This window comes from Heterocephalus glaber, unplaced genomic scaffold (genome assembly GCF_053883595.1).
Source record: "Heterocephalus glaber isolate CG9 unplaced genomic scaffold, H.glaber_assembly_v1.0 deba00001497, whole genome shotgun sequence".
NCBI lineage: Eukaryota > Metazoa > Chordata > Mammalia > Rodentia > Bathyergidae > Heterocephalus > Heterocephalus glaber.
Window position 1 is genome coordinate 49,470,221 of NW_028258320.1, and position 118,789 is coordinate 49,589,009.

At 40.1% G+C, this 118,789-nt stretch overlaps 2 protein-coding genes, 1 long non-coding RNA gene and 3 pseudogenes across 5 annotated transcripts; 3 read left to right on the top strand and 3 right to left on the bottom strand.

Moving 5' to 3' along the window:
- The first annotated feature begins 11,840 nt into the window (after positions 1-11,840).
- LOC106008859 (28S rRNA/ribosome and sororin micro-cofactor pseudogene) lies at positions 11,841-12,933 on the top strand (annotated as a pseudogene).
- A 7,781-nt stretch (positions 12,934-20,714) lies between these two features.
- Positions 20,715-30,617, bottom strand: Slc25a28 (solute carrier family 25 member 28). 2 transcript variants are annotated; one of them, XM_004838648.3, is made up of 4 exons: positions 30,215-30,617; positions 23,894-24,122; positions 22,742-22,798; positions 20,715-21,567 (listed from the first exon to the last, which is right to left on the bottom strand). In XM_004838648.3, the coding sequence occupies exons 1-4, from the start codon at positions 30,503-30,505 to the stop codon at positions 21,050-21,052; spliced, it is 1,095 nt and encodes a 364-aa protein (XP_004838705.1). In that variant the 5' UTR covers positions 30,506-30,617; the 3' UTR covers positions 20,715-21,049. The 2 variants fall into 2 exon arrangements, with proteins under 2 accessions (XP_004838705.1, XP_087041237.1); XM_087185111.1 differs by lacking the exons at positions 23,894-24,122; positions 30,215-30,617 and adding an exon at positions 23,432-23,613.
- A 212-nt stretch (positions 30,618-30,829) lies between these two features.
- On the top strand, positions 30,830-32,441 carry LOC147825685 (uncharacterized). Its single transcript, XR_015440409.1, has 2 exons — positions 30,830-31,021; positions 31,239-32,441. It is a non-coding gene; the product is annotated as an uncharacterized LOC147825685 (long non-coding RNA).
- A 17,371-nt stretch (positions 32,442-49,812) lies between these two features.
- On the bottom strand, positions 49,813-51,105 carry LOC101716897 (uncharacterized protein NKAPD1 pseudogene; annotated as a pseudogene).
- A 3,420-nt stretch (positions 51,106-54,525) lies between these two features.
- Entpd7 (ectonucleoside triphosphate diphosphohydrolase 7) lies at positions 54,526-116,295 on the top strand. Of its 2 annotated transcripts, XM_087185112.1 has the most exons (13): positions 54,526-54,650; positions 54,936-55,038; positions 56,112-56,294; positions 70,869-71,074; positions 71,616-71,766; positions 78,253-78,356; positions 81,052-81,108; positions 84,112-84,245; positions 88,131-88,297; positions 90,702-91,026; positions 110,859-110,944; positions 111,798-111,959; positions 113,876-116,295. In XM_087185112.1, exons 2-13 carry the CDS (start codon positions 55,031-55,033, stop codon positions 114,105-114,107), a joined length of 1,815 nt encoding a protein of 604 aa, XP_087041238.1. In that variant the 5' UTR covers positions 54,526-54,650; positions 54,936-55,030; the 3' UTR covers positions 114,108-116,295. The 2 variants fall into 2 exon arrangements, with proteins under 2 accessions (XP_087041238.1, XP_087041239.1); XM_087185113.1 differs by lacking the exon at positions 54,936-55,038 and having other exon boundaries at positions 54,528-54,650.
- Positions 89,214-90,595, bottom strand: LOC106008840 (receptor-binding cancer antigen expressed on SiSo cells pseudogene; annotated as a pseudogene).
- Positions 116,296-118,789: the final 2,494 nt, after the last annotated feature.

The window sequence follows — 118,789 nt, forward strand, 5'->3', positions numbered from 1 at the left end:
TTTTGGAAAACAATTTGGCACTATGGATCAAGAGCCTTAAGAATGGTCACACCCTTTGACCTAGTAATTCCACTTCTGGGAATGTTAGGGAAATAATCCAAACTAGAGAAAGAAAAAAATACATAGAGATCTTAATCACAATACACTTTATAATAGCAAATGTTAGAAACAGCTTAAATGGTTAGTAATAGGGGGATGGTTACGCAAATTATGGCTGCCAATTAACTATTACCCAGCGATTAACCAGTCAGATGATGTGGAAAATGCCCACGACACAATTGGAGGAAAGTGAGATCCAAAATACAAATTATTACATAACAAACATCCCAAGTGTAGAGAAACCAAGACTGAAAAGTGACAGTCTAAATTACTCTGTTGCTTCATCAGACTGGAGGGACTATAGATTTTGCCTCTTTTCTGTTTTTTAAAAGGTTTTCTTCAACATGCTTATATACATGTATGCTTTTGGGGTTTTTGGTAGTGAGGATCAAACCCAGGTCTTCTCATATGTGCTCTACCATTGAGCTAAATGTCTATCCTCTATGTATATAGTTATAATTATAGGCAATGTTGAGGAGCAATTTTATTTTCATCCTACTAACTCTGAAGTGTTTGACTTTTATAAGAATATACTTGGCCAGGTATAGTGGCACTCACTTGTAATTCTAACTACTCGGGAGGCTGAGTTAGGAGGATTGAGAGTTCAAGGCCACCATGGGCTACTTGTCGAATCCCCATCTCAGAAAGAAAAAAAATATATAATAAACATGTATTATGTATTTTCTTTAAAATGATTTTTCAAAGACAGAATGTACTAATAAATAAATGTGGTAAATCATAGGAAATTGTGATGTCATCACCAGTACCAGTATCAGTGCCTATCGTCATCTTCCCTATGATGTGATTTAAAAAAGATTAAAAGACATAGGCTTTGAAGCAATGATGGTACAGCTGAATTTAATCTTACCTTATCTGGATGACCAGGGTATGATTATCTATGAAAGGAATCACAGTTCCTGTCTGTTACTTTTCTTGTTGCTGAGACAAAGCACCCAACACCCAAAGTTGTTTTTTTTGCACCAGGGATTGAACTCGGGTCCTTGAGCTTGCAAGGCAGGTGGTGGAACCACTGAGCTAAATCCTCGCCCCCACCAACACCCAAAGTTGAAAGAAGGTTTATTTAGCTCAGTTTGTAGAGATTTCAGTTGATAATCGGCTGGCTCTAAGGTAGGGTAGATGGCAGACAGGCATCACAGAGGAGAAACAGTTCATGGCAGGCAGAAGATATTTGCATAATTTTGGGGGAAATCAAATGACAGCACATACAGAAATCTCTTAGCACAGTGCTCTGCATTTTGGAAACACAGTAAAGTATGGCTGTAAATATCTATAGCACTTGTTTCTAGTTCTGTTTCCTGCCTCTTGCTGATGGGTAGCTGTGAATTTACCAGGTTGACTGTCTAAGAAGAGAGTAAGAAAGTCTGGGCAATTTCTCAACCTTAGCCACCTCCTGTCTTCAGGCTATATTTACCCTGGCTTTTTTCCACACTGAATTCACCGAGCAATTTCTGATTTTTATCTGTCTTTGCAATGCTTTTCTTTGCCCAGACCACATTTTTGTTATGATGTACAAAGAAATGGTCAAATATTGGTTTTGGGGGTTTTTTTTGTTTGTTTGGGGGTTTTTTTTTGGTCCTGGGGATCGAACTCTGGACCCTGTGCTTGCAAGGCAGGCGGCGGAACCACTGAGCTAAATCCCTAGCCCCTTACAAAGAAATGGATTGCAGAAGATATAGTTCATTTTCAGAAGGGAAATTTTATTTTCTTCATACTCAATTGGCATATATTTAAGAATTATTTTATGTTTAAGGTTGGAACATAAGCATCTTTTGTTTGCTTACTTAAGTCATTCTGTTACAAGTTCCATGACTCCAGTTTTTATGCAAGTCCCAGTTTATAACGCTGCTTCTGGGCCGGGGATTTAGCTCAGTGGTTCTGGTGCCTGCCTCACAAGTGCAAGGTCCGGAGTTCAATCCCCGGTACCAAAAAAAATTCTGCCTTATAACCCTGCTTCAAGCTGCACAAGTCCTTCTGAAGGATGGTATATGATTTTTAAAGGATCATCAATATTAGGACAGAGACAAAGGAAGAAGTTAAGATAGGCTCTTCGACCATCTGTGGCAAAGGCAGTAAATGCTAAGAATGACTTTGGAGGGGGTGCTAAATGGCAACACCAATTTTTCCAACATCCTGCTTAATAAAACTTTCACACTCAGCCAGATTTTCTAAGTTTCTCAAGGACTACTTAAGTGAGAACCCATTCAAAACCTTATTCAAGTCCAGGGAGATGAGATTTATTGGCTCTGTGTGGTCTACTAAGGCTGCCAGACTGTTAAAGGATACTAGCACTGAGTCTTTGGTGTTTTCAGAATACTGGGTAATGATGCTGTAGGAGGACAGAAGAGTCCCCTTCCTTCCCGACTCTAAATTCTGCTCTTGAACCAAGGATATAACCAGTCTGCAAATAGAAACACAGTGTGTGACACCTGGCCCACAGATGTTGCTCCTCCAAGTCAGGTTTACTGTTGCTGTAATAACAGCAAACCACTTTGGGATCTACTTTACCTCCATTTAGATAGAATGAGTCATTATTAAGTGCTGAAGGCAAAGGAATGGTATATTAGCATTTTACGAACAAGCAGACTCTCTCAAGATAGCCTCAGCCCTAGGTTGTTAGGACTTGTTGAATGGAATTGGAATTAATGCCTGTGTTATGTCTTGCTGGCTTTACTTATATGGAGATGGATACAAATAGTACCTCCCATCTGTAGGTACTTCCTGCTGTTTCCAAGCACTCTCCTACATATGACCTCATCTGGCTCTCAAAGCAGAGACTTTTACCTTCATTTTATAGATGGGGAAACTGAGCCCTATTGTTCTTTACTGGCAGACACAGGAAAAGAGATAAGATTCCCTTTTTCCTAGTGTGCTGTGTTTCATCAACTATGTATTTTTTAAACTAAGGGACTGAGGAATCATTAACAGTAAATTTTGAAAACTTCTTATTTATCTAGAGTAGTGATAAAGTTCCAGTGTAAACTGCGGTACTACTTTAATGAAATTAATGATAAAAATTCTAGGCTGGGGTTGTAGGTCAGGGATAGAGGGCTTGCCTAACATGTGCACACCCTGGGTTCAATCCCAAGCACAGAAAAAAAAAATGTTTAAGAAGCCCTAGGGGTCAGTCTATATAATCCAGTCTTGTGGTGAATGGGCATGTGCCTATATAATATGAATTTGCACACATGTCCTTTGTATACAAGAGGAATGCTGGGTGTGGTGTTGTATGACTGTAATCCCACTACTCTGGGAAGCTGAGAGGCAGGAGGATTACAACTTCAAGCCCAGCTTGGCCAATTTAGTACCTTAGCAAAACCCTGTCTCAGAAAAAAAGGCTTGAGATATAGCTCAGTGCCAAGGCCCTAGGCCCATCCCCAGTACTTAAAAAAATAAATAAATAAACTAAAGTAAAAAAGGAAAAAGGGGATATGCAAAATGGTAACAGTGCTTAAAAGCAGTAAAATTATAGATTTTTATTTTCTTCTTTATACTGTTGGGTGTGCATGTGTGTGTGGGGGGGTGTTTTAGAGCAAGGTTTTACTATAGAGCACAGGCTGGCCTCAAACTCTATCCTATGTCAACCTTCTGGATGCTGGGATTACAATTGTGTGCCACAGTCCTGGGCCTATGAATCCTTTTTTAATCTGAAAAGATATATGCATAAAACATTTCCATATTTATATATACTTTAGATTTCTGAGACATTTTCACATATTTGTTATTGGATTTGATTCTTAAACTATAGGAAACACTCTAGGCAGGTGTTCATCATTTAACAAAGGAAATTACATCCCTAATGTTATGCCACCTTTTATATGAGGTGGGCTTCAACACAAACCCAGGTCCCCCACCTGTTTTCATATTTCTCCCCTCTCTTAGACCTCACATGCATTAGTGGGGAGCGGTTGGGAACACTTGAGGCCCCTCACTTGAACACTTGCATGCCCACCCATGTACCCCCTCCCGTGCTCTTCCTGCTGTGTGGTTCTGCCTAGCACAGTCCTGGCCACCTGCATATGAAGGAACCCAAGAGTGGGTCTTTGCTGAGTTCTCAGGCTTCATAGTACAAGGTAGTCCTGCTGCCCCTCAGGACTGTGCATCTGCATGTTGGCAGGATGGATTCTTTCCTTTCACAACAAGCCTTTTGAGGCACTACTTCAGGACCCCAGGGAAAGGCCAGGAGGGATGAGGCATGTGTCCCTTGAGAGCATGCGAGGTTGACCTGCCTTGTAATCCAGAGGGCCATCTGGGCACAGCCCACAGCTGGACGCTAGGCAGCTACTAGAAGAGCAATCCTTGAAGAGCTGGTGACACTGACACTGTGTTGTTTCTCAGAGGACACGACCCTGCCCTGCCCAGGGATTATAAACCCTTCTCCCGGGTATTGTTGAGTTTCTTTCCTTTTTACAATGAGCTAACAGTCCCTGGGCCCCAGAACTGTGGAGCATTTGAGTCAGGAGAGGAGAGGAATGTTGAATTGGGCAGGGAGTGGGTGGTGTGGGAAAGAGAGGGACCTGGGCATGATGTGGACTGATGTATGATGTGTCTGTGACCTGGACTTGCCAAATGACTTCCCTGAGCCTGTGTCCTTATTTCCAAAATGGTAATGAAGCTAATGATTTTCAAGGTACCTGCCTTGCAGGATTGTTGTAAGGTTTCAATTGATTTACTGACCAAATTATTTATTTATTAAATTATTTATTACTTATTGTTGTCTTTCTAGAGACAGATGATAAACAAATAAGTATATAGTAAAACTTTGACAGTGATACATGCAATAAGAGAAATAAAGCAGTGGTGGTGTATGCCTAAAATCCCACCACTCTGGGAGGCAGATGCAGGAGGATCACAAGTTTGAGCCCAGCTTGGGCAACTCAGCAACTTAGTGAGACCCTGTCTGAGAATTTAAAAATAAATAAATATATACATACATACATACAGAAAAAGAGCTGGTGATATAGCTCAGGGCAAAGGCCCTGGGTGCAATCCTCGGTACTGAAAAGGGGGGAGATAAAGTCAAGTAAAAAGGCTGGAAAGGGTATACTAGACAAGGAATTTTTTGTTTGTTTTTTTGTTGTTTAACTTGACATCAATAGATACAGTGCCTGATCTTAGCCTGGAGCCAAGAAGCAGCACATTGGCTCTCCATCCAGAGATGGCGGCCTTCCAGCTCCTGGAAACAGAACTCTCACCTGTCCCCTGTCTCTCCAATTGTGGGTGGCCTTAGACTCACTGGACCCTGCCTCTGCATTTTGTTGTGGAAAGCTGTCATAGAAGATAAAGCAGGATGTCAAGATTTGGCCAGATTTGCAACACACCTTAAATTCACATATTCCAAGAGTGACACCAGCAAGAACAATCTAGACCAGTGATGGCAAACCTTTTAGAGCTTTCAATAATAATAAATATCAGGCTGTAGCATGCATGCCATAGGTTCACCACCACTGATCTAGACCATTTCATTGTGTGGGTTAGAGAAGTAAAAAGAAGCAGCTCATATCCTGGAGAAGGGAGATTTTAAAAGGCAAGGGGAGGACATCTCCAACAGAAGAACTCTGTGCTTGCCTTGCCGCACAAGGATTCTGACAACAGGCTGATGCTGGAAGCAGCTGGGGAGGGGAGCAATGCCAAAGAGCTGACAGGAGTGTGTGGTGACTAGAAAGACATTTTCCAGGGGTCTCCTCCTTGCTTGCTCTGATTCTAAGCAACTACCAGCATTTTGTTTGCTTTCCTGAGTCCCACCTCTAGCATGCAGCAATAATGTAATTTTAAGAGCCTGCCCTCACTCTGCCTGTTTGTGGGTTGTTTCAAAATCCCCCTCCCCACTCCACTCTGCAATGCAGATCCAATATATCTTCCACTTTCTGGCAATCTAAACCCTCTCTGAGTTGGCAGTTAAGAAAAAGAGAAGTGTTCTTGTCTTCTGAAAGACATGGAGGTAACTGGCAGGGCTAGTCCCCTTGTCCTTCCCCCTACTCTTATTCCTTGGCCACTTTTTCTTTTTGGTACTGGGGATCAAACTCGGGACCGACCCTGTGCTTTCGAGGCAGGCGGCAGAACCACCAAGCTAAATCCCTGGCCCTTTCTTGGCCACTTTCTCAGGCAGACCAAACTCAGCTGACTAACCCTCATAAGCTGAATTAAGAACATTTAGTAAATCAATATCAGAAATTTAGTGTTTAACTGAAGTGGGCAGCAAATATAGGCCGATGCAGCATTGTACAAAAGCCAGGGGTCTCTCTTAATACTCTGTGGATAGCATCATATTGAAAGACAGGTATAGGGATCCAGCCTAAGAGCCAAGCTTGCCCAAATAGGGGCCAAATAGTTCCTGGCTGTGCGACTATGGGCAAGTGTCTTATTTTTCTTAGCATTGGTTTTCTCATCTATAAAATGGGGATAGGAAGTCCTCCCACATCTAACTCATGTTATTCTCATAAGACTCATTTGATTGAGCAAATTTAGAATATATATCAGGTGATAGTTCGAGGCTTCCTGCTTATTTCCCTCAGAGAGTGGTTGTGAGACTCTCCTGAGCAGCTACGCATATGACTGACACCCAATAGATGTTCAATAAGTGCGGTAACCGTAAATACTTGTTGTTGCTTATAAAAATTCTGTATATGCAAATGTGATTTTATCAGAGCAATATAAAATGTAAATTTTCATTTTCATCTGTACCTAGGGTTAACATATAATCCTACAGCCACCTGTCCCAGTCTGGCAAATTTCTTCCATCCAGGCAACCTCAGTAATCCCTAGCTATCCTCCTTGCCTTTGGCAACTCCCAAGTTCAAACTTGCCCACAGTTTCTTCCTGAAACACTGTTTTCACCACAATGTCTCTCCTGAAGAGCAGTGTTCCTAATGGCTGGGCAACCTCAGCACCTCCACCCGTTTTCCAAGCCCCTCCCTTCTCTGCTCCTGAGGTCTGGCAATCCTCTTCTCTGTCTCTCTGCTTATTCCTGGAACCATTGTTGCTACACGGAGCACTCTTGTCTCCTCTCTTCTTTCTTTGGTCACAGCTCTTCTTAAAAATTTCTGCCACTCCTTCCTTTGGGGAGCCTTTCTTATTTACCCCACCCCACAGATAACTTGGCTAGGATGGGCTCCATTTGTATTGTATGATTTTGCTTTGGTACCCATGACTTACTAAACATTCTTTGAGCCACATAGTAGGGACCAGGTCATCTACTTCTTTTTGATTCCTTGGCTGTGCCTAGTAGAATGTACAGTACAGAGAAGGCACTTGGAGTAGACCCTTTAGTGGCCAGGAGCCCCTTACCTCACTGTTTACTTCCTTATACACCTCTTTAGCAGCAGGAGCTCCAGATGGCAATGCTGCCCTTCAATGAAACAGCTTATTTCAGATGCTGGGTTGGCCCCTACCTCCCACTACCCCCAGGAAAGATCTCAGCTGGTTCCTGCAGGAGGAGAGACTTCAAGACTGACAGCTTCCCTGTTCAGGTATAATCATTCCTGTTCTCCAATTTTTCAAGGGCCTTATAGCCACAAGACACCTAGGTTTGGGCAAGTCAGAGCCTTGGATCAGTGTCTGCCGAAAACTGAGACTTTTCTTCTAATTTATTTTTCTGTGAATATCTGCAGACAGATGGCTAAGCTGTGCTCTGCCCCATATCCCACTCTGGTTTAGTTCTAGGACTGCCCTGGAGGCTCAGAACTAAGACATCTGATCTGCTGCCACATTGTCACTGGTAGAGAGATGCTTAGAGAAAGCAATCCCAAATTTGCTTCAAGATACAGGCCCACTCCCAAGTTTCTCTTCCCTCCTTTGGTTTCTTTTTCCTCCACAAGGGAAGTGCATGTGCTCCGCACTGAAGAAGGAAGATAAAGAACATCCTGCCAGCTGGGGATTTAGCTTTGTGGTTCTGCTGCCTGCTTCAAAAGCACAAGGTTCTGAGTTCAATCCCAGTACCAAAAAAAGAACTTCCTTCTTGCTATGAGAGTCTTAGAGTCTGGCAGAACTTCCTGTCCTGCTAGTGGGAGGCTTCAGTTTCCTTCTCTTCTCTCTATATTGCTTCTCTCCTTCCTCTTCTAAATATTTTTGGTTAAAGACCACTGAGAATCTTTGTTGAAGTGGTGATGGTACTGGGGATTGAATCCAGGGCCTTGCTCTTTTTAAATTTTTTTGTTTGTTTGTTTGTTTGAGACAGGGTCTTGCTATGTAGTTCAGGCTGACCTTGAACTCACTATGTAGTCCTGCCTGGCCTCAAACTCACTGCAATCCTCCAGCCATAGCCTCTCAGTGTGCTGGGGTTACAAATGTGCAGTACTATGGCAAGCTAATCACTGAGAATCTTATGAGTTATGAATTTTCTACAGTCCTCCCCACACACCACGCAGACATACCCAGTATTTTTCATAAAGCTCTGGGAGGAAGGGAATTTGTGGATCCCGTGAGGCCCATTCATAAAATCCACAGGCCTCATGGGAGGAATACTTCTTGTTAAAAAAAAAGTCAAAGATAAGAAGAGGAGGACTTACATAGAAACAAATGAACCATACTGTTTCAAATTTTTTAAATGATCACCCTGAAAGGAGGTAAAAACAAATCTAACAAACACTAAATTCCATTTAGAAGGAAATTTTCCTGTACTGATATGTGTTAACAATCTAAAATATTTCTTTCTGGGCTGTGGAACTGAGCAAATGGGTAAATAAATTGGGGATAATGGGAGTCAGTTCTTGCTGTTGAAGAATTACAAATATGGAGAAATAGAAGACTAAAGTGGATCCTGTACTTGGAACTGGCGGTATTTATGAATGCATGGTGTGTGTGTATAGGTATATAAATAAGGTAAGACATATTTATATTCCTTGTCTACTAAAGGGCTTAAGAGTAAGCACAGCAGTAACACTGAGCACACTTAGCACCCACATCTTGTTTTCTAAATATCATTTTCCACTAAAAGAAAGCAGTTCCTTCAAGGAATGGCTGGTTCTGGGGCCAAGAGAGGGAAAGTACAAGATGAGCCTATAATATCATATTGCTCTAAAAAGCAAAGAAGGGCTGAAAAGATAATAAGGATATGTCAGAAGAATAAAGGAATCACAAGGTGTTATGATTTGGGCCTAGTTGTCCCCCCAAAGCCTCCAGAGGTGGCTGAATCTAGAGTGCGTAGTGCTGGGATTAAGGGCATGTGATTACTAAACTAGTACACTAATTGGTTTGGCACCACCCTAATCCTGTAGACTGGATAAGATAAAAGGGGCAGAAAGACACTGTTAAGGTCTCTTCTTCTTCTTTTTTTTTTTTAATTCTCTTCTTGCATTTGCTGTCTCCAGCCCACACAAACTGTTGCTCCTCTGCTACCCTTCCTTGGAACCAGCCAATTATGGACTGAAATCTCTACAAACTGTAAGCTAAATAAACCTTTCCCCCTTTAACTTTGGATGTCAGGTATTTTGTCTCAGCAACGAGAGAAAAGTAACTAAGACACGGGGGTTTTCATTAGCCTGACCTGGGATACTTAAAACTTCAAAAGAAATAATGGGTACTCTGGGAGGCTGAGACATGAGGACTGCTAGTTTAAACCCAGCATGGGCAACTTACCAATTTATTGAGATCCTGTCTCAAGATAAAAAAATTTTAAACAGGGTTAGGGAAGTAGCTGAGTGAGTAGGCCCTGGGTTCAACCCCCAGTATTGCAATCAGTCAGTCAATCAATCAATCAATCAATCAATGACTGAGGATGTAGCTTAGTGTGAAGGTCCTGGGTTCAATCCCCAGTACTGTGGAGGAGGAGGAGGAAGATAAGGGGGAGGGAGGAAGAAGAGGAGAAAAGTATTATCACCATAGAATTGTTAAAGAATAAAATAAGATTCTATGAGTACATACTAATATAAACAAGTAAATAGGGAGAGAAGAAATAGCTCTTATAGTAGAATATCAAGTAATAAATATAGAAGTAATGATAGAGTTAAAATAATCATTGTGCAATCAATATAGTAATAATTGATTTTGACAAAAATCTATCAATGAATGCTATAATTAATGAGTGGAAATTTGAAGAACAGGATATTTACATAGATTCAAAACACTTTCCTACAGAGTCAGGTGTGGTGACACATGCCTGTAATCCCAGCACTTGGGAGGCTGAGACAGGAGGATCACTGTAAGTTCGAGGCCACCCACCCTGGGCTACATAGTGAATTCAAGGCAAACTTCAACTGCATAGCAAGATCCTTTCTCAGAACAAAACAAAAACCACTTTCTGACAAACAACTATAAGGGCAAAATTAGTAACTATACACTTGATTAACCTGGTAAACACAACCATAACCATTTAATCAAAGTTAGTAGTACCCTTAAAGAGATGCCCTGAAAAGGATTTAATGTTGTTCCCGTGGTACACCTGCCAAAACTGCATTACCCGAATTTAATTGTGGGGAAACATCAAACGAACCCAAGCAAAGGATATTCAATGTGATGTCTGGCCTGTAATCTTTAAAAAAAAAAAAAAAATCAAGTTTGTGAGAGATAAGGGAAGCTTGAAGACCTGATCAAGATTAAAGAAGACTAGGGCTGGGAATTTAGCTCAGTGGTTCCACCACCTGCCTTGCAAGTGCAAGGACCTGACTTCTATCCTCGGTACCAAAAAAGAATGACAAGATTAAAGAAGACTGGGCCGGGGATTTAGCTCAGTGGTTTTGCCACATGCTGTGCAAGCACAAGGACCTGAGTTTGATCCCTGGTACCAAAAAAAAAAAAAAAAGAAAAAGAAAAGATTAAAGAAGACTGAAGAGAAATAAGCAGTAAACATGTGTGGTTTTTGAATGGATGCTGGACAGGAGAAAAAAATAACTCTAAAGAAAATTACTGGAGCAATTGTGAAATTCAGTTATGCATTGTAAGTCAGATAACTATTTATGATCAGTGTTAAATTTCCTGATTTTGATAAATGTAGTTATGTAAGATAAGGTACTTTTTCTTAGGAAATGTGCCCTGAAATATTTATGGATAAAGGGAGCATAAATAGTTTAGAAAAAATATGAATGCATGTGTTTATGGATGGATAGATGAAATGATAGATCAAATCTGGCAAAATATTAGTAGTGAATCCGAGTAAAGAATGTATGGGAGTTCTTTGGTGTTTTTGGTACCAGGGATCAAACTCAGGACCCTGAGCTTGCAAGGCAGGCACGGGAACCACTGAACCAAACCCCCAGCCCAGGAGTTCTTTTTATTGTTTTTGCAATTTTTCTATAAATGTAAAATTATATAAAAGTTAAAAAGTGGGAGAAAAAGCTAGGACTAGTGGTGTACACCTGCAATCCCAGCACTCAGGAGACTGAGGAAGGAGGATTGCAAGATTGAGGCAGCTCTGGGCTACAGAGCAAGACCCTGTCTCAAAAACCAACCAAACAAACAAACAAATAAAAACATATGGAAAAAAGAATGTTTGCTCTAGACTGGAACTCTTATACATTGCTGAAGGGAGTATAAACTGATAAAATCACATTGGAATGGGTAGTATCTACTAAGGCTAAACAAATACATTCCTATGAGCTAGCAAGTTTGCTTTGATACTTACCCAGCTGAAAAGTGTTTCCGTCCCATACAAGACAGGTACAAGAGTTTTTGTAGTAGTAAAAGATGGAGATAATAAAAAACTGAGGCAATGCAAATCAAAACTACATTGAGATTCTGTCTCATCCCAGTAAGAATGGCTGTCATCAAGAATACAGTAAATAGAGTGACATGGGGGGTGCAGGAGGAAAGATCAACCGGCTGCGCACGGAGCTGAAGAGGAAGCTGTTCAAGCGCCGGCGGGTGCTGGGCCGGTCGCAGCGGCGCAGGGTGGTAGGGGCCGTGGTGGACGCGGGGTTGACCACACGGCACCACCTGCGGAAGCGCGTGTCCATCTCCTGGGCCAACATCACCTTGTCCGGGAAGAAGCGCAGGAAGCTCCTGCAGCAGATCCGGCTGGCCCAGAAAGAGAAGACAGCCATGGAAGTGGAAACACCCTCAAAGCCAGCTAGGACTAGTGAGCCACAGCCCAAGCGACAGAAGAAGATGAAAGTTTACCAGGATGTTGACATGGAGGACCTGGAAGATGAGAGCTAATTTTTACTTCTTCCACCAGAACATTTTCACCTGCCGTCGGAAGTTTTGGTAATTGTCTCAGAGGACTTTGGAGAGAGCATTCCCAACTTCATTCTCCCCAGATTCTCTGTAATGGCTGTCAGACCTCACTTGGAGGGGTTGTATTGGAAAAGGGCACAAAAGCAAGACTGCAGAGAGACCTCTGGAGCACTCAGCTACATTTGTAATAAAGCCCAAGAGCCAGCACATCTGTCATCCTAGTACTTGGGAGGCTGAGGCAAAAGGATCGCCGTGAATTCAAGGCCAACCTGCACTATTGAGTGAGTTCAAGACCAGTTTGAACTACATTAGGGGGATCCTGTTTAATAAATAAATAAAATACCCCCCCCCAAAAAAGAAAAGAATACAGTAAATAGCTGGGGATTTAGCTCAGTGGTTCCTCCGCCTGCCTTGGAAGCACAAGGTCCCCAGTTTGATTCCCAGTACCAAAAAAAAAAAAAAAAAAAAGAATACAGTGAATAAATAAATAAATGCTGGAGAGGAGGGGCACAGGGCACTTCTACATTGTTGGTGGGTATGTAAATTAATACAGCCCCTATGGAAATCATTATGGAGTTTTCTCAAAACACTTAAAAATAAAACTACCACACGACCCAGCTATACCACTCCTTGGTATACTCAAAACAATTAAAATCAGCATACCAGAGGGATACTTGCTTAACCATATTTATTGTAGCACAATTCACATTAGCCTAGATGAACTAGCCTACATGCCCATCAACATACAGATAGATAAAAAAAGTACCCAATGGAATACTATTCAGCCATAAGGAAGAACAGAATTCTGTCATTTGCAAGAAAATGGATGGATCTAGAGACCATCATGTTGAGCCAAATAAGTAAGACTCAGACAAATATCACATGTTCTCCCTAATATGTGAACTCTAAAATAAGATGGCAAGAAAGTAGAAGACAGACTATTATTAGACAAGAGGAAGGAAATAAGAGGGGTGTAAGGGAAGGTAATGGGAGGTGTGGACATGAGGAAAATCTACACATTGAAACCCCAAAAATGCGAAACTAAGGGGCAGGCAGGGCATGGAGTGATGTGAGGGGAAGTGAAAATAATCAAAGTATGTTATGTGCATGTATGAATCTGCTAAAATGAAACCCATTAATCTATATCACCAATAAAAAAGAGTGAAAAAAAACCCTTAAAATAATAAAAAGACTAATAAAATAATGGAAGCAACCTGTGATGGTAATTTTATGACAACTCAGGCAGTGGTGCCTAGCTGTTTGGTCAAACACTAGTCTACATGCTGCTGTGAAGCCAGGCTGGTAATTCCAGTACTCGAAGATAGGAGGCTCATGAGTTTGGGCAATTTAGTAACATAGCCAGAATCTGCCTTAAAATAAAAAAAAATAAAAGGATTGGGGATATAGTTCTGTGCAAAAGCCTTGGGCCAATCCCTAGTACTGGAAAAGGTATTTTGTAGATGTGATTAACATTTAGAATCAACTAACTTTTTGTTTTTTGAGACAGGTCTTGCTATGTATTCAGACTGGTTCTGAACTCTCAATGTAGCCCATGCTGGCCTCGAACTTGAGGCAATCCTCCTGCCTTAGCTTCCTGAGTGCTGGGATTACGGGCATGCATCACCATACCCTGAAACATTTATTATTATTTGATTTCTTGATGATGATCTTTCTTTCTGGAGTAATATGGAATCCCAGTGTTGTTTTAACTTGAATTTCTCTAATGGCCAATGATGTTGAGCATTTCTTCATGTATTTATTGGCCATTTGTACTTCTTCTGTGAAGTATATATTCATTTAATTTGTCCATTATTTGATTGGGCCTTTTATTTTGGGGGGTCTAATTTTATTTTAGTTGTTTACATATTCTAGATATTAGTCCTGTAAGGGGTAGCTCGCAAAATTTTTTTCCCATTCTGTAAGTTGTCTTTTCCCCTCTGTTAGTTGTTTCTTTTGGTGTACAGAAGCTTTTTAATTTGATATTATTCCATTTGTTGATTCTCTACTACTGGTATTGTCTTCCTATGGAACTAAGGTTCTATTCAGAAAGACTTTGCCTATGCCACCTGAAGAGTTTTACCTATTTTCTCTTCCAACAGGTTGCGTTTCTGTTTTAACATGTAGTTCTTTGATTCATATTGATTTTAGTTTAGTACATGCCAAAAGATATGAGTCTAGATTCTTCTGCATATGGATAGCTAGTTTTCCCCACACCATTTTTTAAAGAGGCTATCTTTTCTCCAGCAATATAAACTCTTGGCTTAAAAAATATATATCTTGGGCCAGGGATTTAGCTTAGTGGCACCACGCCTGCCTCCCAAGCGCAAGGTCCTGAGTTTGATCCCCAGTACAAAAAATATATATATCTCTAGGTGGGTGTGGCAGCTCATGCCTGTAATCCCAGCACTTGCAGGAGGATTGTACAAGTCCAAGACCAGCCTAAAGTACAAAACTATCTCAAAAAAAGTAAAAACAAAAACAAAACAAAACACTGTATCTATTATCTATATCTATCCTATCAGGTCGTTCCTCTGGAGAACCATGACTGATAGACAACCCACATGTGTAAACAAGTGTATGGATAAATGCAGTGGATAAATATTCAAACTATACAGCAATGCAAGAGAACAAATGTCTGCTATATGTACTGATATAGACAAATCTTAATAGACATGTTGAAACAACGTCAGACACAAAAGAATATGTACTATATGAATCAACTTTTATAAAGTTCAGAATCAAGCAAGATTGATCTCTAATGACAAAAGTTACAATAGTGATTACCTTTGGGGAGGGTGGTATTGACTATCACAGGACACAAAGGTGAAGTTGAGCCTGTCCCAAGCCCTTCGTTGGGGCACCACCTGCGCAGCTGACCCACCACCCAGCCTTGTTCCGGGACCTAGACCTGATACTTTGTTCTTCCTGACCCAGAATCAGGAGGATGAGTGGTAAAGAGACACGGAGTCAGATTAACTGCATATGCAGGAAGCCAGGGAACTCTCACGTCTAGTAGGAGGAGGAACCCCTAGAGTCAGGCTCATCTTCCCTTCATTCACCCAAATACAGGTCAAACAATCAAAGAAACACAAGATTCATCTGCTTTCCAATATCCATTAGAGGTCCTCTGATAAACAGCTTAACTTCAGCTGTCTTAAGTTTTCCCTAGAACTTGCAATATGCAGTCACCCCTGAGTGTAGCCTTTCTCCTCTGTGTTCACAGAGGAGGCCAATTAGCCTTCAATTCTCCTCTGGTCTCAGACACAAAGGAGTCTCAGATATTGGAAAATGTCCCATATCTGTATGGCAGTTACACAGGAGCAAATATATGTAAAATTTCACCCGGCTATTTATATTATGTAGGTTATTTTTAAAGGGGTTATAAAAAGAAAGAATACTATTCTGTTTAGAATAGTTTGCCTTCTCTATCCACTCTGTGGCTTAGGCACTACCTCTGTACAGTTGGCTCCTACATCCATATTGATCCTGAACAGATCCTAAAATTTGTCCCAACTTCAAATACATGTTGATAACTACATTTCTTATTTCTCTCCAGGAAACATGCTTTCCTTTTTAGAAATTTGAAAGCTGTCCAACAATCCTCCTTCTCTATAACTCGGAGTAATCTGATTGCCAAGTTCAGTTGCTTCCACCTCCCAAACATCCCCCCATTCTGTCTCTTTCTTTTCTCACCACACTGCCTTTGTTAGGTACCCATAATTTCAGCTTAAGTTGTATCACTATCTAAGTGACAATATAGCTAGGTTAGTGTTTGAGTAACTGGGAACGATAGCCTTGCCATACTGACCCATAAAACTGACCATCTGATAGGCCTGGCACTTCAGTGCCCCCAGTTGTTCAGTACATGAAGGGAAATGGCACCTGAACATTCCCCCAGACAAATTTGGTGTCCATCCACAACCAGTTCATGGTAATCATCTACTATGAGTCTTGTGGTGCAGATGGTCGTACCAGAAAGGCAACACTCTGGGACCCAGTCTAACTAAGGAGACAAAACACCATCAGATAGATGAGTGCAGGACCACCTGCAGGAAGTTCCCACATGAGTGTCTAAGGCACCATCAAGTGCCTTTCATCTTGTAACAGTTTTTCTCAGGGTCGTCTTTGTCAAGATGATGACAACAATCCCTAGCTGGAGTCCCTGTCTCAGGCTGCCCTGTATCTGGGATGCGGGTCGAATCATTCTTATGCGTCACTTTGATCAAATTTCTCCCCGCTCAGGAGCCATGAGAGGTTCTCACTGCTAAGTCAAGTCTAAACTCCTCTGCCTCACTTCCAGGCTCTCTGTGCTCTGACCCCTCCCTGGGTGACATAACAGCTGTGTTAATATTTTTGAAGAGCTGACAAAGTGAAGAAAGATTTGTGTGATTTTGTCCTGCTCCAGCAAGCAGAAGATACTAGCCAAGGTGGAAATTACAGGGAGACTTAAGTGCCTAAATTTATAAAGAAATGTTCTTCCTTTGGAGCGTGTGAAGTGACTGTGGGTAGGAGGGCAGGTGTAGTGGTAGTATTAAGGTTGTGTTAATAGAGCTCTGACGATGCATGGAGTACTGTGTTCAGCTCCTGCAGGTCTGGTTCTTCACTCACCAGTCCAAGGAAGCAGGAAGGAACACGATACTGCATGTCCAGTGAACACCAATTGTATGAAATTCTTAACAGTTTAGATAGCACATTACCTATCAAGTCTCCTGAATCAGTGGATGAAGACAGCAGAAGGAACAGTTTAGATTTTGAAGAAAATAGATGTTTGTTTAATCCCTTACTTTCAGGTGGCAGGTTGGAGTTGCAGAGCTAGGCCGGGGCAAAATTATATAAAGCTCTGTTGGCCACACGGAAGAAATTGGCTCTTCTTCCAAAGGCAGCAGAAACAGAAGAATGACAGGATCCCAGAGTGGAAGCAGGAGACGATGAACTTTCTAACATGGAGCTTCGAAGGAATGACATTGATTACCCTGCAGGACAGTGAGCTCTCAAAGGAGTGGAGGAACCTGCTAGAGATGCTACACAGTGAAGTAGGAGGGGTGTGAAACAAGATGACTTCTAATGAGCCTCCCAGCCCTGACATTCTTTTTATTTTTGGTACTGGGGATCAAACTCAGAACCTTTCACTTGTGAGGCAGGTGGCAGAACCACTGAGCGAAATCCCTGGCGGCCCTGACATTCTTGATTGCCAGCCTCTGCCCCACCACTTCCTAACCCAGGGTGCATCCTTTTTCAGTACCTGCCAGGAGGTTGCGCCAAACCGTCTTCCCACTGTGAACCTTCTCTCCCAACCGACCATAGCAATGTTTTGATAATTTATTATAAAGGCACACTAGGGACTAACCTGAATAAAGCATTATTGTACATTCATATACTAGGATGCTGTGTGGCCATTCACAATTGATAGGAAATTTAACGTGGAAGGATAGACACCATATTCTATTAGGTGAAAGAAGCTGGTTACAGTGAGTTTTCATATTTGAAATTAACAATATTCAAATGTTATTCCAATGATATTTGAAAATAACAATTTACACATAGAAAAGCTAGATTATATGTACATTAAAATGTGATATTTTGGGCTGGGTATGTAGCTCAGTGGCAGAGTACTTGCTTAGCATGCACACAGGCCTGGGTTTGGTCTACAGCAATGAGAAAAGAAAAATTCATATTCTCTGGGTAATGGGATTGGAAACATTTCCTTTTTATTTGTCTCTTATAAATTTTATAAAATTAGCATGCTTCAACTTTTATTGGCTTTTACAAAAGTATTTTTTATTCTGCTATTAAACCCACCCTCCTCTCTATTGACTCTGACCTACACTTACCTTTTCTGTCTCTAAAATTCATTATTGTTTTATATAATCCAGTACATGGCAATACACTGTCTTGTGTTACTACAAGATTGCTTCATTCATGTTGGTCTGTCTCACCAACTAAGAAAATGTTCCCTAACTGAATTGTGACTTTTCCCCTGATACATGGTGCCGTGCAGGAATTAGCTCTGGGCGGTTGCTTGGCACTTAGTCTTCAAAGTGTCAAAAAGCCTACGTGGCTTTCTGCAATGGCTGTGGACCTGAGCCTGCCACCGAACACCCACATTTCTCCTGGGTGCTCTGAGCCCCGTGGAACTGATTCAGGTGTCCAGTCACTGGCATTCGAAGCTGCTGTTTTGACCCTGCCAGAATATTCTGTTATGTCTCAGGACTGGGACAAGAGACCTGCAGAACCTAACTGGAGTAAAGTCATTTTGTATTTTCTCATTACTTATGAACAGCATTAAAGCTGAGTCTTCAGTAGCTACTATTCTTTCAGAAATCACCTCATCTTTTTCTTGTAGAAAGAACCTTATTGTCATCATGTTTACTGTGTACCAGACACCATGCCAAACAGAAGCTCTGCAAAGCTGACTGCAAGGACAAGTTCTGGAGAGTCACCCCCTCCCTACTTTTTGAGACAGGGTCTTGGCTACGTTGCTAAGTTGCCCAGGCTAGGCTTGAACTTGTGCCTTTTGCCTTACCCTCCCACCATGCTGGGATTACAGGTATGTGCCACCAAGCCCGGAGAGCCACCGCTTTGTTCTGGTTAGTCTGTGCCAGAAGGCAGCCATTTGCTTACATTTGTACTTGGAAACCTTCTGAAATCACCTCTGCAGTGGTATCGTCACACTTTTTGTTCCATAGGCAATCCTGACTCCAGAGACCGCCAATCAGCACTATTAACATCTCTCTTTTCCATCACTAAATCAGAGAGGCAGCATAGCTTATGTCAGTAAGGCTGAGAACAGGAGCCCCCGCTGTTTCCTTGACAGTTTTTTTCAAGTGTATGCAAACATGATTCCTCATAGATACTTGAAGGGCTGTCAGGCAGAGGACAAGATTTATTCTGTAACCAGATCCTATTGTTCCTGCAACCCTCCGTGGCCCCAATCTCCTTGCCAGTCTTGATCCAGACCACCGTGCAGTTGGCTGGATTACTTCAACAGCCTCCTAACCAGTCTGCCTGCCTGTCTAGTCTTGCTCTTCTAATCCTCCCTTCAGAGAGCCTAAGTGATCTGTCTAAATGGTAAATCTGAACACACTCTGCCTCTGCTTAAAACCCTGTAATATTTGTGCACTGCCTTTAGGATAAACTCTGAACTCCTTCACATTGCTTTATGACCCAGCTCCTGCTCAACTCTCCAGCCCCACCTTGCCTACATTGTTTCAATCCAGCCAAACCACTTGCACACTAAACCCTAAACACTTCTTATTGTCCTACCTCCAGGTATTTGACCAGAACACCTCCCTCTTTTTTTTTTTTTTTTTGGTACTGGGGATTGAATTTAGGACCTCGCGCTTGCGAAGCAGGTGCAGTGCCACTGAGCTAAAGCCCCAGCCCTTAGAACACCTCTCTTCTTCACCTATTTAGCTTGTCTTTCAGGTATCATGTGAGATGTCATTTCTTCTAAAAGCCTATGACGTTACCCAGGAATAGATTGGTTTCCTTATATCCTCTGGAGTGTTCTAGGCTTATCTATGATCTTTTGTCATTTATTTTGATATTTTATGTGTTTATATATAATTTGCTCTCCAGACAAAAACCTTCTTGAGGGCTGGAATTGTTTCATTTATCATTGTGTCCTTGACCCTAGAGATACACTCAGTGGTTTCTGAATGAGTAGATGACAGATGACCTAACAAGGACGGTGAGTGGGCGTTCTGTGGGGCATATTTCTATGCTATGTACTGGAGAACTTGCTAATAACTGGTGATATCCCCAAGAGAAGCAGACAGACCCACACAGCACTAGTGTTTCTGAAGGTCTCCGAGCAGACTAAGTGGCCACCAAGCAGGAGCTTCTTCATTAATAGCACATTGGTGAACGTGCCCTCAACTCCCTTCCTATTGGCAGAGGGAATCACTTCTGGGGTGAAAAGATCTTCAGAGAACCCCAGGCCTTTCTGAGATCCCTTGTCTGTGAAGTAGAGATACTTGCACTGCCTGCTTCACTTGAGAGAACCAAATGAGATCACATATGCTCCAGTACTTTATAAAACCCTTAAAGTCAAATGTAATGTGTTTATCACACAATATTCAGAATTTGTAGTTCCACTGAATAATTTTAATTTTGCAATAAGTAGAAAACAAAGTGCCATGTGGAAAATTTCACGACTCAGGCAGAGTTGAGAATTAAAACAGAAGAGGTCTCCTCTCCTATGCCACTACCATTCAAGGTAAGAGGCATGAGCAGGATCAAGAGTACCTGTTAAATGAAGGGGTGTCAAAGGCCCACTGAACTAGGCATCAGGCAGATTCCTCGATGCCTACTACTGAAATGGGAACTAGTCTTAAATTATTATGAAAATCAGCAGAAACAAAAACTACAGGCATCCTCAGTAAACCTTCTTTCGGGTCCCTTGATTTATACTTCAAGTCAAAAACAGCTGATAGTACTTCACTTCCCCTTTGGTAAGACAAACCCAATGAAACCATTTAATTTAAAGGTTTTTTGTTTTGTTTTGTTTTGTTTTTATTAGGAACCAGGGGAATGTGCTGCTTATCCCTCTGTAACAGTCCAGAGCAGATGACCAGGCTCAGGATGAAGAGGTTGTTGGGGGTGCTGTGGTGTGCTCAGATGCACCTGCTTAGGGCCTGGAAGGAAAGGTGGCAGCAGCAACAGAGGATGGCAGGAACTGGTGTTAGCCAAACCCAAGAGCCTGGAGAGCCTTCTACCTTTCTTCCAACTCTACTCAAGGCTAGAGCGTGTCAGCAGAAAGAATATGGCTGGAAGGCAGGATGCAACAGTGCTGTCTGAACCCCTGGCTTTGCTTGGTGCTCCGTCACTTGCCTGCCCGCCACTCTTCTTGCCGTTTAGTGATTAAGTATTTGAAGAACTCATACACAGACCATGCAATGGCTGTGGAGGGGATCTGGTAAATTACTCTAGCCTGTACTCCTCGGAAGTAGGCGGTCACCCCGCCTACTTGATATACCGTCCTGAAGGCACTAGCCATGCCTGTGATGTGTCCTGTAATGTTTGAGTTCAAAGCCAGGGATTCCTGGGTGTTGAGCAGTGTTTTGCAAACGTCCAGTGGGGTTGTGGCAGCAGCAGCTACAGCTCCTGCACAGGCTCCAGAGAGAACATGGGAGCCGGGGTTGTACCGTCTCTGAGGGTTAAAGTGCTCCTGCAGGAATTCATAGGTCATGAAATGAATGGCTTGGAAGGGAACATTCATGGTTAGCTGGGTGGTGTAGCTGCGGTAAAAAGCTCCGGCCCCTTCATTTTGCCACACTGCCCGTACACAGTCTGTCACCCGGTGATATGGTGAGTTGTACATCTGCATTCTCTGCTTGATCACTGGAGTTCCATAGCAAGGAGGAAGGAAATGGTGACAGCAACCAGCCAGTGACCAAGAGTGTCCAGGTGCAAGATCCCAAGTCAGGATATCAGCCAATGGAATGGAGAGAGAAAAAAGTATGAGTGAGCTGCCAGTTAACGTGGTAAGTTCATGTTTCCTTTTTTTGAGGGGTGGAGGAGGCAGAGGGTCGGTAAAGAGTCAAAAAAATAATAATGGTTCACTCCCAGGAAGATTTCTTTAAAACCAGCCAGTTAACACACAGCATATACCTATGGTTTAGTACCTCCAGAGGGTCTTCTTCAAATGAATACCTATTATTATCTTATACTTTCACAACCCCCAACAAGAAATGACTCAGTGGTAGTGGACATAGTAATGAACACAGAGCCCTAATAATCCCAATCTTCAGGTATGAGGAGTACCTAACTCTTAAAAATATTATAATGGTTATTTTACCAAAGGGGAAGAAAAACTGCTACCAAAAAGATTCCTAGCCAACAAGAGTTCAGCTTTAGTTTCCAAACACTTCCTAGTCTCTCAAGTACAGAACGTGGTATAAGTTCTGTGGATCTCCAGCTTAGCTTTGACCTTTTTACCCCATGGTCTTGGCCAGAGAGACACAGAACTGGAACATACAGAACATAGCACTGCACTATCCCCTCATACTTGTTTCAGTACCTTAGTATCTTACAGTGAGAATGCGTTTGAAGAATTTTCTTCCAACTAAACACCAAGGTCAAAGCAGAAATGCAGGGCCTGAGCTCTATAATCTTTATTCCTATATCTCAACTGTCTTCATTCTAATAAGGCAAACTTTTAAATGTCAAAATCCATCTTCATCTCCTTGAAGTAAAATGAAATAATCTGCTAAACTTTCATAAGAGATCAAATATACTACAAAGAGGGGCCCAGGTACAGGCCAATACAACCATCTCTTTTTTCCAAGGAAGCCCCCCAAAGGAATTAAATCCCAATAAATGTTTCGGGGGGGGGGGTCCTTCCAAGTACTGAAAATATGGAGGGAGCGCCCTCTAGTGATATAATAAAGCAACATGGCATGATTTCCCACCCAAACTGACAATTGCTCTGGCTTTTTCCTACCAATCATAAATAAAGCAAAGACCCAGACATGCAGATGCAGCTGACCAGAGAGACAGGTTGAGGAAGCACTACCTTCTGCTGGATTCATGGCTGCATCATGAAGTAATGTTGCCACACACCCGGCTGCACCTGCAAATGAGAAAACAACTGCCACATGTAAGGCCAGGAGGGGGTGACCAATTCGCTGAGGCCCCCCAAAGTGATGGGGAGTGGCTGTGCTAAACCACACTGAGCAAAGGAAATGTTGCTAAGAGCCAGTCCAAAAGAAGAGAACCCAATGCTCCTGAATACCTGTTCCAAGAAAGGAATAGATTTGTTCCCACCAATCTAGTAAGGTCATCAATGTATACTCCACACCCATGACAGGAAGGCCCAGAAGAGGCAAAGAAAACAGCCCAGATTTTATCAATACAGATGGTATTAAGAATAAATGCAGCTTATACCCCAGATAGGAAGCAGATACACTATTGTCAAAGGAGGCTGACACATTGAGTGTAGCCAGTGTAGGGAGCACACAGGGTTTGTGTGCTCACCGTAGAACCCTGCCTTCAATCCTTTTGCCCTTAAGCTTTCCAACCCATCTCCAAATTTTAACATTTGTCCATCCAGATCTTCCCTTCAAATCCTGAGCTACTGTATCCTCACCCTTTCCCCACTCAACTTGGTTTTTAGGCAATCTTGAAACCCTGAGCTGCTATCCCCTCCTTTGCTTTCACCCAACCTCCAACCTTCTGGATTCTCCAGACAGTCACCTAGCCTCACCCCCATTCACTTGTCAAGGCTTTGTCAAGTCCCCAATGACAAACTGCCTCTGGTCAGCTGGGATCCTGAAAAGGTGAGGCGAAGAGCTGAGGCTCCATTAGTGTCTTCCTTGGGTGCCTGGGTCACCTCCAATCCTGCCCTGAGGAGCAGGACACCACCCAACTATCAAGAAATATACAATGGGGGCAGTTCAGTGTATGTCTCCACAGTTGATGCCAGGAAAAAGTCAAGCTGACAGGTAAGGGAGAATACTGTAACCCTTTGTTGAGGTGCCCCAAAGGAGGGATGGGGTTGAAGCAGCCTGTTGTCTGAGAACATCAGGTTTGGAAGTCCCTCCCTATAATCTGGCCTACCCCAGCCCAAAGTTGTAGCTCCAAACCATGCCGAGACCAGGAAGCACTGACAGCAGCAAAGCCCAAAAAGCTGGGAAAGTGGGGGAACCAGCACAGGAAGGCTCAATACCATTGGCAATATGGCTATTGCCCCCTGGGTGGATTACATCACTCAATGTCTTTTTCAACTTTTCGTAGCAGGCAAAATAGAGGGCGTGGGCAGGCCCTGCGCCTGTTGCTGTGACGTTCAGCCCCCGCATGGGCCTCCATAGGCCCTCCGTTCTTATAATCCTCCAGAGGGCCTCCAACACATTGCGATAGCGGGCAGCTGGGTCAGGCTGTAGACTCTGCATCCGGGTCTGAAATCACAGCAAGGAGAAGGGCAATGTCAGTGATGTCACCTTCTCTCCTCAACACTTGGGTTTTGGGAACTGGGCAGGCCTTCTAGAGGGAACTGTGCCAGTCTGTGGAAGTGGTAACTGGCACCCAACTTTACTCCTTCCCAAATCTATATCTTTTCTTTCCAAGCTTTGGATCTTTCCTTTTCTAGTCATTTGTGACCCCAGGAGTGGAAGATCATTATTTTCCCTGAGAACATTACTATTTATTAATAATTTCTTCCCCCAGCAGTAAATATCAAGCCTGTGATACAGAAGTTGTTTTTGTGCCTCAATAAACACAGGCTAAGAGTTTTTCAAATGGATTCTAAATTCAAGTACTTACTCATCCTATACCACATACTTTATGCTTTAAACACCAACCCTGGCCCTGCTTCACCACACAATATACTAATTAATGAGATGGTGGGTCATCTTTTGATACTTTTTCAGATTATTTGGCAGTGCCAGCTGGGTCTATAAGCTAGTCTTGACAGAAGTGATATTCCTAATAGATGCTGCTCTAGTTTCCTGGGAAAGAAAGTTTACCCCAAAAATATGAAAGTGGGAAATGTCTAGCTGAAAACCAACCTAGCCTCTAAAAGGCCTTTCAGATTTTTTGTTTTTGTTTTCTGAGACAGGGTCTCACTAGGCAGTTCAGGCTGGCCTTGAACTATGTAGGTCCAGGGTAGCCTTGAACTCATGGCAATCCTCCTGCTTCAACCTCTCACATGATGGGATTACAGGTGTGTGCCACCATGCCTGGCCTCAGATTTCTTATCTAAATGGACTGAATCCCAAAATTGGCATCAGTAAATAAAATCAGTCCCTGTGAAACATAACCCTTGGAATCTTAGGAAGATTCAACGATTGGAATGAGTGTATGGTTGAAACCTGTATGACATTTCCAGAAAATTTTATTGAAATTTAGAAAATTAACCTTGTTTGAAACACTTCTCCAAATCAGACCTCCTTTCCAGTGTGTCTCCCCACAAAAATCTCATCTACCAACCCGTTTCACAGTTACAGTAACATAGATACTAATAATTTGAAATCAGTGTCTAGTGCCTGGGACACAGAAAACACTTAAAATTAGGCTATTTAATGAATGAATATTTTGTCACAAAGCTGTGTGTGTACTAGTTCAGAAAGTAACAAGTAGCACTACTGATAAATCAAGATGGAGAAAATGATGCCCAGGTAGTTTAAATGCCTTTGTTTTAATCACTAGATTCAGTTTGGATTTAAATCTTGAACTTTCTGTTGGCCAACTGGAATCCAAGAGTAATACCTCTTCTCAAGAGCATGGGAGAAAAGAAGCTAACCAGATTAACAGGTCCTTGTTTGCCACAAGCAATCCAGATTCCTCTAGAGTTTTCTCCTGCCTTCTAAAAAACTGCACTTAAAAGGTTAATTTATTGGATGTTCAGTTAGAAATACACAGTATCATTGATTGCAACTGACACATTCTTTTACATTTCTCAAAAAGATCCCGTGAATTTGCAATAAAGGGTGTGCTGTATTTAACAGATATGTATTTAAACTGGGCCTGGTAGCTTAACAATTATGTGTTTCTATAAATTTGTCTGAAACTGATCTTGTTCAGGGGACACATTCAGAAATTGCATTGCTCTCCTGGAGTCAATGGCATATTTGGCAACCAGTCCTGAAAGTTTTGGTCTCATAGGCCTGGAACTCTTCATCCCCAAGAGAAAACTAGACTGTGAGTAAGTTACTCTGAACATTTTAGACACCTATCTAAATTTCACTCAACAATATTAACTCAATGAAAATACACTTAGAGGACCTGGGCATAAGCTATGCAAATATGAAAATGAATATGGATGCCCAAATTTGTTGGCCAATAAAACTACCTTCCACAGGGCTGGGGCTGTAGCTCAGTGGCACCACACCTGCCTGGTAATCACAAGGTCCTGAGTTTAATCCCTGGTTCCTCAAACAAACAAACAAAAAACTACCTTTCATAAAATGATAACATTTCTAAGAATTTATGAAAAGCTTTCATTATGAAAAACCACTACCTTTGAAGAAAGCCAAACAAATTAACAGGGAGTTAAGTGGCTTAAGACAATCCATATTTGAGTCAGAAAACGTGAGCTGAGGCCCAGCTTTGTTAGATGCATTGTCTTCAATATGTCACTAAACCTCTCTGAGCTTCAAAGTTACCATCTATAAGCCCAAATAGCTGGTTCCTTCTCAAGCTGCTGTGAAGGCATATAAAATCCACTGGCAATTTATAAGGTGCTATAAACATAAGGCCTTTATTGCATTAAAATATGACTCTAAGATATATTTGCTCATACCCAAGAATTTACAGATCATGGCAGCATTGCTTCTTGTATAAATCATTTCACAAATAGACATGGGCAACTAACTGGTCCTTAGCCACTACTAAATCAGGTTTAATTTTGCATTTTTTTTTTTATTGTAAAGTTTCTCTGTGGCTATTCTGACTTATGTGTTAGGCTGTTAATCTGAAAATCATATATTCAGAGGAGCTCCCTTGTGAAATTTTTGCCTTCCTTCATTCTTGAAGTCTGCTTTTGGGAAGCTACAGGGAAGACTTGTGAGTCACATAGACTGGATTCAACTCATAACTCTTCCACTTAAACTGTAACCTTGGACAAGTTATTTAACTGCTCTCTAAGCCTTTCTTCATCTATAAAATAATGAAAATGGTGTCTACTTCATGAAGTTGTTTCAAAGATTATGAATAAATATATGCAGGGTATTTCAGACAGTGATTGGCACACAAGAACAATTGTCATTTATTGAATATTTAACTATTATCATAAGAAAAGCGGATATGCCAATGTTTCCATTTCCTAATCTTTTACTAGTAATTGAGTGTAACTATTTACATCTGGAATTTGGAAAAGATTTCTCTCATTTCCTTTTTAACTTATTAGGTAAACTGATACTTGCTTCACCATTGCAGAACCAAAAAAGAGCAACTTGGTAGTAGGTGAGTCCTTAGATGATTTTGAGGATTCTGAATGCTTTAGGTTGAAGACTCTGTCCCTACAAATAAAAGTCTGATGCTTGCTTCTGAGGGTTGGAAAAGGAGACTAGGATTTATCTGGGTTCCCAAGCCTCCCTATTTGATTATGGAAATATATGTGTGGATGACCATGGCCTGGCAAAGCTGTGTTGACTTCCCATGATCCCTCCCAAGGATATTTTAAGTCAACTTGACCCTGATAAGTGGCTGGGGATACAGAGGCTTGCATGCCAAGAGGCAACATGAGCTTTCATTTGCAAACACTGTGGTTGCCCTTTAGGGTCTAAACCAGATAGAGACCTGCCTCAAGTTTTAGGGTAAGCTTGGGCTGGTTTTCCTTTCCATCATCCATTTATGGCAAAAGAATAGCTGCCCAGGGAGAAGGTAACTGGGAAACCCTTTCTAAAGGATAGGATATGACTTCTGCTTTCATGCTTGCACAAAAGCATTTAACATACAGACACTAATTCATACTGATCTCCTCTCTAATCATTTAAATCCCAGCATTAATGACAAGCAAAAATGATTCTTCTAAGGTAAGCTTTTGTATTTTAAAACTCCTGAGCATTTTTCCTTCTGATCAAATAATTTTCTTTAATGTAGGGCTTTGAGGCACAACTGTAATGTTGCATGACTAACTTTTTTAAACAAAAATTCCAAAGCTTATATAGATGAATAAGGACTGTTCTTCAAAACAGCTATCTTGGAAGGCTAGAAGTGACTTATTCCAGTATTGCTGTAGTTATGCAAAACTTTCTGGAACTCTTTTTTTTTGGTACCAGGAACAGAACCCAGGGTCTTGCACTTGCCAGGGAGGTGCTGCACCCCCCTGCCCGGGGGGCTGGGACCCTTCTACAAGTGTTCCTTTAATGGGTTTATAGGCCTCAGAAGTAAATCAATCATCTTGCTTTCCAGCCTCACTTTATCCTTGATCCCAAGCAGCTATTACCCATTCATTTTGAGTTTTCACCTTATTTTCTATATTTGATCCTGAGTGGTCTCTGTTCCTACAAAATCAATCTTTTGATTGATATGTTTGTCACAGGACAAAGATCTGCCTCTATTAAGGATATACACCTAAATATTCTGGAGGCATTTTTAACAGGAATTTATAAAATGCTTATAACAGCATTATATAAATATAGAGTAAGGAGGCAGCCTCCAATTGTGCAATTGTAATGACCAACAGTTTAAACTGATAATGTGTAATAATATTTATATGTCAGTCACATTATTAAATTATGTTTTCTAAGCCATTCAATAATTTTTACTGCTTTCCCTGACCTCTTTTTCATTTCTCATCTGGAAGCCTAGCACCCTAGATCCTGCACTCTCTTCACAGTAGAAGTGCAGTGAGGTTACTCTGCAGCTAGATCATATTAACTTTTGGATATGTAGCATCATTAACTCACAGTCATTCAACAAAGAGTCTTACATAAATATTGGAATCTTTTGTATTTATATATTTTACATTTCCATAGTTATTTCTTTCATATAGGTTTTACTATTTATTTCTCTCAGTTGACAGAAGCATTTAAAATTCTCATGTTCACCTTAGTCAAATACATTTAACCACATTTTCACTGGATATGGCCTTTGTTAGGAGTTATCTTGTAATGTGCTAGAATACCCCTGCCAACTCAATGTCATTTACAAAGCTTCATGAACACTTTCCCTATTTCTGTACCCATATTACTAATGAAAATATGAAATGGTACTGGAACCATGGAAAAGCAGAAGAGGCCTGCTTTGCAATGTCCAAGTTGATACTCTCTTCCTTTTGAATATGTAATATTTTCCTAATTTAAGAAGAAAACATACATCAAAGAACTGCCATGCTATTGCCATTGACTCTTGCCACTAACATGTAAAAGAAGCACCAGTCTCTTATCATATTTATTTCAGCAATCACTTTGAGTTTATTTCCCCCTAAATTTAGATCTCGCTTTTAGTGGTTGGCATCTTTACCAATGTACAGATGAAAACTATAAAGAATGTTAATCTTTTCCCATCTTCACCCAACTTTCTTCAGGAGAACCTGACTTCTGTATCCAGTAATCATCTTGTTTGGCTGTGGATCCAATTATTTTTACTTTCACATCAATTACGTCATCATGTTGATCTCAGTTCCATTTTCTCCACTTACATGCACTTTCTTATACCAGCACACCTCCCTTCTAGGCAACATTTCTTTTTTTGTCAACTTCAGGTGCCCAAAGAAATATACTATCAGTTTCATTGCTCTTGTGGGGCGGCTGATGTACTCCCTGAACATACAGTCTTCGGGTTCTTTTTTTTTTTTTTTTTTTTTTGGTACCGGGGATCAAACTCAGGACCTTGTGCTTGCAAGGCAGACAGTGGAACCACTGAGCTAAATCCCCAGCCCTGAACATATAGTCTTAATCCCAGCTCAATTTTTATGTTCAGGAAATAGGTGGGTTATCACACTCGTGTTACAGAGAAACTGAAACCTTTTCCTGAACAGTCTTTCCCATATGACTTCCAGTATGGAACTCTGACTTCTGACTGCACAGTGATTTCCAAACACTCATGGTTAAGATTTAATGTGTCCTTTAACTAGCTCACAGATCCCAGACTCCAGTTCCTGCCCGGTAACTTTTAAGGGAAGACACAGCAAGAAGCCTGTAAAAGCACCTACCCGAAGAACATCTCAAGTCATCAGATCCAGGCTGATTCATGCTAGTTGGATTCACCTTAATCGAGTTAGTAGTACTTACCTGTGCTTCGGGTATCCCAACCCAACCTACTCCAGCTTAGTCCCAGCTGGGATCCAGGGCTTTGGCTGACAGATTTTTTGATCCTGAGTCCCGATTCAGATCTCACTGATGGCTAGAAATAGGTCCTGGTTCCTGACTAGGCTTAACTCCCAGCCGGGACCTTGCTTGTATGGCATATCAGTTCGAATCGTGTAGTAGGCAGGAGCGAGGAAGTAACCCCGTCGGTTCCGGCTCTCAGCCGGGATCCTAGCTCTAGACAGGACACAGGGTCGGGTCACCCCCAGGTTGGGTTTAAAGCCCGGTCCAGGTCTCACCTTGACGCAGTCGATGGGATACATCACGCAATGTTCCAAGATCCCTGCCACAGCACCCGCCACCATGTGCGTGGTGACAGTAGCTCCAGCGGGCAGCGCCTCGTAGTCCGGTCCAGAGTCTGGATCCTGCCGAACCGGGGGCCTGCAGGCCCCGGCCTCCCCGCCGCCGGCCCCCCGGCCCACGCCCCGCTGCAGCCACCCGTCCAGCAGCGCCGACTCCCCGGGGCTCCGCCCGGGCCCAGCCGCTGGTCCCCCCGCCACACCGCCTGCACTCCGCCCCTCCAACTCCATCCACCCGGGCCAGCCGTGGCGCCCACCCTGCTGCCCCCCGGCCCCGTTACGTCCGCCTCAGGCGCGGCCCAGAGAGCCCCCGGCCTCTGGCTCCCGCTTGCCCGCGGACACGCCCCCAGCCAACCATTGGTGCAGAAGCCAATTTGGCTCCACCTGTTTCCTGACATAAGGACAATGCCTCTGTAGGCATTCGTGAAGCTGCCTGTCACTCTTCTGCCTTGAGGCGTGGCTACCGCCTAGAACCCACCCCTTCCCCTTTGATCTTGGACGGGTCTTGTTTATTGGCCGCTGATTGGCCAACATGTGAGATTAGCCCGCCTCTGACTTTCCAGGGGCGGGAGAATTTCAGGCTGATCTTTGATAGGTTCCACACTTCTGCTACTTTGGCCGCTGCCATTGGCCCTCACCACTTCGCTCTCCTATTGGCTACGGAAGAAGCACCGGGGGGAATGTTAGCTAACAACTTTGGGACCCAGACTGGTGCCTGGGAGGCTGCGGGCGCCTCCGGTGGTGTGGGTAGGTGCGGCGCTGGCTCTCAAGGTCAAACTACTGGCGCCCGTTAGGACCCGCGCTCAGAGCCTCGAGGCCCGGACGCGAGAGCACTGTTCCCGCGGGATCTCGCGGCGGCGGCGGGGCCGGGGCTGACCCTGCTGGGCACTCCCTGCTCGGCCGGGTGCCAGACTAGGAAGTGGCTGGGGCACGCGGGCTGGCTCCAATCCCGCTTCTCCGCCAGGGATGACCGCAGCGACCTCCTGGACCCCGGTCGACTCTGGAGTTTTGGACGGACCCTGAAAGACCCAGTGGACCTCGGCCCCAGCCCCTTCACGGGCCTTACACCCGAAAAGTCGCTCCGTAAACCCTGCATGGTTGAATGAATGAGAGCTCCGGTCCGCGGGGGGAGGGTGGGCTTTGCGCCAGGTTAGAGGGTAGGAGGGAAGATGTCGTAACGTAGCGGATGACTCAGAACTAGGACAGGAGGAGAAGTGTCTAGAGGCATCGTCCCTAGTGCGGCAGGGAAAGTGTGGCAGCTGGGGAGCTCTGAGGTAGTCTGCAGCCTCAGCATTTTGTCCCTGAGAGGCCTCACTGATAAGCCCCCTGCCTGTGATGATTGCACTGTGATAAGATCCTGCGCGCTCCCGGTCTGGTCGGTTGTAGAACAGTGCCTTCCATGCAGGCTTCAAGACTGCTCCTGCTCCAGGGCCGCGACGTTGTGCAGAGGCTGAAGCTGAAACCTCCGCTGAGGACCCCAGGCGCCGTTTCCACCCAGTCAGCACGGCATCTTCATTCTCCTCTGGATCGTATTTGCACAAGCTTTCCCCGTTTTCACTTCTGTTTTTATTACTCATTTTAATGAGATGATGCAACTGTTAACTTTCCCATCTGTTTGTAGCCCGTAGGTGGGGAAGAGGTTTTCCATTTTCTTTCTAAAGCTTAGTCCTTCTCTGGACCTCTGATCCCCCTCCCCCATCCAGTCTATTCTCTTCCTTTTCAGTAGTGGTTATTAACTTTTCCGTAGCGACCTTTTGTAAAATAATAAAGCTACAAATTCTCTTTCTCCCACTCCCTATTTCCCATGCACACACAAAATTTTGCATATAACGCCTGAGTTGCAAAGTCCCTAAAATGACTTGTGCACTCCTTAAGTACATTCACATGTACCTTCGAAGCCTACAGCAGTGTCTGCTCCTTTCCCTTGAGAAATGAATAGGGGCCACATAAACCCCTCAATCCTGCTTGAGTACTGATTCCCTTTACTGCCAAATTGCTCCAGTAAGACCTTACACCTCCTATGCTCTTTAAGCTCTATACTGTATTTTTACTGCTTTATTCAGTGGTCATAAATTTTCTTTCCAAATCCAATGGCCATTTTCTTTTTTTTAAAATGATGCACATTGCTTTATTAAAGTGAAATTTAAATAAACATGTATACATTCGATGGAGTTTTCCCATTTTATAATCTCACAGTGATGATGCTTCCTTAAATTGCAGTGTGCACACACACAGATGTAAGGCCTCTTCCCTTTAGTTACCTAAAGAGAAATTGATTCCCAAATGATAGGCCATAAGAGCTGTAGGAATTCATAGGGAAATGAGTGATGGGGCAACCAATGAGGGCTAAGGAGATGAGTATCATTTACATTTCAGCAATTTTCAAACTGGAGAATATGTACAGAAAGACTTTTCAAGGCATATGTGGGAAGTAGTTTCAAGGGAATCAATTTGCTGTTCTTCATCCACATGCATTTCTTCCTAAAATTCATCTTCCTCAAAAAGCAATTGAGGTAGTTTTCCTACCCTCCTCCTTTTTTTTGTACCAGGCATCTAAGTCAGGTCCTTGCACTTATGAGGCAGACAGCAGACCCACTGAGCTAAGTCCCCAGCCTTTCCTCCCCTTTCTAAATGCCCCCTCCACTCACACCTGTAAAGAAAGGTGTAACCTCATCCATCCTTCATCTTGCTGTGATTCATTCCCTGGATACTTTAAAAAAATCTGGGTGTAGGCAAGGTCTCCTTTAATCCAGGTGCAGCTGTAGATTTCATATCGTTCTTGATTTACATATATTTCTGTTGAGTAAAAACCTTGGCTTTAAGCACAATTTGGCCATTGAGGGATAATATATCAGTGGCTCACACCTCTAATCCCAGTACTTTGGGAGGCTGAGGCAGAAGGATTGTAAATTCAAGACCAGCCTGGGCAGCTCAGTGACTTAGACCTTGCATCAAAATATAAAAACATTTGGGGAGGATGAGACAGGATCTCACTATGTAGTTCAGGCTGGTCTTAAACTAATTGTATAGCCCAGGCTGACCTTGAATTTGAGGTGATCCTCCTGCCTCAGCCTCCTGAGTGTTGAGATTACAGGCACAAACCACCATGCCAAGCTAAAATATAAAATTTAAAAAGGGTTGAGGTACTTATTCAGGGCAAGTACTGGAAAAATAAATAAATAAAAGGATACTCTTATTGCCCTGAGATCAAAACAAAGTGCAATATAAAATATTAAAGGTGGTAGTGCCTTATTTCATTCAGGAAGAGTATGTATCTTATTTGGGAACTAGGATATTCAAGGCTTACAATTTTTTGTTTTGTTTTGGGAAGTAATAATGGGCCATAGAGATAGTTGCCCCTTCTCTGGTCAGAAAATAAAGCTGAGTGCTGGGGATTTAGCTCAGTGGTTCCGCTGCCTGCCTCGAAAGCGCAAGGTCCTGAGCTCAATCCCCAGTACCAAAAAAAAAAAAAAGAGAAAAGAAAGCTGAGTATCTGAACTTGGGTGTCACTTCCATGTTTTGCAATATTTTTAGAAGTACAGGGAAAGTATGTTTATGTGGTTTCACAAGTCAGCATCATGCTTTTAAGAAAATAGGTAACTAATTTAAAAAATAGGTAACTAGTAAATATATTAATATTTATATATATAAACTAGTATATAGTATATATATTAACTATATATATATATATATATATATATATATATATATATATATATATAGTGGTTTGAACCTGGGGTGCACTGAGGTACATCCCCAGTCCTTTCTATTTTTTAAATTTTGAGACAGGCAGACAGGCTCACTAAGTTGCTCCAACTGGTCTCAAATTTGTGATCCTCCTGCCTCAGCCTCCCAGGTAGCTGGGATTACAGTGGAGTGTTTTACATTTTCTTGAATATTTACTCAATGTTTTGTAAAATATTTTATGTAAATAAATACAGTAAAATGCTTTATGTACTAAAGACATTTCCACTCTCCTCTGTTAAAAGACTTGGTTATACCACATCATACCCACTAGGAAGACTATAATAAAAAACATGATTGAAAATAACCACTATTGAGGATGTGGAGAAATTGGAACCCTCTTACACTGCTGATAGGAATGTAGTTTTGATTGTTTTTGGGTTTTTTTGATACTGGGGATGGAACTTGGGTCCTTGTGCTTGTGAGGCAGGCGGAGGAATGTAGTTTTTCAGCCACTGTGGAAAACAATTTCACAGTTCCTCAAAAATTTAAACAGAACTACTGTGACCTAGCAATTTCACTATAGATCTAAAAGTATTAAAAATAGGTACTAAGTACATGTACATGCATGTTCATAGCAGCAACTCTCACAATATGCAAAAGGTGAAAACAACCCAATGTCCATCAACAGAAGACTAGATAAACAAATTGAGTACATACATATATATGGATAGGTGAATAAAATTTAGCCATCAAAAGGAACAAAGTACATACTGATACCTACTACAATGAGTGAGCCTTGGAAACCTTATGTTAAGTGAAGGAAGCCGTAAGCAAAAGGTCACATAATTCTGGTTGTATGAAATATACAAGTAGGTAGTTCTGAAGAGATAAGTTGCAGATTGGTGGCCCAAGAGCAGCAAGGAGGAAAAAAAAAAAATGGAGATGATTGCTTAATGGGTATGGGGCTTCCTTTTGGGGTGATGTGCTGGAACTAGATGGAGTTGTTACACAACACTGTGAATGTGCCACTGAATTGTCTATTTTTAAATGGTTAATTTGTGTGTTTGTGTGTGTGTGTGTGTGTGCGCGCATAGTACTGGGAATTGAACTCAGAGCCTCATGCATTCTAGGGAAGTGCTCCACCACTGAGCTATATCCCCCACCCTTGTATTGTATGACAAGGTCATATATACATAGTTGCCCAGACTGGCTTCAAACTTCCAGTCTTCCTGCCTCAGCCTTCCTAGTAACTAGCAATACATGAGTATCATTGTGCCTGGCTAAAATGGTTAATTTTATGCTATGTGAATTTCATTTCATTAAGAGAAAAGATTGGCAAGCAACCAATGGATGAGTTGAATAAGCTAGTCAGTATTTCATTACCCTCTGTAACTCCAGAGGAAGCTCAGAACCGACTTTCACAACTTCTAGATTGCCTACTGTAACTTGTAGAAAATCTACTTTGGGCAAAAGTGAAAGATCTGGAAAGAGATTGTTAAGGATTTTTTTTTTTGATCGATGAAAATGTTTTGAAATTACATTGTAGTAATCGTTGCACAACCCTGTGATTATACTAAAAACCACTGAATTGGGTGAATTTTGTTGACATGTGAGTTAAAACTCAAGCTGTTTTTTAAAAAGTGAAGTTCATGGTGGTGCACGCTGTAATCCTAGCACGTGGACAGCTGAAGCAAGAGGATCACCATGAGTTTGAGGCCAACCTGAACTACACAGGGAAACCCTCTTTAAAAAAACAAAAAAGGTAAATCTACTTGGGATATGTTGAAACTATCTTCTTTTGTAGCTTTACTTTCATCATCTTTTAAGTAATAAACTGTTCCTTTAGTATATCCTTTTTTTTGAGGGACTACTGTAATTATACACCTTACCCTTTTTAAAAAGCTTATCCTAAATTACTGTATTTCAAAAAGAAAATTATCAGTTTTGATTTAAAAATTAAACCAACATCTTGGGCTCACAAACAATCTAGAAAATTTAGTTTTATTGGTGGTTGTCCAGCTAGAAGCTTCAGTTCATTTCATAACCATACTCAAGTTGAAACAGATACAGCTGGGAAAAAATTTATATCATAAATCCATATTCATTCTTGTTTAGGCAGAAATCACACTGCTGCTCATTTTTATTCATCTATTAATTGATATTGTATCTTTATTGTCTTAAGAGAAATATGTTGTAAATTCTGTAAAAATGCCTCCAATTAGTTTATACCTTTTTCTAAGTCCTGCACCTATTATAAAATGCCTTCTTTTTGTTGTTTATTTCTACAAAGAAGATAAATTTATGTCTTTAAAGCATTTACATTTGTTCCTAGCAAGACAAAAGCATTCCCAAAATGTAATCTAGAATATAATGCCTGGAACTTTAGGAAACTGTTTCATTTGATTAGAATTAATTTCTGCTTCTCAGATGTTGACAAGTTAATTCTATATAATATGAAAATACAAGCCAGTACATAATATATTTATAAAACCAACTACTGCTGTGATACCTTCTTAAGGCACTTTAAAAGGGCCTAAGTAGTTGATATAGGACTTTGTTCATAATCAGCAAAATATCCTGAGATTTTTTTTTTCGGTACCAGGGATCGAACTCAGGACCTCACACTTGCCAGGCAGCTGCAGTGCCACTGAGCTACATCCTTGTCTCAAAATTCCTGAGATGTAAGATTCTGATTTTATGGGTTTTTTATTAGACAAGGTCTCACTATGTAGTTCAGGCTGGCCTTGAACTCACTATATAGCCCAGGCTGACCTCAGACTCATGGCAATCTTCCTGCCTCAGCTTCTTGAGTGCTGGGATTACAGATGTGCACCACCACTCTCAACTTGCATTGTTTTTTTAAACATCAGTTTCATCTCATTTAAATTCTAAGATAAAACACCTCTAAGTGAAAGAATAAAAAGAAAAATTAATCATTGATTGACAAGTTTTATGAGTAATGCATCTTTTTGCAAAATTTAAGGAGATGAATTAAGTAACAAATACAGTATTTTAATAAGCAGAAAAATTTTAGGGTAAATGAACAGAAATCTACCTCAAATCATAGCACAATGAGAATCACAGTCCCTTAATCAATTCCCATATTTTAGCCAGTTTACAGACCCAGAACCTCTTCAATGAAGGGGAGACCAGATCACCTTAAAAAAAAAAAAAGGACCTTGAGAGGCTGGGGATGTAGCTCAGCAGCACGGCACCTGCCTGGCAAGTGCAAGGCCTTGAGTTCAATTCCCAGTACCAGAAAAAGGAAAGAAAAAAGAAAGGACCCTAGTGTACTATTTAAAAGTTATACTGTTAATCTTTCTCTCTCATTCTTCCCCAATGAGACCTAAGGTCTTTTACCATGGTAACTGTACACTGCAGAAAGGGAAGTAATCAGACATTTCAGGGACTACTAGAGACTAGCTCTGAACTACTGATGATTCCAGGAGATCCAAAACATCATTGTGGCCCTCTAGTAAGAGTAGGAGCCTATGGGGTGAGGTGATCAATGGAGTTTTAGACAAGATCTGACTCACACTGGGTGCAGTAAGTCCCCAAATCCATCCTGTAGTCATTTTCCTAGTCCCAGAGTACATAATTGGGATAGATACATTTAGTACTTGGAAGATTCCTCTCATTGGTTCCCTAACTGTAATGTGAGAGCTATTATGGTGGGAAAGGCCAAACAGAAGCAATTAGAGTTGCCTCTACCTGGGAACACAGTAAATAAAAAACAAGATCACATGGATCACAGAGGTTACTGTCACCATCAAAACTTGAAAGATGCATGGTTCATGGTTCCTACCACATCTCCATTTGACTCTACTATTTGGCCTCTGCAGAAGATGGATGGATCTTGGAGAATGCCTGTGGATTACCATAAACTTAATCAAGTGGTGACTCCAATTGCTGCTGCTGTACCAGATGTGGTTTCCTTGCTTGAGCAGATTAACACATCTGGTACTTGGTATGCAGCTATTGAGTCGACAAATGCCTTTTTCTCCATACTTATCTCTTATAGCTTGTATCTAGATGTCCTCCCAAAGCTTCATGAGCTCATAGGTGAGACTTTTGGAAGGTGACTGAATCATGGGTGTGAGCTACTGGATTAGTCTACTAATGGGTTTATAGCTGGAATATGATGTTGGGAGATGAAGCCTGGTGAGGAGGGTCACTGTGGACATAGCCTCCTCCTTTCTTAGTTACTGCTCTGTTTCCTGCCTGCCATGCTATGAGCTCTTTCTCCTCTGCCATGCCGCTCTACCATGCCTCCCTGCCTTCAAGCCAGCTGACTACGGACTGAAACCTCCACAAATTGTGAGTTAAAATAAACCTTTCCTCCTTTAACTTGTGGGTATCCGATACTTTATCCCAGCCACGAGAGAGTAACTAAGACACTATCTATTCAGCTGGCAAGGCCAGCAATACTGTCCTACCCCAGGAGTATATTAACTGTACAGCCCAGTGTCACAACTAACCTTGCAGGGATTTTGATTGTCTTCCTCTTCCACAGGTATCACACTGATCCATTACATTGATGACATGGTGATTGGACCAAATGAGCAGGAGTTAGCAACCACTCTGCCCTTGTTGGTAAAGCATTTGTGTGTCAGAGGATGGAAAATAAGTCCAGCTAAAATTCAAGGTCCCTCTACCTCAGTGAAGTTTGGACTAGGAGTCCAGCAGTGTGAGGCAGAGATATCCCTTCTAAGGTGAAGGAAAAGTTGTTAATCTGACTACTCCTACAACCAAAAAAGAGGCACAACACCTAATGGGCCCATTTGGATTTTGGAGGCAACACATTCCTTGCTTGTGAGTAAAAGAGCTGCTAGTTATGAGTGGGCCCAGAATAAGAGAAGGCTCTGCAACAGGTCCAGGCTGCTCTGGAGGCTGATCTGCCATTAGGCCCATATGATCAAGCAGACCCAATGCTACTCGAGGTGTCAGTGGTAGATAGGGATACTGCTTTTAGCTTCTGGTGGGCCCCCATAGGTGAACTACTTTGAAGACCCTTAGGATTTTGGGGTAAGGCCCTGCCATCATCTGCATTCTCTCCCTTTAAAAAATAGCTCCTGGCCTGCTGTTGGGCCTTAATGGAAACTGGATGCTTGACCATGGGATACCAGGTTTCCATGTGACCTGAGTCATGAACTGGGTGCTCTCAGACTCAACAAGTCATAAAGTTGGATGTGCACAGCAGCAATCCATAATTAAATGGAAATGGCATATATATGATTTGGCCTGAGCAGATCAGAAGGCACAAGCAAGTTACATAAAGAAGGTGCCCAAATACCCATGGTTTCTACTCCTGCGATACTGTTTTTTGTCCTCCAACATGTGCCTATGGCCTCATGGAGTATACCATATGATCAGTTGACAGAGGAAGAGAAGACTATGGCCTGGTTTACAGATGATTCTGCACATTATGCAGGCACCACCCCAAAGTGGACAGCTGCAGCATTACAGTCCCTTTCCAGTACATCCTTGAAGGACAGTAGTGAAGGGAAATCTTCACAGCTTGGGAAGTTCACCTGGTTGAACATTTCACCTGGGAGAAAAAAAAACAGCTAGATGTGCAAGTATATACTGATTTGTGGTCTGTAGCCAATGGTCAGACACTTGGCAGGAACATGACTGGAAAGTTGATGACAAAAATATTTGGGGAAGAGGTATGTGGGTAGACCCCTCCATATGGGCAAAGGATGTAAAGATATTTGTGTCCCATGTAAATGCCCACCAAAAGGTGACCACAGTAGAAGAAGACTTTAACAATCAAGTGGATGGGATAGCCCATTCTGTGGACAGCAGTCAACCTTTTTCCTCAGTCACCCCTGTCATCATCTAATTGGCTTATTATGAACAAAGTGGTAGCAAGGAGGGTGGCAATATGTGGGCTCAGCAACATAGATGTCCACTTACAGTGTCTACAGCCACTGCTGAATGCCGGTCTGCCAGCGGCAGAGACCAACACTGAGTCCCTGATATGGCACCATTCCCTAGAGTGATCAGCCCGAAACCTGGTGGCAGATTGATTATATTGGACTGCTTCCATCAAGGAAGGGTTAGTACTTTGTCCTTCCTGAGATACTTATTCCAAGTATTGATTTGCCTTCCTTGCATGTAGTGTTTCTGGCAAAACTATCATCTATGGACTTACAGAATGCCTCATCCACCATCATGATAATCCACACAGCATTGCTTCTGACCAAGGAACACATTTCATAGCCAAAGAAGGGAGGCAATGGGTTCATACTCATGGAATTCATTGGTCTTAGTCAAAATGATAAAGAAACAGAAAGCCTTGTGTAACTCATCCTAGTCTCCCTTGAGTCCTGACTTTCCATTAGAAAATGAGAGTGAGGAGGGTAGCACAGGGTAGCTGAGGTTCCCTTCCTTGAACTAAGCTTCAGTTTCAACTCTAACATGGTATTAATAATAATAGTAATAATAATAGCAGATACTTCATAAGGTTATTTGGGGGACTAAATTAGGAAATGAATGTTTTGTGCTTAGTATCTTATCAGATACATAGTTGGAACTTAGTAAATGTTGATTATTACTAATATTTTTGTTGGTATTTTTTGGAATAGGGTCTCACTATGTAGTTCAGGCTGGCTTCAAACTCTTGGTGATCCTCCTGTCTCAGCCACCCCTGTGCTGGGATTATAGGTGTGCACCACATCATCACTATTATTTTATAATTGTTATTACTTATCTTTCCTTTATAAGTGTCCATCCACCATCACAGGAATCAGTGACATCATGTTACCTCACTCCCATGCAAGAAAGCAAAATGACCATGAGTGGTTACTGACCTTTGTTTACACCATTTCTTGCTGTTAGACTACAGCACCAAATTTGGAATGTCTCACAAATAAACCTTTTTCTTCTGATGATAACATCCATGAACTCCAGGATCATGTCATAAGTGGCCTTAATTTTTGTATGAAATTTGTATAATAAGGAGTAGACTGAATCCTTAAGTTAAAAGGCTAGAATTACAATGCTTTCCTAGAGTGTTATCAAAGAATGTAATGATCTATTGTTCTTATATACAAGGAATATAAACTATCAGCATAGGATGAGGTTTGAATTAATTGTTAGTTGTCTTTCTTTTGTTTGTTTTTTTTGGTACCGGTGATTGAACTTGGGTCCTTGCACTTGTGAGGCAGGCGGCGAAACAGCTGAGCTAAATCCCTGGCCCCCGTGTTTTATTTTTAATGCCCTGTGGTATTGAATCCTTTCTAAGCGTGAGATTTATCAAAGCAATTATCCAGGGGTTATGGAGGCAGCAGAAACATTAACAATAATATCATTAACAAAAAAGTATTTATGGAGCAGATGTGGACCTCAAACTCATAATTGTTGAATCCCTAAGTAGTTATCTATGTGATTTTCCTGGTTATCCTCAAGATCCTATTCTTTTTCTTTTTTTTGTAGTGCTCACAGCAATGCACATGCTAGACAAATGCTCTGGCACTGAGCTATGTTCCAACCCCATTCCCATTTTTTGCTACATTTTAATTAGAGGGACATCTCTGACCCTCTTACCTGATCTTCTGTCTTACCTAGTGCTTACCTGTTCATTGCCTCCTTTTCATCAATCAGGTCTTTCCTCTTCACCCTTTAATCTTATTTGCTTACTCATTACAAACCAGGCTATAAAAACCCAGAAATTTATATCAATCGCTCCAAAAAAGATTGTCAAATATTTTAGGAAGTGGGAATTTATCCCCATAAGTTTTTTGACAGTGACCACAAAATCACCTTGGATTTAATTCACCTGACTCAGTTATCTATTGGACTTCAGTTTTGTATGCCCACACTGTGCTAAAAGGGCCAAGAAAAATGAAGAGAAGCAGAGAATGTATAAAAAAAGGAAGGAATAAGTTGCAGTCCTCCTTTTCAAGAAATTTGCAACCTCTGGTGAAAAAAGATATACGCTCATTACAAAACAATGCAAACTAACAGCTGTGATGACAGGCTTAATGTGCCAGCCAATGAATACATTATTTTGTTTAATCCTATCTACTTGTATATTAGTTATCTGTTGCTCCATGACAAATTACCAGGAAACTCAGGGGCTTAAAACAACAATACACATTTATTATCACTTCTGTGGGTGAGAAATCTGATACAGTTGGCTGGGGCTATAGATACCTGAAGGGTCTACTAGGGCTGGAGAATGTATTTCCCCAATGACTGACTCATGACTGGCAAGTTGATGCTGGGCTATTGGCAGGTGGCTTCAGTTCTTTTCCATGTGGGTCTCTCCAGGGAGCTGGTTAAGTGTCCTCATGAAAACATAGCATATTGTGCCACATTCTTTTTTCTTTCTTTTGTTTTTGGTACCAGGGATTAAACTCAGATCCTTGCACTTGCAAGGTAGGTGGCGGAACCACTGAGCTAAATCCCTGGCCCTTGTGCCACATTCTTGGCAATGATTGTATAACTTTTTTACTATAACTTCTCTAGTGGATATGTAGTAGTGTCTTATAATTTTAATTTGCATTTCCCTAGTGACTAATGATATTGAAGTTGAACATCTCATGTGTTCATCTGCTTGCTATCTGTATATTTTATGGGTGAAGAGTTCAAATTTTTGTTTATTTATATTTGAGAGGCTTTTTTATTAGTTTTGAGAATTCTTTTCTATGTTTTGGATACAAATCCTTCATCATATATGTGATTTGCTAATATTTTTCCCCCAGTGGCTTACCTTTCCATTCTCCTGGCAGTGTGCTTTGAAGAGTAGATATTAGTTTTAATGAAGACCACTTTTTAAGGTTTTCTTTTGTGAATCTTGATTTTCCTGTTGAATTTCAGATATTCTTGTTAAATCCAAGGCCACTAAGATTTTCTTGTATTTTTTTCTTTGACATATGTTATAGTTTTATCCCTTATATATAGGATTTTGATCTGTTTAAATTAGTTTTTATATGTGATCTTAGGTTTTTGTCAGGTTTTTTATTCAGCAACATTACTTTGAGATCTTTTCATATGTATATATAATGAGCTTCCTTGTTCATTTTTACAACCAAATCATTGCTGTTGGAGTTATTATTCTAGTTGTGGGGAGACAGACATTAAACCAGTACTATACATTGTAATAAATGATGATATAAGAAGAACACTTGTAACTTTCAATAGAGTAGTTTGGGAGGGTCTCACTGAGAAATAGGTTTGTTTTTTTTTAAACTACAAAACCATTTAATGTCCAATTACCAGATGTTAGGGCTATAAGAAAATTTGAGAAAACCCTAGTCCCTTTTAACAGTTGTCTGTGGATATTATCATGAAAGGAAAAGGTTTGTTCTTATGCCTATTTCCTCATTAAGTAAACTAGACCATAGCTGTGGAATCAAAACACAAAAGGATCAAAGCACCAAAGCTAGAGACAAGTTAGATTTGACACTCTTTATATAAATGACAGAGAGCAACATAGTGTTCCCTCATCCAACCACTGCATGTAGCACTGCTTTTAATCCACCTCTTGATCCCAGCCCTTAATTTCCCCCAATTCAACAATCCAGTAGGTGTACCCAGGTCAATACTGGATTTAGCTTTCTGGGTCCTCTTTTTTTTTTTACAGATCTTTCTTTTATTTTTTTTGCACTTTATTAAATTCTTTAATTGGTATATTGTAGGTATACAACACAATTACATTTCTCATTGGGAACTGTACCCTTACATAATGCATCTTGGTTCTTATTTTTTCCCCATTCCTAGCCCTCCCTTCATGCCCTCCACCCTTCCCTATTTACAAAGACTTTATTTCCATTTTTTCCATTTCTCATCATTTTTTCTTTACCTTCTTTCCTTTCCCCTGCCCCTCCCACTACCCCTATCCCTTTGGACCTTTTCTTCCTATTTTGCATTATCAATTATTCATTCTAATCATGGTACATTTTAGGTATAGAATATAATGACATTCATCATTGGAAATTTGCACCTTTACATAGTCTCTCTTGGTTCTTATTTTTCACCCTTGCCCAGCCCTCCCTTCAACCCCTCCGGTCCTCCCTATTTACAAAGATTTTGTTCCTAGTTTTCCATTTTCTCATATTAATCCCATTCCCTTCTATCCTTTCCCCTGCCCCTCCCACTTCCTTCCCCTTTGCCCCTTTTCTTCCTATTTCACATTACCTATTATACATTTAGTCCTTATTTACACTTTCAGTATCTCACACCAGAGAAACTATTTGGTATTTATACATGTGTGTCCTATTTATTTCACTTAAGAGTATGGCCTCAATGTGCATCCACTTAGCTATAAATGTCTCTAATTTCTCAGTTTTTATGGCTGAGTAGTACTCCATTTTGTAAAAAACCCACATTTTCTTTATCCAGTCACCAGTTGATGGGCATTTGGGCTGTTTCCAAGTTTTAGCTATGACAAACTGTGCTGCTATGAACATGGGTGCACGTATATCACTGTGGTATGATTCTTTTAATTCTTTGGGGAAGATCCCCAGCAGGGGCATAGCGGGGTCAAATGGGACTTCCAGTCCTAGTTCTTTGAGGTATCGCCATACTGATTTCCACAGTGCTTGCACCAGTCTACATTCCCACCAGCAGTGGAGCAGGGTTCCTCTTTCCCCACAGCCCCGCCAGCATTTGTTATTGGTGGATTTCATGATAGCAGCCATTCTTTCTGGAGTGAAGTGGAATCTCAGCCTTGTTTTCATTTGCATCTCTCGAATGACCAGTGATGTTGAACATTTTTTCATGTATTTATTTGCTATTTCTACTTCTTTGTCTGAGAAATGTCTGTTCATTTCAGATGCCCATTTTTGGATTGGGTCTTTAAATTTGGGAGGTCTGATCTTTTTAAGTTCTTTATAGATTCGAGATAGTAGACCTTTGTCTGAGGAAGAGCAGGTGAAGATTTTTTCCCACATTGTGGGTTCTCTCTTCACACTGCTGGTGGTTTTTCTTGCTGTGCAGAAGCCATTCAATAAGAAGAGATCCCATTTGTTGATTGTTTGTGCTAGTTCACGGGCAACTGAGGTTTTGTTCCTAAAATCTTTTCCTACATCGATGTCTTCAAGGGTTCTACCTAACCTCTGTTCCAACTGGTTCAGAGTTTCTATTTTAATATTTAGATCTTTAATCCATTTTGATTTTAGTTTAGTGTATGGTGAGAGATACAGGTCTAGTTTTAATCTTTGGCAAGTTGAAGCCCAATTTTTCCAACACCATTTATTAAAGAGGCTATCTTTCCTCCAGTGATGGTGTTTGGCTCCTTTGTCGAAGATGAGATGACTGAATGTGTCTGGCGTTGTTTCTGCATCTTCTAATCTGTTCCACTGGTCCTCAAGTCTGTTTCTTTGCCAGTACCATGCTGTTTTTATCACAGTAGCTTTGTAGTATAGTTGCAGGTTGGGGATTGTGATAGCCCTTGCCATGTCTCTGTTACCTAGAATTGCTTTTGCTATTCTGGGTCTCTTCTTGTTCCAAATGAATTTTTGAATTGTTTTCTCGAGGTCTATGAAGTATGCTGCTGGGATCTCAATTGGAATTGCATTAAATCTATATAGCAGTTTTGGAAGGATGGCCATTTTCACTATATTAATCCTTCCTACCCAGGAGCAGGGGATGTCTGTCCATTTTCTGATATCATCTTCAATCTCTCTTTTCAGAGTGCCATAGTTTTCAGAGAAGAGGTCTTTGATTTCTTTCATTAGGATGATTCCTAGGTATTTCAGTTGTTTGGATGCTATTGTGAAAGGAATTATTTGCCCTATTTGTCTCTCAGTGAGTCTGTCATTGGTGTAGAGGGAAGCTATTGATTTTTGTGTGTTGACCTTGTAACCAGCTACTTGACTGAATTTGCTTATTAAGTCTAGAAGACTTTTGGTGGAGTTCTTGGGGTCTTCTATATAGAGTATCATGTCATCTGCAAATAATGACAGTTTGACTTCTTCATTACCTATCTTTATTCCTTTTATTTCTTTCTCTTGTCTAATTGCCATGGCTAATGTTTCCAGAACTGTATTGAACAAGAGTGGTGATAGTGGACATCCTTGTCTTGTTCCTGATTTGAGTGTGAAGGATTTCAGTTTTTGACCATTTAGTATGATATTGGCTGTTGGGTTTTCATAGATGGCTTTTATCAGTTTGAGGTAGAGACCATCTATTCCAATTTGTTGCAGGGTTTTTATCATAAATGCATGTTGGATTTTGTCAAATGCTTTTTCTGCATCTATGGAGATAATCATATGGTTTTTGTCCTTGGCTCTAGTGATATAGTGTATTACATTGATTGATTTTCATATATTGAACCATCCCTGCATCCCTGGGATGAATCCCACTTGATCAGGGTGTATGATCTTCTTGATGATCTTCTGCATTCTGTTTGCCAGTATCTTATTAAGAATTTTTGCATCTGTGTTCATTAGTGAGATTGACTTATAGTTCTCTTTTTCAGTTGGGTCTTTCTCTGCTTTGGGGATCAAGGTGATGCTTGCTTCCAGGAATGAATTTGGGAGTATTGCTTCCCTTTCAATTTCATTGAAGAGTTTAAACAGTAGTGGCAGCAGTTCCTCTCTAAATGTCTTGTAGAATTCAGCAGTGAAGCCATCAGGGCCCGGGCTTTTCTTAGTTGATAAGATTTTAATTACATTTTCAATTTCATTGGTTGATATTGGGTTGTACAGAATTTTTAGGTCTTCGTTTAACTTTCGTAATTCATATGTATCTAGGAATCTGTCCATTGCTTCTGTGTTGTCCATCTTATTGGTGTATAGGTTCTGGAAGTAGGTATTGATGAACCTCTGGATTTCTGCTGGGTCTGTTGTAATGTCACCCTTTTCATTCCTAATTGCATGGATTTGGGCCTTTTCTTTCCTTTTTCTGACAAGGTTGGCTAAAGGTTTGTCAATTTTGTTGATTCTTTCAAAGAACCAACTCTTGGCTTCATTGATTTTTTTGTATCATTCTCTTAGCCTCCATTGCATTGATTTCTCCTCTGATCTTTATAATTTCCTCCCTTGTATGAGCTTTGGGGTTGTCCTGCTCTTCTTTTTCTAGAAGCTTGAGGTTCAGCATCAGGTTGTTTAATTGGGCTCCTTCTGTTTTCCTAATATGCGTTTTCACTGCTATGAATTTCCCTCGTAAGACTGCTTTCATTGTGTCCCATAGATTCCGATATGTTGTATTGTCATTGCCATTTAATTGAAGGAACTGTTTGATTTCTTCTTTAATTTCCTCTGTGACCCATTGGTTATTCAAAAGTGTGTTGTTCAATTTCCATGTGTTTATGAAATTTTTTGAGTTTCTTTTGCTGTGGATCTCCAATTTCATTGCACTATGGTCTGATAATATACAGGGGATAACTTCAATTCCTTTGCACTTACTTAAACATGCTGTATGTGTGAGTATGTGGTCTATTTTGGAGAATGACCCATGTGCAGCTGAGAAGAATGTGTATTCTGATTTTTTGGGGTGGAACACTCTGTAAACATCTGTTAAGTTCATTTGTTCAAGAGTTCGATTGAGTTCTAGTATTTCATAACTTATTTTTTGTCTAGTTGATCTATCTATTTGTGACAGTGGGGTGTTGAGGACCCCCACTACAATTGTATTAGTGCATATATGACTTTTCATGTCCGGTAGTATTTGTTTGATATAGTTGGGTGCACTAGTGTTTGGTGTATAGATATTTATGATTGTCATCTCTTCCTCTTGGATTCTTCCCTTTACAAGGATGTAGTGTCCTTCTTCATCTCTCTTAATCAGTGTTGGTTTGAAATCTACTTGATCTGCAAAGAGGATAGCTAATTCTGCTTTTTTTTGGGTTCCCGTCCCATGCAGTATTGTTTTCCACCCTTTAACTTTCAGTCTATGAGTTTCCTTTGAATTAAGTGTGTTTCTTGTACGCAGCATATTGTTGGATTTTGCTTCTTGACCCATTCTGCCAGTCTATTTCTTTTGATTGTTGAATTGAGACCATTAACATTGATGGTTATAACTGAGACGTATTGACTTGTCATTGCCATGACTTTTTCTTTTTGTTGGGTTCTCCCCCTTTCCATTTAATTTCTTGTCATGCCAGATGGGTTCATTCTGCTTTGCTTCCTGGGGTTGTGATCCTCAATGTCTGTTCCTAGGATATTATGTAAAATTCTTTGGAGTGCTGGTTTGGTATTCACGAAGTTCCTAAAGTGCTCTTTGTCATGAAAGTATCCTATTTCTCCATCCATTTTGAAAGATAGTTTTGCAGGGTACATCAATCTGGGTTGGAGGCTGTTTTCTTTTAGGGCTTGGAATATGTCACTCCAATCTCTTCTTACCTTGATGGTTTGTGTTGAGAAGTCTGCTGTGATTCTGATGGGCTTTCCTTTGTATGTGATTTGTTTCTTTTCTCTGACTGCTTGGAGAACTTTGTTCTTCTGTTGTGTTTCCAGAATCTTAACAATTATATGCCTATGTGTAGATTTTTTTTGATCAAGGCTATTTGGAGTCCTATATGCCTCACTTATCTGTATGTCAAGCTCTTTTCCCCTGCTTGGGAAGTTTTCTGCCATTATTTGTGTGAAGAGATTTTTTTATGTCATCTCCACTCTCTCCTGTTTCTTCATTGAGCCCAATCAGTCTTATGTTATTCTTCTTTGCATCATCTAGCAGCTGCTGGATTGATTTCTCATGTTCCTTTATAATTTTGAAGCAATTTTTCTTTTCCTGGTCACTAATTGCAATCTTATCTTCTATGTCTGAAATTCTGTCCTCACATTGGCTCATTCTGCTGTGTAGACTTTCAATGGAGTTTTTCATGTCCTGGAAATCTATTTGCATCTGTTTTATGGATTCCATTTGTTTCTTATGTTGGGATTCCATCATGTTCCTGAGCTTCTCTCTAGATTTATTAATCATGTCTTGCACTAGGGGTACAATTTCTCCTGTTATCTGAGAAATAATTTCTGATTTCATTTTTTCCAGATCTCCTTTTGTTGCCAGTTCAGTGGATCCAGGTAGTTGAGTATCAGAGTGTTCCATCTCATTTCCCTTTGGGGTTGCTGTAGGTGATCTGGAAGTCTGGTTTTGAGACTTACTTACGTGTTTTCTCATTTCGACTAGGGCGGGTGGCTGTTAGCGCCTGCACGGATTACCTCCTCTGAGCTGGGTGAGGTGGGACAGGGGCCGGGAGCAGCAGTAGGGATGGTGACCCAAAAGCTCTTTCCTGTGGGTTGGGAGCAGTGGGAGGGATGGTGAGCGGGAAGCCCCTTCCTCTGGATCAGGAGCAGTGGGACGAAGGCTCAGAAGCCTCTACCTCTGGGGCGGGAGCAGTGGGACTCAGTACCTTGGTCTGGTGGTCTGGTGCCCTCTGCGTCTTTGTAGTGTGGAACCAGGTGGCTGCCTGTCTGCAGCGGGGTGATTCGGCGTCTCCCGCATGACTCAGGACCTCGGCAGGGCATGCACAGACCTGCCTGTGTGCAGCGCACTGATTCGGCGTTTCCTGCTTGACTGAGGACCTCGGCAGGGCGTGGGCAGACCTTGCCTGTCTGCAGCGGGGTCATTCGCCGTCTTCTGCGCGACTCAGGACCTCGGTAGGGCGTGCCTCTGGGTCCTTTAATTTGCTATATATGTACTCTACACTAAATGTGATTAATTGCAAAAAATAATAGCTTCAAGAAACCTTCATAACAAAATACCAGATTCCCTGTTAACAAGAAAAGGGGATCAAGTTTAACAGGACAAAACAGAAGACGAGTCTGTCAAAACATATACAGTTGGCACAGAACAGCTCGCACCTTAGACCCCCTTGCTGAAGGAGTCACTAGCAGAAAGCCCTTGGTGTAAGAGCTGTAAATATCCAGTCAAGTGGGAAACAAGAATGTTTCCTTTCCCATTTAGTCATCCTCCGAGCTCTCAGCAGTTCTCTCATCTGTAGTCACTTTCCAATTTGTGCGTTTGTTGTTTTTTGTATTTCGTTGTTAGCTACAGAAATACGGACTTTTCTCCCTCTTTTTTTTTTCATTAAGTTTATTGGTACATTTTAGGTATACAATACAGTCACATTCATCATTGAGAACTTGTACCTTTACATGATGTGTCTTGGTTCCTATTTTTTCCCCATTTCCCTGTCCTCCCTTCAACCCCTCCATCCCTCCCTGTTTACAAAGTCTTTGTTTCCATTTTTTCCTTTTCTCATATTTTTTCTTTTTCTTTTTTTTCTTTCCCCTACCCCTCCCACTTCCCCTTTAGACCTTTTTTTCCTATTTCACATTATCAATTATATACTTTGATCCTTATTTACACTTTTAGTTTCTCACATTTTCTCTCTTTCTTTTGGTTTTCTTAGTGTCTCTTTCCTCACTTTCTTCGGAACTACTGGATGCCGAATCATCTGACTGGGAAGTGTGACTTTCTGCCCCTAAAAATAAAACTGGTTTTTAAAGAGACTTTTTCTGGATTTTTTCTTGTGCTTATGTGGTTGCTTCCCTTTACTGGTACTAGGAGCACCAGTTTCTTCTGAGAACTCACTTGAGGAATCTGTTATTACATTGATGACTTCCTTCTTGCTTTTCTTGTGTTGTGTGTGTGTGTGTGTGTGTGTGTGAGTGACCTTTTTTTCTGTTTTTTTTTTTTTTTTTTGGTACCAGGGATCAAACTTGGGTCCTTGAGCTTGCACAGCAGGCAGAGAAACCACTGAGCTAAATCCCCAGCCCATTTCTGCTTCTTTTTGTGGGTCTTCTTTGACTTCTCATGTTTCAGGGATTCATGGGTAGATGATTTTATCTGAGATGTTTTCTTCCCATTGGTAATATCTTGCTGATCACTGTTTCAAATTCTTTGGGGTATAACTCCTTATATCCACTGTGACCACATCTGTCTGGCATATTAGCTTCATAATTATATAACTTCTTGTTGCAGGATTTAGCCTTAAGAAAATCATCTTCCAGTGTCCCAGAAATTTCAGTCTTTGACCTCCAGTATTCCCTCACTTTCTTCATCAAAACCGTCACTACACACCTGACTTAAACTGCTGAGTAACATTTTCCTTTTGGTTTCCAGGTAAGTATCTTCCATCTGTTTCTCTATTTCTCTTATTTTCTACGTATCTGATTCTTCTGGATCTTATTGTGAGCATCTGTGTGCCGAATGACATTCCTCAGGACTTTCCCCAGCGGAACCTAGGACATTCTTCAATCCTTCCATCCTGAGGAAATCAGGCATCTTGTTACTGTGAGATGAGGAACCACTCCATTACAAGATCTCCTCCGACCCAGGAAGCAAAGGAGTCAAGGCTCAAAGGCAGCTCTATAGCTTCACTGGAGTCCTTTGTGAAAAGGCAGGCTTCCCATCAGTTAATGTGCCCCTACCCTTGCTGCCTTCCCCCAGGCAGATCTCTCTCCAGGACTGAGGCCAGAGGGGGTGCAGCTAGGATGGCCCCCAAGGCTTGGGTTTCACTCCCTACAAAGGATAGGGATGCTCTGGATAGGTAGGACCTTCTGCTGGGCCCCAGGAAGTGTCTAGGGTGCCTGAAGGGGGGGTTGAGTTTTCCAACTGGAAGTCAAAGAAAATACTCCCATCTTTGTCACTGGGATCCCTGCCCCACAGTGGCCTCTGAGCTCACAATAACCTTCCCTCCAAATGCCAGCCCCACACAAATCAGAAATAGGTATTTTGATAAAGGCTGAAGGGGATCAGGGAGCAAGGCACCAGGTAGGGAGAACAGATGCACAAAGCCTCTGGAGAAGGGAACATAAGTACAAAACACCTAAAGTGAGAGAGGGCCTGGCATATTATAAAAACAAGAAAGCACGTGTGTTTGGAGTAAAGTGAATGAAGGAATTAACAGTGGGAAATAGAGGTCAGAGAGGTAAAGGGTTTGTGCGTTGGGAAGATTGCAGAGCTTTGTAGGCTAAGAGGATTAGGGGTTTGAGTGAACAGGATAAGAGTGAAAAGCTAGTAAGTTTGGTTTTGAAAAATGATGTGCCTTAAAGATACATGAAGAGAGAAGACAACATTACTAACTCCTTTAGAGGTTAGAGCTGGGTGGAACCTGGAAGGAAGGAGAATTGATAAGGTGAAAGGGAACAACAGAAACTAAGGCAAGCTACTGACATGTCACATGAGATGGGTTTGGCTTTTCAGGGTTGAGCATCAAGGGCATTTTGAGAAAATTTTGAATGTAATTGTAGACAAGCTTTTAAAGAGAAGTTAAAAAGCTCTTTTGAAATATGGGTTTCTATATTTTGTTTCAACATGTTGTTGAGTTAGCAAATGATTAAAGATGGTATCAACCCTTTTTTTTTTTTTTTGTACTGGGGACTTAACTCCAGACCTTGCGCTTTTGAGGAAGGCATGGAACCACTGAGCTAAATACCTGGCCTCAACCCTTTTTTATTTGGCCTGCTGACTAGAAGCCTCAGAACTCAACCCTGTGAACTGCTAACCAGATAAACAGTATAGGTTTTTGAAAAGAATTGTGCCTAACAAATGCCTGAGGGTATGTGGACTTATCGAAGGAAGTATTGTCCAAACCAAACAGTCAAAGAAAGTTTTGCAAGGGAAGTGTAACAAGAGTATTGGGATTAAATGTAGAGGTTTTTTTTTTTTTTTTTTCTGTTTTATGACAGTAGTTATTTCCACCTCCTTATTTAGAGAATGTTTCATTGTACTTTTGAATATATATAAAGATTAGACTTAAAACTCGAGAACATAATTTCAATACAATTCAAAAATTTTTCATAACATTTACTGAGTTCTTTCCATGCTCACCTTATTTCATAGACTCTAGAATGAATAAAAATGCCTTGTATTTGTACAATTTTGTGGTTAATCACAACTTTATGCAACTATTTTACTTGTAGTTTCTGAGGCCCAGATAAAATTTAATCCTTGAAGCAACCTGGGGATTGAGGGACAGAGAAGAAATCTGAGAAATGAGAACTGAAGGAGAAAGAAAGAACATGTTATAAAGCTAACCAGGTTAAGAAAGTGTGTAGGGAAAAATAGTTATAAGAGACTGAATATATCAAGTGGACAATACCAGACAATTAGATTTCTACTCACAACCTCTGCAGCAATCACCCCAGAATGATCAGCACTTATCAATGACTGTCAGCTGTCCTGTTTGCCTATCCCCCTCAAATCCACCAACTAGAGACAACAACATATGCTCTTCAAAACCAGTCACATAAAATGCCCTGATTTTTTTTTTTTTTTTTTTTTTTTGAGATAGGGTCTCATTATGTAGCTCAGGCTAGCCTTGAACTCACTATGTAGGCCAGGCTGGCCTCAAACTCATGTCAGTCCTCCTGCCTCAGCCTCCGGAGTGGTGGGATTATAGGCATGTGCCACCATGCCCAGTGACCCTGCTTCTACTTAACCAGACTCCACCTTCCCCATGTTAATACACGTAAGTCTAAGTGTAAGTGAGCCCTCTTCCCTTTTTCATTACATATTAGACTTTCTCACTCTTCCGACAGCCTTTAACTCTGTGCTAAATGCAAGTAACAGTGATTGTCCCCAGTTATAGCCAGCTTTCAATAAAATAGCCTCTCTGTTCTCATATGGGGGGGTCTTTGCTTTCCCCCACATTCATTTATTTATCATACAGTAGTCAAGTTTTATGTGCCAGACAGTGGCCAATGGGAATAGGTGGAAGTCCTCAGCATATTCAAAGTGGTAAGTGAAACAGTAGGAGGTGTAGGTCGGGTAAGACTTTCAGAGAAAGATGACCCTTAGGCCAAATGGTGAGGGATAAGCAAGAGTTGATCAAGAGGCAAGGAATGTTATTCAAGGCAGGTGGCAGGGCAGAATGAGCAAAACATTAGGCCAGAAACATCAAGGCTGCATTGCTAGGAAAAGAGGTGCTGCAGAAAATGCAGTAGCGGCGGGTCGTGGACAATGATCAATGTAACTACTTAGGAAAAACAGGTTTTATGATGTGCAAAGGCTCCTTCCTGGACTTAAGATCTAGGGCTAGTGTAAGCAAGGAGAATCAAAACAAAGGGGCTGCTGCTTTTGTATGGATTGCTGCAAGGTTCAGCAGAGCATTGACACAAAAGCTCACAATGTTTGACACACAGTAGACAATCAATAAACGCAGAATGAATGGTGTTAGGCGCTTTGCTGTAGATATCATTTTCTCTAGTTTATGCTTCTCAAACGGGACAAGATAATAGAACCCGGACATCAGTTTGGGAGGCGATAGGGAAGGTTTAAAAAGGGAGAAAACTACCATTCTGGTGGGAAACACTGGTGGTCACGAAATCTCCAAAAGGTTGCAGGCAAAAGGCTACGTTTCTGTCGCGAACACCTCGAGACCCACAGACCGGAGTCTCTCCTTTCTGGGAGTGGTCTTGGAGAAAGCTGCCCGCTGAGAACTTGCACTACCGGGACAGAACCAAGTCCAGAGTCTGGGAACCTCTCATCTGTGTACCAAATCTCCCGGCTCTCTAGGCGGAGCCTCGGCACATGCCCTTCCGATTGGACCCGATTGGAAATCCCAGGGCGGGCATTAGAGGCCAATGGTCTAGGGGATTGGTTACCTCAGAGCTCCGGTGGTGTGAGGGGCGGGCCCTCTCGCGGGCCCCCTGTCAGTCATTGGGTCCCTGCCGTTTCCTTGGGGACGTGGCGCCGCCGCGGGCCCGGCCCTTCTTCCGGCTGAGCTGGAGGCCTTGTGAACAGCTTTGGACCCAGCCGAGCGGGACTGAGGGACCGGCAGCCGCTCAATCCCGTGAGTGGGCGCGCGGGAGAGCCCGGGGCTGGGAGGGACTGGGAGTGGAAGTGGGGACCCCACCACCTGGGGACCGCGGGTTCCCCCGAGGATGTAGCTGGCCTACGGGAAAGCGCCGCTCGCAGGGTGCTGGGAAGGGTCCGCTGGGCCTGAAGACCAGAGCGGATGGACACAGAGGACTGCGGCGCGTGGGTGGGAGATATGGCAGACATGGCAGACTCTTGGAGGTCAGGTCTCGGAGGTTACTTTTGGAAGGAATCCTGAAACACAGCCAACTCTTTCCAGGTGGCAGATTTAGGAGATGCCTGGGACAGGGAGGCCACCTTCTTCAGGCAAAAGGAAAAGGAGGTGACAAACGTTGAGACTACTGAAGGGAACCCATGGCTAGGTAAGACTGCACACCTTCTTTGCAGGAGGCTCACTGGAGGATGGCAGACAGCCTTGGGGGCCTTGGGAGGCTGTTACATGTGAGGTTAGCCCTGGGGCTGCGCCTGGACTTTGCATCCTGGTCAAGTGTATGCAAAGATGGTCAAAGTTGTTCTTCTGAAGGCAGGTACAGTAATAGTTTCCAGCCCGTAACCCCGGGGCCCTGGAGAGAATGGGCTTGCTCAAGTCTGAAAATTGTTGGTTGTAATGTTTTTTCAGATTTCCGTCAGAGTGAAGCTAGGTACCCTTTGAGGAGGTTATACAAAGAGGTGTCTTTTTTTTCTTTGAAAGTAGATAGGCCGAGAGGTCCTCTTAAATCAATATAGAAAGCAAACTTCAGAGTTGAATATACTTATCCATACATTATGATACTCTGAAGCTTTTAAAAAGCATTAGTGTGGATCTATGTGTCCCAATGTGAGATAGGTGGAAAATAGAATAAGTAGGGGAAAAGACGCAAAACAATAGATATGGTATATTTGTGTAAAACCAAGGGAATGGAGATACACAGAGATACATTACCATATATATTGCTATGTATTTATGCCTGTATATTCACAGAATATCCCTGGAAAAATACATAGAAACTGGTAGCAGTGATTGCCTGTAAGAGATGGTGGGCTCAGGGCCAAAGATTTACTTTTCATTATATTCTTTTTAAGTTGTTTTTTGTTTTTATCATGCACATATGGGACATATTAGAACATTAAAAAATCGGTTGAATAACTTTTCTGACTACCCAGTTTCTTGACAGCATGCCTAGTAAGAATGTTGTAGTTGCTCCAATCCTCAGGCCTTATGAAGGTGCCCCAGGAGATGAGTGATCTTTTCATTGGCATAAAATTCTTTGCATTGCACTCGAAAGTACAGTGTTTGAAAAAAGAACTGGTAGGTTTTCCTAAAATTTGAGAGTGAAAGAACATTTAGACTTCTGTTGGCAATGGATTTGTGCCTTTATTAGAGTTTCAGTCCCATTTAAAAACGATTTTTTAAGCACTCAACCTCAGACTTAACTAATTTTTTTTTTCATTTCAGGATCAGTTTTTCTTACCTCTGCCCAGCCTCCTGGTACTTCACTGTTCCGACAGTAAGCCCATTTCTCCGTCAACGGGTGGCATTCCTGGGAGTATTCTTCATATCCTGTCTCCTTTTACTTATGTTAATCATGGACTTTCGACATTGGGGTGCTTCATTACCAAGCGATAGGCTATACGAAAGGTGAGTCAGCTTTAGATCATGTTGATCAGTTTTGGCACTGAAGTTTTAAATTTTGATAAGCTGTTTAACGCACTATTACCTTTGACCTTTTTGGGGGATATTATACTTTTGTTAGTAAAGTTGAATGCTATTTATTACATAAGGAAGATCTTAATCCCAATTTTAGTGCTTTGTTTTTTTTTGATACTGGGGATTGAACTCAGGCTGTTGCAACCTGTAGGGCAGACACCACTGAGGTAAATCCCTGGCCCTTGTTTTGTTTTTTTGAGACAGGGTCTCACTATAGTTCAGGATGGTCTTTGAATTCACTGTATAGCCCAGGCTGGCCTTGAACTCACCATGATCCTCCTGGCTTAGCCTTCCAAGTGCTGGGATTAAAGGCATGCACTGCCACACCTGGCTTTTGAGTACATTTTTTATAATTCCATTTTGTCATTTGCTTATTAGTTATAGTATATTTTTAAGTGGCTGTTTTAGGGTTTGTAGTATTCATCTTTAATTTATTGCAGTCTACCTCTTCATGGATAATATGAGAACCTAACAGCAGCTGGCTATGATGACAAATGCCTATAATCATGGCACTCTGGGAGGCTGAGGCAGAAGGATTCCAAGTTTGAGCCTTGTTGTCGTTTTCTACATGATTCATGATTCTTTTTTAGAAGCAAACATTTGCTGAGAGCTTGTTGTGCTTGATGCTGTGCTAAACACTGGGGGTACAAAGAGGAATAAGATGAGCCTTTGGATTCTTGGATGTATGTATGAATTTAAGATTTTTAAATTTGGAAGTTTTTTGACCATCACTTCTTCATACATTTTTCTGTCCCCCCCCAATATGGGACTCCAGTATGTGATATATTATTCGTTTCTTTCCTGGATATTTTATTGCTGTGCTTTCAAGTTCATTAGTATTTTCTTCTGTAGTGTCTAACCTACTCCTTATTCTGTTCCGGGAAAGTTGAATAACTTTTGCTATAGATAAATACATCTGAGTTATTTGATATACATTCAATATCATACTAATTGCACAGAAAATCTTTTCTTTATATTCTTTTTTTTTTTGGTACCAGGGATCGAACTCAGGTCCTTATGCTTGCAAGGCAGGCGGCGGAACCACTGAGCTAAATCCCCGGCCCCCTTTTCTTTATATTCTTTTATTGCAGTGATTGATTTTGCTACCTTTTGAGATTGGCTTCTGCCGAGGCTACAAAATTAAATGATGTCATGTTGTTCTTATCATCTTCAATATGATTTTCACATTTTTTAATTTTAAAAATATTTTCTCTTCATTGCTTCTCAAATATGTATTAGTTAGCAGACTTTGGGGTGCAAGTAAGAGCCTAAACGGACTAATAAAAAAATAGTTTACTGGCTCACATAACTAGACATCTAGTGATACAGGGAACACAAGTTCAACATTGGCTAGGAGGGTCCGGGGATTTAGCTCAGTGGTACCGCCACCTGCCTCGAAAGCCCAAGGTCCTGAGTTGGATCCCCAATACCAAAAAAACCCCACAAAAAACATTGGCTAGGAGGATGGGAATCTTGCCCTTATGTATGTTGTCCACAGTGTCAGCTTATTTAATCGTTGCAAAATAGCAGGCAGTGGCAACCAGGGCAGCATACATCCTCAGTCATGACCTGTAAGAGAGAGGAGCAGGTTTCCCATGTCGTTCTAAGGGTGAAGAACCTTTCCCAAATCCTCTAGCAACTCTTCGTGAATCTTTTTTGGTCAGAAGTGGGGCACATGCATAATAAATTAAGTTTATTTCTGGGTTGTTCTGTCCTAAGAATTTATCATTGTCTTTCATTTTTTGCCATTGATTAATTAAATAAAGATCTACTGAGCAACCTGTATGTGCAGGTTCTAATAGGCACCAGGAAATAGAGAATTTGATACTTTTTTTCAAGAGGCTTATGTTTTCAACCATTTCCTTTGGTAGCAGTCCTGTCATATATAATTTTTATTTTGGGGGAGAAACAGGTCTCACTAGATAGTTCAGGCTGGCCTTGAACTCACTACGTAGCCCAGTCTGGCCTCAAAATCATGGAAATCCTCCTGGCTCAGCCTCCTGAATGTTGGGATTACAGGTATATACTACCATGCCCAGTCTTGTTCATATGTTTTAAAAATTTTGTTTGTTTGTTTTTTTGAGACAGGGTGTCACTATATAGTTCAGGCTTTTGTGCTGAGCTACATCCCCAGCCCTTTAAATTTTTTATTTTGAAATAGGGTCTCATTAAGTTGCTAAATTGCCCAGGGCTCAAACTTGTCATCCTTCTGCCTCAGCCTCATAGGTTCTGGGGTTACAGATGTGTAGCACCATGCTTAGCTTTATTGGAATTTTTTGACATACCTGAGCACAGTTTCTCACGGGTCTAGTTATGGTTAGTTAATATGGATAGAGAGCTATTAGTGAATAGTAAACTGGAGTGGTAGATCAGTTTGAGTCTGTTAAGCCATTTTAGAGGGTTAGATATCATCCTAAGGGCAGAGAAAAGGTTTTGAAGAATAATATGATCTGATTGATTTTTAAGGAAAGTTTTCTTTGTTGGCATTGTGGAAAATGCATTGGAGGGGAATAAAAAAAGAAAGCAAGAAGACTAATTAGAATACTTTAGTAGAGATGATGATGACTTGAATTTAGGTGGCACCAATGTGGATGGAGAGAAGTAAAAGCATTTGGACAATATGTGTGACAGAGTTGTCTGATAGTTCTTTTTTGCGGGGAGGGTGGTGATACTGAGGCTTGAACCTAAGGTCTCACGTGTGTAAGGCAGGCAAACACTACTACTGAGCTATATCCTTGAAGTGTACCTCAAGTACCAGATCCAGTGTATACTTGTTAGGTTGAATTAACTGAAACAAGTTGCCATAGAGCTTAGGAACACACAGATTGTTGCACTGTGATGATATTATTGAAGTCCTAATTCCCTATAAAGTTCTGGTTGAGCAGCCATGTAACCTAGAATTCATTGCTTAATAAAGGTTATTAAACTTTTGGCATCCTCTAGGAAGCAAACATTTGTTGAGAGCTGGGCCTGTGTATGACACTGTATTAGGCACTGGGTACAAGGATGAATAAAACGTGGCTCCTGAACTCCGAGTTCATACTCTAGGAAGGGAGGCAGACTTGAAGGAATAATTATTTCCTAGTTGTATAGCAGCTTATGTACAGCTGTATAGAGTCAAGTACAAGGAATCAGGAACTGCACAAACAAGAATTAGGAACAAAGTTCTGAATCAGAAAGTAATCAGAAGAGACCCATGAGTAATAACCACAGTTGATATCACTAACTTCCTGTCCTAAAAGTTCATGTACTTTACTGATAAAAGGCTCTCACTTCTCTTTTACATATGGTTTGAATTAGCATGGTTCTCTTGCCTCACAACATAGCAGATAACAGTGAATTAGAATGGTGGAAGGTCGATGAGGAGATGTCAGTAGATGAAGGCAAACAGATGACAATAATCAGTAATACCTGGCATCTTGACAGTGAGGCAAGGAAGAAGAAATGTATTAGAAATAGACTTGGTACTGCTGAATTTCTACAATTTCTATAGTGGTAAATAGGTCTGTGTATTTTATTAAAACTTTTATTATACTGTCTAATAATGTGTTAATGTTGACTTTAAAGAATTGATTTTTCTGGGGTCCAGGATTTAGTTCAGTGCTTCTGCTGCCTGCCTTGCAAGCCCAAGGACCCAAGTTCTATCCCTGGTACCAAAAAAAAAAAAGAATTGATTTTCTGTCATTGTCTATCTAAATCACTTGAGAATCTTTAAGAAATACTGTATAAATAGTAGGGCTTCTTCTTGAAGGGATTGTAATATGCAGCCTGGGTTGAAAACCATTGCTGAAAGGTTCATCCATATTTACTTGGGGGAGGTGGTGGGGTTCTATTGGGGAAAGAAGATGGATTTTAGAGCTAATTGGTCCTAATCATTTGCAGTTGGGTCATCTTAGGCACACTCCTCACTGTCCTGAAATCTCATTTTCTTTATCTATATGTTGTTTGAATTAAAAGAAAAGCACCTGGACTGCTTGGTATATTGATTAATCAAATGTGAGCCCTAGAATAATGTTGATTTTCCCATTCTGAAATTCTTTTCTCTGCCCTGAAAGTGTACACTAAAATTAATGGGCAGCATTATCTCCATTTAAATTTTTGTTTCCATAATTTATTTTCTGTGGCAACTGCTACTCCTTAAGCACTATTGAGCACTAGCTGCTGAGAAAACAATTAAGTCAATAACTAGGACTTGATGAAAATATTTATTGCCTTAGTGCAGCAGGTAATAAAAAATATCAAAATGAGTGCTTCTAGTTGTGATTGTTATATTACGTGCATATATAATATAGTCTTCTTTTCCCCTAAACTGTTTCAAGTCATATGGTAAAATTTTTAGCATTATTTTTTGGTGTTCTACAGAGTGTGTGATGCTTTCAGGAAGACACAGGTGTCTTCACGGGAGCAAATTAGGAAACCTTTGATCCAGGAAAATGTGCCTAGAGGAACATTGCATTTATTCTTCTTTGATCTTTATAAATAAGGCATTGCTTTAATTAGAAATGATAGTCTGTCTTGGATGTTGCTTTTTTTTTTGAGTTGCTCTGTTTCTGGCCCTTGGGCTGGGGATTTAGCTCAGTGTTTCCACAGCCTGCCTCTGTTTCTGGCCCTGCCCTCTTCGCCCTTCCTTAGGCAGCCTGGTGTTCCCCCAGCTCCCAGGAGGTCACCATATTGATGCCAAAGTTGTTGCAGAAATCTGATCAGCATAGCACACTGCAGCCCAGAACTACTGAGTGCAAGTGATTCTCTCAACTACAAGTGTGTGCCACCACACCCAGCTATTTTTTTGCTTTTTTTTTGGTACCAGGGATTGAACTCAGGTCCTTGTGCTTGTGAGGTGGGCGGCAGAACCACTGAGCTAAATCCCCGGCCCTACACCCAGCTATTTTTTAATATGTATGAAGTAGTTAATGTTTTGAAAATATTTAATGTTTTATATTGAAGACATTTTCTTTTTTTTTCTTTTTTATTAGTATATGTTTGTGATATACAATAATCATATTCATCTTGGGAAATTGGTACATATACATATTGAATCTTGACCATTTTTACTCCTTCCCTCCCCTTTCTTCCCTTCTCCCTTCTTCCCTAGTTCCCCTTCCCTTCTCCACAGAGTCTACCTACCTGCTTCCTATCATCTCTCTTATTTTGCTCTTTATTTATATTTTGGGTTTCTCATAGCAATGTAATACTTAAATTTTTATGTCTGATTTATTTAACTTAATATCGTGATCTCAGGATTCTTCCATTTTCCTACAAATGACTCAAATTTATCCTTCTTGATGGTCGAGTAGTTCTCCATGTATGTGTCTTTGTCCTTCATCTCTTGGTGGGCACATAGGCCACTTCCATGGTTTAGCTATTGTGAATTGTGCTGCTATAAACATAGGTATGCATGCTCTTTCAGGAATATACCTAGAAGAGATAGCTACATCAAATGGAATTTCTATCTTTAGTTTTTTGAGGAATCTCAACCCAGATTTTTATAGTGGTTGTGTAGTTTACATTTCCACCAACAATGTAGAAGGATTTCTTTTTCCCTACAACCTCACAATTCTAAACAATTTAAAAATGTATATGGAACCAGAAGAATAGCCAAAGCAATCCTGAGCAACAAGAGCAAAGTGGGAGGCATTACATACAATGTCAGATTTTAAGTTATGCTTCAAAGCTACAGTAGTAAAAATAGCATGGTACTGGCATAAAAACAGGCATGTTGCTGGGTGTGGTGGCACATGCCTTGTAATCCCAGCACTTGGGAGGCTCAGGAAGGAAGGCTGCCCCAAGTTTGAGGCCTGTCTGGGCTACACAGTGAGTTTAAGACCAGCCTGAACTACATAGTGAGACCCTGTCCCAAAGAACCAAAATGAATGTTGGATGAATGAATGAATAAAAAGTTAAAAAAAAAGACATGTTGATCAATAGAATAGAACAGAGGATGTAAAACAACCCTTAACACCTTCAGCCATCTGATATTTGACGAAGAGGCCAATAACATATGCTAGAGAAAAGATAGCTTCTGCAACAAATGGTCCTGGGAAAACTGGTTATTCACATGCAGAAGAATGAATCTAAATTCATCTCTCTCACCCTGTACCAACATCAAATCAAAATGTATCACATACCTAGATGGAAAAACAAACACTGAATCTGCTTGAAGAAAAAAATGATAGAACTCTTGAAGAAACTGTAATTCAATTTTTTTTTGAGCCATTGCTGGAATGACCCAAGACTTTAGAAGCCTATGTGTAAGTTTTCTCTCAGTAGTCTCAAAACCAAAGAGTTGTACCTTTTTTTTTATTGTGAACACATACTCATATTGCTTCTCGAGGAGAAAGCAAAAGGTATGCATCAGGACTAGAATTTAGTAAAAGGTATCAGTAGAGTGTTAGGGTATCAGTAGAGATAGAATCTAAAGCCCCCCCCCCCAAAGTAGATTTTACTTATGTCAGCTTTAGGTTTACAGTTCATTTGAATGGAAAGTACAGACTTTTCTTATATCCCCACCCCTACACATATGTAGGAGTGCTGTGTTTAGAGGGTAAAATTTTTTGTGGTTGAGTTATTATCATGAAGATTGTCTTTTGTAGGTATTGAAATATGGGGCCTTCATGTTCCTTTGCGATGTAGGAATAACTTATGCGAGATTTTGTGTCAGGGATGGGCTTGTAGTGTCTTTCCTTAGGAGTTTCAATTCGTTAAAGCAACTAAAAAAGCATTATTTATGGTTCGAATAAAAAAGGCAAACTTTAGGATATGTGAGTAAAATCAAAGGTTGTTAGTAGAGCAATTCAGAGATTTTTTTTCTGGTGAAATTGAAGGCATCTATTCATATTTATTAATTTACTTGATCTTCGTAGTATTTGTAGTATTTATAAGCAGGACTCTAAATTGCAAATTCTCCTGACTACTCTGATTAATCATATTAGGAGGTAAGTAATAACTTTACACAACATTACTGTCATCATTTATGCACAGCTGCTTTAGCTCTAATGTCATTATATTTGGTTCTGAGTCACGAAGAGCATTGAAGAGTATGCCTTCCAGCAAAGAGCTGGTAGGCCTGTACTAATGGAGGCCGCATGCATTGACTTTTGGTACATCAGTGAGTAGTTTGACCTCTAAAAATGGTATTATTAGTATTGATTTTGTAAGCTAGGCAATGGTTTGGTCAGTTATAGCTGTAATGCTGTTAATGTTTTCAGTACAATGGCAGTGAAAAGCTGTGATCTTCCAGTTCTACCTGGGTGACGTATTTGTGAGTAATTTTCTTTGCATTGACTTGGTTGGCAGTGACTAGAAGGAAATTTTAAGAGAGAGAGAGGGTGAGGGTGTGTGTGTGTGTGTGTGTGTGTGTGTGTGTGTGTGTGTGTGTGAGTGTGTGTGAGAGAGAGAGAGAGAGAGAGAGAGAGAGAGAGAGAGAGAGAGAATCAGACCTCTCTTGGGAAGGTGAATATAAGGGATTCCAAAGCTTTTGGAACTATTCTCTTGGACTTTAGGTCCTCTAGAGATTGGCTTAGTGCAGCATAGCAAAGCAGAAGGGTCCACTAATGGAAGTAATTAACTGTAACAGTGAAGGTCAGGACTGCAAATTGTAAGTGAAAAAATCCAGGAAAGGTTTAGTGAAAGAGTCACATTAGAAGCCAAGAGAGAAAAATGTAAGACGCAAGGTTAAGAAAAGTCACAATTTTTTTTTTTGGTATTGGGAATCGAACTCAGGACCTTGTGCTTGTAAGGCTGGTGCGGTGCCACTGAGCTAAATCTGTGGCAGGAAAAGTCACAATTCTTGAAAAAGGCAGTTCTGTTATTTCCCAGAGAGGAAAGCTGTTCTTTAGTTTCTCATTTGTATGGAAAACAAGACAAATGGAGACTTTCTACCACCTGCAGTGATTGGTCAAAGACTCATCTGGAAAGTGTAACATAAATGCTATCTGGTCCTTTCTTTTTGCCTCCAGATCTAATGTCAGCTGACATTTTTCACCATTGCACACATTAAGACTTCTGAGGGAAGAGAAAGCAAAATTGAGTTGCACCAAATTTAGAGCTCTAAAGTTGCTTATTTTGGCAGGAATCAGAAAAGATAACAAGAAAAGCATTGAAACTTTCTGAGAGACCAGTTGGTTTTGAATATAGCTGCACAAAGATATGGAGACATTATTAACAAACCGATATCTCCACGTTATGAGCTCCATGACCAAACCATTTAGAGAAATGTGAGAAACACTGTGAAATATTGATGGAAGGCACCTGCTTTTAAGACCCCAATGGTCTCTAAATGGAGAGGTGGAACAAACAAATGTGAAAGAAATCTTAGGGGCTCATATTGAAATGTAAACAAATTACTCCAAATGAATAATGACACTTCATGTTTTAGGACAAAAGAAGCCCTTTTAAACCATTGTAGATAATCTAAGTGTCAGCATGGTTGAGTGAAGCTTCTTAGTAACTAGAAAGCCATGTCAAAGGAGACAAGAAGAGAAGGAACAGGTAAAAAAATCAGATGGATGTAAGAAAGAGAAAGTTGCATTAGAGCAGTGGTTCTCACAGTGTTTACAGACCCTTGGGAGGTCTTTGAGACCATTTTCAGGAGTCTGTGAGGCCAAAACTATTTTCATAACAACAGTAAGATGTTATTCATCTTTTTTATTGTGGTTAAAAAAAGAAACAAAATTTACCATCTTAACCAGCTGTACAGTTCAGTAGTGTTAAGTATATTTACATTGTTGCACAACAAATCTCCAAACCATGAAACTCCACAGAATGAACAACTCTTTTTTCCGTTATACCAGCCACTCTGCCATTTTACCCCTGCTTCTGTGAATCTGACTACTTTAGATCCCTCACATGAGTGGAATCATGCAGTATTTATCTTTTTATGACTGGCTTGTTTCCCTTGGTATAATGTTCTTTTTTTTATTATTTCTTTTTAAAAAATTAATTTTATTAGCACACTTTTGACATGCATAATGATCATATTCATCATAGGGAATTTGTACCTGTACATATTATACCTTAATTCTTTTTTTTTCCCATTCCCCTCCCTTCCCTTTGGGTTCTCACACAAGAGAAACAATGTGATATTTAAACATGTATGTCTGATTTATTTCACTTAAAATTATGTTCTCAAGGTGCATACACTTCCCTAGAAATATCTCAAATTTGTCCTTCTTTATGGCAGAGTAGTACTCCATTGTGCATAAAAACCACATTTTCTTTATCTATTCATGCATTAATGGGCATATGGACTGTTTCCAAGATTTAGCTGTTGCAAATTGTACTGCTATAAACATGGGTGTACATATATTGCTGTGGTATGATGCTTTTAACTCTTTTGGGAAGATACCTAGAAGGGGAATAGCTGGATCAAATGGAACTTCTACTTTTAGTTTTTTGAGGAATCTTCACACTGATTTCCATAGTGTTTGTACCAATTTACACTCCCACTATCAGTGGAGAAGGCTTCCTTTTCCCCTCACAGCCCCGCCAGCATTAGTTTTTGGTTGATATCTCGATAGCAGCCATTCTTTCCGGAGTGAGATAGAATCTCAGAATTGTTTTAATTTGCATCTCTTGAGTGACCAGTGATGTTGAACATTTTTTCATATATTTATTTGTTGTTTATACTTCCTCATCTGAACAGTGTCTGTTCATTTCAGACACCAATTTTTGGCTTGGGTCTTTAAATTCGGCAGGGGGACACTGACTTTTTAAAATTCTTTAAATATTCTAATATTAGTCCTCTGTTTGAGGAATAGCTGGTAAAATTTTTTTCCATTCTGTGGGTTGCCTTTTCACTCTATTGATGATTTATTTTGCTGTGCAAAAGCTTTCCTTTTTTTGGTATCAGGGATCGAACTCAGGACCTTGCACTTGCCAGGCAGGCACTGTGCCACTGAACCAAATCCCCAGCTGCAAAAGCTTCTTTTTTTTTTTGGTACTGGGGATTTAACTCAGGTCCTTGTGCTTGCACAGCAGGCTGCGAAACCACTGAGCTAAATACCCAGCCCAAAATATAAACCACTTTTTTTTTTTTTTTTGGTACTGGGGATCGAACTCGGGTCCTTGTGCTTGCACAGCAGGCAGTGAAACCACTGAGCTAAATCCCCGGCCCCTGCAAAAGCTTTTTAATATGACGTGATCCTAGCTGTTGATTTCTTGTTACATTTCCTGTGCAGTCAGTATTTTGTTCATAAAGTCTTTGCCTACACCAGTGTCTTCAAGAGTTTTACCTATTCTATCTTCCAAAAAATAAAGTGTTTCTGGTTTAATATTCAGATCTCCAATCTATTTTGATATTAGTTTAGTGCATGGTGAGAGAGATGGGCCTAGGTTTCATTTTTGGCATGTGGAAAGCCCTTGGCATAATGTTCTGAAGGTTTGTCCATGTAGAAGCATGTGGCAGGATTTCTTACTTTTGACAGCTGACAAATATTCCTTCACACACACACACACACACACACACACACACACACACACACACCATTTATTTATCTCCTCATCTTTTCAGCACAGGGGCTAGAAGCCAGAGACCCCTCTCATGCTCAGACTTGCCTCAAAGTTGTGATCCCCTTACTTCAGTCTTCCAAGTAGGTGGATTACAGGAATGTAACACCACTCAGTTCAGATTTTTAAAAATCAGTTTATCCATGGGTATACATTTGGGTTGCTTCCATCTCTTTTGTGATGTTATTTGCCTTGTTCACTGAGTTGACATTTGGTGTAATAATACAAAAGCAATGCTGAATAAAATCTCTGGTGCTTTAGCACAGATCATGATAGAGATACCAAATTGTATGAGTTATTATTATATCCTTCATTGTCACATAGTTGCAATGGGGACAAAAATAACCAGTTCTCCTTGATATGCTTTGTGATGAGATGAGAAGTATGCATCAAGTACACTGTTGCTTACTAAAGTTCTGCTGAGCAAAAGCACTTAGATAATTGAGTTATGAGCTAAATCTAGCTACTTTTATCATGAAACAGTATTTTTACTTGAAAAAAGGACTGCCAGGAAAACTAGTTTTCAGACTTGGGTACTTGATGGACATTTTCTTGAAAATGAATGAGGTAAATCTGTTACTTCAAAGAAAACAACTATCATTATACCAATGATAAAATTCGAATTTCCAAGTGAAAATTAGAATTTTGGAAAGCTTGTCCTTGCAACTGTGAATTTGACAGCTTTCAAATACTTAAAAGACTTTTTGAGTAAGATTGGTGGTATAATGAGTATTTTTTTACATTATAGAATGAAATGTGTCAATGTTAGGGAGATTTGCATAATTCAGTGAATCAATATTTTCCAATGCATGATGTTACAAAATTATATCTAGGTAAAAGCCATTCAAAAGTACAAGATAGGGCCAGGGATTTAGCTCAGTGGTGCTGCCACCTGCCTCACAAGCACAAGGTCCTGAGTTTGATCCCCGGTACCAAAAAAACCCCTAACAACAAAAGTACAAGGTAGTTGGGCACAGTGTCCTCGGCTGTAATTCTAGCTTCTTGAGAGGCTGAGGTAGGAGGATTGGAAGTTTGAGAACAACAAGGGCAGTTTTGTGAAACTCTGTCAGAATTTTAAAAAGGAGGCAGGTATGTAGCTCAGTAATGAGTGCCTGCCTAGCATGTATGAAGCCCCAGGTTAAATCAGCAGAGGCATGAAAATAGTATGAAAAGTCTTTAGTGTTTTGAACTCGGGGGGTTGAACGCGGGACCTTTTGCTTGCGAGGCAGGCGGCAGAACCACTGAGCTAAATCCCCGGCCCAAGTCTTTAGCGTTTTAAAATTTTGAGACAGGGTCTCACTAATTCGCTAAGTTGCATGGCTGGTCTTGAACTTTCAATCTTCCTGACTTAGCCTCCCAGAGTGCTCAGATCATGTGTGTGTGTAGCACCACACTCAGTGCAAAATTATAGCTTCTGTATATAAATATATTGTGTTAATAGACAAAATTTATTATTTCAGCTAAATGAATTAATAGTTAAAGCTTTTCTGTTTTGTAATATACTAAATATAGATAGATGTAACCCATGTACACAAAAGCTCTCAGGGGTCCAGTAATTTTTAAGAATATAAAGGAGTTCTGAGTCACAAAGTTTGAGACCCAGTGCAATAAGGAATAATTGTTCAATGAACAGGAAGGGATGGGATCTAGAATTTGTCAAAGAGAAGTAGAAAAGGGCAATTTTCAAAGAAAGGAACAGGGAAAGATCTATAAAGCATGTGAAGTGAAAAGCATCTGATGAGAAATGAAAAGCCCCTTTTGAGCTTGCCTGTTTTTGTTTTTTAAAATCTGTCAGTATTTGCAAGAATTCTGTAGCTTACACATAGACTTTTGTCAGATTTCATGTGATAGCAGTGAGCTGTTATGAGTTGATTGGTGAATTCTGAACCCACATCAGCCCAGTAATTTGATCAGAGTGGGAGAGTACATGGTGAAGCAGAATCTCTAGGATTGTGAATTTTTCCAGTGTGTCACAGATTTTTGCCACCTACTTCATTTCCCTTAACTTGCTTCCATTTCAGATCCAGGAAAAAATATTCTATCTGTGTCGGTCTTATGCAGTCATTTATGGTATTATGTTGAAGGATAAATATATGTTCTTTTTTGTTTTAAAAAAAATGCATTTGCATTGTAGAGTAGGACAGGTATTCAGTTCTACTTTTTGATTTCAGAACTATTCTAAATGCTCTTCTTTTCATTAAGTTTGCTTTTCTGTCCAAAGCAAGAAACTCAATACTGTGCATAGCAATGTGAAATCATGAATAAACACAGGCTAGATCGGTTTGAGGGATGTGACCTTTCATTTAGTGTTCAGATTGGACATGGATTTACAAGAAGCTAATAGTATCTACACTTCAAGGCCTTCACTTGCATGAGCTCCTCTTGTATTTTAATGTTGAGTCTTTTATTTTTGGCATTGGGAATCGAACTCAGGACCTTGCACTTGCCAGGCAGGTGTTGGCACCACTAAGCTAAAACCCCAGCTCTATTTTTTTTTTTTTTTTGTCAAAGAAGGCTTCCACATTGTATTAGCTTCAGGCTTTAAAAAATCTGGTTCTTAAGGGTTCTTTGAAAGGCTCTTGGAGACCTAGGAGCTAATCTAAAGAAAATGTTGGAGGAAGAGGGTGAGTCTATGAGAAAGGGAATTTAGCTATAATACTTGAAAAAACTCACAGCATACCTTTCACAGGATTTATCCAGACAATTATTATCTCATTCTATAGTAACACTTACTCAAATTTCAAGGAATTTAGAAGATAAAATTATAGTCTGTGTACCATGCAGTTATACCCTCTTTCAGGTTCTGATGAATTTTAATGTTAAAATCTTGATGCTCAGAAGCATTTTACCAGCTCTTAGCCTTCGTTCTTTCTAGACTTTTCCTTCAGACTTTTCCTCGTATTTGCTCTCCTAATATTTATCTTAGCAACAGTGCTGGCACAGAACTGCTTAACTCACTGACATACATTCTCTTTCTGAGGATAAATAATTTTTTTTTTTTTTTTGGAGTGCTGGGGATGAAACCCTGGGCCTTACATGTTAGGCAAATAGTACACCACTGATCTGTAACCTCAGGCTCCAGTAGATACTCTTTAACTCTCCTTATTTTACAGATGAAGAAACTATCTGAGAGAAGTTAAGAAACTTGCTGAATGTGATAGAGCTGAGACTCAAATCCTTGATGTTTTTGATGGTAGCACCTTTACTTGTTTCATCTTCCAACCGTATATATTGGAATGAGAATCTGAAATAAAAATCCCAACACAAAATACTGATGTCTTAGGGCCTAGAAGCACTTTTTCTTTAAATTGTGTAATGTTTTATTTTTAAGATGGGTGATGGGTACATTGCCATTTGTTTTATTGTTATTCTTTATATCTTACACATATTTTATAAATATTCTTTTTATATCTATAAAATATTTTACTTTCCTCTATTGCTGAGTTCAAACTCAGGACCTCATAAATGCTAGACAAGTGCTCTGACACTGAGCTACACCTCCAGGCCATACAAAATATTTAAAAAGATGATTTTTATGAAATACATTCTTATTAATGTAATTCTAGCATAAAGCACAGAACAATCTTGCCCCCAAATACAATCAAAAATACCACCCAGACAGCCACATTAAGTGAGAATCATTCTACATATTGTTTATGTATGAACTTGGTGGCTTATAACAGCATAACCCAGTAATTTATTCAAGCTCACAAACTCTTCAATACTTTGTAAGATTTATAGCCTGGCCAGTTTTAAAACTGCCCCAAACATGGGTGAGTCTTTATTTATTGCTTGCAGTGGTCTTAGTCAAGCCAACCAGCTGTTACCTCATGTACAGCAGTTAATATAGCCAGTGTGTTTTTATTTTTCCTTCATTAGGACTTCATTAGGACTACATGTGCTTGACACATATAGTCTGTAAGGAAAGACTCATGAACCAGTGAAGTAAATGTTGATGCCTTTCACGTGCCTGCCTGATTTCTCTTCTTTGCCTGGTTTTAGGTATTTGGCTCGGGTAGGGGAGCTTGAAGCTACTGACACTGAAGACCCAAATTTGAATTATGGACTCGTGGTAGACTGTGGTAGCAGTGGCTCCAGGATTTTTGTTTATTTTTGGCCAAGACATAATGGGAACCCCCACGACTTGCTGGACATCAAACAGATGAGAGACCGCAGCAGCCAACCTGTGGTTAAAAAAATCAAACCAGGTACTAATCAGGATGCACAGTATGTTGTTGTTGATCTCTTTTATCTATTAAAGGATGAAAGAGGAGAGAAGAAAAGGTGGAGAAAGAAAGTTACCCTTTTCTTTGTGGGAGTCTGGGTGGTGGGAAGATGTATTAGTTTTCCTATGCTGGAACAAATTATCTAACACCTACAAGTTAAAGGAGGAAAGGTTTATTTTGGCTCACAGTTTGAGTGGGTTCAGTCTGTGGTCACTTGGCTCAAAAGTATTTACAGCATGGTAGAGCAGAGTGGTAGAGGAAAGCACTGCATGGTGACCAGAAGCAGAGAGAGAAGGGAAGAATTTGGGAATGAGAATATACCTTTCCAATTCATGCCCTCAGTGATCCACCCCTTTTTACCAGGCCCAAATGTAAGACTTTTGAGGACATTTCAGATGGTATCTCATTCATTGTCTCCCACTCCTCTCAAATTAATGTGTAGGACCTTAAGTAGAACCTATGGCATATCAGTTTTCTGAATTTGTGATCTGCTTTTTAAAGAAAATATTTTATTTTACTTAAGGAATCTCTGCAATGGCAGATACTCCAGAACATGCCAGTGATTACCTTCGTCCTCTTCTGAGCTTTGCTGCTGCTCATGTACCTGTGAAGAAACACAAGGAGACACCCCTTTATATCCTCTGCACCGCAGGCATGAGGCTTCTTCCTGAGAGGTGCCATGCAGGGTCTGGGAAACAGGAAGTTGGGTGCAGAGGGGTTGAAAGACTGATTCTGTGTATCACCCTCTGGTTTCCTAGTCTGGAGGTGAATGAGGGTATACCATGCACAGCTCAAAAGTAGCATGAAAAGATTCCTTGCTCAGAAATAAAGCAAGAGCCACTCTTGTATCTAGTTGTTGCACAGTCAGTTGATCATATCTCCATGTCATTTACTTCTTAGGTTGTGGTTGATTATGTTTGAATTATGAAGCACTGAGAGGGAGGACATAATTACAGAACGCCACTTAAGGATCTGGATACCTACTAGGGCTATCAGGAGAGCTTGGTTAGCAATGCTGCTTTTTCTGTAGCTCTCTCTGGGTTGTGGTAATAACTAGTGAGTCCCTCCTCTTGGTGCTACAGAAAGCTCAGCCTTCATTACTTAAGACCGATTTTCTTAGCCCTAGTCAGTCAAGTCTTTTCCATTTGCCCACACCAGTTCAGCCTGACATCTTGCCACCCACTCTTCTGTCTTACCTTAGAAAAGTAGAAGAAGGAGGTTCAGAAAGAGGAAGAGGAGATTATATTTAGGTCAGGCCACTCCTTGTTTATGAATTTCCCCTTTGATACCCCCTGAATCCCACTGTTCTTATTATGGTCATGAGGTAGGAAAATTCCCTGAATTTTGTTTATGAATTTTTTTTTTTTTTTTTTGTACTGGGGATCGAACTTGGAACCTTGTGCTTGCTAGGCAGGCAGTGGAACCACTGAGCTAAATCCCCGGCTTATGATTTTTTTTTTTATTGTGGTAAGAACATTTAACATGAGATCTACGCTCTTATCACATTTTTAAGCGTATAATGTTAGCTGTGTGTACAGTGCTTTGCAGCATATCTCTAGAGCTAATTTACAGTACTTAGCTGAAACTTTATGCCCATTTTGTTACATATTGCAGAATTTCTTGCTTTTTAAATGCAAATTAATATCCCATCATCTCTGTATACAGTACCACATTTTCTCTATCCATTCATCTGTCCGTGGACATTTAAGTTGTTGCCACATGTTGGCTAAGGTTAACGATGCTGCAGTGAATATGGAAGTGTTAATATTTCTGATATCACAATTTTAATTCTTTTGAGTAATTACCTAGAAGATCGTGGTAGTTCTATTTTTAATTTTTTTTCCTCTGCTAGGGATTAAATCCAGAGCCTTGCATGTGTTAAGCAGATGCTCTATAATCGAACTACATTCTCAGACCTCCATTTAAAAATTTTTTATGAACCTCTATTGTTTTTCATACCTGCCATACCATGTTACATTCCTACCAACAGTATGCAAAGGTTCTGATTTCTCTGAATCCTTGACAACACTTGTCTTTTGTTTTGTTTTAAAATAATGGCCATCCTGAAAAAAACACAAAAACAAAACAAAAACAAAACAAAACAAAACAAAACCAAAAAAAATAATGGCCATTCTGACAGGTGTGAGATACTGTCTCACCGGTGTTGATTTGCATTTGCTGATGAGTAGTGACCTTGAGTATTTTCCCATGTGCTGTAGTAATTGGCAGTTTGTCTTTGCAGAAAGACAAAAGTATAAAGTGTCAAGCCCATAGCACATTTTAAAATGAGGTTCATAGTTTTTTTTTTTTTTTTTTTTTGCTATTGAGTTGTAAGAATTTCTTTTATATTTCAAAGAGTAACCCCTAATTAGATGTGGGTGGAAAAATTTTTTTTTTTCCAGTACTGGGGATCGAACTCAGGTCCTTGAACTTTCCAGGCAGGTGTGGCGCCACTGAGCTACATCCCCGGCTGCAAATATTTTCTTTCATTCTATAGTGTGCTTTTTCACTCTGTTGATTGTTTCCTTTGCTGTGCAGAAGAGTCCCACATATTTACTTTTTGGGTTTGTTGCCTGTGCTTTGATGTCATAATAATGAGGTCATTGCCAATCTTTAAAACTTTAGAGGTTAGCCTCCGGGAATGTTCATAGTGTCATAGGTATCAGGCATTTCTTATTAGCTTAAATGTTTTCTGTTGGTAAATAGCAGCTCCCTTTTCCATACATTTAAAATTTTTTGTTTTGTTTTGTTTTGGTTTTTTTGGTACCGGGGATCGAACTCGGGACTTTGCGCTTGTGAGGCAGGTGGCAGAATCACTGAGCTAAATCCCTGGCCCATACATTTTAATTTTTATACTTGGCCTTTCTTTTCTTAAAACAGCTGTCAGGGCACATGCCTGGAATTAGCACTCTAAGAGGCTGAGGGAGAAAGATCACAAGTTCAACCCCAGTTTAGGCAACTGAGTGACTTAGCAAGACCCTGTCTCAAAATAAAAAATAAAAAGAGCTGGCCTTTGCACTCATTGCTGAGTGGTTGTACTAGGCATCCCTAGTGTTGCCTAAATAAAAAAGAGAGAGAAGAAAGAAAAAACTATCAGCAACAACAACAAGAAAACCTCGCTTCGTGCTGCTTCTGCCACACATGCCAGACAATATAACATGTATCAGTACTTCTTTCAATGGAATTCTTTTCTCCTACTTAGACTCACAGCTCATGTTTTACTCTCTGGTTTACTGTCGAGGAGCAGATTATTTATGTAGCCATTTATCAGCATGATAGGCCTTCTAGTTCCTTATTTATTTCCTCATGTATCTTGATCTTTTTTTTAGTACCAGGAATCAAACTCAGGACCTTTTGCTTGCGAGGCAGGCACACTGCCGCTGAGCTAAATCCTCGGCCCTTATCTTAGTCTTTTAAAAATTTGGATTTTATGTTTGCTTATTTTAAAAATCAAACTTAAAATATTGTAGCTGCAACCTTAAATCATTAAGGGAAATTGGGCTGGGGATTTAGCTCAGTGGTTTCGCCACCTGCTGCGCAAACGCAAGGACCCGAGTTCGATCCCTGGTACCAAAAAAAAAAAAAACAACAAAAGAAACAATCATTAAGGGAAATTGTAACCAAAACAAACTTTACAACTTAACTACTCAGTTAAAACTATTTTTTCTCAGTTCCTTCTCTCTGTACATGTGTATGAAATTTCAGCAAAGTTGCAATCATATTGCACATGCAGTTTATTTAGAATTTTTATTTTTGACATTAGTAATATTCACATCCTTTAAAAAATTTTAGAAACCCTGGGAGAATATATGACTCAAGAGGGGATGCCACCATCACAAACTGTGAGTGGCTAAAGATCTCACAACCAAGGAATGGGGAGAAAGGCCAGAGAAAAGCTAACTCAGAGGTCAAAAAGGCAGTTCCAGGCCACAGGATTAGGTAGAGGCACCTGGGCAGTGGCTTGGGCATCTTTTGTATGTCTGGAGCAAAGGAGGCGATTGCCTCATCTCTTGGCACTGCCCAGCATTGTCACTGTTCATTAGTTTATATCAAAACCAAATCAGCTGTGTAGTTCTACTTCATTTGTCTACAATGTTAACTGTTGGTATAAAGCTCTGAATATTAATATTTATTTTATCTTAATTCAAAAGGGTTTTGCCTTTTCTTTTACTTGTTTTCTGATCACCTCTCTCAATAATACATACTTCTGGTCTGGGCTTTACAAAATCACTGCTACCTCTAAGGCCAAGCTAGTTGTTGATATTAAGTGTGACTATCACAGCAAGAATCTGATTTATATTAGCATTTATGAGTGGTATTCAATGTGGGGTTGAATCACCTGGACTGTATTTTGAATTTATTAGCACTTTTTTTCCAGTGGCTTAATAGAATTTTTTTCTACTTCCCTTTCATTTTGTAATGGAAATTCCCTTAAAAAATTACAAAGGCAGCTGGATATGGTGGCACATGCCTGTAATTCTAGCTACTTGGAAGGCTGAAGCAAGATTTCAATTTTGAGACCAGCTTGGGCAACTTAGTGAGATCCAGTCTCAAAATAAAATAAAAGGGCTGGGGATGTAGCTCAGTGGCATCTCGCCTGCCTTGGACGCGCAAGGTCCTAAGTTCAATCCCTGGTATTGGGGACAGGGGGACCTGGGAATATAGCTTGGTGTTATAGTGTTTGCCTACCATGTGGGATTTTTTCCATTACATGTTTTTTAAAGAAAAACACTGAATTTTAGAAAATGAAAGTTCTGTCCTATTCCTGTGCAGTATATGAAGTTTTTTGCTTGTTTTTAGCATAAGTGAGGTCACATTATACATACTATTTTGTAACTTAGTAGAACTCGACAACATGTATTGAACACTTTTTTCTGTCAATACATTTAGATATAAATTCACCTCATTTCTTTTACCATCTATTTGTATTACATTGTGTGGTTGTACCATAAAGTATTTAACCAGTCCCTAGTTATTATGTTATTTTAAGTTTGCCTTTCTTTCTTTCTTTCTTTCTTTCTTTCTTTCTTTCTTTCTTTCTTTCTTTCTTTCTTTCTTTCTTTCTTTCTTTCTCACTCCCTTCCCTCCCCTCCCCTCCCCCCCCTCCCCTTCCCTTCCCTTCCCTTTCCTTCCCTTTCTTGACAGGGTCTTATCATATAGTTTAGGCTGGCCTTAAACTCACTATGTAGCCCAGGCTGGCCTGGAACTTGCACGGATCCACCTGCCTCAGCCTCCCAAGTGCTGGGATCACAAGTGTGCACTACCACTCCCGGCATTGTCATTGTTATAAATAAATTGTGTTGCAATCTTCTTCTCTTCATCCCTTGGAACAAATTTTTAAAATATAATAGCTGGATCAAATATTAAGTACATTTAAAAATTTGAAACAGTTCTCAAGTGCTCTTTAGAAAGGTGTATTGGTAATTTATATTCCAAACAGCAACATAGGTTGGTGCTTAAAGTTCTTCCATATCATCAAACCCAGCAAGTACCTCCTGTGTGTGATTTAGAAACATATCCAGTGGAGTAGAAGAATAGGCCATCTTGTTTCCCATGCGAAAATCTTGTAAGAATTTAATATTTTAACAAAGAACTTTTAAAGGAAACTGTGCCTAGCATTGTATTGGAAGATTATTACCTCTAGTGTGATTCTGCCCTTTTAAGTGTCAATGGCATTCTTCACTAAGTCATGCTGACAACTATCTGAGCCAGTAGACTATTTTTCCTAGATTTCTATTATTATTTCCTTTGTTTTTCGTTGTCTGATAATACTGATAACATACTTAATATTTTAAAAGGAAAAACAACCCAATATTTTAAAAGGAATACAAAGCTTCAGAAGTCATCCCCAAGTTGGAAATATTGTATTATGAACTTTGGATTTTGAGCCTGATCCAAGTTTTTCAAATGATAAGTTTTTTTTTTTTTTTTTGTACTAGGGGTCGAACTCAGGACCTTGCACTTGCAAGGCAGGCACTGGAACCACAGAGCTAAATCCCTGGCCCTTAAATGATAAGATTTTATAAAGAAAACCCTTCCAATATGAAAAGGAAATTAAAATTAATACTGAGGCAAAGAATTATATAAAAACTTGTGGAACTAACTACACCTCTTGGTGGTAATGTGAGGTATTGTTTCTGTATTATGTAAGATCTGAGGATGAGATTGTATTCCCTAATTTACATCTTTAATACTAATTAGGAATAATGTAATTCATTTATTTTATAGTTGTGAAACTATGCTGCAATTTCCTGTGGTTTATTCATAATTGCCCTCTGAGAAGCATCTTTTAACAGTTTGAGTTATAACATATAAGGGAAAAGTATTAGTATATTGCCCTGTATGTTGGAAGGTGTACTTGGGAAGTAGTTTAAAACTTTGAAAACAAAGGAGGTAGCTGGGCCTCTTGGCACATACCTACAATCTCAGCAATCTGGGAGGCTGAGGCAGGAGGATTGCAATTTTGAGTACAGCCTGGTCAATTTAGTGACTTAATGAGATACTGTCTCAAAATAAAAAAGATAGGGGCAACCTACTTTCCGGGGTGGGGTGGGGGTGGTGGTGGTGGTGGTGTCTCTTGTTTTTTTTTTTTTTTTTAAGAGTAGGAAAAATTTATTGAGAGAAAGAAAGTTCTGCCTAAGAGAGACAGAAGGGGGAGGGGGTCTCTCTTGTGTCTCTCTTAGACAGAAGCTATTTTTCTGTCTCTCTTAGAAGCTGTTTTTCTCTCAATAAATTCTTTTTACTCTTTTTTTTTTTGTACCGGGGATTGAACTCGGGTCCTTGCACTTGCGCAGCAGGCGCCGAAACCACTGAGCTAAATCCCTGGCCCAATTCGTCTTACTCTTAAAAAAAAAAAATGATAAAAATGGCTTGGGGATATAGCCTAGTGTGAAGGCCTTGGGTTTAATCCCCAAAACAGGGAAAAAAAAAAAAAGTACCAAAAAGAAGCAAGGCTGGGCAAGTGGATAAGGTAGGTGAATAGTGATGACATTATAACAAGACTAAATGAGAGGACATTTAGTTGAGGCAGTTGCTGTATTGCCTGGCTGGCCCAATCCTCCTGCCTTAGCGCCCCTCAAGTAGCTGGGGCTACAGACTTGCTCCATTGTTCCAGGTAAGAAGAGAATTCATGATTAACTTTTGGATTCTCCTTTTTGCAGGAAGCAGTTGGCTCTCTTGGCTGACTTAGTGAAAGATTTACCGTTGGAGTTTGACTTCCTCTTTTCTCAGTCACAGGCAGAAGTGATCTCCGGGAAGCAAGAAGGTACTGGGCCCTGAGGGGTGCAGCAGGGTCATTTTTCAGCCAGTCACTATCTGCCTTAACCATTGCATGTATAAGATTACTTTGTATACCCGGTTTTATTTTTCTGCCAACAGTTTTCTTGATTCTGCTTGTAATAGTTTGTATATTCTGCATCTGGCTTTAATTTAGTGCTAAGCACTATGTTTAGAGTGTATTAATATTTAATGATGACTCTGAATGGATTTTTGTGTTGGATGTGGTGGTACATGCCTGTAATTGCAGCACTCAGGAGGCTGAGCCAGGAGGATTGCAAAGAGTTCTAGAACACCCTGGGCTACATAGTGAGTTCAAGACTAGCCTGGACTACATAGCGAGACCTTGTCTCAAAAAAAGAGAGGGACTATTGGTTAGCTAACTGTATTTTTGAAAACATAGTTCTGGGAGTTGTATTGAGTTTGCCAAATTCAAGTATAAATCAAAGTACTAGGATAAATAAAGGGGAACTTTAATTTCAGGGAATGATTAAGATACATTATTTTTGTTTTATTATAAGCACTCCCTTTATTGCAGTTACTATGCAGTTGTTTTGTTTTGTGTTGGTTTGGCCTTTTGAAACATGGACTTGCTGTGTAATTCAGGCTGGCCTCGAACTCTCGGTGATCTTACAGGCATGCGCCACCATGCCCAGCTGTATGTCTTAAAAAAGGAGATTTTTTTTGTCTTCTAGTTGTGATATGCTGAAAGGGAAATATTTACCTTTTTGAATTTTAATTTTACATTTTTAAGCCTTAAAATTACAGTTTCTTGGGCCCTGGATTTAGCTCAGTGGTTTTGCCACCAGCTGCGCAAGTGCAAGGACCCGAGTTTGATCCCCGATACCAAAAAAAAAAAATTACAGTTTCTTCTTAATATTCTGTTTCTTTGCTAAGTCTATTCATTGCAAGACAGCTCATATTTCTTGGTTACATAGCTGCTTTCAATCTTTGTGGTCTTTTTTTGGTACTGAGGATCAAACTCAGGACCTTGCACTCAAGGCAAGCAGCAGCACCACTGAGCTAAATCCCTGGCCCTGCTTTCAATCTTTGATAATTCTAATATATATAGCATCTCGGGGTTGGCATCTTTGGACTGTCTTTTCCTTTGTTAGTAGAGATTTTTGGTTCTTTGAATGCCAAGTAATTTTATATTATATTCTGGACATTTTGAATATTACGTTATGAGACTCTGGGCCCTAAATCATAAGGAGACCATTCTTTTTGGGGGAGGAGGATTAGGTTCAAACTCAAGTTCTCACTTACCTTTTGTGGGCTGTGATTCTATTAGTTCATTATTCAAAACCTTGACCCTGCTACTATATTTGGATTTTTCCCATGCGTGTAAGCCAGTGGCCAATGTGGAGCCTGGGCAGTAGCCTCGCCTGTGGTTCACTTCTCAAAGCTTTGGTATATAAGTTAGGGTCAGATGCACACATGTGTACCCTAGAAGTGAAACCAGGAGTTCATACACAGCTTCATCCCTACTGTCACCATAGCCCCAATACTTTCTTGTTCCTTGGAGCTCACTTTCATGGTCCTCTGGTCAGAAAAGCAGGGTGTGTGTGTGTGTGTGTGTGTGTGTGTGTTGAACTCAAGGCTTTCTCACTGAAGGCCACCCCCACCCCCCTGCCCCCTTAAAAACATTTAATTTTTTATTTTGAGATAGACTCTTGTTAAGTCACCAAGTTGCCCAGGCTGGGCTTGAACTTGTGATCCTCCTGCCTCAGCCTCCCAGAATGCTGGGATTACAGGGATGCAGTATCATGCCTACAAAATGAGGCATTTAATTTGCCTACTATGCCAAGAACTTCCCTTGATTTCATTGGCATTAAGGGCTTAGTGGCAGGAGGACAGAGGGAGAAAAATAAGCAGTATGAATCTGCCTCACACATTTAAGGCTGCTCTTTCCTCTGGTTAGAGAGAATTCACATTCTTTGGAGTTTTAGGAATCCACTCACCCTGCACCTCTGTTGTTATAGGAGTGTTTGGGGCAGAAGGGGGGAAAAATGAGAGACTCATTGCTGAGTTGGGGGTGAATTCTGGCCTCTTTCTCAATGTGCCCTATATCTTTCACTCACCAGAGCTCTCACAAAGCTGCTGCATGCATTCTGTCTAAAATTTCTCTTTGCATCCAGTAGGGAGACAGGGTGAAATGTGCTTCTTCTTCCTTGCCCAGAAGTAGAACTCAAGGATTTACACTTTTTAACATCTGTTTTTATAGTTATTCTTATTCATTACAGGAAATTTGCAAGATGCAAGTAATTTTTTTTTAAATTTAAGGACTGGATCTCATTCCAGGCCAAGCTTTATCTTGCTATATAGCCCAGGCTGGCCTCATATTCGCAACCCTTGTGCCTCAGGCTCCTGAGCAAATAATTTTATTTTATTTTTTTTAATTAAAAAATTTTTTTTGGTACCAGGGATCGAACTCGGGACCTTGCGCTTTCAAGGCAGGTGCCAGAACCACTGAGCTAAATCCCCGCCCCCTGAGCAAATAATTTTAAAAGAGGGGAGGAATCACAACATAAAAGATTTAAAATCTGTACACTGAGAGTATGGAATAAAATATAGTACTATGACTTTTTTTCCCAAGAAAAGGGGAAGAGAGTAGCCCTAGGGAGAGATGTACATATGGTATAGGTGTAGAGAATTAAGCGAGGCCTTTTATATTTCTTCTTTAGGGGTTTATGCATGGATTGGTATCAACTTTGTTTTGGGAAGATTCGACCATGAGGATGGTGAGTAATACTATCTTATGATAATTCTTTAAGGGCTGAAAGTTTAATTCATAACCTATCAGTAGTATGTAAGTGCTAATTTGGAGTTATTTCTCTGTCTGTCTGTCTGTCTCTTTCTCTCTCTGTGGTATTGGGAATTGAACCCAGGGTCTTTGCACATTCCCAGGCTTTTACTTTTTTTTTTTTAATTTCAAGACAGGATCTTGTTAATTTGCTGAGTTGCCCAGGTTGGGCTTGACTTTGTGATTCTCCTGCCTCATCCTCCCTAGGTTCTGGGATTATAAGCATGTATTACCATACCCAACTGTTTTTCTTTCTTAAAATTTAAGAAAGACACACATGCTCATGCACATACATGCACACACACACGCGGGCACACACACAGTTAAGCTGCTTAATTTTCCAGTCCTAATTTGCTTTTTAAAAATTTTTTAATATGGACACTTTCAAATACTTATAAAAGTAGAATAAATTATAAAATCAACTTTCCTGGACCCATTACCTAGACTCAACACTCAAGGGTTTGACATTTTTTTTTCTATATTTCCTCCATGTAAACCATATCTTCCCCTATTATTTTATTTTATTTTTTTTTTGGTACTGGGGATCGAACTTGGGTCCTTGTGCTTGTGCAGCAGGTGTCAAAACCACTAAGCTAAATCCCTGGCCTCCCCTGTTATTTTTAAAGCAAACACCAGATGTTTCATTTTATCTTCATATATGCCACTATGTATCTCTAACAGATAAGGAGTTAGAAAAATGGAGGAATGACAAAAAACATACAAAATGCTATTCTAAAATTAAAAGAATTAACAATTCCTGATTTTATACAATGCAATACCTATCTAATACCCAGATAGAGATTTTATTAATTTTTCTCTAGAATGTTTATTTGTAGTTGGTTTATTCAAATCAGAATCTGAACTAGTGTCACATACTGCATTTTCTTGATTTAATTCTTTAGAGTCTTAACTTTTGACAGTAATGTTACCACCCCTCTCTTGTACTTTTTTGCAAACCATTCATTAAAAGTAAAAAGACAAGGGCCTGGGATTTAGCTCAGTGGTTCCACTGCCTGTCTCGCAAGCTCAAGGTCCCGAGTTTGATCCCGCCCCCCCAAAAAAAGCAAACCCATGTTGTTTAATAGAATGAATTTGCCACCTTCTGGAATTGGTTTACTGAAGTGGTGATGAACCTAGGCACACAGAGCCCTCTGTAAGCACACGAGCTGGGAGCTGAACATCAGATAACAGTTGTTTTTTTCTAAAATAAAACCTCAGTATTCGGATTTAATTGCAGTGTTGCAGCTTTGCAATAAATAAGTGGGTTTTGGGTTGCAGTTTGGGCACTCAGTCTGTAAAAGGTAGCAATCACTGGTGTACTGCATCTGTGTGGGATCTTTGACAATATCTGTATTCCCACTATGTTTTGTGTATTACAGATCAGATATAGATTGATTAGGCTCAGATTCAGTTTCATATGTAAGAATAAATTACAGATGATGCTCTGTGTTTCCTACTGCATCACATCAGGAGTTTCATCATATCTGGTTGTCTTACTTTTAGTCATGTTTGGACTGATGATGAGGTCAGGGTTCAAGTATTGTCAGCATGATCTAATCTGTTATAAAAATTCCTCACCCACTATTCTCCTAATGCTTGTCAGAGCCAAATGTGATCATTATGTAGATATGTGTTTGCATTAGAGGTTACAAAATAGTGATTTTTTTCCCCACCATTTCTTCTGCATTTAACAGCTGAGATTTTTGTATAATGTACTTTTCTTCATCAACTCTTTTGTTTTTCTTGAAATACAGTTCTTATGGGAAAAACAGGCTAAATCCTTGATTATTTTCCTTTACTTACTAATTTTTTTGAATAATGTTTTGGTGTCCTAACACTTGTCAGAGGTAAACTGAACTTTTTTAACTTCCATGAACTTGTGAATTTTAATATATTTGATGCTTTAGAGCCCATCACACTGGGGATAGGGGTGTAGCCTAGTGTTGTTTGCCTAGTGTGTAGGAGGCTCTGGGTTCATTAAATCCCCAGAGTGGGGTAGGGGTAAGGGGTGGGAGTGGTCATCACATCTTTAAGAGCACCTTTAGGTTGGCCCTCGTATCCTTTTAAAGATGATTCCAATACTCTTTTTTTATTTCTTCTACTATCTAGCATACCAAGGTATTCTGTCCTCATCTTGGATACTTTCTACCTTAGACCTAACATTGGCCTTTTTTTTTTTTTTTCCTAAGAAAGCCTGGTTTATTTTAATGGAAAATAATATGTAAAGACTAGTTTAGATTCCAGGGGTGCTTATTGCTCCTGGTTCCTCAGTTTCTAAGCTTTTCAGTGAACAGAACTAGGTAATATGATTTTTTAGGAAGGAAAAAGTGAATCATGAGTTTATACTGATACTTCCAACTTATATTTAAGATTATGATGGTTTATTTCATGTCTTTGATTTTATACCTGTATTCTTTTCTTTTATGCTTATCTTTATTCCTGAAGATAATAATGTGGGCTGGGGGTATAGCTTAGTGGTAGTGAGCTTGCTTAGCATGTACAAGGCTCTGGGTTTAATCCTGGCGCCAACAAAAAAGTAACATATATGTTTAATTATCTTAAAATAATAATAAGACCAATAATATACTACTAGAGTGTCATTTAAGATATTTGGGGTTTTTTTTGTTTTTTATTTTTTGTGTTTTTTTTTGTTTTTTTCCCTGGCCCAAGATATTTGTTTCTTTTATCTTTAGGAGATATATATATATATATATATATATATATATATATATATATAACTTCCTGTAAATACATAGCCAAAATACCATGTTTAAGTCACTTGAAATAATTCTCTAATATATAATCAATAGATTTAGATGAACTTGTTTTAGTTTGCTTCCAAATTTGTAAGGGTTTGCTGGGTTTTTTTGGGGGCGGGGGTCTTTTCTTTTTGACTTTGGTTTTTTCTTACTAGGACCTGTTTACTCCCTTATCATTTCAGAATCAGATGCTGAGAGTTCCCAGGAATCAGCCATAGGACGCCGAAGGACAGTAGGGATACTGGATATGGGAGGAGCCTCTCTCCAAATTGCTTATGAAGTTCCTACCTCAACCTCTGCCCTTCCTCCGGAACAGGTGTTTTGCTGTTTATGGAAATTCAGTCAGAAATGATTGTATTTTAGGGCTGGGGATTTAGCTCAGTGGTTTCGCTGCCTGCTTTGCAAGCACAAGATCCTGAGTTTGATCCCCAGTACCAAAAAATAAAAATTAAAAAAATAAAGAAATAAAAATAAATAAATAAATAAATAAATAAATAAATAAATAAATAAATGAAATGACTGTATTCTGAGATGGAAGAACATTTAGTCTTTGGACTTAAACCAACCTGTGCAGGTCCATATATTTGTTCAGATGTTTGTGTTACTTTGAGTAGGTTACTTCTCTGAGCTTCAGTGTCCTCATATGTAAAAAAGGCATAATGATAGTTCTACCTTATAGAGTTGTAAGGATGAAATAATGCCATATGTGTGAAGCAGTTAGCAAATTGCCTAGTTCATAAGTATTTGGTACATTTTAGCAGTTAAAACTAATATTTCATATTTTCCGTGGTTGCCTGAGGAGTAAACATAACACATGTAAATCCTGGAGCACAGTATTTGATACATACCTTTTGTTTAATAAATGGTATTCCCTTTCCCCTTACTAATGATTTAATTCCGGTGCCTCTAATGTTCCTTACCCTACTAGAATATGATGATGTATTTTGTGGGATATATTTCATCCTAGAGAGGAAAGAGATGTAGTTTTTATTTATTTTTTTATTTTTTGTAGTTTTTATTTTTGAGCTTCTATTATGTGCAAGAAATATGAAATGTTAGTTACACTGCTCCCCAAATTTAGAATCTGTCAATGGAGACAGCCAGTGATCTCAGGTAGACTATGACAATGCTGTAATTTGATCCAAACCAGGGTTTCTCATCCTTGGCATTGTTGAAATTTTGGGCTGTATAATTCTTTGTTTTGGATGGTTGTGTGCCATAAGATGTTTAGCAGCATCCTTGGCCTGTACCAAATGCCAATGATAACCATACTCATTCCATTTGTGACAGTCATGTGTGTCTTCAGACATTGTTAAACTTCAGACATTGTTAAACCTGATAGGGTAGGGTGGAATTGCCTAGTTGAGACCCTTTGGTTTAAATAAAGAGCTTTGGCAGTATACCAACTGGCAAGGTCAGCTTCATTTGCAAAGGCTTGCATAGGAGCCTTTGATCTCATGAAAGGTTAAGTATTTACCTGGGCTTTGATGATACTAGGCTTTTGCATAGTGAGAGAAGATTATCTGTATGGATGGAACAGTATGCACAAAGGCATGGAGGAAGCAGCAAAGAACCCAGAACGCGAAGCAATGATGAATAGTCCACTGCAGTATAAGGTTTTTAGGTGTGGTAATAGGAAGATAAGTAGAGATACATTTATGAGGAGTCTTGAGTATTATCCCATGGAGCTTGTTTTTTTTAATTTCTGTAGATAATGGGGAACCAGCAAAGGGTTTGAGTAGGGCATTTATATGCTTCAGTTCCATCATAAAAAAAACTCTGAAGGTCCTTCCCATCTCTGAGTTTTGTGACCTTGTTGGCTATGTTCTGATGCTTTTTAGGAAAATAATTTTGGTATAAGTAGGAGAAAGAAATGTAGATGAAGGAGTCTTGAATGAGAAGTGTTAAGAAGTTGAACTAGACAATGTAAGTGGAAATGGAAAAGAGGGGACAGATTTCAAGAAATGTTTTGGAGTGAAAAACCAATGTAATTGTAATTGGATGACAGGTTGTGGTAATATTAGTATGGCGGAAGGGATGGCCAGTGATGCTAAGGGTCCAGGAAGGAGAACTAGGCGGGTAAGGAACTCAGTTGCTGAGAGAAGACACAGGAGAAAGGGCAGAGTTGATGCTAAGCAAACAATAAAGTCCTTAGAGGTTTGAGTGAAAGCATCTATCTGGTCTCCTAGCTCTAAAGTCTTAAAACAAGTGAGTTCATTTTTGGGTATGTTGAATGTGAGATAGCTGAAGAATGTTTATATAAGAATTTCCATGGAACTGTTGGAAATATGATTTTGGCAATCAGCAGAGATCTCCATGGTAGGGTTGAAGATTTTGGGAACTACCTTGGTCGTGAGACATTTTAGTCTCTACTTGTTAGTACATATTCAATAGGTAAATAAAGGTATAGTTCTGATTTTAAGAAATAGGTGACAAGTGGCACTGGGGTGTAAATTCTTAAATAACTTTTTGTGCAATTTAGAAAGTAACTGCTATAGAAAGTATACTTGCAAGCAAGAAATTATATGTATACATATGACTCTTATAGATGGATCTTTTGCTTAATGAAAAAGGAAAGAAGTAGTGAGACATATAAAGCATTTAAAAAAATTTAAATAATCCCTAAATGCTTAATGTATTTTTTGTACCATTCGCAAAGTTGTGCTACCATCACCTTTGAATTCCAGGACATTTTCATTACTTCAAGAAGAAACCCCATATTCCTTAACAGTTAATTCCTATTCTCCACTCTTCCCCACCCTTGACAACCACAAATCTACTTTCTGTCTCCCAGAGATCTACCTGTTTTGAGTTTTTCATATAAATGAAATCATACAGTATATCCATTTGTATCTCCCTGTTACTTAGAAAGGTGTTTCTAAGTTTCATCTATGTTGTAGCATGTATCAGTACTTGATTGCTTTTTATGGGTGAATAACATTCCATCGGGTGACCATGCCGTATTTCATTTATCCGTTCACCATTTGATGTATACATTTGAATCACTTCCACATTTTGGCTATTATGAATAATACTGCTGTGAACTTTGACATACACATTTTTGTGTAGACATAAATTTTCCCATCTCTTGGATGTATACCTAGAAGTAGAGTTAATGGGTTTAATAGCATTTTCATAAATTAAAAAGCAAAAATTTCCATTTTACTATAATACACATAACAATTACTCATTAAGCGTACTAGAATGGTTGCCTGTGGCAGGGACAAGGTATAGATGTGGATATGAGAATAAATGGGAATAAATAAATAAAAGAAAGACTTTGCTATGACAGTGTGGTGTGAGCTGAGGAGTATGATTTATTTGCCTTCTACACTAGAGATTCAACAAAAAGGAAAGAAAAAAAAAGTACTTTTTCATTGGAGGTAAAATAAAATTGAACTTTCGCAATGCTCAAATCTGTCATAAGAAATATTAGGAATTCTTAGATAAGGTTTAGAAAAAGTTATAAAATGGATCTCATGATAATCTCCCAAATTTCTTTTTTATTAAAAGATTTTTTTCCCCTAATTATGAAAATAGCACATTCCAGGGCCAGGGATGTAGCTCAGTGGCACCCCACCTGCCTGGGTTTATTTTAGCACAAGGTTCTGAATTCAGTTCCTGGTATTGAGAAAGAAAATAGCACATTCCTATTGTGGAGAGTTGGAAACTACAGAGAAAATGATGTCAACTATAATAATTCTACTCTTATAACCAAAGATCGTGTTTGAGCCTGTAATTTGGTATTTAGTCTTTCAACCTGGCCTTTAATTTGTACATTTTGGTGCAGTCTTGTCATTTTCTGTCTTTGTCTAAAGCAGTGGTATGAGCATGAAAGGATGAAAGTAAGACTTTTTTTTTTGTACCGGGGATCGAACTCGGGACCTTGTGCTTGCAAGGCAGGCGCTGGAACCACTGAGCTAAATCGCCAGCCCCAAGACATTTTTGTTTTTAAGGCAGGGTCTCACTATGTAGTTCATGCTGGCCTTGTCCTCACTATGTAGCCCAGGCTTGCCTCAAACTCATGGCAGTCCTCTTGCCTCAGCCTTCCCAAGTGCTGGGATTACAGGCGTGCACCACCACACCCAGCCTGTAGACATTTGAAAGAGTAATTATAGAAAATGAGGCCTGGTATATTGGCAATGTCATAGCTTTCTAGAAATCAACTCTAACTAAAATTCTCTTTTGTCTTTAACGTCAGGAAGAAGCTGCCAAGACCCTACTGGCTGAATTCAACCTGGGCTGTGATGTACAACACACTGAACACGTGTACAGGGTTTATGTCACAACCTTTCTGGGTTTTGGAGGCAATTTTGCCCGGCAGCGCTATGAAGATCTTGTGCTGAATGAAACATTTAACAAAAACAGGTACATTTGACAAAAGATCAAGTTTATAAAATAGAATGTCATTAGGCTTCACATATTAGGAGGAATATTCGTGTTCTCCTAAGGTAGATAAGTCCTTGCTTCCTCCTTTCTGGCCACCCCTGTCAATGGGACAGCATTTCTCTTAGGGAGAGATGACTTGGGTGAGGGTACTTTCTGCTGTCTGTTATTAGGACTCATGGAAAGGTACAGTGGCTTATTGTGATTCGTCCCTGTGTCCCACAGACAGGCATGGCATCACAGTGATAGTGAGGCTAATTAAATGTTTATAACATGCAGTAGAATGTAGCTCCTAATTTCTGTTACATGCTTATGCTCAAAACATTTTTATTGACTTACAGTGGAGTAATTCATCTTATGTGAGATTAGCTTCTGCAGTATGCATAAAAAATAAAACATTTGTAGTTAAAGTCAACTTTTAAAATAAATTTATCCAGTCCAAAATAGCCAGTTTTACCTCCAGCATTGGACAAATCACTGATTTTTCACTAGAATACCTGATGAATTAATTGGACCATAATCACAATTGTGAGATGGTTGTTTTTGTTTATTTGAAATTACTTATCATTATGCATATTGAAGGAAAGCATAATGGACAACAGTTATTTTCCACTACAAAACTATTTACATTTATTTATGTAGCTAGAAACACTAGCTTGAAGAGGTATTAGTGTATCCCATTTGTAATAATTTCTCCATAGGAATCAATTATCTTTAGAGCATGTTGGAGAAAACAATTACCATATAAGTCTTTTTAATTGTCACATAAGTCTAATCACTAAGAGTTCAATGAGAGAGAATCCTGGTGTCCTGGATGATTGTGATAGCACTAACATCAAGCAGTGCGTTTTCTGTAAAGGACTCCTGAATCCTTACAAATACTGCTGGGTTGTGACAATCATAGTGCTCTTCCCTTTTCCATTTTCTTTCTTTGCTGTACTGCTTCTGCTTTTCTGTGTAGTGCTCTCTGATGCCTCAGAATTTCTTATGAGGCTGCATCTTCTTTCCATGCATTGGTATTTTCTGTCCAGTGCCTAAGTCACTTGCTTCAGGGGTTTGAGGGTTAAAGGCTATCTCTTTTGTAGCTGCCAAATTACTAGAGACCTATGGCTCATGGGGTACCATAACTTAATGGTTTTATCTTAATAAGAATTTTCTGAGTTTTCCTTATGGTTGGTGACATGTCCTTGAAATAGTCAGATTCTAGTTGTTCAAAAGCATTCTGTTGCATTGCCACCTTCCCATTGCCTCCTTCAGTTTGTCTTCACACTTGCAGGTGCATTTTCATCATAGGAAGCCCACTCTTCCACATCTGTTTGTTTAGGACCTGATGAATAATTAAATTCAACTGGAAAATTTATTTATCTCCATGTAATTTCCATCCTGCATATTAATCTCTGGGAATGAGAACACAGTTGCTAGACAAATAGACTAATGAACTAGAACTGTATGATGACCATGGCAGGAATCAAGTGCCATTCCTCTGTCTACTTAGAGGCTCCCACCTTTGCAGGTCACTCCCTGGAGCTGGTGCTCCACCTGTTCTGCCTCAGTACTGGTCATTCAAAGCCAGGCATCACCACTGTGCTAATGCTATGGTCCCCTCCTCTATCCCTTCCCATTTTGTCTTCTTGCACTTGTATTTTTTTTTTGTTTGTTTGTTTTGTTTTTTTGGTACCGGGGATCAAACTCGGGTCCTTGTGCATGCGCAGCAGGCAGCTAAACCACTGAGCTAAGTCCCCAGCCCATTTGCACTTGTATTTTTTTGAGACAGGGTCTCATTGTGTAGTTCAGATTGGCCTTGAACTCACTATGTAGCCCAGGCTGCCCTTGAACGCATGATCCTCCTACATTAGCCTCCTTAGTGCTGGGATTACAGGCATGTGCCACCATGCCCAGCCTGCAGTTTATATATATATATATATATATTTTTTTTGTACTGGGGATGGAACTCGGGACCTTGCAGGCAGTGGAACCACTGAGCTAAATCCCCGGCCCTGCAGTTGTATTTTTAAACATAAGCATGACACTCAGCATGGTGATAACCTTATATTTTTAAGAGACATGTAGGAATGAAGTCCAGATGGAGAATAGCCAATTCACATCTCCAGTTTCACTATACACTGGGAAATGGACATATTGACAATAGGGTTGAATAAAACTGATCACTGGCCTCTCTTTCTTCCTCTCTCCCTTCCCCCTTCTCCCACTCCCCCTCTCTTTTGTAAGTTTAATTAATACATATGATGCCCCTGCCTTGTAATACTCCATTCTACCCATGTTTCTAGGGATGTTATGAAAACAACAAGGTATCTGTGAAACACATTGTATGTTTTCATGAGATTGAATTCATTAGTCTCATGTTTTGTTTTTGTCATTGTGACAGATTGCTGGGCCAGAAGACAGGCTTGAGTCCTGACAATCCGTTTCTGGACCCCTGCCTGCCTGTGGGACTGACAGATGTGATGGAGAGAAACAGCCAGGTCCTGCATATCCGAGGAAAGGGAGACTGGGCAACTTGTGGGCTGATGCTGAGCCCTCTGCTTGCTCGCTCCAACACCAGCCAGGCTTCACTGAATGGCATTTACCAATCACCAATTGACTATAACAACAGCGAGTTCTATGGCTTCTCAGAGTTCTTTTACTGTACAGAAGATGTGTTGCGCATAGGTGGCCGTTACCATGGGCCAACATTTGCCAAGGCTGCTCAGGTAAATCATTAATGACAAAGATGATTCAACTGGCAGCAACCATTTATTGGATGCCGAACTTTGTGCTAGGCATTATGCAGAGGGCTTTGCATGCATGAGCTCACTTGATTCTTTGCAGGGGCCATATGAGCCCTCATTTTGCAGAGGAGAAAGTGGATTCAGAAAAGTTAAGGAATCTAGACGTGGTGGTGCACATCTGTAATCCCAGCACTTGGGAGGCTGAGGCAGGAAGATTGCCATGAGTTTGAGGCCAGCCTGGGCTACATAGCAAGTTCAAGGCCAGCCTGAACTATATAGTAAGACCCTGTCTCAAACAAGCAAACAAAAAAAGTTCAGGAACCTGCTATGCTAAACTGCCTTCTAATTAAGTTTAGATTTTCATGGTTGTCATATTACCCAGGTGTAAAGTTGATGTGGTAGCTAATGGTTTTTACTCCTGACTTTCCAAGTCTCGTTTAATGTTTGTGGCTTAAAAGTATCGTCTCATTTATTTTTTCTTTTGCTGGATATCTCAGTTACCATGTGCTTTTGGTGATGATGTCATCCTGGTGGACAAATCCATTTTCTTTCTCTTGGTTTGAGGTAGTAAGTGACCAGAGTGGTGTGGAGTCACTTAGAATATTAGATGTTGTGAAAAACAATGATAGTAAAAGTATTATTTAAATTTAAAACAGGACTAAAAATTCACTTTGTACATATATAGAACTTAAGCATTTTATGGGCTTAAATAATTAGTTACCTAGACAAGTAAAAGTATAGCCGTCCTCCTGTAGCTTCTGCTTTAAAGTCTGTATTAGTCAACTTTGTGTCACTACAACAAAACATCTGAGCTAGTCAGTTTATTTTATTTTGGATGACAGGTCATAGTCCATGATCAGTTGTCCCCTTTGCTTTGGGGCTATGGTGAGGTAGCACATCTTGTGGGAATGAGTGTTGGAGCAAAACCATTTACATCATGAGCCAGAGAGCAAAGAGTGAGGAGGGAGCTGGGATTCCACAGGCCCCTTCAAGGGTGTGCCCATACTTCCCACTAGACCTCCCTGCCAAAAGCTCCACTACCTGCTGATATCGCCACTTTGGGGACTGTCTTGGTCATTTTTCTCATTGCTGGGATAAAATACCCAATACCTGCAATTTAAAGAGAGGAGAAGTTTATTTTGGCTTACAGTTTTAGTCCATAGTAGACTGGCTCCAAGGCAAGAAGGCATAGTGAAAGGTCCTGGGGAGAGGAGAGCTGCTCATGGTGTGGCAACCAGAAAGCAGAAAGTAAAGGGAGGAGCTGGAGAGGAGATAAACCCTTTCAGGGCAGCCCTCCAGTAACCTCCCTCTTCTGACCAGACCCCACCTCCTAACAACAAGTTACCTATAAGCCGCCATAATCCAGTCACCTTCCCAAAACCCCACCCAGGAGTGCATGAGGTTTTGGGGGACATCTAGATATAAACCGTGACAATGAACAACCCTTTATTACATAGGCCTTTGGCAGACATTTAAAATCCAAACTATAGTAGTCATCTCTTACTTTTTTTTTTTTGGTACTGGGGATAGAACTCCGGACCTTGTGCTTGCGAGGCAGGTGGAGGAACCACTGAGCAAATCCCCGGCCCCATCTCTTACTTTTTGTATAACTCTTGACCTGTATCTGCCATTAGATAAATATATGGAAAGAATCTGCCCTCTTGTATTTTTATTCTTTTCTTTTCTTTTTTTTTTTTTGGTACCGGGGATTGAACTTGGGACCTTGTGCTTGCAAGGCAGGCGCCAGAACCACTGAGCTAAATCCTTGGCCCATATTCTTTCCTTTTTGTTTTCTCATAATTCTCTAGGGTTTTCTTCGTTAAAAAAAAACTTTAGCAGAATGTTACAATGTTTGCTATTCTATCCCTAAAAGGCAGTCCCCAAGAAATATTGTGGAACATCTAGTTTATATTGCTCTTTCCTCTCCAGCTTCCAAGAATACCTTCTTATTCCCTTTCCTTTCCAGAGCCCAGGGGTTCTTGGATGTCCAGGATCTACCTGAGTTTTTATTTTATCTCAAAATTCATTTAAATTCTATTCCCTTGAATACCAAAGGGCTCAAGTTATTCCATAACCAAGTTGTTAGTAACTTAAGTTACCTTCTTAAGGAAAAAGAGATGATTTTGTTTTCTTGATTATTTATTACTCTGACTCAAATGTCATCTTCCCACCTCCCCTGGCCACCCTATCCAAAATTACAGTCCTCCCGTATTACCTATTGGCCTTTCTTGCTTTATTTTTCTGCTGAGCATTTATGTCATCTTACATACTTACATGTGTATTCGTATATGTGTGTGTGTATTTGTTTATTTTATTTTTTATTCGGTTCTTTTATTGGTACATTTTAGGTATACAATACGTTTACATTTATCATTGGGTGCTTGTACCTGTACATGATGTATCTTTTTTTTTTTCCCCATTAACTTTATTGGTACATTTTAGGTATACAATACAGTTACATTCATCATTGGGATCTTGTACCATTACATGAGTCTCTTGGTTCTTATTTTTTTTCCCCTTCCCTTGCCCTCCCTTCACCCCTTCCACCCTTCCCTATTTGCAAAGACCTTGTTTCCATTTTTTTCCTCTTCTCATATTTTTTCCTTTCCCTTTTTTCCCTTCCCCTACCCCTCCCAATTCCCCTGCTCTTTTAGACCTTTTCTTCCTGTTACACAATATCAGTTATACATTTTTTTAAATTACAATATTAAGATCTAGGAGACATTATCACAGATTTTACAGAATTTAAAAGGATATAGAAAGCATATTACAAAAATCTTTTTTAAAGTAAATTTGACAACTTCTAAGAAGTAACTTAGAAGACAAATTAATGAAACTAACTCTGGAGGAAATATAAAATTTAAATAAGACCTATTAAAGAAAGTATATTCCTATCTTGAAAACCTACCTATATGACAACAGCAGGCTAATAAACATTTTAACTGATAAATTATATCAAACAATTAAAGCAGAAAAAAGAAGGAACACTTCTCCCCTCATTTTAGGAACTCAACATTGGGCTAATCCTAAAACTGGATAAAGATAATAGAAGAAAAAAGTATGAACATAGATAGAAATTTGTTTAACAAAACAAACAAGTCAGATCTGGCAGTATGTAGAAAGTGGTTTTGTTATAGGGATGGCAGTGTTGGTTCAGCATTGGAAGATCCACCCCCAAAAGTCGTCATTTTAACAGAGGAAAGGAGAAAGCCATATGATCCTGTCACTAGTTGGAGAAAGAGTATTGGACTAAATTCTACAGCTGTTCATGGTAAAAGCTACCCGGAGACTACAAGTAGAACAGAACCTTCTCAACAGATCAAAGACATGTACTCCATACTTTCAACAAAAACTCCTTCTATGAATGGAGACGATACAATGCTTTCTCCCTAAAGTGGGGAAAAAAGGCATATGTGCCTACTCTTCATCTGTCCATTAGACTTTGAAACAGGGGTCTAAACCAAAATAGTCTGGCAATAAAATGACACAACTAGGATAGGATTGGCACGGCAGAAGCAAAATCTTTATATGTAGATGAAATGATCATCTACAGAGAAAATACTAAGAAATCTCTAGGAGCCCCTAGAACTTGGACTTGAATTTAGCAGGATTAGAAAACACAAGGTATATATAAAAATTCAGGTCTGTGTGTACTTGCTATAAATGAAGAACTAGATATTGAAATTTTAAAGTTATGTAGGAGTACAAAGGACCTAGAAAAGCCAAAAACAAAAACAAAAGCAGTGTTGGAAGACGTTTAGCACCCAATTTTAAGAGTTCTTCTAAAGCTACAGTAGTCAAGGCAGTGTTGGTATAAGGAAAGACATATAGATCATTTGAATAAAACAGAGAATCTAGAAATAGGAACACACATATATGGTCCACTGAGTTTTGAAAGATTATTTAACATTAGCATTTTATAGAATATAAACTCAATTCAAGAGCCGAGGAAGAGATAGTGTTTTCAGCAAACGGCACTAGAACACCTGGTATCCGTATATAAAAAATTAACCTCAACCCTTTTTTTCCATACATGAAAATAACTTGAAGGGATCTATGAACCTAAATACGAAAGCCTAAAAGTGTAAAACTTTAAGAAGAAATTATAAGGGAAAATATTCATGAATTCAGGGTAGGCAAGAACTACCTAGGATACAAAAACCATGATGTATAAAAGAAAAAAAATTTATGAGATTCCATCAAAATTTAGAACTTTAAATGACATCATTAAAATGAAAAGTAGTCCTTAAACAGACCATATTTACAATGCATATAACCTATGACTAGAATATATAAAGAATTCTTAGAGCTCATTAATAGACAACCCAATTAAAATGTAGACATAAGAAGATGATAAATAACCAGTATAGCACAAGGAATGGTGTGCAATTCTAGAATCAGAAAAATACTAATCAGTACAATAATAAGATTGAATTATACACTCATTAGGGAGATGAAGTCAAAAGTTTTAAAAGTCTTGTCATGACTTTTTCTTTTTGTTGGATTCTCCCCCTTTGCGTTTAATTTGTCATGCCCAATGGATTCATTCTGCTGGTTTTCCTGGGGTTGTGATCCTCATTGTCTTTTCCTAGGGTATTGTCTAAAATTTTTTAGAGTGCCGGTTTGGTATTCATGAAATTCCTGATGTGCTCTTTATCATGAAAGCATCTTATTTCTCCATCAATTTTGAAAGATAGTTTTGCAGGGTACATCAATCTGGGTTGGAGGCTGTTTTCCTTTAGGGCTTGAAATACATCAGTCAAAGCTCTTCTTGCCTTGAGGGATTGCATTGAGAAGTCTGCTGTGATTCTGATGGGCTGTCCTTTGTATGTTGTTTTTTTTTTGTTTTTTTTGGTACCGGGGATCGAACTCGGGTCCTTGGCGCTTGCGAGGCATGCAACGGAACCACTGGGCTAAATCCCTGGCCCCCTTGTATGTGATTTGTTTCTTTTCTCTCACTGCTTGTAGAATTTTATTCTTCTATTGGATTTCTAGAATCCTAACTACTATATGCCTATGTGTAGATTTTTTTGATCAAGGTTAGCTGGAGTCCTATATGCCTCACTTATTTGTATGTCAAGTTCTTTTCCCCTCCTTGGGAAGTTTTCTGCCATCACTTCTGTGAAGAGTTTTTTTTATGTCATCTGCACTCTCTCCTGTTTCTTCATTGACTCCAATCAGTCTTATGTTATTCTTCTTTGCATCGTCTAGCAGCTGCTGGATTGATTTCTCATGTTCCCTTACAATTTTAAAGCAATTTTTCTTTTCCTCCTCACTAATTGCAATCTTATCTTCTGTATGTGAAATTGTATCCTCACATTGGTTCATTCTGCTGCACAGACTTTCGATGGAGTTTTTAATCTCTTGGAAATCTGTTTGTTTCTGGTTTATGGATTCCATTTGTTTCCTATGTTGGGATTCCATTATGTTCCTCAGATCCTCTATTTTTTTTATCTGTGTCCTCTCTAGATTTATTAATCATGTCTTGCACCATGAGCAAAATCTTTGCTGTTATCTGAGTAATTATTTCTGATTTCATTTTTCCCAGATCCTCTTTTGTTGCCAGTTCAGAGAGTCCAGGTGGTTGAATATCAGAGTGTTCCATCTCGTTTCCCTTTGGGGTTGCTGTAGGTGATCTGGAAGTCTGTTTTTGAGGCTTATTTATGTCTCTTCTCATTTATGTGGGGGGGGTGCGGTGCTTCTGGTGCCCACGCGGCTCAACTTCTGTGCCCTAGGAGCTTGGTATGGCAGCAGGGGAGCTTCCTTCCGGATGCTGGGACCCGCTGAGCTTCACTGCCCTAGGAGCCTGGGTTGGAGGCGGGAGCTTCCTTCTGGGTGCTGGGACCGGCTGAGCTTCTCTGCCCTAGGAGCCTGGGATGGAGGCGGGGAGCTTCCTTCCGGGTGCTGGGACCAGCTCACCTTCTTGGCCCTAGGAGCCTGGGATGGCAGCAGGGGAGCTTTGTGCTGGGACCGGTTGAGTTTCACTGCCCTAGGAGCCTGGGATGGAGGCGGGGGAGCTTCCTTCCAGGTGCTGGGACCAGCTCACCTTCTTGGCCCTAGGAGCCTGGGATGGCAGCAGGGGAGCTTCCTTCCAGGTGCTGGGACTGGCTGAGCTTCACTGCCCTAGGAGCCTGGGATGGCAGCAGGGAGGCTTCCTTCCAGGTGCTGGGACTGGCTGAGCTTCACTGCTCTAGGAGCCTGGGATGGAGGCAGGGAGCTTCCTTCTGGGTGCTCGGACCGGCTCACCTTCTTGGCCCTAGGAGCCTGGGATGGAGGCAGGGGAGCTTCCTTCCGGGTGCTGGGACCGGCTCAACTTCTTGGCCCTAGGAGCCTGGGATGGCAGCAGGGGAGCTTTGTGCTGGGATCGGCTGAGCTTCACTGCCCTAGGAGCCTGGGATGGAGGCGGGGAGCTTCCTTCCGGGTGCTGGGACCAGCTCACCTTCTTGGCCCTAGGAGCCTGGGATGGCAGCAGGGGAGCTTCCTTCCAGGTGCTGGGACTGGCTGAGCTTCACTGCCCTAGGAGCCTGGGATGGAGGTGGGGAGCTTCCTTATGGGTGCTGGGACCAGCTGAGCTTCACTGCCCTAGGAGCCTGGGATGGCAGCGGGGGAGCTTCCTTCCGGGTGCTGGGACCGGCTGAGCTTCACTGCCCGAGGAGCCTGGGATGGAGGTGGGGAGCCTCCTCTGTACATGATGTATCTCGATTCTTATTTTTTCCCCATTACCTGTGCGCCCTTCACCCCCTCCATCCTTCCCTATTTACATAGACTTCATTTCCATTTTTTTTTCTTTTCTCATAATTTTTCCTTTCCCTTCTTTCCTTTCCCCTTTCCCCTCCCACCACCCTTACCCCTTTGGACCTTTCTTCCTATTTCAAATTATCAATTATTCATTTTAATCATTTTAACCCTTATTTACACTTTCAGTTTCTCACACTAGAGAAACTATTCGGTATTTACACATGTGTGACCTATTTATTTCACTTAAGAGTATGGCCTCTATATGCATCCATTTAGCTATAAATGACTCTAGTTTCTGGTTCTTTATGGTTGAGTAGTACTCCATTTTATAAAAAAACCACATCTTCTTTATCCAGTTTCCAGTTGATGGGCACTTGGGCTGTTTCCAAGTTTTAGCTATTACAAACTGCACTGCTATGAACATGGGTGCACATATATCACTGTGGTATGATTCTTTTAATTCTTTTGGGAAGATTCCCAACAGGGGAATAGCTGGGTCAAATGGGACTTCCAATTCTAGTTCTTTAATGTATCTCCATACTGATTTCCACAGTGGTTGCACTAGTCTACACTCCCACCAACAATGGAGAAGGGTTCTTTTCTCCCCACACCCCCAACAGTATTTGTTATTGGTTGATTTCTTGATAGCAGTCATTCTTTCTGGGGTGAGGCGGAATCTCAGTGTTGTTTTCATCTGCATCTCTCGAATGACCAGTGATGTTGAACATTTTTTCATATATTTATTTGCTGCTTTTATTTCTTTGTCTGAGCAATGTCTGTTCATTTCAGATGCCCATTTTTGCATTGAGTCTTTGAATTTGGGAGGTCTAATTTTTTTCAGCTCTTTATATATTCTAGATAGTAGTCTTTTGTCTGAGGTAAAGCTGCTAAAATTATTTTCCCACATTGTAGGTTGTCTCTTAACTCTATTGGTGATTTCTTTTGCAGTGCAGAAGCTTTTTAATAAGATGAGATCCCAGTTGTTGATTCTTTCTGCTAGTTCCCGTGCTACTGAGGTTTTGTTCATAAAGTCTTTTCCTATGCCAATGTCTAGTTCTACCTAACTTATCTTCCAGCAAGTTTAGTGTTTCTGTCTTAATATTTAGATCTTTAATCCACTTCAGTCTTAGTTTAGTGCATGGTGATAGGCATAAGTCTAGTTTTAATCTTTGGCAAGTTGAAATCCAGTATTTCCAACACCATTTATTAGACTATCTTTCCTCCAGTGATGGTGGTTGGCTCCTTTGTCAAAGATGAGGTGGCTGATTATGTCTGGAGTTGTTTCTGCATCTTCTAATCTATTCCACTGATCCTCAGGTCAGTTCTTTTGCCAGTACCATGCTGTTTTTATCACAGTAGCTGTGTAGTATTGTTTCAAGTTGGGGATTGTGATACCCCCTGCCATATCTCTGTTGCTTCGAATTGTTTTTGCTATTCTAGGTCTCTTCTGTTTCCAAATGAATTTTTGGATTATTTTCTCTAGTTCGGTGAAGTATATTATTGGAATTTCAATCGGCATTGCATTAAATCTATATAGTAGTTTTGGAAGTATGGCCATTTTCACTATATTGGTTCTTCCTACCCAGGAGCAAGGGATGTCTTGCCAAGGACCAACCCAACATAACGTGAATAAACTCTTCAATATAGCAACTTTCCCCTTTGGGATGGGAAGTTAGAAGGGGTTGGGGAGGGAGGGATAGATGGGAAGAAGGACAGGGGAAGGTTAGCAGTGTGGTCAGAGGACACAGGTGAGAAGGAAAAAGAGAATAATAGGAAAATAAAGAAGAACTCCGAATGAGGACCAAAGGAGGGACAAAAAGGAAAGATGAACAATGTGGGAGAGCAAGAGAGTGAGTGTAAGAGAGAAAGGAAAGAGAAAAGAAAAAAGAAAAAAAGGAGAGAAAAACAAATATTTGCAAAGAGTAGAGAAAAAAATTAAAGATAAGAAGAGCAAAAGAAAAGAAAAGAGAAAAAACCCCAAAATAATAAAACGAATTTTGGGAATAAAAAATAATCATGAAGATGAAGGGCCTCTTTCAGGGTATGTCTCTGCTGTCACAATGGAAAACGTGGGTTGCAGTGTGTAGATATAAATCAATGAGTCTCAGCAAGCTAGTCACAGACTCATGAGATTCAGGCAGAGTTCTGGCTGCAAGTCTCAAGTTGCGCTCCCTGTCCTCCCGTAGGGTTGAACTCTGCAGAGTTGTATTACAGGTTCCAGTTGCCCTTCCCCTGAAGATAGTCCCGGTCCTGATGGGAGGTGAAGATGACTCCAACTTACCCAGTGCAGTGGTCCGGTGGTCCGGTGTCCTCTGCGTCTTTGCAGTGTGGAACCTGGTGGCTGTACAGAGGAGCGAGTGGGTGGGTGGGTGGGGTGTCCAGTGGATTGCTGCCGGGGCGCGGGCTGATACGGCGTGTTTGGCGCGACTCGCGACGTTGCTACGGTGTCCGCAGACCTCAGTTTGTATTTTTTAATAGGAAATATTCACAGTATGTAACTCTTGGGAAGTTGGTACATGTATATAATACATCTTAATTCTGTTTTCATCCCCTTCTTCCCTCCCTCCCTTCTCCCTCCATCTCTTGGTCCCCTTCTCATTTACAAAAGATCTGTCTCTCTATTTCCTATTATCTATCTTTTATTTTGCTCTTTATTTATGTTTTGGGCTTCTCATATAAGAGAAACTATGTGATATTTAAGCTTGTGTGTCTGATTTATTTCACTTAACATTATGGTCTCTGGTGCATACACTTTCCTACAAATGCCTCAAATTTATGCTTTGTGGCAGAATATACTCCATTGTGTGTCAGTACCACATTTTCTTTATCCATTCGTCTGTTGATGGTCATACAGAGGGTATGGCACTATTGACGATATTCACAATAATGAGATGCTGCCTCTAAAAACAACTTCCCAGTGTAATTCCAAGAATACTTGAACAGTAGTAGCATTGTTTTCAAATAGGGTGATCTGTTTCAAAACAGCTGTTACTTAGAAGTAGTTGTGTTGTATATATTTAAAAAATAAACTAGATCAAATCCAACATGGTAAAGTAGGCTTTTTGAACTTGTCTTAGGGGAGTTAGTTTGGTTGGCTGGGGGCAAAATAGGAGTGGTCTGACTGTATTGTGAGTTAGATTCATCAACCCAGAGACCGGCAGTTGCTTAGTGGCTGTGTCAGTCTGGAGCTCTGCCCATATTCTTCTTATTAGCTTGATAGGCATCTCAGACTTGCAGATGTCATTCATGGAGGGTAGAGTTAGCTGGTAGTAGACACAAAATTCAAAATGACCTTATAAAGTTTTATTTGTTGTATACCTTTTGACCTAGTAATTTTACATTTAGAAATGCTTTCTAGGAAAACATTCAGGAATGTGCATAGTGATATAAGAGCATTCATCACAATGTTTATAATAGCAAATAACTGAAAGTAACATAATTAATAAGTTGTGAATAGAAATATTATCTAGCTACTAAAATGATGCTATAAGTGGCTCATATATATGAAAAATGTCCATTTGTATTTATAATTAGATAAATGCAAATTAAAACTACATAGAGATATATTTGCACTTTCCTAATGGGAAAAAAAAAATCACAGGATGAAGCTACGGGGAAACAGACATTCTTTTATAGTACTGGTGGGAAGGTGAATTGATAAAATCTCTGTCAAGGGCAATTTGGAAATGTCTGTCCAAACTACGAATACACATACTTCTTAGCATACTTTTTCATGTTCAACCTGTACCTTACGGATATATTTGCACACATGTGACATGACATATGTATAAAATTGTTCATTGAAGTGTTTTTTTGTTTTTTTTCTCCAGTACTGGGGCTCGAACTCAGGACCTTATGCTTGCAAGGCAGGCGGCGGCACCACTGAGCTAAATACCATTTCCACTGAAGTGTTTTAATAGCCAACAATTGCAAACAACTCAAATGTCCAGCAAGAGACTAGCAAAATAAAATATGGTTCATTCATCAGTTAAGCAGCTGTGAAAGAACAAGGATATTCTATGTACAAATATAAAATTATCTTTATATCCAGGCTCTCCTTGAGTCAAGGGTTTGTGTTGAGAAGTCTGCTGTGATTCTGATGGGCTTTCCTTTGTAGGTGATTTGTTTCTTTCCTTTAACTGCCTGTAGAATTTTGTTCTTCTGTTGAGTTTCTGGGTTCTTCACTATTATATCTCTAGTTGTGGTTTTTTTTTTTTGTATTAAATTCTTTTATTGGTACATTGTAGGTATACAACACAATTACATTTCTCATTGGGAATTGTACCTTTACATAATGCATCTTGGGTCTTATTTTTTACCCATTCCTAGCCCTCCCTTCACGCCCTCCACCCTTCCCTATTTACAAAGACTTTATTTCCATTTTTTCCATTTCTCATCATTTTTTCCTTTCCTTTCTTTCCTTTTCCCTGCCCCTCCCACTACCCCTACCCCTTTGGACCTTTTCTTCCTATTTCACATTATCGATTATTCATTCTAATCATTGGTACATTTTAGGTATACAGTATAATGACATTCATCATTGGAAATTTGCACCTTTACATAGTCTCTCTTGGTTCTTATTTTTCACCCTTGCCCAGCCCTCCCTTCAACCCCTCCAGTCCTCCCTGTTTACAAAGATTTTGTTCCTAGTTTTCCATTTTCTCATATTAATCCCATTCCCTTCTATCCTTTCCCCTAGCCCTCCCACTTCCTTCCCCTTTGGCCCTTTTCTTCCTATTTCACATTACCTATTATACATTTAGTCCTTATTTACGCTTTCAGTTTCTCACACCAGAGAAACTATTTGGTATTTACACATGTGTGTCCTATTTCTTTCACTTAAGAGTATTGCCTCAATGTGCATCCATGTAGCTATAAATGTCTGTAATTTCTCATTTTTCATGGCTGAGTAGTACTCCATTTTATAAAAAAAACACATTTTCTTTATCCAGTCACCAGTTGATGGGCATTTGGGCTGTTTCCAAGTTTTAGCTATTACAAACTGCGCTGCTATGAACATGGGTGCACATATATCACTGTGGTATGATTCTTTTAATTCTTTGGGGAAGATCCCCAGCAGTGGAATAGCGGGGTCAAATGGGACTTCCAGTCCTAGTTCTTTGAGGTATCTCCATACTGATTTCCACAGTGGTTGCACCAGTCTACACTCCCACCAGCAGTGGAACAGGGTTCCTCTTTCCCCACAGCCCCTCTAGCATTTGTTATTGGTGGATTTCATGATAGCCATTCTTTCTGGAGTGAAGTGGAAACTCAGCATTGTTTTCATTTGCATCTCTCGAATGACCAGTGATGTTGAACATTTTTTCATGTATTTATTTGCTATTTCTACTTCTTTGACTGAGAAATGTCTGTTCATTTCAGATGCCCATTTTTGGATTGGGTCTTTAAATTTGATAGGTGTGATCTTTTTAAGTTCTTTACAGATTTGAGATAGTAGACCTTTGTCTGAGGAAGAGCAGGTGAAGATTTTTTCCCACATTGTGGGTTGTCTCTTCACACTGCTGGTGGTTTCTCTTGCTGTGCAGAAGCTTTTTAATAAGAAGAGATCCCATTTGTTGATTGTTTGTGCTAGTTCACGGGCAACTGAGGTTTTGTTCATAAAATCTTTTCCTACACCGATGCCTTCAAGGGTTCTACCTAACCTCTGTTCCAACTGGTTCAGAGTTTCTATTTTAATATTTAGATCTTTAATCCATTTTGATTTAGTTTAGTGCATGGTGAGAGATATAGGTCTAGTTTTAGTCTTTGGCAAGTTGAAGCCCAATTTTTCCAGCACCATTTATTAAAGAGGCTATCTTTCCTCCAGTGAAGGTGTTTGGCTCCTTTGTCGAAGATGAGATGGCTGAGTGTGTCTGGAATTGTTTCTGCATCTTCTAATCTGTTCCACTGGTCTTCAAGTCTGTTTCTTTGCCAGTACCATGCTGTTTTCATCACAGTAGCTTTGTAGTAGAGTTGCAGGTTGGGGATTGTGATAGCCCCTGCCATGTCTCTGTTACCTAGAATTGCTTTTGCTATTCTGGGTCTCTTCTTGCTCCAAATGAATTTTTGGATTGTTTTCTCAAGGTCTATGAAGTATGCTGCTGGGATCTCAATTGGGATTGCATTCAATCTATATAGCAGTTTTGGAAGGATGGCCATTTTCACTATATTAATCCTTCCTACCCAGGAGCAGGGGATGTCTGTCCACTTTCTGATATCATCTTCAATCTCTCTTTTCAGAGTGCCATAGTTTTCAGAGAAGAGGTCTTTGATTTCTTTCATTAGGATGATTCCTAGGTATTTCAGTTGTTTGGATGCTATCGTGAAAGGAATTATTTGCCCTATTTGTCTCTCAGTGAGTCTGTCATTGGTGTAGAGGGAAGCTATTGATTTTTGTGTGTTGACCTTGTAACCAGCTACTTGACTGAATTTGGTTATTAAGTCTAGAAGACTTTTGGTGGAGTTCTTGGGGTCTTCTATATAGAGTATCATGTCATCTGCAAATAATGACAGTTTGACTTCTTCATTACCTATCTTTATTCCTTTTATTTCTTTCTCTTGTCTAATTGCCATGGCTAATGTTTCCAGAACTATATCGAACAAGAGTGGTGATAGTGGACATCCTTGTCTTGTTCCCGATTTGAGTGTGAAGGATTTCAATTTTTGACCATTTAGTATTGGCTTTTGGGTTTTCATAGATGGCTTTTATCAGTTTGAGGTAGAGACCATCTATTCCAATGTTTTGTAAGGTTTTTATCATAAATGCATGTTGCATTTTGTCAAATGCTTTTTCTGCATCTATGGAGACAATCATATGGTTTTTGTCCTTGGCTCTATTGATATAGTGTATTACATTGATTGATTTGTGTATATTGAACCATCCCTGCATCCCTGGGATGAATCCCACTTGATCAGGGTGTATGATCTTCTTGATGATCTTCTGCATTCTGTTTGCCAGTATCTTATTAAGGATTTTTGCATCTATGTTCATTAGTGAGATTGGCCTATAGTTCTCTTTTTCAGTTGGGTCTTTCTCTGCTTTGGGGATCAAGGTGATGCTTGCTTCCAGGAATGAATTTGGGAGTATTGCTTCCCTTTCAATTTCATTGAAGAGTTTAAACAGTAGTGGCAGCAGTTCCTCTCTAAATGTGTTGTAGAATTCAGGAGTGAAGCCATCAGGGCCCAGGCTTTTCTTAGTTGTTAAGTTTTTAATTACGTTTTCAACTTCATTGGTTGATATTGGGTTGTTTAGAATTCTTAGGTCTTCTTCATTCAACTTTGGTAATTCATATGTATCTAGGAATCTGTCCATTTCTTCTGTGTTTTCCATCTTATTGGCATATAGGTTCTGGAAGTAGATATTGATGATCCTCTGGATTTCTGCTGAGTCTGTTGTAATTTCACCCTTTTCATTCCTAATTGCATGGATTTGGGCCTTTTCTTTCCTTTTTCTGATAAGGTTGGCTAAGGGTTTGTCAATTTTGTTGATTCTTTTGAAGAACCAACTCTTGGCTTCATTGATTTTTTGTATTGTTCTCTTAGTCTCCATTGCATTGATTTCTCCTCTGATCTTTATAATTTCCTCCCTTGTATGAGCTTTGGGGTTGTCCTGCTCTTCTTTTTCTAGAAGCTTGAGGTTCAGCATCAGGTTGTTTAATTGGGCTTGTTCTGTTTTCCTAATATGTGTATTCACTGCTATGAATTTCCCTCGTAAGACTGCTTTCATTGTGTTCCATAGATTCCGATATGTTGTATTGTCATTGCCATTTAATTGAAGGAACTGTCTGATTTCTTCTTTAATTTCCTCTGTGACTCATTGGTTATTCAAAAGTATGTTGTTCATTTTCCACTTGTTTATGAAATTTTTTGAGTTTCTTTTGCTATGGATCTCCAATTTCATCTCACTATGGTCTGATAATATACAGGGGATAACTTCAATTCCTTTGCACTTACTTAAACATGCTGTATGTGTGAGTATGTGGTCTATTTTGGAGAATGACCCATGTGCAGCTGAGAAGAATGTGTATTCTGATTTTGTGGGGTGGAAGACTCTGTAAACATCTGTTAAGTTCATTTGTTCAAGAGTTCGATTGAGTTCTAGTATTTCATTACTTATTTTTAGTCTAGTTGATCTATCTATTTGTGACAGTGGGGTGTTGAGGTCCCCCACTACAATTGTATTAGTGCATATATGACTTTTCATGTCCGTTAGTATATGTTTTATATAGTTGGGTGCACTAGTGTTTGGTGCATAGATATTTATGATTGTCATCTCTTCCTCTTGGATTCTTCCCTTTACAAGGATGTAGTGTCCTTCTTCGTCTCTCTTAATCAGTGTTGATTTGAAATCTACTTGATCTGCCAAGAGGATAGCTACTCCTGCTTTTTTTCGGGTTCCCGTCCCATGCAGTATTGTTTTCCACCCTTTAACTTTCAGTCCATGAGTTTCCTTTTGAATGAAGTGTGTTTCTTTTATGCAGCATATTGTTGGATTTTGCTTCTTGACCCATTCTGCCAGTCTATTTCTTTTGATTGGTGAATTGAGACCATTAACGTTGATGGTTATAACTGAAACGTATTGACTTGTCATTGCCATGACTTTTTTTTTTGTTGGGTTTTCCTCCTTTACATTTAATTTCTTGTCATGCCAGATGGGTTCATTCTGCTTTGCTTCCTGGGGTTGTGATCCTCAATGTCTCTTCCTAGGATATTGTGTAAAATTCTTTGGAGTGCTGGTTTGGTATTCACGAAGTTCCTAAAGTGCTCTTTGTCATGAAAGTATCCTATTTCTCCATCCATTTTGAAAGATAGTTTTGCAGGGTACATCAATCTGAGTTGGAGGCTGTTTTCTTTTAGGGCTTGGAATATGTCACTCCAAGCTCTTCTTGCCTTGATGGTTTGTGTTGAGAAGTTTGCTGTGATTCTGATGGGCTTTCCTTTGTATGTGATTTGTTTCTTTTCTCTGACTGCTTGGAGAACTTTGTTCTTCTGTTGTGTTTCTAGAATCTTAACAATTATATGCCTATGTGTAGATTTTTTTTGATCAAGGCTATTTGGAGTCCTATATGCCTCACTTATCTGTATGTCAAGCTCTTTTCCCCTGCTTGGGAAGTTTTCTGCCATTATTTCTGTGAAGAGATTTTTTATGTCATCTGCACTCTCTCCTGTTTCTTCATTGACTCGAATCAGTCTTATGTTATTCTTTTTTGCATCATCTAGCAGGTGCTGGATTGATTTCTCATGTTCCCTTATAATTTTGAAGCGATTTTTCTTTTCCTGGTCACTAATTGCAATCTTATCTTCTATATCTGAAATTCTGTCCTCACATTGGCTCATTCTGCTGTGTAGACTTTCAGTGGAGTTTTTTGTGTCCTGGAAATCTATTTGCATCTGTTTTATGGATTCCATTTGTTTCTTATGTTGGGATTCCATCATGTTCCTGAGCTTCTCTCTAGATTTATTAATCATGTCTTGCACTAGGGGTACAATTTCTCCTGTTATCTGAGAAATTATTTCTGATTTCATTTTTTCCAGATCCCCTTTTGTTGCCAGTTCAGTGGGTCCAGGTGGTTGAGTATCAGAGTGTTCCATCTCATTTCCCTTTGGGGTTGCTGTAGGTGATCTGGAAGTCTGGTTTTGAGACTTATTTACGTGTTTTCTCATTTGGACTGGGGCGGCGGGCTGTTAGTGCCTGCACGGATTACCTCCTCTGAGCTGGGAGAGGTGGAACAGGGGCCAGGAGCAGCAGTAGGGATGGTGACCCAAAAGCCCTTTCCTGTGGGCTGGGAGCAGCTGGAGGGATGGTGGCTGGGAAACGCCTTCCTCTGGTCCAGGAGCAGTGGGATGGTGGCTCAGAAGCCCCTCCCTCTGGGCCGAGAGCGGTGGGTGGGATGATGGCCTGGAAGCCCCTTCCTCTGGGCCAGGAGCAGCGGGACAGAAGGTGGCCCAAAAACCCTTTCCTCTGGGCTGGGAGCAGTGGGAGGGATGGTGACTGGGAAGCCCCTTCCTCTGGACCAGGAGCAGTGGGACGATGGCTCAGAAGCCCCTACCTCTGGGCCAGGAACAGTGCGACTCAGTACCTTGGTCTGGTGGTCTCCTGTCCTCTGCGTCTTTGTAGTGTGGAATCAGGTGGCTGCCTGTCTGCCGCGGGGTGATTTGGCGGGCTGATTTGGCGGGCTGATTCGGCGTTGTGTTCCGCAGGACTGGGGACCTCGGTAGTGTGTGGGCAGACCTGCCTGTCTTCAGTGGGGTGATTCGGCGTCTTCTGCGTGACTCAGGACCTCGGTAGGGCGTGCAGAGACCTGCCTGTCTGCAGCGGGCTGATTCGGCATGCGTTCTGACTGGGGACCTGCCTGTCTGCAGTGGCCTGATTCGGCATGTGTTCTGCGCGACTGGGGACCTCGGTAGGGTGTGGGCAGACCTCGGTGTAGTTTTTTTGATCGTGGCTCATTGGAGTTCTGTATGCCTCACTTATCTGTATGTCCAATTCTTCACCTCTGTCTGGGAAGTTTTCTACTATTACTTCTGTGAACAGTTTTTTTATGTCAATTTTACTTTCTCCTGTTTTTTCACGGACTCCTATCCGTCTTATGTTATTCTTCTTTGCATCATCTAGCAGCTGTTGGATTAATTTCTTGTGGTCCCTTACTATTTTTAAGAAATCTCTGTCTTCATGGTCCTTAACCACGATCCTGTCTTCTATATCTGATATTGTATCTTCAGATTGCCTTAATCCACTGTGCATACTTTCAATGGAGTTTTTAATCTCCTGAATATCTGTTTGAATCCGTTTCTTGGATTCCATTTCTTTCTTATGTTGGGCAATCATGGTTTCCATTTCTTTCTTATGCTGGGCATTCATGGCTTCCAGCATGTTTCTGAGCTCATTTATTTTTTAATCTGTTTCTGTTCTAGTGCCTCTAATCATGTCTTTCACTCTGCTCACCATCTCTGTAGTTATCTGGGAGATTATTTCTGTTTTGAATTTTTCTAAAGCCTCATTCATCTGTTTTGTTACTTCCTGTGCTGTCAGTTCAGGGTGTCCAGGTGGTTGATTATCAGACTTTTCCAACTCGTTTCCCCCAGTGTTTACTCTTGGTCGGGTGGAAATCTGAGATTGTGGCTTACTTAAATGTCTTCTCATTTTTGTTTTTGGTACTGTCCTTGGTTTAATTCCTGGGTTAATACTTCAGAATTGCTTATTGTAAGTATCTCTGTTGCTTCTATTTAGCACCCTTATGGAATGATTGCTTCTCAGAGGTGTCTTCCAGATATAGCTGGTCTTTTAAGTTTTGAGTCTCTAATGACTCTGAGGCTATCTCATTTTCATTATACCAGGTAGGACCACTGACTAGATCAATACCAACACCTTAGCCCAAGTGATACAATCAGCAACACCATAGCATCAAGTACATCTTAGAAAATACCAATTTGTTGTAGTTATTAATCTATCACCTTTAACTGTGTGAATTAAATCAAAATCTAGGACCAATCCAACATATGTTTATAGTGAATAAACTCTTCAATGTAGCAACTTTACCCTTTGGGATGGGGAGTTAGAAGGAGTTGGGGAGGGAGGGAGGGATAGATAGGTAGAAGGATAGGGGAAGGTTAGCAGTGAGGCTAGAGGACACAGGCTAGAGAAGGAAAAAGAGAATAAAAGAAAAATAAAGAAGAAATCTCAATTAGGGCCAGAACAGAAACAAAAAGGGAGATGAAGAACAATGCGGGACAGCAAGAGTGTGAGTGTAAGAGAGAAAGGAAAGAGAAAAGAAAAAAGAAAGAAGAAAAAGAGAAAAACAAAAATTTGCAAAGAGTAGGGAAAAAATTAAAAATAGAGATAAAACAAACCAGTAATACTAATTTCGGAAATAAAAAATAAAAATGAAAATGAAGGGCCTCTTTCAGGGTATGTCTCTGGTGTCACAATAGACAATGTGGGCAGCAGTGTGCAAATATAAGTCAATGAGTCTCAGCAAGCCAGTCGCAGACCCGTGAGATTCTGGCAGATTTCTGGCTGCAAGTCCCAAGTTAAACTCCCTGTCTTCCTGTAGGGTTGAACTCAGCAAGGCTCTACTGCACGTTCCAGCTGCCTTTCCTCTGAAGATAGTCCAGGTTCTGATGGGAGGTGATTCAACTTACCCAGTACTGGTGGTCTGGTGTCCCCTGTGTCTCTGTAGTGTGGAACCAGGTGGCAGTACAGCCAAGAGGCCAGAGGAGCGGGAGTAGGGTGGGGTGGGGTGTCCTGCAGGCGCCCTCGAGGCTAAGTGGATTGCTGCTGTGGGCGTGGGCTGGATGGGGTGGGGATCCCTGTGACCTGGACCTCTCTCGTGTCCCAAGGATGTGCCTCTGTATTTGTTTATTGACTCCTATCAGCAGAATGTATGCTTCATAAGTATAATAATTTTTTGCCTTTTTCACTGCTTGATTTTCTGGTACCTAGGACAGCACCTAACATATATTACACAGTCAGCAAATGTTTTCTAAACAAATTGAAAGGAATGATTCTTTTGGTGAGAATTACAACACGCAGGCTGATGATAGGTTTCTTTCTTCTTTTCTCTATCCTTTTTTTAAAAATTAGTACATATTTGCCATACATAGTGCTCACATCATAGGGAATTTGTACCTGTACCTAATATATCCTAATTGTTTTTTTCTTTCCATTCCCCTCCCGTCCCTTCAGCACTTCTTCCCCTCTCCATTTACATGAGATTTGTTTCCATTTTTCTCGATAGGTTTCTAACTATTCTGTTTTACCTGTTCTCCCTGATCACGTTAGTGCTACATTGAGTAGAATGAAGTTCTGTTTGCCTTTTGATATTGCTGTTCCTAACTTTTGCCCTCTCTGAATCCTGAGAGGCTCAGAAGCGAATTAGGGCTGTGTTTATACTAAGAGGCAATAGGAATGAAGAGTTATATGTCACGGTGTTCAGTGAATGAATGTGTCATTTCTGTTTCCCTTGGTCTCAGCTAGTAGCCACAAATAACTCTAGAAATGGAACAGCTGTAACCATGAAGGAGGTTAGAGTTTGTCTCCAGTTTTGTGTTGCACTCTTTCTGTGTGGTTGTTCCAGGATTACTGTGGCATGGCTTGGTCAGTACTAACTCAGAGATTCAAGAATGGCCTCTTTTCTTCACATGCAGATGAGCATCGACTCAAGTAAGTCACTTTCTTTCCATTGTAGATATGGCCTTAAAATATGGATGACAGATTATGATGGAGAGTAATCAAGCACTAGTACAGATTTGATTTTGTATCAAAGGAGAATTTGATTATTTCAGATTTTGACTTTCAGAGGGATCAGGGCCCGAATAGTGACCCCATTTCATAAGCCAAGGGAAACCAGTAGTTACCAAAGAGTTCTTACCAAGTGATTTGACAGCAAAATAGTTGGTCTTTTTTATTTTTAAAAATATTTTACTATAAAAAAAGTGCAGAAAAGTTGAAAGAATAGTAGGACGTGACTATCACTTACCTTAAACAACTGTCAACACTTTGCCAATTTGATTAATTGGTCCTCACATTTTGTAAATGTTTTAGTTTAAAAATTTTGAAGTTATAAACAAAAATAAAATAGTATAATAAACTCCTGTACACTTTTCACCCAGCTTCGCCACTAATAGTAACTCCTGGCTGATTTTATTTTTATTTACTTTTCCTACCCAATTTGCCCCTTACAACTGACTTATTTTGAAGTAAATCTTAGATATTATATAGTGTATTTGTAGCTATTTCAGCATGTTCTCTGAAGATAAGGACTCAGAAATAAAAAAGGAAGAAAAGGAAGGAAGAGAGAAGGAAAGAGAAAGAAACCAAAGCTACAATACCATTATTGCCAAAAAACGATTTTCATTTTTGTAGTAAGAAAGTAGGCTGAAATTTGGCTCACCTTATAGGTGAGGAAGAATGCAGGAACAGACAGGTCTTTTCACATCTAGTGAGAATATGTGGCTTGTTGCAAAGAAAAGCCTTCTCCTTCTTCTTAAGAAATGTATTTTTTTTGTCATATCAGATATCAATGTTTTAAGTCAGCTTGGATGTACCAAGTCCTACATGAAGGATTCCACTTTCCCTATGACTACCCAAACCTGCGGACAGCCCAGCTGGTGTATGACCGAGAAGTTCAGTGGACATTGGGAGCAATTCTCTATAAAACCCGATTCTTACCACTCAGGTATATGTAACTGATCATGATGACATGTTCAGCTTAGAGGATGTTAGTTGATCCTTCAAAAGAGGTTTAAGTGATGCCCCTCTCTACCTTTGCCCCCAAAATAAGCAGACTCCCATTATCACATCTATGTGAGCCACTGTTCTAACTAGGCATGCTGAAACAGAAAGAATTATTGGTCTGGAGTCTGTTCCTTAGCTCTTCTGTCTCAGGAAGTCAGGTTTATTTGTTCACCTGCAATAAATCAGTTTTTAGGATTTACTTCTTACCAACCACTTTTAAGATGCTGACTGATGAACTGAAATGTCATTGTTAAATTACCAGGAAAAACATGATGTGACTAGAGAAGGGGGCGAGGCTGTCTGATAGAATATGCTTTCCTAATAGGTAGAGTCACTCAAAAAGTGGTCATTGACTTCTCTTTGTTACTTTCCTGTCACTGGACACAATACCCAACACCTACAACTTAAAGGAGGAGAGGTTTATTTTGGCTTACAGTTTTTAGAAGAGTTAGTCCATAGTCAGATGGCTTCAAGTTAGTCCAGCTGGCTTCAAGGCAGGAAGGGCATGGTGGAAAGCTCTGGTGGAGGAAAACTGGTCATGTTTTCAGTCCATCATGACCAGGAGGCAGAAGGTGAAGAGAGGAGGAGCCATGAGGGAGGTATACCCTTCTAGGCCACATCTCCAGTGACCCACCTCATCTGACAGTCACCACCTCCTGACAACACACTTAACCATAAATTCTCCAGTGGGTTATGCCACTGTTGAGTATAGTGCCCTATGATTCACTCACCTTCCAAAAGCTCCACCTCTGAACACATGAGCCTTTGGGGGACATTCTAGAAATAAACCATAAATACCTGGTCTTGGATTAGAACAAAGACATGAAGTGTTTTTAGGGGGGATATTGCTGTTAGGTCCTGTAAGATATTTGGGACAATTTTAGATATTCTTTCCCCTGTACTGCTTTAGATAAACTGGGATGAATTCTTAATCTTTGATGTTTGTTCCTCTATGCTGTCAGGAGTCAGGCAGGTGACTGAAGTGAGGGAAGTGGGCATGTGGGGGTTGTAATGAATCAGAATGTGCCCCAACTAAAGGGCACAGAGGTCCTGCAGAGGTGCTGTTCCAGCATTTTCCAATTCTCTTTTGTCCAGAGAAGGCAGGAAATCCATATTTTATATGAAATCTTTCAGTTTAGAGATTCACTTTTTTTTTTTTTCTTTGCGGTACCAGGGATTGAATTCGGGTCCTTGCGCTTGTGAGGCAGGCAGTGGAACCACTGAGCTAAATCCCTGGCCCAGAGATTCACATTTTTAAAAAACACCACAGGCTGAACAAAACAAAATGGATTCAACATTTGGATAACCAAAGAGTGGCTTCTGCTCTAGCTAGACCAATAGACCACTGTAATTTAAGTTATCTATTTTTTCCATATTATAACATAATTGATCAGGTTACATCTCTTTACTTAGATATATGCTAAATCCTAAGGAAATGCAGCAACTTCTAAAGATCTTCTAAAGATCAGTACCTTCTGATTTCTTGCTTGAATTCAGGGGATACCCTATTCTCAAATAGTACCATATTTACAAATTATTTTAAGATTTATGTTACATAGTCTTACCTTTCTGTTCAGTTGGGGTTTTGGCTTTAGTTTCAAAGGCCTTCCACTTTTGTCCTGAGATTCTGGATGGTAGATTCCTGTAAGCTACCTTCTGTAGGCCATGGAAAGGCAGGTGCAGAAAGAATCACATCAGCCCTGAGGATAGGGACATTTTTCACCTTTGTGTGCTCTGCAGAGCTGGTGTCTGTCAGAATGTTTGTGTGGATAGAATTAATGGGTTAACAGCACTAGGCCCTTCATAGCAGAGTAACTGTTTCTCTTTGAAACTAACAGTTCTTTCCACTTTCCTTAGGGATCTTCGACAGGAAGGCGCCCGACAAGTCCATGGTAACTGGTTCCGTCTCTCCTTTGTCTACAACCATTACCTATTTTTTGCCTGTATCCTAGTGGTGCTACTGGCCATTATACTGTACCTTCTGCGGCTCCGCCGAATTCACCACCGACAAACTCGAGCCTCAGCTCCCCTGGACTTGCTGTGGATTGAAGAGGTGGTGCCAATGATTGGGGTACAGGTGGGACCATGAGGCTGGACCAGAACTGAAGAAACTAAAGTATCCCAGAGTTGCTGCTCATTGAATTCCTCCACTTTTTTTTTGTACTGGCCTCAGATGCTGCTTTGACCTTGGAATTTCTACTTTAATTTCCATTTTAATTCCTTAGTACCCAGGTCCTCTTCTCAGAGAGAAACTATAGTTTATTCTGTGAGGAACTACATGATTAGAGATTGGTGCTAACAAAGGTGACCAAGATTAGTCCAATTGAAGCATGCTTCTGTATCTCAGAGATCTGGTGTGTTCCTGGGATCTAGTAATTTCCCCCTTGCTAAAGCATCAAGTTTGGCATTGGGCATAGTGGAAGCTTGGTTGAAACCAAATGTGAAGCATCTGAACTAAAACCAGACATTCTAGCAAGTGCAGCAGCCCCTTCTTTCTCTGTAACAGAGATAGCATTTTGTGGACATCCACAGCCTTTAATAGGGATCCAAGATCTGTGCAGTTCGGTGGACCATATAGGAATTTCCAAGCAACCAAAATGATACGACTTCCTTGCTTACTTGACAAAGAAGCCATTGTGGGTATGATCTAAGACCCCTGACAGTGTTGGTGGTGGTCTGTGTTTTAAAAGATTTAGAATCCTTTCTAAATGGATGGTCCATTAAAATCTTAAACCATATTTTATATGATGTGTGGTCTGACTAGGCTAGGAAATGTTCCCATGTCTAGGTGCCTCACAGGCTGTTTGGGCATTAATTTTGTTTTTTGAGCCTTAAATGTGCTTCTAGGATGGAGAAACTGTTATGTTTGTCTGGTTTCAAGAACCTGTCCCATAGGCATATTTTTATATACAGCTTCAAAGAGAGTTACTTAATTTTATTGCTAAGATCAATATGTAGTTTGGAAAAGGATATATTTGGGTTATTTATAAAGACAAGAAGAATAGTATCAAGAGAGTGGACAAAGGCATAAAATCAAAGCTTTAAAAAAAGTTTTTTTTTCTTAATTTCTGACTCTTAGAATGTCTGAAAGACAGCAAATGCTAAACTTTGGAATAAATAGATAAATTTCCTAAGAAGCCACCTGGCAGCTTCCAGAACATCTATTAAAAGATTGCTTAGTCACAGTGAGCACTTCCATTATAGTGAGGAGAGGAAAAGCCATAATAATTACATTTTCATCCACTACCCTTTATCTGTGCTTCTCTTCTACATTTAGCTTTCCCATTGCATGAGGATTTTTCATCAACTTTCACCTTCCCCCATAGATTCTTCTTTATGCATTACCTTTTCTTATAGGAAGGTATAGCCATAGCCACGAGTGTCTTTCCATGAATATGCTTCCAAGATGATTAAAGTAGCTTTCCATGTGTGTGTGTAGTGCTGGGGACTGAACCAAGGGCCTTGCACATATTAGGCAAGCACTCTATCACTGAGCTACATCCCCAGCGCCTCTGATTTCTAGGATTAGATAAACAGAGAAAGTGGTCTCTGACTTCAAAGAATAAAAGTGTAACTCTTCAAAAATAAATTTCATACTGAGAGCAAAAAGGATTTAAATCCTTCATAAAACAGTGAAAAAGAAATTAAAGATCCTCCTAGAAATAAGGCTGAGACAAAAATAAGTACACTGACTAAATTAGTAGGTGAAAGGTGGTAAGTCTTGAATTGTTTTCAAATTAGATAAAATATATCTTACCTTTCATTGGGGCTTATATCACAGAATTTCCTTTAATTTTAAGACTTCATTTCCCTTTACTTATTATTGCATTCTATGATCCTTTGTCTTGTGAATGTTGTTTAAGAATGTCAAAATGTTTTTGCTAGCCATGCCTACTCAGGTAACTTTTTCTCTTCACTTCACCATGGTTTCCAAATACTACTATTTTTCACTTCCTTAGCAGATCTAGTCAATGATCTAGTCAAAAGCTATGTGATTGACTGTGATCATAGTTGTGTGCTTAAGCTGAAGTTGAAGCAGGGAGGTAATGATGAGTCCAATTTTAAAGCTCTTATTAGAAAAGGTATCTTTCATCCTTGTAATAAAAGTTGTCATTTGTTAAGCAATTATGTACAAGATACTCTTTTAAGCATTTTATGTGTGTTATTTAATCATTGCAACCTTGCAGATTGATACTGTGTTCTTTTTATAGTTGAGAATCTCAGGATACCTGTTTATCATTTTTTCAATATAAATATATTTCTGATTCTTATTTTAATTGGTTTTTGAGTTTTTGTTTAGTGTATGATATCCTGTTTATTTTTTTAATATGGGCCCTAGGCTTGTTTTTATTACTTGCCAAAGTTCTGTAGTATAAAAATGAGGAAAATGATTATACCTTTCAGAAGAACTGAAAATTTGCTCTTGGATTTAGTTCCTGTGCTGCTTCCATTTCTCCCAATTAGTAGATTTAATGAAACCTCGTTAGCTAGAAAGAGAAGCCATTTATTCTTTGCTGAAGGCCAATTAACTTACATGTATCAGTTCCTCATAGGAAATATTCTTACTTATAGGACCAGAAATCAATCTTGCAATACACTTTTATTCTTTTAGTCTTCCATTTTTAAAGATTTCCTTTTGAATCTCTGCATGCTGAGTGTCCCTCTGTGAAGATAATTATGGTGTCATAAAATTCACATTCCATTGGTTCCTTGAATCTTCCCAACCACTCCTGGTAACCGGAACAGAGAACCTGAGTTGTTTTAGTACTTTCGTTATTACTGAGACAGAGCACAAATGTCAAAATTAGAGTCAGTGGCTTATTGTAGTGATGCTTTATTAATCTTATGATGGTGCAACCCAACATTTTTCTCTGAATTGTCACTAGAACCTAATGAAAATATGTATAATATCAATTATATGGCATTACATTTACTTACGTTACAGTTAACTCTAAGCCAAACTATACTATCTTTCTATACCTTATATCCTTGAATTTCCTTGAATTGGTAAGTTTTAATCATTTTCTGCCAAAATTGTATTTATCTTCCAAATGTCATCCAAAGTATTCTGCCCCTTCCTGTCCTTAGTCTGCAAGCTTCCTTTAAAGCCTTGAGTAGAGCTTATTGAAATGTTGACTGAAAGCCTGCTGTGCACTCACTAAGTTAGTCTTTTTAGGCATTAACATTTGCTATTACATTCATATTTACATTTTTGTAATCAAATAACTTATATTTACTATTATTTAAACAGACCCCCCCCCCCACACCCAGCCATCTCATAGTGTTGTGATTTGGAGTTTCTTGGCTGAGACATGTGGATGGTATCATTTAAGGGAAGGAACACTGTATTTAATGAATAGTCCACTTGGACTCTAGTCCTGGCTTTGTAATTTTCTAGCTCTAGTACATAGGCCAGTTGCCCTCTCTGGCTCAGTTCGTCGATAAAAAAGTGGCTAGGCATGAGAAGGAACTAAAGGCATGAAACAAGGTAAAGTCATATAGTTTCAGAGAGAATTCTGGCCTTTGGTTTAGATGATCAGGCAACCTGAAGGAGCTTCCTGTTTTATCCGTAGCCCCTGACATTAAGGTGATGGAAATGAAGTTTCCACCAGCAATCACTATAAAGAAATTTCAGATGAGAAATTTTCTTGTTCTTGTTTTTTAATTTATAAAGAATAGAGATTTATTTGGCTTATGGTTCTAGAGGCTGAGAAGTCAAGAGCATGAGGCTAGCATCTGCTTGGCATCTATGAGTATTCTTGCTGCACCGTAACATGGCAGAAGCATAATGGGATGAGACAGTATGGGGGTTTTGAAGCTGCATGTTGAGAGATCTAGTCAGCCTTCTTTGATTTTTATGGATGATATAATTGAGGACCAGAGCAGTCGTAATATATGCAGTCACAGTGAGTGGCCTCCTGGACCCTAGATTTCTCCCTTAAAACAACCCTCCCCCCCAGCAGTTTGACAGCTACAATGTAATGCTCCTTGACAATATCTGTGTGTATATTTCAGCAGAATCTATAGTACAGCTGGCTGCAAGTAACTGTGCTCAATCTTTATAAAGGCTTCTGATCCTCATTTATGATTGCTTTGCACACACTTAGGAATACACTTTGAAATACTTAGAAATAGTTGCCAAGCATGGTAGCATAGGCCTATAATCCCAGCACTTGGGAGGCAGAGGCAGAAGGATCACCATGAATTTGAGGCCAGACTGGGCTATATAGTAAGTTCAATGCCAGCCTGAACTACATAGTGAGATCCTGTCTTTTTAAAAAAAAAAAAAGTGCTAAGTTTTTACCACGTTTTAGTTTCTGTATTTCTTTTTAAACATTTTAAATTGTGTCTTTCAGGCAAAATTTGCTTAATTTTGCACAGTTTTCTTAGCCACAGCATCCAAATAATTAACATGATGGTTACAATTTAAATGAAAGTATAAATGCTTGTTAGGCATGGTGTGCGTGCCTCGAATGCCAGCTACTCAGGGGGCTGAGGTTTGAGGTGAAGCTTGGGCAACGTAGCAAGATCCTGTATTAAAACAAAACAAAACAACAAAATGGCTGCAATATACTTATAGTGGTTGCCTAATGTGAATGAGTCCCTGGGTTCAATCAAGATCACCACAAAAAGAAAAAAGGTATAATGCCTATTATTACTGTAGAGCTACCTCATTAAGAAACTTGTTTGTAATTCTTGGGCAATTTTTAGACTTTCTTACAAAAACAGTGTTGAAGGTGTTCTTTCTGTCTTTTGTTTAGAAATAGTATC

What these genes read in the sequence shown, in the direction of transcription:
- Slc25a28 (XM_004838648.3), bottom strand. Translation starts at nt 30,505, where the DNA reads ATGGAGTTGGAGGGGCGGAGTGCAGGCGGTGTGGCGGGGGGACCAGCG. An exon ending in ATCCCATCGACTGCGTCAAG is followed by an intron (nt 24,123 to 30,214) that starts GTGAGACCTGGA and finishes CTGTGATTTCAG; the next exon opens with ACCCGGATGCAGAGTCTACA. An exon ending in AGCCATGAATCCAGCAGAAG is followed by an intron (nt 21,568 to 22,741) that starts GTAGTGCTTCCT and finishes ATGGAACTCCAG; the next exon opens with TGATCAAGCAGAGAATGCAG.
- Entpd7 (XM_087185112.1), top strand. An exon ending in AGCGATAGGCTATACGAAAG is followed by an intron (nt 56,295 to 70,868) that starts GTGAGTCAGCTT and finishes GCCTGGTTTTAG; the next exon opens with GTATTTGGCTCGGGTAGGGG. An exon ending in CATTTGCCAAGGCTGCTCAG is followed by an intron (nt 91,027 to 110,858) that starts GTAAATCATTAA and finishes TGGTTGTTCCAG; the next exon opens with GATTACTGTGGCATGGCTTG.